A 144179-nucleotide genomic window follows, 5' to 3' on the forward strand; every position below is an offset into this window, starting at 1 on the left:
TATTGCCCCGCAGCACTTGGAAAACTTCTAAGCATATGGAAAACCGCCTGCTTCTTGGCCGATCCTCCATAGTGGGTATGCGCCACTGTTTCGGATACAAGACAAGGCAAGACAAGATCGTGCGCCAGAAGGAGGTGATGGGGCAGGCCGGCTGCTGGATGAGTCATTCATATTTTTTGCCATGTTAATGCCTTAGCCTTCTTTGGGTACTTGACGCACTTTCCGGGGGCTATCTATTGATGTAGTTTAATTTGTATGTATGTGTTTTTGTATTTACCGTTTTCGCGCCTATTTGGGCGGGTGAATGCGTAGCGCATCAGGCTGCTGTTCCGAAGGAACAGGGTTCCAAACCAACCAACGGACCAACTTCGCTCACTGAGTATGTGGCAATGTACCGTAGATACGTACCGCTTTTCTACGAACCTCTTTCACGCCGAGTAGAGGCAATGGGTATGTGCCTCTCAGTCCGTGCTGGTCTTCAGTGAACCTCTTTGAGGCCAACTTGGGTCCCTCTGCTTGTTTCAGTAGGTGCGTGCCTCTCTTCAATTAGTGCGTTTGACGCCAACTTGGGTAGCTAGATATTCGCTACTGGGAATGTGCCGCTCTGCAATGATAAAAAAGATCCATTAAATTTATCCGATACTGAGCGGAAACAACTTCACGCCAAAATGGTTCCTCAAGGACAGCAACCCGACGCATCGGCAGACTGCGCCAAAAATGCATCCGGTATATGTCGCTTTCAATGAACGCCTTTCACGCCAATGCGATTATTTCAGCCTCTCTGACTTTCTGCTTGACCTTCTCTGTTGCTGTGTTGCCCACCCTACATACTTGCTGGTAAGCTTCCTAGTTCTTTTCCTCAACTGTGAATCAATGTTTTTCCTGTACAGATACCTGAACACTCTCCCAGCCCATTGCGCAGCTCTCAATGCATTCATTGCCAGCTGCGCAATGAATGCATTAGGCATGTTCCGCTTTTCAATGAACTCGCCAACTTGGGTTTCTGAATAGGCGCCACAGAGTGCGCGGCAAGCGAGGGAACAATTCTCGGCGTTCGCCGGTACCCGCGTGCCACGCTTCTCGTCTCGGAGGCCAGGTGCAGACATCTAGGCAGTGCCAGCAGATGGCGCAGCGAGTCCAGAAGCCTACAAATGAAGCTGTGCAGGGTGATATGGGCTGGACTAATTTTGATGTGAGGGAAGCTCGCAGTAAAATTGAGTATGAAGGATGACTGAGGAATATGGAAGAAAGTCAATGGCCTGGGAGAGTGTTCAGGTATCTGTACAGGAAAAACATTGATTCACAGTGGAGGAAAAGAACTACGAAGCTTACCAACAAGTATGTGGCCTGTAGGGTGGGCAACACTGCAACAAAGGTCAAGTTGAAAGTCAGAGAGGATGAAATAATCTCATGGGCGGCGGCAATGGAAAAGAAACCTGCCATGAGTAACTACTTAAGAGCAAAAAAACGAAATCAGGAAAGAAACAATTTATGATAACTCAAAGGGAAGCTCATTACATTTCGAAACCAGATCGGGATGCTTTAGAACACGCACCTATAGAGCGAGATATAAGACTGAAGAAGAAGCCTGTGCTTGCTGCTGTAAAGCTAGGGAGACTATGGAGCATGTTTCATTAGAATGTGAAGACGTCTACGCAACGGTCGATTTAGGCACTACTAGCTTTCTTGAAGCCCTTGGGTTCAGCGAGAGCAGTGGCAAAGTAAACATGTCCGCAATAGGGATTGGTAAGAGGCGATTGGTGGAATAAAAGTAGCGAAACGACAAAAAACGGAGACTTACAAAAGCACAGTTCGAAATAGGGGATCAGAAAATTTGGGTGTGGTAGTTCATAGTGTTTTTTTTATTGTTTAACCTATCTAGACATTAGGCAGTATAATAGCAAGAGCTCGGTGGTGCAACCCACCGCCCCGTTCCAAAGGGAACGCTCATAACATCCATCCATCCTAAACCTTAAGCTTAGCACATACAAATGGGGAATTACGATCTTTACTGAAGATCAAGACGAGTAATTACGTGGTGTCCATTCAACAACAAATCATACCCATCGTCAAGCAATATAGATGCCTCGGCGTATACATAAAGGAAGGAAACACTCAAGCACTCACCAAGATAATCTGAAAAGAAAGGGGAAGCGAAATGCAGCAATAATAAAACATAGATCGCTTTAGGGTCACTACAGATATCAGGTGGTGCGTGGAATCTGGAAAGGAGTAATGGTGACAACGCTAACGTTCACTAATGTCTACCAGTGCTTACAGAATCAGATTTCTTTTCGGTCTCGGAATTTAACCACAGATGGGTAGGCCGGTTGGCTTTGGGAGCCCATGGTCCTCTTTTGAAGTCAGAGAAGCACAGAGCAAAATTAGTTTTGAGGAAAGACTAAGGAACATGGATGAACATAAATGGGCAGCTAAAGTGCACAAGTGTATGTAGTTGATAAGCGTGGACACGGAATGGAGGAAGACGTCAAGAAAGTTGGCAACCAAGTACAACGTAATTTAAACTGTAAATAGACAACGAGGAGTCATCAGAAAGAATGTGAGAAACAGAGACATTTAATTGGATGAAAAGAATAGACGCAAAATGGGCCACGGACGGACGGGCGGACAGACAGACGGGCGCACGGACAGACACGGACGGACGGACGGACGGACGGGCAGACAGACAGACAGAAGGACGGATGGACGGACAGACGGAGCGACAGACAGACAGACGGACAGAAGGACGGACGGACAGACAGACAGACAGACAGACGGACAGACAGACAGACGGACGGACAGACCGACCGACAGACAGACGAACGGACGGACGGATAGACAGACATACAGGCGGACAGACAGACGGACGTGCAGACAGACAGACGGACGGAGGGACGGACGGACGGGCGGACGGACAGACACTTTATTTAGGTCCTGAGGTGTGCTACCGCTCACGGCGGTAGAGCAGCGGGCCGCTCCCACATCGGGACGGGTAAGGCAAGCCTCACCGCCTCGTCGCGGGCCCTCTGGATGGCCCTTAGTTGATGTAGAAGGTCCGAGCTCCTGAGCCTTGCTATTTGAGGCTCGAGCCGGTTGCCTAAGGACAAAAACATACCGGAGCATATATTCTGAAATAGATGAGGCATGCGCATGCTGCAGCAAAAATCCGGAGACCACTCAGCACTTCCTTATGGACTGCGAAGGGATTCACACAGTAAAACTCGTAGGTAACGTAAATCTACCAGAAGCACTTGGACCGAAGCATCTGAGTGGACGGAAGCATCAATACGTCACCAGTCGAGATAAGCAAGATATGTTTAGAGTATTGGTGAAAAAATGCTGGAAAGGGATTGATACGACCGGATCCGTTACAGGCATATGTAGCGATACAAGGTAGAAGTTTATAGGAAGAGAAAAAAACATTAAGGCGATGTATCCAAAAAAGAAACGCTAGAATTAAAAGCGTGTATAGCATACCTGATTTACTCAAGAAGGCTAGGTCACTATTTGTCACCGCCCTGTTCCAAAGGAGACACCAATAAATTATCATTCGCGCGCACCGGCGCGCCATGCATTTCGGAGGCCATGCGCAGGCTTCGCGGCGGCGGCGCTAGATGGCGCCACGTGTTCTTGTGGAAGAACACGCCTCATACGTAACTTGTTTCGACGGTGGCAATACGTTGTGGCGCTATATTGATTCAATGCTAATGCATTACCGTCGACAGTCATCGTGAGAAGCTTCTGCCGCAATCTTATTTTATAATATTACCACCCGGTTCGTGGTCTATCCTCCACATTATGTTTGTGCCAGTAATTATAGGATCATCATCATAACGGCTAACCAACCGGCAGTTGATCCTGTTGGCCTATCATCTCAAGGCCTATCGGTGCACCTTTACGCGAAAATCGTTTTTATATACATTTCTGCCCTTTGTGACAATGTAAATAATCAATTTTGAGGGTTAGTAATTTTTACCCAGTGACAACTTTCGAATGAACGTGATATAGCACGTTATTTCGAAAGTTGTCACCGGGTAAAAATTACAAACCCTTAGAATTTGTTTATTTACGTTGTCACAAAGGGCAGAAATGTATATACAAACGATTTGCGCACGAAGGTGCACCGATAGGCCCTCGAGTTGATAGGCCAACAGCTTCAGCATAGTCCTTTAAGTCAAGGATGAAGTTAAAGCTGCAATGCAAGTGTTCACATGACTTGAGTCCAGCTAAGATGTCTCGAAAGAGAGGATGGCCGGCGACCTTATCCGGACATACGGGGAGTAATACGGCTATCAAGTGAGAGTGCGTGCAAATAAGTGCGAAGGACTCCACTGACGGGAGGTACGCGGCTTTTATGACGAACCGTTTGCTATAGTGCCCGCTTAGCAGGAGACGGGCGACCAATCCTAATGTTCACCGTTATTACACACGTCATTCTACCGGAGGCGAGTGCACTTTCCGAACGTTACGCAGTCGCGCATCAGTTCTCTTTGCCTGTGCAAATGTTGCTAGCACGAAGGATTCGCTTCACGAGAAACACGAATTGCGTACGGCTTCAGTGCGACAAGTGGTTTCGCATTCGCAGGAGAAATATCAAATGGCTGCAAGAAGTGCTCTATGATCAGCGTGGCGAAGTAACTGATGACGGTGATGAAACCTTTATTCACCATGCCCTTAGCCAGCTGCATTTTTTTCTGCACAGCTCCAGCGCTCGCTGGATGTGTACGATATGTGCTGCTGATCTTCCAGAGATATCGTTTGGCGCAGCACGCTGGGAGAAATACCATTTTCTGACCAGTAGCGATATTTATTTCAAAATGCATTTAAACTGTGGATGAATTTTCCCCGGCATTAAGCGGCAACCAGATGTATATATAGCTTTTCCGCGTCACAGGGTTCCACGTTGCCGGCGGGTCAGTTTCTGGCTGCGCGATGACCGCTGTTTAAGGTCGTGAAACACGGCATAGACGCTTCCGATATATTTCACCCTTTCAAGGTGACGGCATATCTCCATGTCAGGTGTATCATCAGAATAAATGGCTAAGCAGATCGCTGAAATCTGTGGGAAGCGAAGCTTTAGTGAGGCGATTAGTTAAAAGCTATACAACTAATGGCGCTTCGTATATTTGCGTTTACTTTTATCCTATGTAAACGTGTAATCTCGTGAAAGTTTATATTCACCAAAGACAACAGTTCCAACCTTAATCTCTTGCAATTTTATTCTTTATGCACCACGCTGCTCACAAGCTCTTCGGAAACATAGACACCAAATCATGCGGTTGCGCAGTGCGAGACGTCTACGCAACCATGTCACGAAGACGAAGGCGATGCGCGATGCTTCTCGAGGAAGTAACGGGGGCGACGGGTGTATGCACTGAGGAGTACCACACTTATATCGCTAACATTTAAGGATTCTGTACCTCCTGTGTCACAATGGGACCTACCCATTATGAATGATGTTGACCAAGATCGAGTGGACACACACAAAATAAGATCAATCAGACAATCCGTTTAATATAATTCCTTATTCCTTCAAGAAGTCGGCGTGCTTTCAGAGATATGTTGTAGTCGACATTATACGTTCAGGCTTTACGTGGGAATTTATTTTTCATTACGCTTAAAGTGACGTGCGCTTAATGGCACTTGGCGGTCAGCATGCAGACTCTCTACAAGCCCTTTCGCCGACTTGCATTAAACGCACACGTAACCTTCGTACACATATATACCTGACAACTTGTGAACTACCAAAATTGTAAAAGCACTTACCGTCATGGCACAAGAAAGGGATAGAGGGCAGGGGGGGGGGGGAGAAAAAAGCAGGCACTTTCGTTTGTATTCCAAGAGCTCACATTTTTTGTGTGATGCGCGTACGCACTTTATTAACGATTATTTACGTTTAGACGTAGACATAAGGAGGAGCAAGGTAGGCACAGCAAAGGCAGAAGCATAAGATGCATGCAGTGCATTTATATCATAGTGACTTTTTCAGTGTCTATGCTTTTGCCGATTTAGCACGCGTGAGGTCAACTTGACCAAAGGAAAGAGCGATCTCTTTAGCGCTTTGCATTGCCACGAAAAGTTTGAGCAAGTAGCATCGAAATTTATTTCTTATGCGCATTTTTAATTCGAACAGCATTCTTGAAATACTGAGTCTAGGTCGGAAGAAGACTAGATGGAGAGGATGAAATTAGAAAATTCGCGGGCGCTAATTAGAATCGGTTGCCGCCGGACAGGAATAATTGGAGATCGCAGGGAGAAGGCTTCATCCTGCAGAGGACATAACTATAGGCTGATCCCGGAGATAGTGCAGTGTAAGAATGTGCGCCGCTCGCGAAAGCAGTGCAGTCTAACAATCTGGCCAGTTTGCTTGGGAATGCGCCACTTGGGTCACTGTGTGGATGCCACTTGTTATGCGCGGACTTCACGACGGCCCCGCCAGAAAACAGCGCGTCCAGAGGGAAGCGAGAGAGGAACCCGGATGAAGTACGCGCCTCATGCATGATGCCTTTAGACTGTTCGCACGCTTGGACAGTCATCGTTGCAGTTGTTGACCCGAGCGGTGTCGTGGCGCACACCCACAGTACGGAACTGCAGCCATGGATTGGATGGCAAAATTATTAGACATCGTTGATAGTTCTGCCCAATCCCTTTTCTCAACCTTGTTCGCCTCATCTTTCAACATGTTTAAGAAATACTAGCCCGCAGGATATATTTTTTCCTAAAACTTCACGCAGCATTGGTAGCCCGAACTCCTAAGAAAGAAAACACATTTATTTGGACCATCGAGGTCATTGCTCTTGAGGTCGAGCGGGTGGTGTTCTCATTCCAGGGCTCCACTGGCCATGGCTGCTCGACGTACTTGCTGGACGAGAGCTTCTTGTCCCGCCAGGGTATCGCCAGTCGGCTGCACCTCCCACCGCTCTGATGACGTGCTCGGCGTCTTTAAGTGTTGAGGTTTGCCCCCGTACCCCCACGAGACCGCGTTCGAAAACTTTACGACAAATTCGGGATAGCTGATATATATATATATATATATATATATATATATATATATATATATATATATATATATATATATATATATATATATATATATATATATATATATATAGTACATTGGATGGCTGGGCTAGTTACTTTACATGCATCTTGTAACTGTAAACGCGCTCAAAGACGAGAACGAAGAGAGTGGACAGGACGAGGCGCTTATATATTGCATAGGCGTACTTAAATGTTTCACAGTGATATCCGCCGAGGTACCGACCAAACCAGCCGCAGCTACCCCGAACCTGGGTGGGTAACCAGTGAAAGCTTCGCTTGAAAAAACAAATCAGAACACCTATTTTTTGTAACCGCAGCTGAGAGCTATGTTCAACCAAGTCATAGTTGGTGCTTAAGCATGGTGCGCACCCATCATACGCTTTGTAGAGCTTGAATTCAGCCAATGCTACAAATGTAGCGGAAGCTGGAAACAGATAATGCAGCTTATTCGCTTTCATCTTGTTAGCGTTTGAAGGTAAGCTGATAGCACGTGGTGAATGCGTTTTGCACTTAGCTGCAGACTCATAGTTCTCTAGCAGATCACAGTGCCACAGTGCATACAACTCTACCAATAGTTTCCATCTTTCCCAATGCGGTAACACTGAACAGCAATTCGTCTGCAGCAGCATATGTATTTATCTAAACTTGCACGAGGCGCAGGGTTGATAACAAAAGTCCTTCTTTTGAGTACTGGACGTGTGACGTTGCAATCACAACACGCCTCTTAGAGTCACTAATTTAAACGTTATATAGTGAAAAAGAAGAAACTTAATTAAAAAGAATGGTCCGGCACTTTTTGCTGTTGTGGCCTCAGGTGGCGCCAATGCTATGATGATTGATCGCTTAATCCGATACCGCAGTGGGACGCTCGCTTTCATGAAACCAAAGGCCATTTAAACCTGCGTGTTTAATTAGCTCGTTTGTCCAAACTTGCAAATTAAATGGTTCGTGACAGTGCGCCCCTCACAGCGGTACGAGGCAGCGCGCGTGGGCAATACGGATTGAGGCAGATATGCGACAGTGTACACGACACGCTGCGTTCCCTGGCAATGTGTTGTCGGAAGAAACTTGTGGCAGCAAGATGGCGTCGAAGAAGAACGAAGAGCCGTGTGAAAGGGAGAGAATAAGCCTTTATTCCAGTGGAAAATGGCGTAAGCGATTCCTAGAATCATTTAACTGGTTCGCTAAAGAACATGTGTGTGACACGGAAAGGTGAATATCTTCTATCGCAAGGATGTGGAAACCTGAAACGCATATGAATACTGTCTGTCGCGAACGTCTGAAGCCCAAGAACAATCGAATATTTGCAATTAGGGCGACATTGGAATATCACCTGTCGCATAGCACTAGAAAAATAAGAAAATTATCGTTGCATATCACTGAAACATGAATTGATAACTTCTAAAACAAACTGGGTCGGGGCACGTTATCAGGCAACAAAGCCTAATTTCATCACTCGTCTTGTTCCACTTACACGTCGATAGTTCAAGAGCCATTGCGCCTTTCTGTGCTGCGCTAGCACCGTAAATCTGTGCAAATGAAATTCTAGCAGCCGCGCCTCCTCCTGTGCAGATCCGTCGTTCTCAGCCCGTGTGCTATAGTTATCGCACCCGATAACTAGGCCTGGAAGAAGTAAGCCCCGAATTTCTTTGCCTCCCGTCTCGTCAACTCTGAACAACTAGTATATTCTGTCTGTCCAGAGAAAGAAGCATCACTGACGCTTGCAAACAGCAACACTGCCGGCGAGCAGCGACAGCGCCTCTAACGCGTTACCCCACACAAACTAACTTTGTGGACATGCGGCCTAACCATAGCCCGTCTCGTGTCTCCATAGCCCGTCTCGGCCTTCGGACACCTCTATGGAACGTGTAGTGGCTGCGCATATCTTTCTGCTACTTGCGTGCATCCTCTTGGAAATTTACCTCTACAGCGCTGGAAGTTTACTACAATGTGTGGTTAAGAGTTCTAGAGGATCGGCTGCGTGCATAAATACCCAAGTCGAACTGGTTCCCAAGCGACGAGCGCATTTTCTCTTTATCATTGCTACCACGACCAACGAGGCGTTCGCTGCGAATGCGGAGGCACCAGGGCAGCTCAGTGGTGCTCCTCCTCGGTTGCGGTCTCGTGCGCGGCCGACGGTTGCGGCGGCTGCGAGGTGTCGCTTTGCTCCGACTTGCGCGACTCCTGGCTGGAGCGGCGGTGCTTCTTGCGCTTGCTGGTCGATGTATCGCTCGGGTCCTTGCTGACGTCGCCCTTCGCTGGTTCACCGTTACTCTTGAACGTCATTTCCGTTCTGCAAGACACACCCATTGCGGAGACGCTCAAGTGGCAAGGAGGGGAGGCAAAAAGCAAGGCGAGTCGAGGCAGGGAGGTCGACCATGACGAGCGCGCACAACGTAATAGGCACACGAGGACTACTTAACCGGTCACTCAGGCAGTTGCACTTGATCTGCACATTTGTACGAATATTTCACGCCATCGAAGGGTGTGGCCGCTGTCGCAGTATTTTGGTCTCAGGAAATGGTACGGAGTCTTGTTTCAGGAAATCAAAGGCGCAAAGTAGACGTGGTGAAAGAGACATACCACTGGACGTCTTTGTTCGCGTCTGTTTTGGCGCCTTTCATTGCCGGAAATATGACACCTGCAGCGACTAGCTGAAACCAAGGTTCTACGGAGTTTAGCTAGCTTGAAGTTGTCACGAGAAAGAGGCCTCATTAAAAATGTCGTGCTGAGAGCAAGGATCTACAAGCATCGCACGTTGGTTCCTAGGAGAAAATAGAGACTTTATGCAAGAGTATGAATAACTTCGCAAGAATAGTTATCGATTACAAGACAACCACGAAAGCTCACGTACACGCAAACTGAATACTCAAGAAAGGATGGCGCAAAAACACAGGGATGAGAAAGAAAAACACGAACGGGCGCCGCTCATTTTTTTTTTCTTTCTCGTCAACGTGTGTTCGCGCCATTCTTTCTTGATTATGGAATACCAACACGCCCAGCATTCAGTACTTCTAAGACAAATTGAAACAAGTCGTACGTCAAAGAGAACCAAGCTATACTCAAGAGAGGCGCAAAGAAAGTTGTGCAAAAGGACCATACGAGATATTGGCGGAAATCAAAAGAAATGAAAACCGGCTCGTACTTTTTCAACCGCTTCCTCAAATCCGGTGCAACTCCTCCGTCACCCCAAGCTTTTCTTTCCATATTTTGGCGTACTACTGCTCCATAGGTGAGGTGCACGTGAACAGGGTTTAAAATGCCATAGATGCCGGTCCTCGCTTCTCCGAAGCTCCACTGTTCTAAGCTCGAGCCGTGTCCGCTATATCGAGCGAACAAACTTTGTGTTGGCAGAAAGCTCACAATGAAGGGCAATACAAAATCTGCAAGGTAAGCAGGTTGTCTGCGGCAACTGTCGCGTCCGCGATCGCAACAAACTAAAGTCCATTACCTCGCCTACCAAAGAAAGGACCGCTTGCTTAGTGCAATCACCACGCTTAAAATGACACTTGAAGAGAAACACTAAATCAAGTTTAGACACGATAAGCTATTTCAAAACTATTTTCGTTATTTCGCGGCAATATGTTGATCATTCGGAGAGAAAGTTAAGGTTGAAGTGCCGTTCCATTTTTTTTTCGTGTAGATAACCCCGCCGATGTGTCAGTGTGACGTCATGGATATTAAAGTTTATTTTTTATATTTGGCCGTCGTGGCTCAGTAAAGGCGGCCAAAACTTGCCAGTTGTAGTCTCTGCCTCATTTATAATACAGTGCACTCCACTTTTGCCGATAAAAAATTAAGCCCGAGAAGGCGCCGTCCATCTGTGACGTCACGGCGCGAGCTCGTGTGGAAACTTCAAGGCGGCGTCGCCACCAGCCTTTCATCCTCGCGCTTTTTTCGGCTTCCATATCCTTTATTCGTGGTCAGGTTAGAGTAACCTTTCGGTTACGAAGTTTCTAAGACTACGTCGGACCTTCGCGCTACCTTCAGAGTACAGTCGTTAGAAAACATGCAAAGCTCCTTTTCACACAGGCTGACTTGCCCGTCATAAAATATGCAATGTGAAATCCTGCGCACAGAAGCGAGAAAATCTTCGAATTCTTGCACCTTTCGACAGCAATCAGTGGTATTGTGCGGTGCAGGGTTAATAACCAGAAAAAGTCATAAAGAAGTGGCTCTAGGTGTTAAATAAGGCAACTCATAAAAGGCTAGAGCATTGCTCGTAAACTGCATAACCGGTCTTTCAAAACGCCTAAAATAACAAAAGTAATGCGGCAAAGGCCCAACCAATTTTGTGTCGGTGGTTAATAAACAAAACTCGCAGTTTCGTCCGCAAGGCGAAGCATTGATTGCGACAGCAAATGGGACAGCTATGCAAAGTAAGGTTGGTAGTTTTATAAGCTGCATAAACTGCTGTAAACATTCACTTACTAACTGCGCACATTGTGACGCGTGCACAGGCAAAAACGAACACATCTCTCTCGATGACCACAGACACTCGCTGTCCGAACGCTGGCGTGATGAATAGCGGCAGCAGCGGCGAGCGAATTCACCTTCGTACTTCATCCCGCTTCACTGTGAACTAGGCACGCCTATCTCGGATCCCCTAGCCTTCGAACCCACCGCAGACAGCCTCCAAGATAGGGCGTGGGCGACCACGCCCTATCTTGATGAGCAGATGCGCGCTAACCTGCCACCCCCCCCCCCCCTTTCTAGCACTCGCACATCTCCCAGCTCCGCCCCCCCCCCCCCTTGCACTCATGAGCAGACGGGGTGAACCCTCCCTGCTTCTACCCAATAGCGCGCGCGAGAAGTCGCCGCCGCATCGAGCCACTAGCCTTCTCGGCTCACCCTCGCAAGCTTTCTCTCGCATCTACAGCAAAGCGTATAGCCGCAACCTAACCAAACTTGGACTTCATACGGATCACGGCGACGCCATCGCCAACGACGGAATTTTGCCTTGAGCATCCTTATAATTGCTATGGCAACACAATTCAAAAAACGGTTCGGCAAGTTCCAGCGGTAGCGTCACTGACTCCCATGTTGTGAGTCGGGGTTCAAATCTCTGTGGCACCTACTTTGTTGTGGCGTAAATATTCAAAAATATCCCTTATTTTGCGGAGTTTCTCTAGCGTGGCGAAAATCTTTTTGCCACTTAGATCTCTTAATGGCAAATGACAGCGATCAGCACGTCCTCACTGACGCTCGTAAGCCAGAACTATTGCACCGCCGGGTCACGCGCATAAGTTCGTTTACTGCTCCGTTTCTGCACTACGTTAAGCTGGTGTTTTTAAATGTGCTCTGTAGCGCACGTAATGACGACGCAATAAAGTTATTCAATCGCGTGACCTGACGGTGGGTGAGACTGTCCCGCAGTGGTGAGGACGCATTGCTTTCTGTCATCTTGTCTTGCAAGATGCAAGTGGCGAAAAAGGCTTTCGCCAGGTGAAGCAATACTGGAGTAAAAAGAAACGAAAGAAAAAGAATTTTTGTGAATTGATATCCGACCAACCTACCCAGCGCAGTTTAGCGCAACGCTATAACAGAACAGCCAGCCATGCGGGGGAAAGAAAAAAAGAACCAGAAACCTCGCCCCACACGCCTTCACGCATAGCGTTTCCCTGTGGAGATGTCATCCCATAAGCTGCAGTTGCCGCTTCGCGGCAACTGCAGCTTATGCTAGTGTTGCGTTGGTGTTGTGCTAGTGCTAGTGCTGTGTTGTGTTGCTACTGTGTTCTTCAAGGTGACCACCACGTGACGTTATGCAGCGGTGACAGAAACAGACGTCAGTATGCACTATACGGCGTCTGCTCCGGCCATAGGCAGGCCGCAGTGGTTCCTGCCCAAAGCGAGCCACGCACAGTTAGCACTCCTGAAGAGCAGCGGGAACAGGATGAACGACGAAAGGAACAACAACGTCAATGTGCACGACGGCTTCGCTCTCAGGCTCGGCAGCACCCAGTACAAGGCTCCGTCTAATTGGTCTATACGATCATGTATAGACTACGAAGGTGGTTGGCCAGCTTCGCTGGCCAACCACCTTCGTAGCGTTACTGGAGCCCATTTTGTTTAAAACCGATTTAGGTTACACCGTATAGAACACAAACAGTCATTGCATGTTTCGGTGTAAAAGCCTCAGCCACGTTGACACTGAGTACCATCGAAGTGAGCTATGAAATATATATTCTTCATCACGAATGCGCAGAACCCCCGTCTATAGAGCACAATAAGTAGACGAAACAGCATCAAAGTGTGTTGAAACGGACGCAGTCGAAATTTGAAACGTATGAGTAACTATGACGCCTCTTACGATTTGCTTGAAGCACACGTTTACATAATATCGCGTCGAAGAACACCGGCCGCATGGAATGCGTTTCTCTCTCTCTGCGAAAGCGCATATCTGGAATCAGATGCGGCCCTTGTTGCAGCACCGACGAGCATGCTGATCAGCGCGGGCTGCACAGCAACATGAACAGAATGAACGCTGACGCAAGCGACGTATGTATTTGACTGTCCAGCGTGATTATGGCAGACGAACCTTAACGTAAAGCCCGCAAAAACAAAAAGAAAAAGACTAAAAAACGTTGGTCGTACATCTGTAAAAACAGTGCCGGGCCCGTCTAACGTACCTGTCAAAGAAGTTTTGCATTCGTAAGTCGCAAGTAGAAAGAATGAAGATGACGAGGCAATGTCGGTGATGGGGGATCTGTTTGAGAATTGCAAGTACTACTAAAATACTCACTGAAGGCATTCGCGATATCAGCTGGGTGGCAGTATGTTTGTGACGAAGGGACACGTCGGACGCGCCTTTCAGCGCAGCCTTTTCATTATTGTGGAAGGGCATAATTTACCTTGTTTTGTTTTTAATGTCCCTTAAGTACAATATATCTGCGAGAGGGCATTTCTTCCGTTCTCAGTTGCTCTCTCCTGACACCACACTCTTGACCGGATATCAAATCTCGGTATCGCCATTGGCCAGATATATCGCTACCGGCCTGCTGCATCACCGTGAGATGCGTGAGATGCGGGCTTGGGTGGCACACACGCATTTTTGTCAGCATAAAGCCGGAAGAAAAGTAAGCGAACAACTGGCGCCGGCAAAAAAATTTACAATGCCGTCTTTTTTTTCTTTTTCTTTTTCTTTTGCGAGTGTCTCGTGGAGGAGACTAGTTTGAATGTAATCGAGGAAATCTGGGGCCGAATTCACCCAAACCTGTTATTTTGTCAGAAATCTCTGCCCTTGGTTGGCGCCCTTCGCTAATGGTACGTCCAGCATCAGGATTGGCCGACTTTCTTGTGAACAATTTTAGCGTAAGAGGTTTTTGTGAACACAGGCCCTGTTTCACACGCCCAGACCGCACGTCAAGCATGCAACGGCACTGCCGTTCGCGGCCGAATTTCTTGGCCAAGTGCACGCGAAGTATCGATGCTATGTAATTCGTCAAACTTGGAAACAGGAAACTCCTTTGCGCTGACTTGCGCAAAGTAGCTGTATACATAGTCTAAGGATTAGAATTTCGGTTTTTTTTTTTTACCCGTCGTTGTGGCGCAGTGGCAATTGCGTTGGGATTACTATGCCCGAGGGCGCAAGCTCGAATGCCGGCCGAGGCGGCCGCATATCGATGGGGGGTGAAATGCAAAAGCCAGCGTACGGTGCAATGGGTGCACGTTAAAGAATCCCAGAGGGTCAAAATCAATCTGGAGTCTCTTAATACGGCGTGCCTCATAATGAAATCATGGTTTTGGCGTGTAAAATACCAGAGTTTATTTCAATTTCTTCGGACAAAAAAAAGTGAACGAGAATTTTTCTGGAGTGCAGGGCGTTTCTATGCATAATCTCAATTAAGCGCAAGTGTGTAGGCACAAGCGTTTCCTCGCCATGAAACGCAAACCGACTCAGTGGTACAGCAGCTTTCAGCTTGCGGATTCAGCTTTGCAATTTCACGAACTGGACTAGACTGGTGTTCCCCAGACCCGCCCTGACGTACTTCTTTATTAATTTTGCTACATCGCTGATTATGTGATTTATCTCATTGGTACGGATTCAGATAATTTTGAAATCAGGAGTTCTTATCTTCAGTTGTTGCGAATAGTGTCCCTGTGCATATGCTCAGAGTTGCGCCTCTCGTTCCGACGCAGCTCTGAAGAGCAGCGGTTTATTTCGGACATTATGTCCAAGATAAACCGAAGTACGCCATCAACAACGTGGACAATTGAGCTGCCCTGTAGAGTGTCCCTGTAGATATCTGCCGTACAAGACAACGAGGCGAATAGAGTCCTTGTATACGTGAGCCATATACAATAACAATATGACCATTGTCCCAGAGCGCTGGGTTGCGGCGGGGCGCCTAGAATGATCGAGATGTTTCCGAACCGTTCGGATATGTGCGCGCGCATCAACGTTGATCGTAGTCGATCGTTGTGTGTCCATACGTCCCGTCAGTGAGCGCGCACTTCGATCTTGAGAGACGGAACCCACTAAATGTACTCAGCGTTCATGGTTGCCGATTGTAGGCGCAAAAAAAAAAAAATATCACCGACGATTACGATACTCTCTTCATTTTGCGACATATTGGCTGCCGCAGGCAATCAGTCTTGTATGGCACGTTTCAAACGGAGCGAAGTGTTGCGCCACTGCCGGAGACCGCGAGAGCCAGCTCCTGTGCCAGTGCGTGGGTGGGATTCACAGCAGCCGCCGCAGACAGACGTTCGCTCATGCAGAGCTTTGTTACCATAAGACGGCGTGCGCTACAGTGGCGCGATATCGCTATAGCCATCGTCGTCGCACAGGCCGTCTTGCGCGACAATACGCTTTTGTTCTCACGCTTTCGTTCCACCAACGACAACAGTGGCTCTTCGTCGCGGAGAAGTCGTGCCTTCAGTGTCAGCGGCGACAACTTCGAAGGAAGCGTGACACCAAGCCTCACTCGTAACCGCTCGGCATCGTCCCTTGCAGGAGCAGTGATCCCAGTGCCACATACCGCGGAGTGACCTCAGCATCTGACGCCGCGGACGAGCGTAGCCCTCCCCACCCCACAGCACCCTGCCCCCCTCCGAAGCGCAGATGAGGCTGCCCACGCTGCTGACGCTGCCCAGGCCGTCGGCAACTTAGCGCATGCACAGGCCGTATCCCTCCGGTCCTCCTCCGCTTTCCGCGTCACTCATGGTTCCGCGGCACACTACTCCTGCGCAATCGCATTTCGTGCATCTCCCACTGCACTCCGCGTTCGCTTTCATTATTCGCGGAGCTCGTTCCCTCGGTCACGCCGACGCTCGCCGCAGGAACAGGCGTCTAGTAAGAGCTGCGCTCTAAAATAAAGGAAAAAAACAAGACTCTTCGACAGCTCACTTACGAGTGCTGCGATGTGCGGCTGGGAATCTGGGACGCCGACGCACTACTGCCCGGAATCGCAGACAACTCCGCCGTGTTTGGTGTGAGCACAGGCTCGGAACCAGCGGGCGCTGGGCCCACAGCGGCAGGCGCCTTCAATTCCGCACCCTCAACCAAGGGCACCTTGTCGAGCACCTTAGCGTCGGGCTGAAAGCAGCCGAACACGTCCCAGTCGAGGGGCACGCGTCTACCGGCGAAGAGCCACGATGTTGCGCCGGACACCGCCACCAGGGTGAGGAAGCTGATGACCATGGAGAAGGTGCGGAACGGGAAGCGCTGCACGCCGTCCTCGTAGTCGTAAAAGGGGTACTTGATGAAGGGTGGCATCTTGAGAATGGGCTCGCCGCCGCCCGCGCGCAGGAAGCAGCCGACCACGTAGGCGGCGAAGGAGCCGTACGTGTTGACGTGCTCCTTGAGGTAGACCACGCACACGAGCTGCGGGAAGAGGATCACGTACACCAGGTCCGAGGAGAGGTACCACAGGCCGTAGATGGAGTCGGCCGTGAGCGCCATGAAGGTGGCCAGCGCGCCCACCAGCACAATGGACACGCGCATCACGCCGATCACCTCCTTCTCCGTGGCCTGCGAAGCACAGAATGCCAATTGAACGGACACTGTAACGACAAGAATTGCATCACGCTGCAAGGGAACATTGCGATTCCAAAGAACACGTATACTTATACTGCAGAATAAACCGAAAAAGAAGGGAAAATATAGCGCTCCCTTAGTCATATAACCTGTTGCATCTCACCATGGGGCAACACGTACGTTACTCACTTATCCTCAGTTGAACACGTTCAGAATCAAGCAATCCGTATAACCTATAGCAGTTTTATGTCTCAGACTCCTTCGTTACATTTTACGCATAACATTTTAACAATGCAGAATCTGAAAAGATATAGTTGTTAAATTTTGATGTTTAAGTACGTGTCCGTAAAGCTTCCATTTCCTTTGCTACATCCGAGTTAGTTTCGTCCTGTTCCATCGACTCTTCTTGTTACATAAAATAACTACTTATTACTTAAGCCCACAACTAATTACGGCAAGCTCACTGCAAATATTTAACGTGTTCCAATGTGGAAATAATTGCCGGCTGGTATAAAAGAAGGAGGGTTCTGTTGATTCATTTAAAAGGAAATTGCGTTTACATGTGCTACATAGGCCGTTAACTTTACATTATTCTATTTATTTGCAACGTTCTTCCGTATGTTTATACTTGTAGAATGAATATCGTATTTTTGATATGTCTGAGTGTTCGCAACGTTATATATACTGAAAGCTGCTCTACAGTGCCTGATGTAACAGCTGCTCTAGATGTTCTGAATAGCCTGATGCTGTTCATAGTAGAATTATTTTAGAGGGCAGCTCTAAGGCGCCCATTCCTGCGGCGAGCGTCGGCGTTGTCCCTCGGCGTAACCGAGCGAACGAACGCAGAGAAACATGAAAGCGAACGCTGAGCGTAGCGTGAGAAGAAAAGCGTAGTGCCGCGTAAGACTTGCGACGACCGCTACACGATGGCGCCAGAGGAATGGGCCCTCGTCTGTTCACCGATGGCATGCGGCGTTCGCATCGCACGATACTATATATGGAAACATCGCGTTGCATGAGCGGAGGCCTGTCTGCGGCGGCTGCTGTGAACAGCGCCCACGCGTCACCCACCCGCTGCCTGTCGAGATCTCCCGACTAGCGACACAGTCGCGTGGATCTTGGCTCCATTTTCAACGCGTCGCACGAGACAGATTGTACGCGCCAGCGAATATATCGCAATATGAAAACGCATATAGAGCTGCTTTTGTATTTCGCATTAAGGAGTATCGGTGAATCATGGATTAATTTTTTTCTTTGGCGGAAGCATTACCAAGGTGTCTCGCACATTACATCTTTTGACTCTGAGACCTCTTTTTGTGTTTATGTCTTCTTTGAAATGAATATTTTTAAATTACGAAAATAGTAAATAAAACAATCCTTGTATTGTCGATTATCCTCACGCAAAGACGGTGGCATCACGACTGAGTCGCTGCGTCACGTTAGACGTCGCGGTCTCCTCGCTGATATGGCTTCTTTATCCGCAAATATCGGCCAAGGTCGATCCTTTATCTTGTAATAAGGAGCGATAATTCCTTTGGAAAGAATTCTCTCATTTCAAACGGTACGTACCGATTCCTGTAACAAGTAAGTAGAGTCACAGCCTCTACATATCATAATGCACTGCGTCATTATTACGTGATTATTGTGCTAATGCCCATTCATCTGAGATGCGCATTCTCTGATCCAACTTTTCAGATTGAGCGAACCGTAGTGGCAGCTCCACGTGTGTGCACCCTGTGTCTTCTGCGATGATTACCTACAGCAGGAAATCCATAGTGCCATGTGACGTCCTGCACTATTGGCTACAGAACGAAGCTGCACGCTAGCCCACCCCTGTTAGTCAAGTAGAAAACAAAAACTAAACAACAACAACAAAAAAAAGGACCGGGCGGAGTACGCACGTTCTGCCTGATGCCGAGTTTGTAAATATTCCACGCGAACATGGAGGCCGCGCTGAGGATGGACGAGTCCGAAGAGGACATCACCGCCGCGGAGACGGCGCCCAGCCCCATGGCGGAGACGAAGCCGGGCGTCAGATACTGGAGCACCAGCGGCAACGTCAGCGACGTCGCATCCCCCGTCAGTGGAACGGCCTTTGTGTAGCCCGCCTGCGTCAAGTCTGCACCCAAGGGCACAGAAAAAGAGTTGGCGGTGCGAATACGCGTCGGTGAAGGCGAGCCATGAACCGATCAGGAACGGAAAATACCGTTCTCTGCGGAGTATGCATAAGGTCTCGAATTTCATCTGAGCATGGCAGCTTCATGTAACGGTGCAAAGTACGACGATTAAGTTGAAACGGCCGCCGTGATAAGCCCACACAATGGGTCCTGCTATTTCTCCCGCGCGCGGTACGTGCCGTAGGCTGTGATCGTCACGCATTTCCTGTCATGTCGGGCAAAGAGCGGCATATCCTTACAGGCTATGTCCATCGGTTATGAATGCCCTCTCCATGCAAGCTTTCCTTGACAGCTGAAGCGTATGTGATACTGCACCGAGAGGGCTGGTTGGTGAGACCCAATTCTGTAGTGCAATGGACATGGGGTCTTTTTTTCTGCTCCGTGATTCTGGCAATTACAAGTCGCTGGCACTGTCCACGCACTCTGCTTTCCCCTGCGTAGCATTGCTGCACTCACTGGCCGCCTTGGCGACGGCGCCGATGATGACTGGCGGGATGGCCATGAACAGGCAGCCGAACGCCGCCATGTACGACAGCAGCTCGGCACCCTCGGCCGTGCGGCTCGAGAGAACCCGCTGGAAGTAGACCTGCGTGCGCAGCGTGTTGAGTGTGTTGCAGAGCGAGAGGTATTAAGGAGAGAGAAGGCGGGCCGCTTTCAGCATGGAAACAGGTTAGTTGGTGAACTCTCACATTGGAAAAGCAGCGCTAGAGCAGGCGAGGACTTCACTCGACCGTTCCTTAGACATGCAGGACAATGCCACATATAACAGGTTTTCGTACCTGTCCATGTCTCTAGCACAGCTTCTATATGTCACTGAGTCCCCTTCTATTAACGCAGTATTTTTCGAGCAAGCACTGCGAAGATAGGCGACTTTCACGAACGCTACAGAAAAGCCATTAGCCTCAGGTTCGCAGGTCCATGCACCATTGGAAAACGCGCGGTGAAAAGTACACGCAGCAACAGTATTTTCCGCTGAACGCGAGAGCGTATTTGTGTTCCTATTGTCGCAGGAGAGTAGTGCACTAGCCTGGAACCGGCTTAAAGGAGGTGGCTACACGAGTGGTGACAAGTCGGACAGAGAGCAATGCGAGAGGTTCGGGACACATGGTCCACCAACCTGCCAGGGCACGCCGCCCATCATGAGGAGCAGCATGGAGTCCCAGTAGTTGCCGAAGTCCTTCCACTCGACGCTACCCATGAAGTCGTTCCTCGGGTACGAGATCGGGCCGACCGCCTCGTGGAACATAGCGAAGGGCACCGACAGCCACTGAGCGACGAAGGGCAAAGACGCGCCATCAGCCATGTGCCATGTGACCAATATAGAAAAGCACAATTACACTACTGAAGACTGTGGTACTGAAGTTACATAAATACGGCAAAAGCGCCTCGGGAAGGCTTGCCAACGTTCCAGTAAGTGGACTTATCTGTGTCAAAGGAGCCTTGTCAGCCTTCCGAGCACGACAAGGCCACCTTCGACTAGTATAGGTCCACCTATCGAAACGTTAGCCAGCCTTTCTGAGGCACTTTAGCCCTGTTTACGTAACTTCAATACCAAAGTGTGCAACTTCAGCTGTCAGCTCTAGCCTTAAATTTAGGCTTCTGAAGGCACGTTAGTAAGAAAACAATTCCAGAACCCCGTGTTTTAAGGTATGGTCTAGCACCTTATCTAGGGCGTTACGAGGTCCTAGATTATGCAGATGCCTCTTACTTTCGTCACACACAGTAGCACTTATGGAGAATGTTGAGCAGGAAAGGCAACCAAAGGACCGCATACCAGGCCGAAGAAGATGGCCAGGAGCTGGATGACGTCCGTGTAGGCGACCGAGTAGAGGCCGCCCGTGAACGTGTAGAAAAGTGCGATGCACGCCGACGCGACCACCGACTCTGTGCGCTCGAAGTCCATGATGACCTCTACGGTGGCGCCTGCGCAGTGAATAATTGGAAGGCGATTAAACCATCCAGTTGGAAGTCAATCAAAGACAAGGTCTTCCTGAGCAAGTTGGGGGTGACAATGGGCACAGTCACGGCGCACGGCGCTTTAAGCGTCAGCGCTCACGTGGGGAGTGTAGGAGGTGAGTAGGAGTGCATAATTTTTTTTTTTACTGGACTTAGTTTTATTCATGATACCCACGGGAACGGCCCACTTTAGACTACACTACTTCCGGCACTGGCCCGCGTTTTGAGATTGCACTGTCTTCGGGATCGGGCCACGAAAAATGCTAGAAACCCAGAAACCAGACACGGAAAAGTGGAGGTGACTCGCTGGGGAAGGCACTGTCTCAAAATCGTGAACGAGTGTGTCCGAATAAAGGATGATTTGTTTTGCTTTGTGTGGAACATGTCGCAATAGTAGGCAGAAGCGCCAATGGCATAAATGGGCTGCAACGACGACCTCCAGGAGAAACGATAGAAACAGATGCCTCGAGGTTAAAGCGTCCCGCCTTTAAGAGGGCTCAATAAAACACGTTGTTAAGCTAGTTATAGTTAAGATATATATATATATATATATATATATATATATATATATATATATATATATATATATATATATATATATATTGCAGTGGGAGATATGCATGTGGCGCTGTGCGGACGGCCGCCGCTTAAGCGCGAGACCCAAGCTCGGGCTGCTGATTCGAAGTGCTAGGACTCGTGATCAAGAGCTACTTGCGATCCCTCGAACGAGCTGCGATAAATCCCATTTCGTTTAGTGGAGCTGCTGGGTAATCTCGGAAACTGGAACTCCGAAACCGGATGCCACCGACTGCTTCGACCATGCCTGACGAAACCACCCAGGAAGATGCTCCACAGCCTTCGGCGGTCATCGTTTCTGGTGTGTGGCGCCAGCGTGATCCTGCCATCTTTAGCGGCACCGATGATCATGACGTGGAGGACTGGTTGTCATCTTACGAACGGGTGAGCCAGCATAACAAGTGGGACGACGTCACCAAGTTGCACAACGTGCTGTTTTACTTAACCGGCGTCGCGAGCCTCTGGTTCCGAAACCACGAACACGATTTTACAACATCGAGCGCCTTCAAGACAAGTTTCGCAGAAGTGTTCGGGCGCCCTGCTGTGCGCAAGCTTCGCGCCGAACAACGCTTACGGGGGCATGTGCAACATCACGGTGAAACTTTCACAAGTTACATCGAAGATGTCATTCACCTGTGTAAGTGCGTGAATCCGTCAATGGCAGAAGAGGACAAGATAAAACACATTATGGAAGGCATTGATTAGGACGCCTTTCATATGTTGTTAGCGAAGGATCCGCGTACCGTGGCTGAAGTGATCAATTTGTGCCAAAGTTTTGACGAGCTACGGAAACAACGCATCTTAGCTCGGCGGCCACCGTCTACGGAAGATTCGTTAGCAGCATTGGTTATTGGCGACAACCAGGCAACATTGCTGACTCAAAAAAAAAAATAATTTGTGGGTGAGGAGGTCGCGCGACAGCTCTCGATTTTGCCGACCACGGACAAGCCTTCACAATATTTGGCTCCAGCGACCCGACAGGTAATTCAAGAGCAAGTGACCGAAGCTCTTCCACCTCCGTGTCAGCCGGCTCTCGTGGCCGCGCCTCTGACGTATGCTGAAGCCGTTGTACGGGCGCCTCGTCTGCCGGGGTTCTCTCCTCCGCATCAACGCCTCGCCCGCCGGTGTTCTCTACTCCGCCTACGCCTCGCCAGCCGGCGGCTCCCTTTTTCAGTGCACAGCAGCAGGGTACAAATCCTTGGCGCACTGCTGACAACCGCCCAATATGCTATGCCTGCGCTACACCGGAACATGTAACGCGCTTCTGCCGCCGGCGCTTTCCGGCCTTCGTGGGCACCCCACGAACACCCGACTCCGGCTTCCGACCATACCGTATGCCTCAACGACCAGCACCGGAAGTCTACGCTGCTGATGACCTACCAGCACCGCAGTCACAGCTCTACGGTACTCGTCGCTCACCTTCCCCTCGTCGGCGCTCACGTTCACCCATGCGTCGTAGGCCCAGTGCCAGTACTACTGAGGCGGAAAACTGATTTCCGCAGTTGCTGAGGCACCGATTTCCGCAGTTCCCGAGGCACGAACTGCGTCATCATCGGAATGTCAAAGTCCTCGTTTTCCCCTGCTAACGTTATTGAAGTGTCCGTTGATGGAATCAAATCTCTTGCGCTTGTCGATACAGGTGCTGTTGTATCCGTGATTAGTGAGAAGCTTTGTCGTGCATTACGGAAAGTGACCATGATGCCTTCGATACCATTGCTTAGAACAGCCAGAGCACAAGTTCAGCCAATCGCAATGTGCACTGCCAGGGTGCTGATTCAAGACATCTTGTATTCGATTGTTTTCTTTGTGTTAACGTGTTGCTCCCACGATGTGATCATCGGTTGGGATTTTCTGTCGCGCCATCATGCCGTCGTTGACTGTGCCCGTGCTGAGATTCAGTTCTCCGTTCTGTGCGATTTGCCATCTCACGACTTTCAAGTTCATGATGTTAGCAGGATCTGCGTAGCTTCAGATACTGATCTTCCTCCTCACAGTGCTGTATTTGTCCCTGTTTCATGGGCATCGCTTGCCGAAGCGACAGTCATGTTTAACTCCGCTGCTGTCTTCATTCGCCGCCAGCCTATAGTGTTGCCTTTCGCCCTCCTCACGGTTCACTATGGTGCTGGAGAAATCCTGATTTCGAACCCAAATTCGCACACTTTGGCTTTGCACTGCGGTGAGACTATATGTACCATCGAGACTGTGGACGCTGACGTTACTGTGCATTTCCGTGTTGCCGACGACGTGGATACTGCCAACGTAACAGCACTGACACCCCATGTGCCAACTAACCAAGTATTACCGGACATATTTTGTCGCTTTATTGCCAATGACCTGGAGCAGACAAAACGTGAGCGGCTAATAACTCTATTAAATGATTTTCGTGCCTCTTTCGATTGGAACCCAAACAGCATTAGGCCGCACAAGTACCGTCTCACCACATTGATACGGGACATCACGCACCATTACGCCAGCGTCCGTATCGCGTGTCATGCACCGAGCATCGTGTCATCACCGAGCAAGTTGAAGACATGCTGGACCGTGGTGTTATCAAGCCATCCTGCAGCCCTTGGTCGTCTCCTGTAGTACTCATTAAGAAAAAAGATGGCTCGATTCATTTCTGTGTGGACTATCGTCGCCTCAACAAGATTACACGAAAATATGTCTATCCTCTACCGCGCATAGATGACGCCCTGGATTGTCTACATGGTGCCGAATTCATTTCTTCTTTGGACTTGCGATCCGGCTATTGGCAAGTGCCAGTGGATGAATCAGACCCCTCGAATACAGCTTTCATTACGCCTGCTGGCCTGTATGAGTGTACAGTAATGCCATTCGGCCTCTGCAATGCGCCCGCGACATTTGAAAGGATGATGGACAATATTCTGCGAGGCCTCAAATGGACGACTTGTCTGTGTTATATAGACGACGTGGTAGTTTTCTCCCCTGATTTCACCACTCACCTCACTCGTCTACGCGAAGTCCTTACTTGACTTGCCACCGCCGGCCTTCAACTTAACTCGAAAAAGTGCCACTTCGGAGCCCGCCAGCTGAGCATACTTGGCCATGTCGCTTCCAAAGACGGCGTCCTTGCCGACCCTGACAATCTTCATGCTGTCGCATAATTTCCGCGGCCGACTACAGTGAAAGAGCTCCACGGTTTTGTCGGTTTTTGCTCTTATTTTCGACGCTTTGTGCGCAATTTTGCCGGCATCATCGCTCCCCTGACGAAGCTCCTGGTTGGCCCTGGTGAATTTCGTGATTGGACTGCGGCATGTGACCAAGCATCCACCACATTGCTTACCTCGTCTGCTTACCTCCTCGCCTGTTCTACGCCACTACGACCCGAGTGCACCGACCGAAGTTCATACGGACGCCAGCGGCGTTGGTCTTGGAGCCGTCCTTGCGCAACGCAAGCCTGGCTATCCGGAATATGTGTTTGCATATGCGAGTCGTGCCCTCACGAAGGCAGAAACCAATTATTCTGTCACGGAAAGAGAATGTTTGGCTATAGTTTGGGCCTTACACAAATTTTGCCATTACTTGTATGGTCGTTCGTTCGACGTTGTGACAGACCACCACGCACTCTGCTGGCTTGCGTCACTGAAAGACCCGTCGTGCCGTCTTGGACGTTGGGCTCTTCGGCTCCAAGAATTTGACATTCGAGTCATCTATCGATCCGGGCGTCAACATTCTGATGGAGATGCGCTCTCCCGATCGCCCATGCGATCCGACGACACGCCACCCTCATCCATAGAGTGTCCGGTTGCTACGCTTGCGGTTATTCACATGCCATCTGAACAGAGAAAAGATCCATGAATTGTCTCTATCATTGACATTCTCAACAGCTGTTCAAATGCTACATGCCCTCGAGCCATTCGTTGCCAAGCCACCCATTTCGTGCTACGGGACGCCATCTTCTACAACCGAAACTATAAGCCAGACGGTCGCAAATGGCTGTTAGTCATCCCTCGCCATTTGCGTTCCGGCATAGGCACGCATTTCCACGCCGACCCACAACAAGCTCATGCTGGCGTCCTGAAAACCTACGAGTGGCTCCAACAGTGGTGCTACTGGAGCGGCACTGTATTCTTATGTACGCAAATACATTCGGTCATGTGCAGCCGGTCAGCGACGCAAGACATCTCCTCATGCGACAGGCCCTCTGCAACCTTTACCTTATCCTGCACGTCCTTTTGATCGGGTCGGTATTGACCTTTATGGGACTCTTCAATGCACTGCTATTGGAAATCGTTGGATAATTGTCGCCGTGGACAACCTCACAAGGTATGCCGAAACTGCTGCACTTGCTTCAGCTGCTGCTTGCGACGTCGCCGCATTCATGTTACGGAATTTCATCTTACGGCACGGCGCACCGCGAGAACTGCTCAGTGACCGAGGGCGTGTGTAGTTGTCCGAAGTTATTAATGAGCTCCTCGCCGCGTGCCGCACTATTCACCGCACCTCTACGGCGTACCACCCACAGACTAACTATCTAACGGAACGATTCAACCGCACTCTTGGTGACATGCTCACCATGTATGTTGTATCTGATCATTGCAATTGGGACGATGTCCTCCCTTTTGTGACATACGCATACAATACCGCCGCTCAGGCTACCACAGGTTTCTCACCATTTTTCCTTCTTTATGGACGTGAACCATCCACTACCCTCGACACCGTACTACCATATCATCCAGATGCATCTGAATTCACCCCTCTTTCCGAAGTTGCTCGCCATGCTGAAGAGTGTGGCCAACTGGCTAGCTCATTCACGTCAGATACCCAAGCAATCCACAAAGATCGCCCCGACAACGGGCAGCCCACACGGTCCTTCGCCGTGGACTCTCACGTCTGGCTCCGGCCGCCCTTGCAAGCTCCAGGCCTTAGCCCAAAGCTTGCACCGAAATATCCGGGTCCATACCGGATCGTCGCGTGTACATCGCCTGTAAATTAGGTGGTCCAACCGGTGACGCCATCTTCGGACAAACGCCGCCGTGGCCGCGAGACGGCTCACATCAGCCGCCTGAAGCCGTACCACGACCCCCTTATCGGTTCATCCTAGGTCGCTAGGATGGCTCTTCGCCGCGGGGGAATTGTAGTGGGTAACATGCATGTGGCGCTGTGCGGACTGCCACCGCTGCAACGCGAGACCCGAGCTGCTGATTCGAAGGTCTAGGACTCGTGATAAAGCGCTACTTGCGATCCCTCGAACGAGATGCAATAAACCCCAGTTCAATATATACATATATAGATACACGCATATCACAATATATACCTTATATATATATATATATATATATATATATATATATATATATATATATATATATATATATATATATATATATATATATATATATATATAGATGCACACATACCAGAATTGAGGCGCAGCAATAGACCAGGGACGAAACAATTAACATGTGCAAGGCGCACATACTTGCAATACATTTATTTCCACAAGAAAAAAAAAAAGCATATAAACAGAGTGTTTACCTTGAGCGCATGCTGTGAACCCGCGGTATCAGCTACTCGAACTCGAAAACGAAGTTGTGACGCAATAGCACGCGAGTCGGCAGAGGCATATTTCATCCGCAAAAAAAAAAAGGGGGGGGGGGGGGGACACATGAACAAGTGAACATTCTATTGTTATCCACAGTAATGAATATATGCATATATTTTTCAGATTTCGCTTTTGGCTATGCTTATGCGCATGTGCTCTATCTAGCCTGTTTTCTCCTGGAAATAAATTAGGTGAAAGTGTGCGCATAATCCATGTTGGTTCTGTCATGCCTGGTTTTCGCTACGCCACAATTCTGCTCAAAAATGAAAGCAGTGCTTGTGCTCCTGCCGGTAGACCTGTGAGGAGCACTGTATTCTGCATTTTGTCATGCTCTCAATATATATATACGTTATACGTTTGTGAGCAATTCGTAAGGCATACGCTAGTGTTGGCAGACTTTTACACGTTAGAGAAAAAGGTAACTGTTCACAAGTACTTCATTCAGAAATTTAATTGATTACTGTGACCAATTAGTGGCCGAAGAAAATTTTTACGGAAATCATCAAAATAAATCAATTTTCTTAAGTTACTTCCGTTTGAACTTATTATAACATCGGAATCAGCTGTGATCATGAATAGTCGCTCAAATATGTACGCTGGGTCGGTGCTCTAACGTGCGCACATCTTGCGCACAAGGCTGTCATTACTCAGCAGCTGGGTCCTCTGTGATGTGTAGGCGCTTCGTTGTTTCATAGTTGCTGGTCTTCCAAGGAGACGCTCCCGGTTGGACCACTGAGAAGCTGTACAAATGGTCCGTAGGCGATTTCCTGGCATTATCGTCCCAGTTAGTAGTCGCTATCGAGACATACCAGCTCCGGTTCGAGGGCACGTAACAATTTCCAGCGTATAAACAAAATTTACTGTATGGCCATAAAGGGAGTACTGACCCAAAACATCTTGTGTCCTGCTTCATTGTTTTCCTTTTTTAATTATCGGTTCACTCCATAACTGCCATGCGAAGTCTCGATTTCTCGACAGCAGCACAAATGATTAATGGCACCACTTCTCGTACGATCCGTTCCAAACGCGGGTAAAACGCAGCGTGGGTGCGGACGTGAAAAAGGAGACTCAGGGGATTTCCTCTGCGACGATCGCATTCGCGTGACGTAGGGCGCAGCCAGCTAAGGAGCTCAGCAGATTTTGCTCAACCAGCCAATCAGCTCCCACCTAACGGCGACACAGTCGCCGACGAGGTACTATCACCGAAAGCGATCATCGCTTCGAAAGCAGAAGTGGCGGGGTGAGGTTCTTGAAGGCCGTACAATAACCGCATCGCCGAAAGCGGCAAAATTTGGAAACACAGGGGGGAAGGTGGGCACGCTCTCCCCTCCTGCCCCGTCTATTGCTGAATCGACGCAGCTTTTGGCAGGCTGGGCATAGCGGCAGTAACGCGGTGCAACGAGACAAGTTTCGGTGACGTGATAGGTCGCCTTTTTCCCATCCAAGGACACGCTGCTATTGGCGCGCGTTTTGAACTCAAGAAAAATATTTTGCCGCACTCTCAGGGAACTGAGGTTTCCTAGTGCAATCACTGGATCGACGGCTATCCAAAGGAGCAATAAAGACTAGAAAAACATTTTCAGCCAGCACACCTCCAAAGGGATCCTGAACCAACCCTCGGCCTTGGTGAAAAAACACAGTGCGTGGATAGCGTGGACGCTGGTGCGAACATCTCAGCCAAATTTTGCAATCGTGCGCGGCACGTGGAGCTCGCAAACGGAGCGCGAAGTCATCTTTCTCTCAAACGTTCTCTTATGAACATAACAGATTGAACATTACGAACATAACACATTGAACATTATGAACATAACACATCGAACATAACATATTGTTGCGCCGGTCCTGTCGTTTGTGTTCTTCTTCTTGAGTCCTGGTCTTCTGCGCCTTGCCTTTACTACTTCAAGCATGAACCAACTAGCCCAAGCAAGAGTTTTACTTATGAAAGTAAGCCTGCTCCTCATTCTTTATCGACGCTTTATTTCGTGATATAGCACATTCCCCTATGCGACTGCTACCGGCCCATTTCTAACATCATAGAGTTTCTCGCTATAACACCTAGATGAAAATATGGCGCTACCATCTATGGAAGGTTCCTAAGGGGCGCTATGCCGTCATGAGAATGACGGTGTATGTGTCTGTGAGGCTTGTGTTGGCTGGTGTCGCAAGAGGCTTCGTCTAAAATGTAGATATGGCTACCCAAATACCGCTTTCTTAAAGCAAAATGTTAAATGTTTCCAATCACGCATATTACATTTTACACTGAAGTTTACTAACCTAGAATGTATAACCAAGCGAAGAAAAGCAAGAACAGACGACAAACTGTTCCAAAGCGAGCGCGAATCTTGCGTATGTCCTCCAACTTTAGCGGCCCGCGGATACTTCTTGCATTTCATATAATTATACATGCAATAACAAGTTCTCATAGTTAAACAAAACATGTTTTTGTGTAATAAGGCTAAAACAGGTTTTTACATGCTGATTTAGTAGAAAATTAATCATTGTGACAGAGGGAACGGTGCTTGCCAGGCGCGTGTTCGAGGTGTCCTGGCTCTCTGAGGACGATGCCAAGCCGAAGTCATATGTATACCGGCATTCCTATCAATACCGCAGAGCAGCAGCGGCAAATTTTCCTATAGGTAATATAGTGAAAAACTCTATGGCTGATATCAATCAAGAAGAGTATTTGGATCAACGCTCTTCTTCATACCTTTATCGTATATATTTATTGACGCACTTTATTAAACAGGCTGAAGTAATTGAAAATATGTTGCTTTCGAATTTTTATAATAATTACGTACTTCCGGAAGAAGCCGACTATCGTCTGCTGACGATCGGCCGTGGCCGCCCACATATGAAATAAAACTTTGGCCACCCTGCTTATATCGATGTCGTGGTCATCGGGTCTCGCTAATTTCGATAATTTTAGAACGACCCTCTAGCTTCGAACTGCGCGGCACTTAAGGTCAGACCAGACGCATGCTTGACAGTGCGCGCTCATTCCTTGCCGCGCCTTGTTAGACGCCTTTGCAGACTTCACTTCGTATTGAACTATTAAGAGCTCTTCAAGATGCGCAAGTTGGATGTGGCAACTATCCGTCGGTCAAGCTGATGCTGGACAAAGCCGGTCCGCATCCCGTATGGACGCGAGCGAGCGCTCAAGCTCTCCTGTTGAAATCATGAGTTCGCGACACTGAAATATTTCTATTGGCTATTAATGAGCCGATTTAAAAAAAAATTTGCGGCAAGACGCTTTCTAGAGGACATTTGACAAGTTCCAACGTATAACCAAAATTTGCTATGGGGCCTGGTGAGAGGCCTTTTAAAGGAAAGCGAGTCGCGTGACAAACTTCTTCCTCGTCCTGCGTTCCTACTCTAAGCCAACAAATGACATTTGCTGCCTGACCTACAGTGTTGGTCGAATACGATTGCTATAAACTTCATACTCAATACAAAACCTGAGCGAGTCATTTCCTGCAAAAGCATAGAAAACAATGTACCCATTCGCGTGAAGCTGCAAATACATACTAGGGTGAATAAGAAAGTATTTGCCCCTATTTGTTATTAGCTAAAATAACGCTCACACAGGTCATTACAAATATGCGTACTATTAAACGTACCTCACACAATTTTTCACATAGTCCCCACCCCGGTTCAGAAATTTGTCCCATCGCAGCACTAAATTCGAAATGCCCTGTCGTCAGTCAGCGGCGCACGCGGCTTCCCCGAACTTTCATTGTCATGCAAGTCTTCCCGGCCCTAACTCACAACGCCACCACCTCACACTTCTCAAAGCGAGACACTTTTCCCTATCCGTGGGTTGCACTGCCCTGTAGATACTTGCTCCATAGAAAACAAATCACACTTCGCTGCTCGTACGCCGTGGAGGTGTGAAGCACAGCCGCCATCTACAACAACTGACAGCAGCGCCGCGCCGCGGAGCTTTCGGCAGATAAGGCCGGGCCGGTCCAAGAAAGGTCCCCCGCTGAGAATGGATGTGTTGACTTCGCATTTACAGCCGTAGTTTGGCTAAAAAGGGTAGGGTGGTAGCGGAGGGGGCAAGGACATTCTGATTCGCCCTCGTATATCAAATTTGTTTAGATGCTATAACGAATACTGTTTACAGAATTATGATATCCGTTTTTGGTGTGGAGTTACGGTATTGTAAACTTGTTGCTAGTAACAGCGCAAAATGTAGACAAGGGACGAGACAAGAAGACACCACAAGCGCTATAAGCGCTATAAGAAGCCGTGTTTCTTTCGGAATAAACGTTGTGGAAAGTCAGCGCTTGTGGTGTCTTCTTGTCTCGTCCCTTGTCTACATTTTGCGCTGTTACTAGCAGGATGAAAAACCAACAAGACCAAGCTGCTATTCTATTGTAAACTTGGTAGTTCTAGTAAGGTGAAAGCCTTAAGAGGCTCATGGGTCGAAAAATGCATTCTCCATCGTTATCGAAAAACTGACCGTGCGGTGTTACGGCACCAAAATTCAATGTCACCAACATTGATGGTGCCACTCACGACCACCGGCGCGACCCGAACCCACTAACTTTGGTGTTAATTAAGGCAAAGTTAACTAAGGCACTTGCACCCACGGCCTTTAGTTGGAGTTGGACCCTCGATCTTTGGTGGGACCAAAATTCAATGGCACTAAAATTGATGTTGCCATTATTGGTGGTCGTACCGAGGACCATTGGTAGGAGTCGAACCAGCGACTTTTGGCGTTAAGGCGAAGTAAGGCACAATTAGGGCACTCGAACCCACGACCTTTGATGGGAGATATATAATAGGAAGTAACAACGCATTCGTATGAGAATGTCAAGTAATTTAATGAATGTGTCATGAGCGCGCCGGCTTTCGCCTTCATCCTCTATAGCGTATGCTAAATTGACTCAATTTTTTTTTCTTTATTCCAGGCCCTACATCAAGGATTCGCTTCCTACAGTGATTAGAATTTACCTTTTTTTCTATCAAGTGGAACGAAACTCATTCAGATTGGCAAAGGCGTTGTCTCATAAAAGCATTTCTACATTTTACATGTATCTGAACAAGTGGCATTGGAGTCTGCCTCGTTCTAAAGTGCTTGGAACGTACCTTCCGTTTGTTCCGTCGCTTCGTTGACAGTATACTTAGTGAATCGGAGCCAGTCTACGTAGACAGCTAAGGAGACAGCTGAGAAAGCTTTGAGGCCATTTAATCGAACGATTTTCTAGCCGTCTGGAAGACGCACGGAAGACTCTTCTGCGACGTGACGTCACCTTGCGGCGACAAGAAAAAGTTGAGAAAAGCAACCATTATTTCTGTATTTTAAGTATTTGCGCCTGCAAACCAACGAAAAACACGATGTAGCTTACATTAAGGGCGTAACATAGCGTGTCTACGTTTTCTTGTGCACGCAAAACCTTCCTGTCGGCTTTCCAAGCGTCTTGCTCAGCGGCCATATTGTTTGGACAGGAAAGTAGCCTACCCCATTTTTGACTGCGATGCTGTTTTCGCGACCCTGTCTACTTTGACGTCTTCATGAAAAGTGGAACGAGACATAATATGGCCGATGTCCGCTAAGCCCTCTAGTTAGCTCTCCTCAGCGAGTATTAGAATACAGCCCAAATTTCCCACGCCAGTACCAAATATATGTCCGAACAATGATGGCAAACAGAGCTAGTTGTAACTCGTCTACCCAAGCATCTGCAAAGAGCGCCGTGACATCACCGACCGGCGCCATCTTACCGAGGGCGGCGAGGATGGCGGCCGACCAGAACACTTCGCCGCAAAGGGCCGGCAGGAAGAGCAAGCAGCCCATGCGGGCGCCGAAGTGCTGCTGGAAAGGGTCCAGCATTGTCTTGTAGCCGGCCTTCCTCATCTTCACCGCGAACAGGTATCCGCCTGCGCAGAGCATAAGGAGCACCTGAAACGTAACGCGCTTCTAGCGCCATCTTGGTGCTTGTTCTTGCATATGTGTTTCTCAGGAAAGCTGTCGTGTTCGAATTTTGAACCCTATTATATGCACCGCTTCCGCGCAGTATGCAAATCGAGGCTCTGGATTTCTTTGGCCGTAACTGATCTTTGAGGCATAAAAATTGATACATTTATTCGTATTTACGATGCACTGTGCCTCGGCAAATAAGCAAGGAAGTGGAGAGCCACACTTCTCCACTATGGCAACCACAAAAAGTTCAGGGCTGCGGTGACAGGTCTTTTCCGGCTTCTTTGTATATTCTTGTTGAAGTCGGTAGTGTTGCAGAGAAAAGTATTTTTTTTAATTAAAATATGCAACAAGTGCACGTGACATCACGCGTGTGCGTGTTAGGTGTTTCTTTATGTGTGCATATGCGCTCGTGATTATGTTGTGTGCGTCTGCATCTGTACATATGCCATATTGTGTGAATGCCTACAGTTGTGAAAAAAAAATATTTTGCATTTGATATTTTACGAACAACGTACTTGTGTCAATATTCATGCGCCAAGCTTCAAACAGACGTGACGAGGAGGTCAACGTTTGCGCCCTACAGCAAACCGAACTACCCGATCAGCTTAACTCACCGATGAGCAGGCTGAGGGCGTATCCGAAGGGAGCCTGGCACCACGCGAGCCCGCTGAGGTAGACCACTTCAGCGGTACCATTGATATAACCGCCGCCAACCCAGGTCGCTAAAGAGACGAGAAAGCCTCAGGTGTCATAACCCATGGCATGCCAACACTGCAGGTGTAGGGTCACATTATACCGTATACCACTTTAGAGGCTTATCACCCCGGCACCTCTTTCTCGCGATACGGAAACACGCCATTAAAATTTCAGTTCCACCCAAAGGGCGATGCATTGACAGCGATACCAAGCGTTGTGCTTTAACTGCTCCACACTACGCACTACGTTACGCGGGTGTTCCGTGTTAGCACGACGTTGCACGCACGACAACTGCTGCTGGTAAGAATGGAACACCACCCTAACGTTAGCCAAACTTTTACTGTCTGTTCCGCTCGGACCAGTGCATGCATACAGCAGCATGCTTCGCAGGAATGATGTAGTGCACTTATATAGCTGCGCGTGCAGACAACGTTCATGCCGGCAGTGGAAGGCAAAACGATCTACCCTGGCTCGAACCGCTTGAGCCGGTTGAATAGAGCATTGATGGCGCGTCCACTTTGTCGTTTTTGCAGCCAAACGCACTCGAGTGCGTTTGGCTGCAAAAACGACAAAGTGGACGCACCAACAATGTTGAGCTCTCGGAACCCCTCTAACCCTCCCCGCGCAAGCTTCGAATTAGCTGTCCATAGCGGGACAGCACGACGACGGCGTCGGCGCGACGGCAGGAATGCGCCTCGAGCGTCCATTTCTATGGCAAGTGAGCCACTTCAGTGGTGAATGTAGGGTGGGCCCCGCGGAACGCGAGCCTAAATTAGCAAATCTTCTCACTTCCCATATAGGAACTGTATGCAACCAAATCAGGCTGTCGCACTTGCAGGCGCTGTGGCCATCTAGATTGGCCAGCGCCTGTTCTGAGAAATTGCACTAGCCTAAAGAACCATTTACCTTGTGAATACGCGTCCTGGTAGTAGACAGTGATCACTAGGTCTAAGCAAATTAACGTAATTTATCGGCTCGTTCTATCGAGTAGCATTCCCAGCACGGCCGAATCCGGCAGTGCCACCCACAGTACAATACTTATCATCACATGCCAATGACAGTCCTTGTTTATAGTATATATGAGTGGTTGAAGAAAGGAAGACGCTTTAATGGGCTTCTGAGGCCAGTTCTGAAAACTAACACGCCAGCTGAGCGCACCAATTAAGGTCACTAGCAAAGCGCCAAGAGAAGAAAAGTCACTGCGCCTTAGCAATTCAGCTAACTATGCATATGCTGTGTCAGGTAGAGCATTTCTAAAAAAATTGCGAAGCAATTGCAGAAGCGCCAAGAGCTGTGGAAGTTATACTAATGCTCCCTGGATTCACAGAAAGGCAGGGAAATTGTTCCTCACTCTTTTGGCCTCCAGTGTATACATGTAATTCTAACGGGAGTTCATCTGTCGCTTCTTTTGTAGATTTGACACAATATTTATTGCCATCAGGTTTACCTTCACGGTTTCACGGTACCGGGCGCTCTGAAATTGCCCCTGTGAAGAACTGACCTCGTAGCCGTCTCATTGCGATTTGGAAGATTATGCTATCATATATCTCTTCAAGCATATCAAACAATCGCAATGTTGCTATAGACGACATGGTTCCTTTTACGCGAGGAAGAAAAGGTAAGCGTATAAGCGAAACTACCATCCCTAATCCGAGCGCGCAGGCCAGGACTCATTTCTTAACACCGTCGCCAGGTGTGCCATATCTGCTCTTTCGTTCTTAATGTTAGGGGTGCGATATTATAATGGTCCGGAAAGCGGGCCGTTTTAGTCGTGTGATTGGTCAGAATGGCGCTTTTGCTGACCAGACATGCGAGGGCAAGCGAACGGTTCATTCTCCGAACCGTTAGAAGATTGCGCCCCTGGGGTATGTGTCTACCCAGTGGACATGTCCTTTTTTTTTTAGCTGCTGAAGTGCTGATTGGCTGGGGGTGCCTGTCTCCTTCTAACGCATACCCCAAGCCAGCCAATCCGAACATCAGCGCTCGCACAGGTCACGTCATTGAAGTTCTTGCACGGTTTCGCTATAGATGAGCACATTGTTGGGAAGTGTTTTCAGAAACACACACTTCTTGGCGCCACCCTAAAGTAGTGCTTGCCGCGTACCTCCACCAATTATCGTAATTATAGACTTGGGGCTCCTGCGCCTGTGCCGCAGGCGCCAGCAGACGGAGACGCTGAAATCGACGCACGATCAAAATTTACTGGCATCTCAGCGGCGCTTACCGGTCATAGTAAAGACGCCGATGAACAGGCCGATGTTTCTGCCGGCGAGCATGATGTTGGATTGTTCGCCCATGCTCACTGACAAAGTGCTTCGACGCGGCGCATCCTTCTTGCGGCCGGCCCAGATGCCCACCACCAGGATGATGAAGTAGAAGAATAGGATGGCCAACAGGCCCGGTATGTTGATCGCCATCTCGCTTCGGTTTCGCGGGGACGGACAGTCTCTCGGGGACAGGCAGGGGCACCGGCGGAGGAGCGGGTGAGTGCGTGACCTGCGAGCTCGACAGTCCAAAATAATTATGGCGGACGCTGCGCTCTGCTCCGCGCCGTCGTCTTCGTCCGCTAGCGTGTCTCGTGTGAGCTCGTGCAGAGCTAGCGCAGAGCTCGTGCCTCATGTGACGCCTTGTCCTCTTCGTCCTTGAGTCAGCTTCAACCGCAGCGCATTCCCACTAGGCATGGAAAGCAAAAAAATAATTTCCTGGCTAAATTCTTAAAACACTACTTTGTGGTACGTTTTCCTTTGATATTATGAAACGTTTCCATCAGTGTTTCTTCTTTTTAGACTTGAGTAATTATACTCCTAAGCCTACTTCTCCCAATACTGAGTGTAAGCATTATACGAGGGTGAAACAGAGAGTTTTTGCCCTTATTTTTTTAGCGATATTACGACGGTAAATGCGAAGTCAACATATCTATTCACAGCGGTGGACCTTTCTTGGGCCGGGCACGCCTAATCTGCCAGTAGTGCCGCGGCAGGGCGCTGCTGTCAGTTGTTGAAGTGCGGAAATGCGGTTTTGTTTGAAACCAGGGGTACAATCAGGACTCCATGTGAACCAAAGGTCAGTGGGTCGCCTCGCATTGGGTGCTCACGCGAAAACTACAAATGAAGTTGTGCAGGGTGATATGGGCTGGACTACTTTTGAAGTGAGGGAAGCTCGCAGTAAAATTGAGTATGAAGAACGACTGAGGAATATGGAATAAAGTAAATGGGCTGGGAGAGTGTTGAGGTATCTGTACAGGAAAAACATTGATTCACAGTGGAAGAAAAGAACTAGAAAGCTTACCAGCAAGTATGCGGCCTGTAGGGTGGGCAACACAGCAACAAAGAACGTCAAGCGGAAAGTCAGACAGGCCGAAATGATCTCATGGGTGGCGGCAATGGAAAATAAACCTGCCATGAGTAACTACTTAAGAGGAAAAAACAAAATCAGGAAAGAAACCATTTATGATAAATCAAAAGGAAGCTCATTACTTTTCGAAGCGAGATCACGATGCCTTGGAACGCGCAGCTATAAACCGAGATATATGAATGAAGAAGAAGTATGTGCTTGCTGCGGTAAAGCTAGAGAAACGATGCAGCATGTTTTATCAGAATGTGGAGATAGCTGCCCAGTGGTTGATTTAGGCACCACTGGACTCCTTGAAGCCCTTGGCTTCAGCGAGAGCAGGGGGAATGTAGACATGTCCGCAATAGAGATCAGTAAGTGGCGATTGAAAAATTGGTGGAAGTAGGGAAAGGACAAAAACGGAGACGTAAAAAACAAAGTTCACAATAGGGGTCAGAAAATGCGGTTATGGGAATTCATCGTGCGTGTTTTGATTTTTTTTCTTACTTAACCTAAGTAGTACATTAGGTAGTACAATAGCAAGAGCTTCGTGGCGCAACCCACCGCCCCGTTCCAAAGGAGACCCTCGTAGCACCCATCCAACATCCATCCATCGAAGATGGCGGTGGTGCTTCAACACGTCCACGGCGTGCGAGCAACGAAGTGTGATGCGTTTTCTGTGGAGCAAGGGACGAACGTCCATCGAAATCCACAGGGAAATGCAGCCCACGTATGGGGAAAGGTTTCTCGCTTTGAGAAGACAGGTGTTGCGAGTTTGCAAAAGGCCGCGAAGACTTGTGTGACAATGAGCATTGGGGGAGGCCGCATGCGTCGCTGATTGACGACTAGGGGATCTCCAATTTAGTGCTGCCAATGGTCCGATGTGGGGAATATGTGGAAAAATAGTGTAAGGTGTGCAGAATAGTACGTATATTTGTAATGTATACCTTATTTTGCAGCTAAAAAATAGGGAGGAAGACTTTCTGATTCGCCCTCGTATAAAACACGGACCAACCTACCGACATAACAGCACGTCCATATCTCTTCCCCAGTTACCAGTTTGTTTAGAAAATCGGACTATCACTTTCTAAAAATGTCCTGAACAGCCGCCGATGTGTCTACGCATTTGCTCTTTTGCTGAATGGTCGAAAGTATTGGGACCCACGTTGCGCTAACATTTTTTTTCAGTACTATGTCGTCATGGATAACGGCAGCAACTCACGTGGTATTCCCGGACATTGCAATACTTTTGGCTGATTTTCGGTCTTCCACTCGTTTCTACTTTCAACACGGAAATTGATTATTTTAATTTTCAGAATGCAATGTTTATTGGCAGCACAAATTTCGGGACATTTTATCATGTATCTGCTTGTAGAAACAGCAACTTGACTATGGTCTTATGCTCTTCAGCACTTTTCTGGACATGCTGCCATGTTCACTTTGGAGCTAATGAGAAAATGATGAGCCGAAAAATATAGGTAGCTAATTTTTGCACATTCAATATAGTTTAATTAGCCGATACACCGTGCTATCTAGCTCAATATTTTTTCTGGGTAAGTCTCAATACTTATCAGGACCCCCTCGTAGTTGTGTATGTGTACTAAACGTAGCTTCAGTCTCAATTCAACAGTGTCATGTGATCTACAACCCTTATTTACTTTATATTCTTAAGGCTTCAGGAGAGGGGACGTGCAAGGAACATGCACTTTCAAAGTTAATGTCCTGCAAAACATCCTTTTCAAGTGGCGTAAGTGCGTAACTTAATCTTAAGCATTTCTACAGCTTCAAATTTACAAAATAGTACTTAAATTCTGGGATGTTACGTGCCACAATTATGATGTCATTATGTGGCACGGCGTGTGTGGAGGATTCCGGATTAATTTCGACCACCTGTGGTTCTGTAATGTTTGTCCTCTCTCTAATAGCACCAGTATTAACTTATATTTATAACCTTGCCTTTTCAAGCGGGTCCTTTCCAAAGCAGATGCTGAAATTTAAGGTAATAGTATTAATAAAAGCGGTGACAAAAATAGCATGTCAAGTTACCGACCGATTTCCATTTTACCGCTTTTTTCGAAAGGGTTGGAGAAAATTATTGAAAAACTGTTAATGAAATTACGCAATAGCTTTAAATTGTTATCAACAGCACAACATGGCTTTTTGGGAGGTAAATGTACCGAATCAGCTTTATTGTCTCAAAAAGAAATTATTCTTAATGCTTTTGAAAGTAAAGAATTGTGCATCGGCATCTTCATAGATTTCTCAAAGGCTTTCGATCACCTTAATCATAATACCTTACTTAAACAATTAGACCTTTATGGCATACGTGGCACTCCACTTGAACTACTGAAATCGCACCTACGTCATCGTGTACAATGCGCTAAAATAGGGCCACATATATCTCCATTTCAAACAATTACTGCTGGTGTCCCACATGGTAGTATTTTAGGACCTCTACTTTTCATTTTATATATAAATGACCTTGTTTTGACTGTTAGCCAGCCGAAATTTGTCATTTATGCTGGCGATGCAAGTTTATATTTCACAGGTAGTTCCATACAATCTCTGGTTTCTGTGACTAACAATGCTCTTGATAAACTTAAGGAATGGTCTGAAGCAAACTCTTCACTCATAAACACACACACACAAAAAAACTAAAGCGGTTCTTTTCAGTACAAGACAGTTTCCCACTCAACCCGATATACATATATACGTAGGCAATTCACGTGTCCAGTTTGTAGACACTGTCAAGATTTTAGGAGCAATTTTTAGCACGACGATGAGCTGGGACACTGAAGTTCAGTTCATTATGAGTAAACTGGCAAAGTGCACCGGAATTCTCGCAAAATTTTGGCATTTTCAGCCCGAACACATAAAATTAATTATTTACAATGCGCTTTTTGTATCCCACCTAAATTATGGTTTCTTGGTTTGGGGTACTACCACTAAAGCAAACAATAATAAAATATACATGCTTCAAAAGAAAACTGTACGCTACATTGCAAACGTAGACTACCTTGCTCACACTAGGGAACTGTTTGCTCGTTACCAAATTTTGCCGATTAATACCGTGTACGAATATTACTTAGCATTAAAATATAAGCGTTGTATCCAAAATAACCAGCTTAGTTTTCTTGAATTACCCTGCCTCAGTCAAAATCTTTCAGAATATTCCTTTCGCAAGAAAGAAATTTGGCACATTCCCTTCTCCCGTACAATGTACGGGCAACAGATGCTCCGACATAGCCTGCCCACTGTTTTGAATAAGTTATTGTCAAGGGGTATAATTCCTGAAACATGTTCACTAGTTGACATGACAAGTGCATTAATTCACTAATATCTTCTTTTTGAAAGCCACGCTCATGTATTTTTTTCTTATTTTGCTGCGATGTATCCTGTGTAATTTTATCTTGCTGCGATGCATTTCTGTGTGTTTTTTTCACTATTATGCTGTAGTTTTTCTTTTCTTATGCTTTGTTCACAAACTCATGTATATACGAGATGTTTTTGCCCTTGTTAAATAGCCAGAGCGTTACTATGTCTTTTACACTTTTCGTTTTCGCTGTATGCCTTGCACAGGAGGGCTCGGGCGTCCCTCAAGTGATTGTGTTCACTTTTTGCCCGGGTCTACCCGCATGGTTGATTTTTTGGCGATGTAAATAAAATCAACTTCAACTTCAACTTCAACTCCAACTTCAACTTTATTGTGCCCTAAAATCTAAGTACACGAGCATTTTGGCAATTCGCATCCATCGAAATTCGGCCGCCGAGGCCAGGATCGTACCCACGACCTCATGTTGAGCAGTGCAGAGGCATAACCACTAAGCCATAAAGGTGTTATGTGACTATATAAGCTACGGTGGCTGTTTCCCCACAACTAGAGGTGTGCGCCGAGAAGTGGGCGTGCCGCCGTAGCCGACGTTCCTTCTCGGCGAGATCGATGTGCCATTTAAATAGGAATAAAGATCTCTTTCTTTAAATGTAAATCTAACTTAATTTGAGATTTTGTGTTGTGTTGCTTAATTATTTTCCCTGTCTCAGGCATAGAATCATATCAAGTAGGGGAGCAATGAAGCAACACAAAAGAAACAATAGCAACCCTGCTGTCCATGCCTCTGCAATGCGTGTCGTCACCAGTCAACGTGGGATTCCTAAACTTCTCCTTCAAAAGCGCAATATGGCGCAGCGAGGAGAAACATATAGTGGTTTCGGAACGTCGGAAACACGGCTCGAGGGTCGCGGGCACTGTTGTTGCAGGTAGAATCGGCGATATGTCTCAGAACGGTATCAACGCGTGAGGTGCAACTTGTAGCGAGATATAGACATTTCTATCCACGATGTGTTTAAGATGAAGGTTGGACGTTTTTGCATCATTACGTTGCATTCGAAGGTGTTTTTTCTACATGTCTACATGCAAAAAAATATTTCTGCATGTCTGCTGCATCGTGCTGTTCCGTTAAAACATTCATCAGAAATCGAATGCAATTGACATCGATAGCTGCACTGAACTGTAAAACAGTTTCGACGCGTAGGTTAAAAAAGAACTATTTTATTTTCCCCCGGAACTAATTGTGCAACCGAGCATTGCCTCCTTTTCTACTAATCCACGTTTCATTCATTTAACCTGGTAATGACGAGTTAACAAATTGGGCAAATTTGTTTTCTACGAAGCATCACAACATATCTAAGCTGAACAAATGTTCCACCCGCTGCAAAAAAAAAAAAAAAGTTATTTCCGTTATTTTTTCAGGAAGAAGGACGTTAAAAGAAATTTTAAAAGAAAAGTTACAAGAAAAGGGTGATTAATATTAAGAAAAAGTCATTTCACTTATTGTACAGTCGGGAATGCTCGTTATAACATACGCTGAGTGGTTCACAGCTTAAAGGCTGAAACTAGCAGCATTTGGTTATAAAAGAGGTCTGTTTCTTGTTTTTCTTTAATACGGCATATTATATGAATACAATCTCATTCAGAACAAGAGCAAGCAAGGTTAACATATCTAAAGAGTCAAGTGCGTCAATTGGCGATGGCTTAGCAATTCTAGCCAAATTCACCGACTCTTTGCTCAATGGAAAAACTATCGCATAAAAACTGAAACATAGCAAAAAAGAAAACAATTGCAACTACGAAGAAAAAAAAAGCAAGTTTCTGCACGCATAATCGTGCAGGAAGATATATAAGCCTTGAACATGCACGCCTTTAGGTATGTGCTCAATTTTTTTTATATGTCGGCTGAAAAGCCAAAAAATTTACTAAAGGTTTTGTACTTTTGTCACATTCAATGCCTCTGTATTCGGTCTTCTCAGCCCTTATTATGAAAAGCCCAGAACTTCAACCTGTTTAGCAAAGAAGGATGTAGCGAAAGAGCTATTTAAATTTGTGGTTTCGGTTTCTATACGCTGCCGGTGCTGCTACGCAAGAAGTAAAAATTTCGCCTGGAAGGCGAAGCATCGATTGCGATAGCGAATTAGTGGACAGCTACACGAAGTAAGGATGGTAGTTTTATCGGTCGTACAAACATGTAAACATATAGGCGCACTAGATAAGTTAACAAGCATGGTGTCACGCGTGCATAAGCCAACGTGAACACGTCTCATTCGATGACAGTGGAAACTCGCTGTCAAAACGCTGGAGGGAGGAATCGCGGCAGCAGCCGCGAGCGAATTGACCTTCGCACAGTCGCTCGCATCAACGCGAAGTATGCCACGAAAACACAGCGCAGCACGGGCTCTGACCGCGTCGCAGATGGTTTTCAAAAAGCCTTTCAAAAAACAGCGCCCTGGGAGTGCGCGCGCGGTAGCCCGGGTAGTCCGGGTAGCCCGGAGGTGGCCCGCGCGGTAGCCTGGACCTATGGCACGCGTCCATGTGCCAGTTTCCCTTGTGACTCGACTAAAGCATTCAAGTGACAATCAATGTTGCCACTACTGGTGCCATGCGTCACGGCACATACCAACAAGTTGCCTATAAAACGAGAGCACCACAGTTTCTCACATTCTTCGCTCGTGGTTGCTTTAGCATTTTGAGGTACCCTGTTGCACTGCATCGCTTTCAGGATAGGCCTAATTGGTAATGAAACAGGTTCTAATGCTTCTTGGCCGTAGTAAGAAAGATCACTCGTGTCATTTCCAACATAGTGATGTCGTTGCCGCCTTCTTGCTCCTGTTGTGATGCACAAGCTCGCGTCACACACGAATGATTGACGCACACATGCACACATAATTTGTAGGCTGTACAGGGGACGCAGTCGCATGGGGTACGACGTGATGCGTCTTGTGCCTTGTGCTTTGGGTGCATCGCCACTAGCGTAGAGCAGTGACGTAAGGAAAAGTGCAAGTATTATTTATTCACTCATAACAAAGCTTACATGCTCAACTTACAATACAGATAGTTGGGGTCCTATGGTCTAATCTTGCAATCGTGCTCACTCCTTATGCTAAGCGGGCCCGCCGTGGTCAAAGGTTGTGGGAGAAAATTGGCATCCATCCGTCCTGCTGTTTCGAGTCTGATCACGTAATTTCTAGATCCTACATGTCGAACGCGGTGACACCATAGCCGAGCAACAGTCGTATTTCAGCAGAAAATTGCACACTTGTACATGTACAATAAAACAAGCAACACCCTATATGCTGAGCGAACTGAAAGATGTTTGAGGTGAAAATTACACAGACTCCAAGCACTGTGGAAATCGATGTCATGCAAAGCATATTCCAGGTATCTTGTTATGTAGCATTGTTTGGGGTTCTACAAAAACGTTACAAGGTGGACTAACGTGTTCGTACATGGTGAGTAATATGTCTACGTGTTTGCATGTGCGTGAATACCGCAGCGAGACGACGGTATGGCGACCTTGGCATGACGAATTATCTTCTTGTTCTCTGAAAAAGAAGCGATAGACAGAAATAAGTTTAACTTTCCACGTAGGCAGAACTTCTGACCCACTCAACCTTCTTGATACACGCCTGAGCATGTAAACAACATGTATGTCATACACAACTGGTCCATCATCCACACTTTGGCGGAGTGCACTAAAGCTGCCTTTGCCAGCAATGTCTTGAACCATGCTCCATTGGGTGCACGCTTGGCATAACCATATTGACTTCGGTGAATCAGAGCGATAAAGAGAGATGGTGCCGTGCATTCCCTTGAAAAACTAAAATATGAGATTGCACCAGCAGTGCGTTGTGATGAACTAGCATCAGGGAATTCTTAGGCAAAAAAGTACTAGTTTTTCAACTAGTTTAAATAAAAAAAAAGTACAGTTTAAAGTTCAGCGTCCGTTCGTGTCAAACGCCTTTTCCTTGTGTGCACGTCCTTTGTATTTCGCTGGTACCCCCTTTTTCAAGTAACACTAGTTATGGCCTAACTACATCAGTGCGCCAATGTTACTTTCCAATTGAATGCTCATGAGAAAGAAAGAGCTGATTGAATGAGGCTAGGTGTATACCTATACCCGGACATAAATGTTTAGGAAGCTTTAAAAAATAGGCTGCCCAAACTTAGGCGACGTTATTGGGAGGGTGGGCTAAAGACAAAGAAAGAGTACAGAATTACTTGACCCAAGCAGAATTCAGATTCTGCACCATCACAGCGTCGCTGACGCTACACTAAAGCACTTTGCGTTAGCTGACCCAAGTGGCTTCTGTATAACCACGGCAGAGGCGTATATAACAAAGAAGCTGAACAGTGATCCAGTCGTGCTATACTCGTGGACAACTTTTCTTTGCTATGAAGGGAAAGCTACAAGGATGGAGCTTCTGCACATGACTGTATTCGTACACAATGTAGTACGAGCACGCTCGGCACTGGCTTCGGTAACCTTGCACAAGCTCTTTAGTGAAGGCAAATACAATTAAACTGGCGTGAATCAATTTTTATTCACATCTAATATGTACGAAGTTCTGAACAGCGAGCATTGCAGCCTGCGTCGGAGCTCCGAAGCAGCTGTATGGCGTCGGTTAGGAATTCGATGTGCAACCGATGCTGGCGTCGGTAAAGTTAGCTTGCTTACTCATTCGCACATGCCGATGGTTGCGATATACAGCACAGACGCTGGAAAAACTTTTTTGTGTGCTTCAACACTCTTTTGTTGTTAAAGTCGGTCAATAGACTGTCAGGGGAGTGTTCGTCGCTCAGTTAAGCGATGAACACTCACCAGGAAACACAATATCATTTTGCATTTGATGAATGTGCAAAACGTGAGACGGTCTCAGGTGTGCAAAAACATGAATGAGAAAACTAAACTAAAATAAAATACCGAAAGCTGACTGGTGAATGTTACGGATTGTTTAAAATTAAGTGCGGCAAAAAACAAAATGTATATAGTTTTCTATTTCCCACGTAAGAAAATGAAAACAAAACTGTGGGACTACTTCCAGCAGTGGTGAAAGAGGCGCGCTTAGTTTCCGTAGCCTTCGCTTCATAGCCAAGAACAGTTGTTGGCGAGTATAGCACAGTTTGTGCCTGGCGTGACGCATGTATGGAGTTTATAAGATTGAGAATGAACAGCTAAATTTCAAAGCGCAGAACAAAAAATCAAAGTCAAGAGTAAAATGGACGCCACTCAAATACATTAAAAGAAAAGAAACCAAGACGTTTCGGCTCCCATACAGGGGCCTCGTTCACAAGATTCACAAAATGATTTGTGAACAAGGCCCCCATATGGGAGCCAAAGCGTCTTAGTCTCTTTCTTTCAATGTATTTGGTCGGCGTCTGTGTTACCCTTGACTATGAGCAATCCTGAACAGACGAGTTTTCATCGAACTCTTGATTTCAACAAAAAATCAACTGCGCATCAGTGACTTTGCTGTCGAAAAGCGATTAAAGCACCAGCTAGTTGTTATGCGATTATACATCTAGACGTTTAACAAAAGCAGATAAAACATATAAAACTAGCAATAAAAACCGTGTTGTAGACGTCTTGAAACTCCTCTGGTTGTATCTGCGCTACAAGTGTTGAATATTTTGTGGAAATCATTTTAGCAAAGTCTCTTACTAAATAACTGTGGTTTTACTAAAACGAGGTGCTAATTGGAAGGTAGACTGTTAAGTATTCACTCTCAGTGTCTGTCGGTGGTCATTTAGGGGCAACTTCTTTAATTGCTTTTACAACGTTTTCCATCAGGCATATTTTTCTATAATTGCTAGATCAACAGGTGCTCTCCAAGTATATTAAAATTGATGCTCACACATTTGAAATTCCTATGGGGAGTTCTCGCATGGTGTCCACATTCTTTAAATTGACAAATATCACTGAAGAATTTAAAATTACAAATCAATTCTGCAGCTCGCTACATTTTATGGTTCTGAACTATGATGCCACCTATTCAAAACACGTAAAGCGCAGAAATGCTCTTATGAGATGACGTTTGGACCGATTTCAATGAAATGTTTTGCAGTTGAAAGAGAAAGATCAATTCTAGTGACTGCAGCAGGCAGAACTTTGATTCAGGACTCGAATACGTTTATGAATATTGCCAAAAATTGATAAGAAAAAAACTAAGACTGGTTACAAATTCTCAGCTCTGCATCGACGAAAACAGATCACAGATCTGTAAACTGCATCCATTAGATCATCCAAAGCAGATAAATTTGGTATAATAATTTACAGCTTATGCGATTTCTTACAGTGTTTACGAGTATTTTGCAAAAGTCCTATTCACAAGTTGGTAAATACATTTTGCAGGGTTCTATAATATTTCGATTTTGTCCGCTTACATGTATTAATAAGTGCAGTTTTCAGAATTGTTATATCATTTTTCTTTGCTGAGCTACAGCGTTGTAAATTTGATAGTTTCATTTTGTCGAAATTTTGTTGAACTGAGGTGCCGCTACGTGCAACAGTCATGTGTAGACCAGCCGTGCAAACACGAAATGATTTTTCTCTTTTTGACATCACAGACATATATGATTTTCATTTATGTAACTAAAACTGTGCCATTACAGCATTGTTGAGAATGTTCTCACAATGAGTGAAACCAACGAACAGCTGTTGATGGCCATCGCTGCTTCCGGTGATGCTGTATGACGATATTGCGGAGGCAAGAGTTAAGCACATTTTCACTGTTTTTGACACGAGAGTGTAAATTTCTTGCTGCATGCAATGCAATAATATTTGGCTCACATGTTCACATGAGCCTTTTCTACAGATCGGTAACATCTTTTTACTATGTTCAAAAAGTATTTCAGGGCCCCTTTAAACAACAAAACATTCTTATTCTCTTAAGGTAGACAGAAGTGAACCACTGAACAAGAACAAAGCTATGCACATTACGAACCAGTCACCCGACTTAAAAAAAAACTTGCTAACAACCTGTATTTGCAGAAAGCTTATCAGGGTCCCTGCAGGATACATTCCACAATTATCCTGACAATATAGGCAATAATGTGGTAGCATTGACACAAGGCAAGAAAGAAAGCAAAGGCAATTTATTGGGTGGACATTGTACGCCGTACCATAAGTCAAGAACTGTGTGCAAAGTACTAGCAACTGGCAACACTGGCCATTTTAAACTACTTAAGTTTTGCTGCAATAACGAGTTATGAGCCCTGCAGAATTTAAACCAGGCAGTGCTAATTCACTTAGAATCCTGAGGTGAGCACTAGCTCTGAGATATACATCCCCTAAAACGTGCCATGAAGGGCATTTTCGTTTGATGCAGTATCATTGCCAGAAGCTCCAAAGTAGATTAAATATGTTCCTAATAAATTTCTGGACAAAATTTGTGACATTTTCGACAGACAACCGTACGATAAAACGCCTTTCAATCTCTTAGGCACACTGCCTTTGTTTAAAAAATTTCAAAGTTGGAACAAGTGGTAGGCCACTGGACAACTGCACAACTCACTGCACAACTCACTAAAATACTGCACCAGATTCTTACAAACCAAAAAAAAAGCACTGACAAAACAAATAACCAATTTGTGACAAGAGAAGGTGTACTGCGCCGTGACGCAATTACTTCAAGAAGAGCTTGACTAGAAGTATTTCACCAGAAGAAAAATGACATTTGCAGTTTTGAGAACTCATTTTTAATGATGTCACTACATAGAAGCACACAAGATATTGAGTGACTGAAGGTTTTTTCACATCGGAGATCAATATAATTATACTGCCTGCTTCGTAGGGGGCACAGACAACTTTTTACAGATGTGTCTAAAGCACCCTACTACAACTGCTGCAAACCAGTCACAATAAAGTGTGCAAGTGTTTAACAAAATAAATATGCATGGAAGACATACAGAAAATGACTCAAGAAATCTGATACAAAAGAAATAGTGACAAACTCATGACCATTCCAAACAAACACACAAATAAATGTGCAACAAGCGAAGATGACACAACTACAGTCGCCGACCAAAAATTTTGACATGCTTGGTAATTTGTACCTTTTTTCGGCATGACCGTTCTCTCCATAGATGCCATGCATAACGACAGAAATTTTGGACCATCTAGGGCTCGCCATTCGATTTTTAGGACTCCGTCCATGCCAAACTTCTTGTTATTGTGGCTGTTGCCAACTAACACCAGCGCTGGCACGAAACTGTCGAGCGAATTTAGAGCCTCGGAGATGCTCAAACATGCTCAACTCTCTCAGGTTAGTAGGTCAATGCAATCGCTATCATCATCGTTTTTCGGTTCCGTCACCGTCTTTTACGCTGTTTTTATGTAACTTTGAAAGTACGTAAGATTGTGTGTATCTATCTACAAGAAGCGGAGCCTGGTGCCAACTCCGCTTTCGTAGCTAGCACAGGTGATGAAGTGCTGCAAGTACAAGACGATGACAATGGCACAGAAAGCTGCTGTTGTACAGCTTGTACAGAACGGCCGATCACAGCTTCAGGTAGCCCGGGAATTCGGCATTTCGAAGCAGTCTAGCTTGGGCTACGTGAAGAACAAAGCAACACTCTTGGAGCGACTGAGAAATGTGCTATCCCAGAAGAGAGAAAGTGAAAGAGAGAGAGAAAACATGTATTCGTAATGATAATGGGTAAATTCCTTGTAGGGTGGAGCCCTTAGTTCGCGGCCCCATTGGCTCGCGCCACTCCACGTGCCCGCCGAACCAGCCATCGCTGCTCTTGCGGGTCTGAGCTGGTCAGCGCAGTCTTCCAGGAGGAAGGTGAGGGTGAAGGAATAGGGGAGTAACCCGGAGGGTGTGGGCACTCCCAGGCGCAATAATATACTGTGGGCTTTGCTCCACAATAGGGACAGTATGAGAGAAATTGTGTGGGGCGGAAGTGGTGAAGATAAAAGAGGCAGGAAAATGAATTAGTTTGAAGCTGTCGCCACGCGACGGCATCTTCTCGGTTAAGGGTATATGTGGTGGAGGGAAGTGTCTTCTCGTATCTCTGTAATATTGTAGAGTTTCAGTGAAGTTCAGTGGTTCTTTCGGTGCGTCGTCTGGGTTGGGCAGCTCTTCCATTGGTGCTCGGTTAGCGAGCTGTCGTGCTACCGCATTAGCGCGTTCATTACCATGGAGAGAGGTGTGTCCAGGTGTCCAGACGATATGCACCCTGTGTAACGCTGTGGGGTGTAATGATGTAAGGATGTGGTGTGTGTAGGGTGACACCCTCCCTTGTCCTAAATTCCTGCAGGTGGTCTCGGAATCAGTGACCACTGCGATGGGTCCATCCGGTGCCGGCGTGGTTGAAGCGTGTACGATGGCTAGGGCGATAGCAGCCTCTTCCGCCAAGGCACATACCCCCAACTTGAAGAGACTGAATATCTGGCTAGGTACCATAGTTGCGCAGCGCATTCTCGTGACCTGCTGAAGCAAAAGCCACTGAGTATATGGCAATGTGCCGTAGATACGTACCGCTCTTCTACTAACCTCTCACGCCGAGTAGAGGCAATGGGTATGCGCCTCTCGGTCAGTGCTGGTCGTCTTTGATGCCAACTTGGGTCCCTCTGCATGTTTCAGTAGGTGCGTGCCTCTCTTCAATTAGTGCGTTTAATGGACTAATTGCTCTACTGGGAACGTGCCGTTTCTACAATAACGAAAAAGATCCCTTATATTAATCCGATACTGAGCGGAATCAACTCCTCGCCAAAATGGTTCCTCAAGGAAAGCGACTCGACAAATCAGCAGTCTACGCCTAAAGTGCATCAGGTATGTGCTGCTTTCAATGAATGCCTTTCACACCACTGCTACAGCGAGCTGCACCACGATTGCATTGGGCATGTGCCGCTTTTGAATGAACTTCTGGCCAACTTGGGTTTGTAAGTTGGCGCCACAGTGTCTGCGGCAAGCGAGGGAGCAATTCTCACGGTTCGCCGGCAACAGCGTGCCACGCTTCACGTCTCGGAGGCCAGGTGCAGACATCTCGGCAGTGCCAGCAGATGGCGCAGCGAGTCCAGAAACCTAGGCCATACGCTTAGCACAGACTAATTGGGTATCATGAACCATACTGAAGATCGAGACGAGTAATTACGTTGTGTTCATTCAATAACAAACCATATCCATCGTCAAGCAATATAACTGCCCCGGCGTATACATAAACGTTGGAAAGACTTACTCAAGCACACACCAAGATAATCTGAAATTCAAGGGGAAGCGGAATGCAGCAATAATAAAACATACAGTACTTTGAGTCAACTACATTTATCAGGTGGTGCGTGAAATCTGGAAAGGAGTAATAGTGAGAGCGCTAACGTTCGCAAATGTCTTCCGGTGATTAGAATCAGATATCTTTTCGTTCTCGGAAGTTAAGCACATTTCGGTAGGCCGGTTGGCTTTGGGAGCCTACGGTTATACCACAAATGAGGCAGCGCATGTTGGCATGGGTTGGACCTCTTTTGAAGTAAGAGAAGCACAGACCAAGTTAGTTTTAAAGAAAGACTCAGGAATATGGATGAACATAAATTCACAGCTAAAGTGCACAAATATCTGTAGTTGAAAAGCATGGACACGGAATGGAGGAAGACGTCAAGAAAGCTGGAAACCATGTAAAAGGTAATTTAAACTGTAAGTAGATAACGAGGAGTCGTCAGAAAAAAGTGAGACACACGGAGACAATTAATTGGATGCAAAGAATAGAAACAAAATGGGCCATGGACGGTCGGATGGACGGACGGACGGATGGACGGACCTAGGGATCGGCGGAGGACAGACAGACAGACAGACAGACAGACAGACAGACAGACAGACAGACAGACAGACAGACAGACAGACAGACAGACAGACAGACAGACAGACAGACAGACAGACAGACAGACAGACAGACAGACAGACAGACAGACAGACAGACAGACAGACAGACAGACAGAGACCGACCGACCTTTATTTAGGTCCTGAGGTACGCTAGCGCTCAAGGCGGTAGAGCAGCGGGCCGCTCCGACGTCGGGACGGGTAGACCGAGCCTCACCGCCACGTCGCGAGCCCTCTGGATTGCCCTGAGTTCATGTAAAGGTCTGAGCTCGTGAGCATGGAGCTCCATTCCTCTTCGGTCGTGAGTTGAGGACTTGTAGTGAGGGGCACTGCCAGAGCATGTGATCTAATGTACAAGCGGCGCCACAATCTCGGCATGTTGGATCAAGACGTTCGATGAACTGGTTGTGGGAATACAAACTATTTACTAAAATGAGAAGGAATGAATTAGAAAGGAAAATCTGTACGATAACACAAACGGCAGTGCCTTGCTATTTGAGCCTTGAGCCGGTTGCCTAAGAACAGAAACATAGCGGAGCAAATATTCGGAAGTAGATGAGGCATGTGCATGCTGTAGCAAAAATCCGGAAACTACTCAGCCCATCCTAATGGACTGCGAAAGGAATCACCCCGTGAGACTCGTAGGTAATGTTAATCTTCCAGAAGCACTTGGACGGAAGCATCAAAGTGGACGGAAGCATTAATAGGTCACCAGTCGAGATAAGCAAGAGATGTTTAGAGCATTGGTGAAAAAAATGCAGGAAAGGGATTGATACGACCGGATCTGTTACAGGCATAGGTAGCGATACAGGGTAGAAGTTTATAGGAAGAGAAAAGACATTAAGGAGATGTATACGAAAATGCTAGAATTAAAGCGTGTAGAACATACCTGATTTACTAAAGCAGGCTAGGTCACTATTTGTCACCACCCCATTCCAAAGGGGATACCAATAACTGGCGGTTAAAGCTGTTGGCCTGTCATCTCGAGGCCTCCCAGCGCACCTTTACGTGTGATCTTTACATCTTTCGAAAGAACATAATACCACGTTCTTTCGAAAGTTTTCACTGGGTAAAAATTACTAACCCTCAAAATTTCTTCATTAACATTGTCACAAAGGGCAGAAATATATATACAAACGATTTACGCATAATAGTGCACTGACGGGCCCTCGAGATGATAGGCCAACAGCTTCAGCACAGTCCTTTAAAGTCAAGGATAAAGTTAAAGCTGCAATGCAAGTGCTCACATGACTTGAGTCCAGCGATGACGTCGCGAAGGAGAGGATGGCCGGCGACCTTATATGGATATACGTGGAGTAATACGGCTATCAAGTGAGAGTGCGTGCGAGTCAGTGCGAAGGACTCTGCTGATGGGAGGGACGTGGCATATAAGTTATGACGAAACCTTTGCTATAGTAAGTGGGATATAATAGGGCTGAGTGAAGTTAGGAGGCCGAAAAAAGCATATACAGTGATAAAGAACTGGCACGTCCTGTGCTACCGGGGCTTAGCGGAGAGACGAGAACTAGGAGTCGGATTCCTGATTAATAAGAATATAGCTGGTAACATACAGGAATTCTATAGCATTACCGAGAGGATAGCGGGTCTTGTTGTGAAACTTATTAAGAGGTACAAAATGAAGGTTGTACAGGTCTACGCTTCTACATCGAGTCACGATGACCAGGAAGTCAAAAGCTTCTATGAAGACGTGGAATCGGCGATCGGTAAAGTCAAAACAAAATACACTATACTTATGGGCGACTTCAATGCCAAGGTAGGCAAGAAGCAGGCTGGAGTCAAGGCAGTGGGGGAATATGGCATAGGCACTAGGAATAGCAGGGCAGAGTTATTAGTAGAGTTTGCGGAACAGAATAATATGCGGATAATGAATACCTTCTTCCATGAGCGGGATAGCAGAAAGTGGACGTGGAGAAGTCCGAACGGTGAGACTAGAAATGAAATAGACCTAACCCTGGCATCATACAAGATGTGGGCGTGCTCAGCAAGGTGTGCTGCAGTGACAATAGGATGCTAAGAACTCGAATTAGCCTAGACCTGAGGAGGGAACAGGAGAAACTGGTACATAAGAAGCCGATCAATGAGTTAGCGGTAAGAGGGAAAATAAAGGAATTCCAGATGAAGCTGCAGAACAGGTATTCGGCTTTAACTCAGGAAGAGGACCTTAATGTTGAAGCAATGAACGACAATCTTGTCGGCATCATTAAGGAGTGTGCAATAGAAGTCGGTGATAACTCCGTTAGACAGGATACCAGTAAACTATCGCAGGAGACGAAAGACCTGATCAAGAAACGTCTATGTATGAAAGCCTCTAACCCTACATCTAGAATAGAACTGGGAGAACTTTCGAAGTTAATCAACAAGCGTAAGACAGCTGACATAAGGAAGTATAATATGGATAGAATTGAACATGCTCTCAGGAACGGAGGAAGCCTAAAAGCAGTGAAGAAGAAACTAGGAATTGGCAAGAATCAGATGTATGCGTTAAGAGACAAAGCCGGCAATATCATTACTAATATGGATGAGATAGTTCAAGTGGTTGAGGAGTTCTATAGAGATTTATACAGCACCAGTGGCACCCACGACGATAATGGTAGAGAGAATAGTCTAGAGGAATTCTAAATCCCACAGGTAACGCCAATAGAAGTAAAGAAAGCCTTGGGAGCTATGCAAAGGGGGAAGGCAGCTGGGGAGGATAAGGTAACTGCAGATTTGTTGAAGGATGGTGGGCAGATTCTTCTAGAAAAACTAGCCACCCTGTATACGCAATGCCTCATGACTTCGAGCGTACAGGAATCTTGGAAAAACGCTAACATAATTCTAATCCATAAGAAAGGGGACGCCAAAGACTTGAAAAATTATAGACCGATCAGCTTACTGTCCGTTGCCTACAAAGTATTTACAAAGGTAATTGCAAATAGAATCAGGAACACCTTAGACTTCCATCAACCAAAGGACCAGGCAGAATTCCGTAAAGGCTACTCAACAATAGACCACATTCATACTATCAATCAGGTGATATCAAAATGTGCGCAATATAACCAACCTTTATATACAGCTTTCATTGATTATGCGAAAGCGTTTGATTCAGTCGAAACCTCAGCAGTCATGGAGGCATTGCGGAATCAGGGTGTAGACGAACCATATGTAAAAATACTCAAAGATATCTATTGCGGCTCCACAGCCACCGTAGTCCTCCATAAAGAAAGCAACAAAATCCCAATAAAGAAAGGCCTCAGGCAGGGTGATACGATCTCTCCAATGCTATTCACAGCGTGTTTACAGGAGGTATTCAGAGACCTTGATTGGGAAGAATTGGGGATAAGAGTTAATGGAGAATACCTTAGTAAATTGCGATTTGCTGATGATATTGCCTTGCTTAGTAACTCAGGGGACCAACTGCAATGCATGCTCACTGACCTGGAGAGGCAAAGCCGAAGGGTGGGTCTAGAAATAATCTGCAGAGAACTAAAGTAATGTTTAACAGTCTCGGAAGAGAACAGCAGTTTACCATAGGTAGTGAGGCACTGGAAGTGGTAAGGGAATACATCTACTCAGGACAGGTGGTGACGGCAGATCCGGATCATGAGACTGAAATAATCAGAAGAATAAGAATGGGCTCGGGTGCGTTTGGCAGGCATTCTCAGATCATGAACAGCAGGTTGCCATTATCCCTCAAGAGAAAAGTTTATAACAGCTGTGTCTTACCAGTACTCACGTACGGGGCAGAAACCTGGAGGCTTACGAAAAAGGTTCTACTTAAATTGAGGACGACGCAACGAGCTATGGAAAGAAGAATAATGGCTGTAACGTTAAGGGATAAGAAAAGAGCAAATTTGGTGAGGGAACAAACGCGAGTTAATGATATCTTAGTTAAAATAAAAAAAAAAAGAAATGGGCATGGGCAGGACACGTAATGAGGAGGGAAGATAACCGATGGTCAATAAGAGTTACGCAATGGATTCCAAGGGAAGGGAAGCGTAGCAGAGGGCGGCAGAAAGTTAGGTTGGCGGATGAGATCAAGAAGTTTGCAGGGGTAACATGGCCGCAATTAGTACAAGACCGGGGTAGTTGGAGAAGTATGGGAGAGGCCTTTGCCCTGCAGTGGGCGTAACCAGGCTGATGATGATGAGATTCGCTATAGTGCCCACTTAACAGGAGACGGGCGACCAATCGTAATGTTCACCGTTATTACACGCGTCATTCTACCCGAGACGAGTGCATTTTCCGAACATTAAGGAGTCGCGCATCAGTTCTCTTTGCCTGTGCAAATGTAGCGTGCATGAAGGATTCGCTCTACGAGAAACACGACTTGCGTACAGCTTCAGTACGACAAGTGGCTTCGCATTCGCAGGAGGAATATCAAATGGCTGCAAGAAGTGCCCTATGATCAGCGTGGCGAAGTAACCGACGACGATGACGAAAACTTCATTTGCCGTCAGGTGCACCATGAGTCAGTGAGTGAATCAACTTTATTGAAGGTCCGACGAGGACGCGAACTCGTCGCGCACCCGGCTAGTCCTACGTCGGGACCGGCAGGCCTAGCCCACCGGGCCGGTCGCGGGCACGCCGGACGGCCAGGATTTGCTTTTCTAGGGCGGGACTACGCAGAAGCGAGTCCCACTCCTGTTTGATGAACTTGGGGTATGTCGACCCGCACTCCCAGAGCATGTGAGGTACAGTGGAGGTCTGGCCGCAGGACGGGCAGGCGTCGTCGCTATACACGTCCGGGTAAGCCTCGTGGAGAGCGGACAGACACGGATATGTGCTGGTCTGTAAAAGCCTAAGCGAAACGTCTTGCGCCCTATTCAACTTGGGGTGAGGGGGTAAAGAGACCCTTCTGGACATGTAGAAATATTTAATAATCTCGTTGTGAGTAGCGGGAGCGTCCCTGTGACCGTAGAGAGGAGGGGAGTCAGTGCTCCTTATAGAGGAAGCGCGGTCGGTGAGGTCACGTGCAGCCTCGTGGGCAGACTCACTGAGGTTCGGGGGAGCACCCTCGACCGATCCTACGTGAGCGGGAAACCAGTGAATTGAATGGTTTGTGAGAGCATGTGGACTCGAGCCGCTAAGAAGACGAACAGCTTCCTTGGCGATGCAACCCTTCTGAAAAGCCCTACTGCCGTTTTGAAATCAATATAGATTTCGGACCCACGACCATCTAGCAATGCGAGGGCAATGGCGACTTGCTCGGCGACTCCGGGGTCTGAACTGCGAATCTAGGCGCTATTGGAAATGTTTCCGCTCGAGTCGACCACAACGACTGCAAAGGTCTTCCCGTCACTGTACTCCGCGGCGTCGACGAAGCTTGCTCTAATGTCGTGTCGCTTGATCTGTTCGAGGATGGCTGCTGCTCTGGCCTTGCCTCTGTCCTTGTTGTGGACGGGATGGACGTTTCGGGGCACAGGGGCCACTACGAACTTGTCTCGAATGCACCTAGTGATCGGGGTACTGACCATCGGGAATTCCGCAGGGTGGTAACCCAGCTCTTCGAGGATGCGTTTACCTGCCGCTGTGGTGGTCAGGCGACTGAGTTGCGCGCGTTCTTGGGCTTCGGCAATCTCCCCGGCGCTGTTATGTACCCCCAGCTTTTAGAGATCCTCGGTATGGGTCCTGATGGGTAGCCCAAGAGCCCACTTGACTATTTTGCGGATAAGAACGTTGAGTTGTCTCGCTCCGCTCTGAGCCATTTGCGCATAGAAATCGTGTACGTGAGGTGGCAGAGTATGAAGGCATTGATCAGCCTGAGAAGATTGTTTTCCTTCATGCCTCGATGCCGGTTTGCGATTCTGCGAACGAGGCGGAAAGCGTTGTCCGTCTTTGCGATGATCTTGCGGAGAGCAGTTCCGTTCCCGCCGTTGAATTCGACAAACATGCCCAGGACTCGAATAACGTCGACCGTGGGTATCATCCCCCCGTCACAAGTGCGAAGTCTGATGCTGCTTTCAGAGATTGGCTTCCAATCTTTGGGTCTGCCTCCCTTCTCTTTTCTGTAAATTAGGAGCTCCGACTTGGCGGGGGAGCATCGAAGTCCGGTGGGGCGGAGATACTCCTCGATCACGTCGATCGCCTCCTGCGTGGCTTCTTCGACTCTGCCCTCGCAGCCGCGGGAGCACCACATCGTGATGTCATCGGCGTAAATGTGTGCTTGACGTCCTCGACGCGCTCCAACCTCTCGGAAAGACCCATCATACAGATGTTAAACAGTGTTGGGTAGACGACGGCGCTCTGAGGAGTGCCCCGCCCTCCGGGGGGCACATCTTCGGAGCGTAAGTCTCCAATGCGAAGCTTGGCCTTCCTGTCAGAAAAGAGCTGACGTAGTTGTGGAATCTGGAACCGAGACCCAGGTCTGAAATGGTCTTTACGATGAAGGTTTGGAGCACGTTGTCGAAAGCCTTCTCGAGGTCCAGACCGAGCAGAGCCTTGACGTGTCTGGAAGGGCCATCCACAATCTGATGCTTGATTAGTTTCATGGCATCCTGCGTTGAGAGACCGGCGCGGAAGCCGATCATGTTGCACGTGTAAGCCTCGTTGTCTTCGAGGTAACCGTTAAGCCTCTTGAGGACGACGCACTCCATGACCTTGCCGACGCAGGAGGCCAGAGAAATCGGCCTCAAGTTTTCGATGTTCGGGGCCTTGCCGGGCTTGGGAATGAGCACCGTGCAGGCCGTCTTCCATTCTGCAGGTACAATGCCGCTCTTCCAGGACTCGTTTATCTTGTCGGTCAGAAAGAATCGACGTGTCGTCGAGGTTTCTCAACATTCTGTTGGTGACTCAGTCCGGACCCAGCGCAGACTTGCGGTAGAGCGCGAAGATGGCCTGTCTGACCTCGGCAATGGAGAAGTCTTCATCCAGCTCGGGGCGTGGATAGCCTCGGTAGTCCGGGAGTTGGGTCGACGGATTTCCGTCGCGAAGGACAGGCAGGTACTTCTGTATGAGTTTTGGGACGAGTTCATCGACCGTGTGAGACCTGGTGGTTTCGTCAAGGGCCTGGGCCAACGTATGCCTCTGATTTGACTTCGAGCCGCTTTCGTCGAGAAGGTGCTTCAGCATACCCCAGGATTTGCCGTTGCGCATCTGTCCGTCGATGGATTCGCAGAGCTCGTCCCACTGCTGCTGGCATAGCGCCTTGCACTGGTCATCGATGACCTTCTTGAGCTCCGAAATCTTCTTTCGGAGTCTGCGATTGAGCCTTTGACCCTTCCATCGGCGGAGCATGGCGGTTTTGGCCTCGATCAGGTGGGCGAATCTGCTGTCGATCTGCTCGACGTCGAGATCTGTTTCCACTTTCTTGGTGGCCGCCGAAGCGTCGTTCCGGATGCCTTTACACCATTCTTCGAGAGTGGCGGGTGCCCTGGCACTCCCGGGTTCGTCACGAATCTTGCGAAAATGGTCCCAATCGATGCACCATGCCCTTAGCCCAGTGCGTTTTTTCTGCACAGCTCCAGCGCTCACTGGATGTGTATCGCGATGTGCTGCTGATCTTCCAGAGATATCGTTTGGCACAGCCACGCTGGGACAAACACCAGTTTCTGACCAGTAGCGATATTTGTTTCAACATGCATTTAAACTGTAGAGGAATTTCCCATGGCATTAAGCGGCAACCGGATGTATATATAGGGCATATATACGCTTTTCCACGTACAGGGTTCCACATTGCCGGCACGTCCGTTTCTGGCTGCGCGATGCCCGCTGTTGAAGGTCTTGAAACACGGCATAGACGCTTCCGATATATTTAACTCTTTCATGGAGACGACATATCTCCATGTCAGGTGTATCATCAGAATAAATGGCTAAGCAGATTGCTGAAATCTGTGGGAAGCGAAGCCTTAGTGAGGCGATTAGTTAAACGCTATACAACTAATGGCGCTTCATATATTTGCGCTTACTTTTATCTTATGTAAACGTGTACTCTCGTGAATGTTTATGTTCATCCAAGACAATGGTTCCAACTTTAATCTCGTGCAATTTTCACCTTTATGCACCACGCTGCTCACAAGCTATTCGGAAACATAGACACCAAATCATGCGGTTGCGCAGTGCGAGACGTCTACGCAACCATTTCGCGAAGACGAAGGCGATGCGCGATGCTTCTCGAGGAAATAACGGCGATGACAGGTGTATGCACTGAGGAGCACGACACTTATGTCGCTAACATTTAAGGATTCTGTACCTCTTGTGTCACAGTGGGACCTCCCCATTGTGAAGGATATTGACCAAGATCGAGTGGACACAGACAAAATAAAATCATTCAGAGAATCCGTTTAATATAATTTCTTATTCCGTCAAGAAGTCGGCGTGCTTTCAGAGATATGTGTCAGTCGACATTATACGTTCAGGCGTAACGTGGGAATTTATTTTTCATTACGCTTAAGAGAGGTGCGTTAATGGCACTTGGCGGTCAGCATGCGGACGCTCGACAAGCCCTTTCGCCGACTTGCATTCGGCGCACACGTAACCTTCGTACGCATGTGTACCTGCCAACTAGTGAACTATGAAAATTCAAAAGCATTTACCGCCATGGAAAAAGAAAGGAATAGAGGGCAGGGGGGGGGGGGGGAGGGGGAGGGGAGAAAGAAGCAGGCAGTTTTCTTTGTTTTCCATGAGCACACATCTTTTGTGTGATGCGCATACGCAGTTTATTAACGCTCATTTGCGTTTAGACGTGGATATAAGGAGGAGCAAGGTACGCACTGCAAAGGCAGAAGCATACGATGCATGCAGTGCATTTCGATCATAGTGACTTTTTCAGTGTCTATGGTATTGCCGATTTAGCACGCGTCAGGTCAACTTGACCGAAGGAAATAGCTATCTCTTTAACGCTTTGCATTGCCACAAAAAGTTTGAGCAGGTAGCATCGAAATTTATTTCTTATACGCATTTTTAATTCGAACATAATTCTTGGAATACTGAGTCGAGGACGGCAGAAGATTAGGTGGAGCGATGAAATTAGAAAATTTGCGGGCGCTAATTCGAATCGGTTGGCACCGGACAGGGGTAATTGGAGACCGCAGGGAGAGGGCTTCGTCCTGCAGTGGACATAAATATAGGCTGATCCCTGAGATAGTGCAGTCTAATAACGTGCGCCGATCCCGAAAGCTGTACACTCTAACAATCTGGGCAGTTTGCTTGGGAATGCGCCGCTCTTCAATGAGCCCCATTGCCACCAACTTGGGTCACTGCGTGTGTGCCACTTGTTATGCGCGGACTTCATGAAGGCCCCGCCAGAAAACAGCGCGTCCAGAGAGAAGCGAGAGAGAGAGAAGCCCGGCTGAAGTACGCGTCTCCCGCATGACGCCTTTATACTATTCGCACGCTTGGACAGTCGTCGTTGCAGTTGTTGACCCGAGTGGTACCTTGGCGCATAACCACAGTGGGGGACTGGCCATGGATTGGATGTCAAAATTATTAGACATCGTTGATAGCTCTGTCCAATGCCTTTTCTCAACCTTGCTCGCCTCATATTTCAAAATGTTTAAGAAATTTTAGCCCGCAGGATATATTTTGCCTAAAACTTCACGCAACATTCGTAGCCCGAATTCGTGAGAGAGAGAAAACATTTATTTCGACCATCGAGGTCGTTGCTCTTGAGGTCGGGTATCCTCATTCCAGGACTCCACTGGCCATGGCTGCTCGACGTACCTGCTGGACGAGAGCTTCTTATCCCGCCAGGGTATCGCCGGTCAGGTGTACCACCCACCACTCTAATGACGTGCTAGGTGTCATTAAGTGTTGAGGTTTGCCCGCGCACCCCCACGAGACCGAACTCGTAAACTTTACGACAAATTTGGGATAGTTGACACACACAGACACACACACACACACACACACACACACACACACACACGCGCACACACACACACACACACACACACACACACACACACACACACACACACACACACACACACACACACACACACACACACACACACACACACACACACACACACACACACACACACACACACACACACACACACACACACACACACACATATATATATATATATAACAGTTTGGATGACTGGGCTAGTTGCATTAGTTGCATCTTGTAACTGTGAACACGCTCAGAGACGACAACGACGAGAGTGGACAGCCCGAGGCGCTTATATATCATATAGGCGTATTTACATGTTTTGCAATGATATCCGCCGAGGCACCGACCAAACCAGCCGCAGCTACCCCAAACCTGGGTGGGTACCAGTGAAAGCTTCACTTGAAAAAACAAATCAGAACACCTATTTCTTGTAACCGCAGCTGAGAGCTATGTTCAATCAATTCATAGCTGGTGCTTAAGCATGGTGTGCACCCATCACACGCTTTGCAGAGCTTGAATTCAGCCAATGTTACAAATGCAGCGGCAGCTGGAAACGCCGATAATGCAGCTTATTCGCTTTCAACTTGTTAGCGTTTGAAGTTAAGGTGATAGTACGTGGAGAATGCGTTTTGCACTTAGCTGCAGACTCATAGTTCTCTAGCAGATCGTCACAGTGCCACAGTGCATACTACTCTACCAATAGTTTCCATCTTTACCAATGCGGTAACACTAAACAGCAATTCGTCTGCAGCAGTATATGTATTTATCTAAACTTGCACGAGGCGCAGGGTTGCCAACAAAAGCCCTTCTTTTGAGTAGTGGATGTGCGACGTTGCAATCACAACATGCCTCTTAGAGTCACTAATTTAAACGTTATATAGTGAAGAAGAAGAATGGTCCGGATCTTTTTGCTGTTGTGGCCTCTGGTGGCGCCAATGCTATGATGATTGGTCGCTTAATCCGATACCGCAGTGGGACGCTGGCTTTCATGAAACCAAAGGCCATTTAAACCTACGTGTTTAATTGGCGCGTTTGTCCAAGGCTGCCAATTAAATGGTGCGTGACAGTGTGCGCCTCACAGCGGTACGAGGCAGCGCGCGTGGGCAATACGAATTGAGGCAGATTTGCGACAGTGTACACGACACGCTGCGTTCCCTGGCAATGTGTTGTCGGAAGCAACTTGTGGCAGCAAGATGGCGTCGAAGAAGAACGAAGAGCCGTGTGAAAGGGAGAGAATAAGCCTTTATTCCAGTGAAAAATGGCGTAAGCAATTCCTAGAGTCATTTAACTGACTCGCTAATGAACATGTGTGTGATACGGAAAGGTGAATATCTTCTATCGCAAGGATGTAGAAACCTGAAATGCACATGAATACCATCTTTCGCGAACGTCTGAATCCTAAGAACAATCGAATATTGGCAATCAGGTGCGGCATTGGAATATCACCGGTCGCACAGCACTAGAAAGTTAATAATATTATCGTTGTATAGCACTGAAACATGAATTCATAACTTCTAAAACAAAGTGAGTCAGGGCACGTTATCAGGCAACAAAGCTCAATTTCACCATTCGTCTTGTTCCACTTACACGTCCTTAGTACCCAAGTCGAACGGGTTCCCAAGCGACGAGCGCATTTTCTCTTTATCATGGCTACCACGACGAGCGAGGCATTCGCTGCGAATGCGGCGGCACCAGGGCAGCTCAGCGGTGCTGCGCCTCGGTTGTGGTCTCGTGCGCGGCCGACGGTTGAGACGGCTGCGAGGTGTCGCTTTTCGACGACTTGCGCGACCCCTGGCTGGAGCGGCGGCGCTTCTTGCGTTTGCGCTTGGCTGATGTATCGCGCGGGTCCTTTATGACGTCGCCCTTCGCTGGTTCACCATGACTCTTGAACGTAATTTCCGCTCTGCAAGACACACCCATTGCGGAGACGCTCAATTGGCAAGGAGGAAAGACAAAAATCAAGGCGAGTAGAGGCAGGAAGTTCGGCCATGACGAGCGCGCACGACGGAATGGGCACACGGGGACTACTTAACCGGTAAATCAGGCAGTTGCACTTGATCTGCACATTTGTACGAATATTTCATGCCATCGACGGGTGTGTCCGCTGTCGGAGTATTTTGGTCTCAGGAAATGGCACGGAGTCTTGTTTCAGGAAATCAAAGGCGCAAAGTACACGCAGAGAAAGAGACATACCACTGGACGTCTTTGTTCGCGTCTATTTTGGCGCCTTTCATTGCTGGAAATATGACACCTGCAGCGACTAACTGAAACCAAGGCTCTACGGAGTTTAGCTAGTTTAATGTTGTCACGAGATAGAGGCCTCATTAAAGATGTCGTGCTGAGAGCAAGGGCACAACAAGGGCTCGATAGTTTCTTCGATCCACAAGCATCGCACGTTGGTTCCTTGGAGAAAATGGAGGCTGTATGTAACATGAATAAGTCTACAAGAATAGCTATCGATTACAAAAGAAACAAGAAAGCTTAGGTACACACAAACTGAATACTCAAGAAAAGATGGCGCAACTAACTACGGAGTTTAGTTAGTTTAAAGTTGTCACGGGAGAGAGGCCTCATTAAAGATGTCGTGCTGACAGCAAAGGCACAACAAGTGTTCGATATTTTCTTCGATCCACAAGCAAATGCAGATTGTATGCAAGAGCATCAATAACTCTACAAAAATAGCTATCGATTACAAGAGAAACACGAAAGCATAGGTACACACAAACTGAATACTCAACAAAGGATGCTGCAAGCACACAGGGGTGAGAAAGAAAAACACGAACGAGCGCCGCTCATTTTTTTTTCTTTCTCGTGAACTTGCGTTAGCGTCATTCTTTCTTGATTATGGAATACCAACACGCGCAGCATTCAGTATTTCTAAGGCAAATTGAAACAAGTCGTACGTCAAAGACAACCAAGCTATACTCAAGAGAGGCGCAAAGAAAAATTGTGCAAAAGAACCATAGGAGATATTGGCGGAAATCAAAAGAAATGTAAACCAGCTCATACTTTTTCCAACCAATTCGTCAAATCCGGTGCAACTCCTCCGTCACCCGAAGCTTTTCTTTCCATGCTTTGGCGTACTACTGCCCGATAGGTAAGGTGCACGTGAACAGGGTTTAAAATCCCATAGATACAGGTCCTCGCTTCTCCGAAGTTCCACTGTTCTAAGGTCGAGCCGTGTCCGCTATATCGAGCGAACAAACTTTGTGTGGGCAGAAAGCTCACAATGAAGGGCAATGGAAAATCTGCAAGGTAAGCAGGTTGTCTGCGGCAACTGTCGCGTCCGCGATCGCAGCAAACTACAGTTCATTACCTCGCCTACCAAAGAAGGGACCGCTTGCTTAGTGCAATCACCGCGCTTAAAATGACACTTGAAGGGAAACAATAAACCAAGTTTAGACCTGATAAGCTATTTCAAAACTCTATTTTCCTTATTTCGCGGCAATATGTTGATCATTCGGAGAGAAAGTTAAGGTTGAAGTACCATTCCATTTCTTTTTTCGTGTCGAAAACCCAGCGCCGATGTGTCAGTGTGACGTCATGGATATTAAAGTTTACTTTTTATATTTGGCCGTCATGGCTCAGTAAAGGCTTCCAAAATTTGCCAGTTATAGTCCCTGCCTCATTTATAATACAATGCACTCCACTTTTGCCGATAACAAATTGAGCCCGAGAAGGCGCCGTCCATTTGTGAAGTCACGGCGCGAGCTTGTGCGGAAACTTCAAGCCGGTGTCGCCACCAGCCTTTCATCCTCGCGCTTTTTTCAGCTTACAGATCCCTTATTCGAGGTGAGGTTAGAGTAACCTTTCGGTTACGAAGTGTCTAAGACTATGTCGGACCTTCGCGCTACCTTCAGATTACAGTCGTTAGAAAACATGCAAAGCTCCTTCTCAGACAGGCTGACTAGCCCGTCATAAAATATGCTATGTGAAATCCTGCGCACGGAAGCGAGGAAATCTAGGAGTCCTAGCACCTTTCGACAGCAATCAGTGCTATAGTGCGATTTCGGTTTAATAACGAGAAAAAGTCATAAAGAAGTGGGTCTAGGTGTTAAATATGGTAGAGCATGAAAGGCTAGAGCAATGCGCGTAAAGTGCACAATAACCGGTCTTTCAAAACGCCAAAATTAACAAAAGTAATGCGGCAAAGGCTCAACCAATTTTGAGGCTTTGGTTAATAAACAAAACTCGCAGTTTCGTCCGAAAGGCGAAGCACTGATTGCGACAGCAAATTGGACAGCTATGCAAAGTAAGGTTGGTAGTTTTATAAGCTGCATAAACTGCTGTAAACATTCACTTACTAACTGCGCACATTGTCACGCGTGCACAGGCAGAAACGAACACATCTCTCTCGATGACCACAGACACTCGCTGTCCGAACGCTGGCGTAACGAATAGCGGCAGCAGCGGCGAGCGAATTCACCTTCGTACTTCATCTCGCTTCACTGTGAACTAGGCACGCAAGAACACAGCGTGCACAAAGCCATCACCTATTACGGATCGCCTAGCCTTCGAACCCACCGCAGACTGCCTCCAAGATAGGGCGCGGGCGACCACGCCCAGCCACCGCAGCCACGGTGTAGACGAGGAGATGCGCGCTAACCTGCTACCGCCCCTCCCCCCTGCTTTCTAGCGTGCGCACGTCTCCCAGCTCCCCCCCCCCCCCCTTGCACTCATGAGAAGACGGGGCGAACCGTCCCGGCTTCTTCCCTATAGCGCGCTCGAGAAGTCGCCGCCGCATGGATCCACTAGCCTTCGCGGCTCACCCTCGCAAGCTTTCTCTCGCATCTACAGCAAAGCGTGTCGCTGCAATCTACCCGAACTTGGACTTTATACTGATCACGGATTTCATATGGATCACGGAAATTTGCCTTGAGCGTGCTTATATTTGCTATGGCAACACAATTCAAAAAACGGTTCGGCAAGTTCCAGCGGTAGCGTCACTGACTCCCACGTTGTGAGCCGGGGTTCGAGTCCCTGTGGCACCTACTTTGTTCTTTCGTAAATATAAAAAAAAATGTCCCTTATTTTGCGGAGTTTTTCTAGCGTGGGGAACATTTTTTTGCCACTTAGATCTCTTAAAGGCAAATGACAGCGATCAGCACGTCCTCACTGCCGCTCGAAAGCCAGAACTATTGCATCGCCGGGTCACGCGTATAAGTGCGTTTACTGCTCCGTTTCTGCACTACGTTATGCTGGTGTATTTAAATGTGTCTATAGCCCACGTAAAAACGGCGCAATAAAGTTACTCAATCGCGTGACCTGGCGCTGGGTGTGACTGCAAAAGCCAGTGTAGGGTGCATTGGGTGCACGTTAAAGAACCCCAGTGGGTCAAAATCAATCTGGAGTCTCTTAATACGGCGTGCCTCATAATCAAATCATGGACCAAAGAAAAAGTGAACGGGAATTTTTCGAGCGTGTAGGGCGTTTCTATGCATAATCTCAATTAAGCGCAAGTGTGTAGGCAAAAGCGTTTCCTCGCCAAGAAACGCAAACCGACTGAGTGGCACAGCAGCTTTCAGCTTGCGGATTCAGCTTTGCAATATCACGAACTGGACTAAATTGGTGCTCCCCAGACCCGCTATGACGTACTTGTTTATTAATTTTGCTACATCGCTGATTATGTGATTTATGTGATTGGTACGAATTCGGATAATTTTGAAATCAGGAGTTTTTATCTTCAGTTGTTGCGAATAGTGCCCCTGTGCATATGCTCAGAGTTGCGCCTCTCTTTCCGACGCAGCTCTGAACTCTGAAGAGCAGCGGTTTATTTCGGACATTATGTCCAAGATAAACCGAAGTAGGCCATCAACAACGTGGACAATTGAGCTGCAACTGTGTCCCTGTAGATATCTGCCGTACAAGGCGACGAGGCGAATAGAGTCCTTGTATACGTGAGCCACATACAAGAACAATATGACCACTATTCCAGAGCGCTGGGTTGGGGCGGGGCGCCTAGACTGATCGAGATGTTTTCGTACCGTTCGGATATCTGCGCGCGCATCAAGTTTGATCGTAGGCGATCGTTTGTGTGTCCATACGTCCCTTTAGTGAGCGCGCACTTTGATCTTGGGAGATGGAACCCACTACAATGCACTCAGTGTTTATGGTTGCTGAGTGTACGCGCAAAAAGAAGGGAAATCCCCGACGATTACGATACTCTCTTCATTTCGCCACATATTGGCGGGCGCAGGCAATCAGTCTCGTATGGCACGTTTCAAACGGAGCGAAGTGTCTCACTAATCCGCAGATCGCGAGAGCCAGCTCGTGGTGCAAGCGGGTGGGTGGCATTCACAGCAGCCGCGGCAGACAGACGTTCGCTCATGCAGCGCTTTGTTTCCATACAGACGGCGCGCACTACTCTGGCGCCATATCGCATATATAGCCATCGTCGCTGCACAGGCCGTCTTGCGTGGCACTAGGCTTTTATTCTCACACTTTCGTTCCGCCAACGACAACAGTGGCTCTTCGTCGCTGGGAAGTCGTGCCTTCAATGTCAGCGGCGACAACTTCCAAGGAAGCGTTAAACCAAGCCTCACTCGCAGCCGCTCGGTATCATCCCTTGCAGGAGCAGTGATCCCCGTGCCACATACCGCGGACTGACCTCAGCATCTGACGGCGTGGACGGGCGTAGCCCTCCCCACCCCACGGCACCCTGCCCCCCTCCGAAGCGCAGATGAGGTTGCCCACGCGGCTGAGGCTGCCCGGGCCGTCGGCAACTTGGCGCATGCACAGGCCGTATCCCTCTTGTTCTCCTCCGCTTTCCGCCTCACTCATGGTTTCGCGGCACACTCCTCCTGCGCTATCGCTTTTCGTTCATCTCCCACTGCACTCCGCGTTCGCTTTCATTCTTCGCGGAGCTCGTTCACTCGGTCACGCCGACGCTTGCCGCAGGAACAGGCGTCTAAGAGCTGCGCTCTAAAGCAAAGGAAAAGAACAAGAGTCTTCACCGGCTCACTTACGAGTGCTGCGATATGCGGCTTGGAATCTTCCCGACTGGCGACAGCTTGTCTTCCAAGGTGCTGTGAGGCATGATCCCCGCGGCGTCACGAGTCGTAGTCGACGCCGACGCACTAATGCCCGGAATCGCAGACGTCTCCGCCATGATCGGCGTGAGCACAGACTCGGGACCAGCTGGCGCTGGGCCCAAAGCGGCAGGCGCCTTCAATTCCGCGCCCTCAACCAAGGGCACCTTGTCGAGCACCTTGGCATCGAGCTGAAAGCAGCCGAACACGTCCCAGTCGAGAGGCGCGCGTCCACCGGCGAAGAGCCACGATGTGACGCCAGACACCGCCACTAGGGTGAGGAAGCTGATGACCATGGAGAAGGTGCGGAACGGGAAGCGCTGCACGCCGTCCTCGTAGTCGTAAAAGGGGTACTTGATGAAGGGTGGCATCTTGAGAATGGGCTCGCCGCCGCCCGCGCGCAGGAAGCAGCCGACCACGTAGGCGGCGAAGGAGCCGTACGTGTTGACGTGCTCCTTGAGGTAGACCACGCACACGAGCTGCGGGAAGAGGATCACGTAGACCAGGTCCGAGGAGAGGTACCACAGGCCGTAGATGGAGTCGGCCGTGAGCGCCATGAAGGTGGCCAGCGCGCCCACCAGCACAATGGAGACGCGCATCACGCCAATCACCTCTTTCTCCGTGGCCTGCGAAGCACGGAATCCCAATTGAACGGACACTGTAACGACAAGAATTGCATCACGCTGGAAGGGAATATTGCGATTCCAAAGAAATTTTTCGATTCCAATAAATCGAAAAAGAAGGAAAAGCATAGCGCTCCCCTAGTCATATAACCTGTTGGATCTCATCATGGGGCAACACGTACGTTACTCACTTATCCTCAGTTCAACACGTTCAGAATCAAGCAATACGTATAATCTTTAGCGGTTTTATGTCTCAGAGCCCTTCGTTACATTGTCCGCTTAACATTTTAATAATGCAGAATCTGAAAAGATATAGTGGAATTTTTTTGTTGTAGTACGTGTCGGGAAAGCTTCCATTTCCTTTGCTGCATCCTAGTTAATTTCGTCATGTTCCATCGACGCTTCTTGTTACATAAAATAACTACTTATTACTCACGCCCACGACAAATTACGGGAAGCTCACTGAAATATTTAACGTGTTCCAATGTGGAATTCATTGCCGGCTGGTATAAAAGAGGGTTCTGTTGATTCATTTAAAAGGAATTTGCGTTTACATGGGCTAAATAGATAGTTAACTTCTCATTATTCTTTTTATTTGCAACGTTCTTCTGTATGTTTAGACTTGTAGAATGAATATCGTATTTTTCATAATTCTGATTGTTCGCAACATTGTATATACTGAAAGCTGCTCAAAAGTGCAGGATGTTTCAGCTGCTCTACACAGCATGAGTGCATGATGTTCTGAAAAGCCTGATGCTGTTCATTGTATAGTTATTTTAGAGGGCAGCTCTTAGGTGCCCATTCCTGCGGCGAGCGTCGGCGTTGTCCCTCGGCGTAACCGAGCGAACGGGCACAGAGAAAGATGAAAGCGGACGCTGAGCGCAGCGTGAGAAGAAAGGCGCAGTGCCGCGTAAGGTTTGCGACGACCGCTACACGATGGCGCCAAAGTAGTGGGCCCTCGTCTGTTCACCGATGGCATGCCGTGATCGCGTCGCACGATACTATATATGGAAACAATGCGTTGCATGAGCGGAGGCCGGTCTGTGACGGCTGCTGTAAACTGCGCCCACGCATCACCCATACGCTGCCTGTCGGGATCTCCCGACTAGCGACCCAGTTGCGTGTCGCTTGGCTCCATTTTCGACTTGCCGCACGGGACAGATTGTACGCGCCAGCCAATATATCGCAAAATGAAAACGCATATAGAGCTGCTTTTGTATTTCGCATTAAGGAGTATAGGTGAATCATGGACGAATTTTTTTCTTTGACGTAAGCATTACCAAGGGGTCTCGCACATTACAATTTTTGATTATGAGACCTCTTTCTGTATTTATGTCTTCTTTCAAATGAATATTTTTAAATTACGAAAATAATAAATAAAACAATCCTCGTATTCTCAGTTATCCTCACGCAAAGACGGTGACGCCACGACTGAGTCGCTGCGTCACGTTAGACGTCGCGGTCTCCTCGCTGATATGGCTTCTTTATCCGGAAATATCGGCCAAGGTCAATCCTTTATCTTGTAATAAGGAGCGATAACCCCTTTGGAAAGAATTCTCTCATTTCAAACGGTACGTACCGATTCCTGTAACAAGTATTATAGTCACCGCCTCTACATATCTTAATCCACTGCGTCATTATTACGTGATTATTGTGGCGATGCCCATTCATCTGAAATGCACATTTTCTGATCCAACTTCTCAGATTGATCGAACCGTAGTGGCAGCTCCACGTGTCTGCACCCTGTGCCTTCTGCGATGATTACCCACAGGAGGAAATCCATTGTGCCATGTGACGTCCTGCACTATTGGCTACTGAACGAAGCTCCACGCTAGCCCACCCCTGTTAGCCATGTAGAAAAAAAAAAACAAAAAAAAAAGGGGGCCGGGCGGAGCACGCACGTTCTGCCTGATGCCGAGTTTGTAGATGTTCCAGGCGAACATGGAGGCCGCGCTGAGGATGGACGAGTCCGAAGAGGACATCACCGCCGCGGAGACGGCGCCCAACCCCATGGCGGAGACGAAGCCGGGCGTCAGGTACTGTAGCACCAGCGGCAACGTCAGCGACGTCGCATCGCCCGTCAGTGGAACTGCCTTCGTGTAGCCCGCCTGCGTCAAGTCTGCACGCAAGGGCACAGAAAAGAGTTGGCGGTGCGAATACGCGTCGGTGAAGGCCACCCATGAACCGATCAGGAACGGAAAATACCGTTCTCTGCGGCGTATGCATAACATCTCGAATTCCGTCTGAGCATGGCAGCTTCATGGGACGGTGCAAAGTACGACGATTAAGTTGAAACAGCCGCCGTGATAACCCCACACAATGGGTCCTGCTATTTCTCCTACGCGCGGTACGTGCCGTAGGTTGTGATCGTCACGCATTTCCTGTCATGTCGGGCAAAGAGCGGCATTTCCTTACAGGCTATGTCCATCGGTTATGAATGCCCTCTCTCTGCAACCTTTCCTTCACAGCTGAAGCGTATTTGATACTGCACCGGGAGGGCTGGCTGATGAGAACCAATTGTGTAGTGCAGTGGACTTGGGGCCTTTTTTTTCTGCTCCGTGATTCTGGCAATTAGAAGTCGCTGGCACTGGCCGCGCACTGTGCTTTCCCCTGCGTAGCATTGCTGCACTCACTGGCCGCCTTGGCGACGGCGCCGATGATGACGGGCGGGATGGCCATGAACAGGCAGCCGAACGACGCCATGTACGACAGCAGCTCGGCGCCCTCGGCCGTGCGGCTCGAGAGAACCCGCTGGAAGTAGACCTGCGGGCGCAGCGCGTTTAGCGGGTTGCAGAGCGACAGGTATTAAGGAGAGAGGCGGCGGGCCGCTTTTAGCAAGGAAACTTGGGTTAGTCGGTGGACTGTCACGTTGGACAAACAGCGCTAGAGCAGGCGAGGACTTCACTCGGCCGTTCCTTAGACATGCAGGAGATTGGCACATATAACAGGTTTTCGTATCTGTCCACGTCTGTAGCACAGCGTCTATGCCACTGAGGTTAGTTCTGTTAACGCAATATTTTTCGAGCACGCTGTGCGAAGATAAGCGACTTTCACGAGCGATACATAAAAGCCATTCGCCGCACTTTCGCAAGTCCATGCACTATTGGAAAATGCGCGGTGAAAAGTGCACGCAGCAACAATATTTTCTGCGGTATGCTAGAGGGTATTTGCGTTTCTATTGCCGCAGGAGGGTAGTGCACTTGTCAGGTACAACTGTAAAGGAGGTGGCTACACGAGTAGTGACAAGTTGGTTCGGGACACAATGTCCACCAACCTGCCAGGGCACGCCGCCCATCATGAGGAGCAGCATGGAGTCCCAGTAGGTGCCGAAGTCCTTCCACTTGACGCTGCCCACGAAGTCGTTCCTCGGGTACGAGATCGGGCCGACCGCCTCGTGGAACATAGCGAACGGCACCGATAGCCACTGAGCGACGAAGGGGAAAGACACGCCTTCAGGCATGTGCCACGTGGTCCCCAATATAGGAAATCGCAATTACACTACTGAAGTCTGTGGTACTGAAGTTACATAAACAGGGCAAAAGCGCCTCGGAAAGGCTGGCCAACGTTACAGTAGGTAGACTTATCTTTGTCAAAGGTGCCTTGTCAACCCTCCGACCATGACAAGGCCGCCTTCGACTAGATAGGTCCACCTATCTAAACGTTAGACAGCCATTCTGAGGCACTTTAGGCCTGTTTACGTAACTTCAATACCAAAGTGTGAAACTTCAGCTGTCAGCTCCATTCTTAAATTTGGGCTTCTGAAGGCACGTTAGCAAGAAAACAATTCCATAACGCCATGCCTTAAGGCATGATCTATGACCTTATCTAGGAACTTGCGAGGCACTAGATTATGCAGATGCCTCTTACTGTCGTCACACATAGTATCACTTATGGAGAATGTTGAGCATAAAGCCAACCAAAGGACCGCATACCAGGCCGAAGAAGATGGCCAGGAGCTGGATGACGTCTGTGTAGGCGACCGAGTAGAGGCCGCCCGTGAACGTGTAGAAAAGGGCGATGCACGCCGACGCGACCACCGACTCTGTGCGCTCGAAGTCCATGATGACCTCTACGGTGGCGCCTGTGCAGTGAATAAGTAGAAGGCGATTAAACCCTCCAGTTGGAAGTGCATCAAAGACAAGGTCTTCCCGAGAAAGTTGGAGGTGACGATGGGCACAGTCACTGCGCACGACGCTTACAGCGTCAGCGCTCACGTGGGGAGAGTAGGAGATCAGTAGGAGTGCTTAATTTTTTTTACTGTACTTAGTTTTATTCTAGATACCCACGGGAACACCCCACGTTAGACTACACTACTTTCGGTACTGGCCCGCGTTTTCAGATTGCACTGTCTTCGGGATCGGTCCACGAAAAATACTAGAAACCCTGAAACCAGACACGGAAAAGGGGAGGTGACTCGCTAAGGACGGCACTGTCTTCAATATCGCGAACGAGTCTGTCCGAATATACGATGACCTGTTTTGCTTCGTGTGGAACATGTCGCAACAGTAGGCAGAAGCGCCAATGGCATAAGTATGGGCTGTCACGACAACCGCCAGGAGAAACGATAGAAACAGATGCGTCGAGCTTAAAGCGTCACGCCTTTAAGAGGGCTCCATAAAACAAATTGTTAAGCTAGTTATATATATATAACTATATTTTTAACTATATTGGAAGGGCTAGGACTCGCGATCAAGAGCTATTTGCGATCCCTCGAACGAGCTGCAATAAACCCTGTTTCATTTGGTGGAGCTGCTGGGTAACCTCGGAATCCGGAACTCCGAAACCCGACGCTACCGACTGCTTCGACCATGCCTGACGAAACCACCCAGGAAGATGCACCGCAGCCTCCGGCGGTAACCGTTTCTGGTGTGTGGCGCCAGCGTGATCCTGCCGTCTTTAGCGGCTCCGATCATCATGACGTGGAGTTACTGGTTGTCATCTTACGAACGGGTGAGCTAGCTTAACAATTGGGACGACGTCACCAAGTTGCACAATGTGCTGTTTTACTCAACCGGCGTCGCGAGCCTCTGGTTCCGAAACCACGAACACGATTTTACAACATCGAGCGCATTCAAGACAAGTTTCGCAGAAGTGTTCGGGCGCCCTGCTGTGCGCAAGCTTCGCGCCGAACAACGCTTACGGGGGCATGTGCAACATCACGTTGAAACTTTCACAAGTTACATCGAAGATGTCATTCACCTGTGTAATCGCGTGAATCCGTCAATGCCAGAAGAGGACAAGATAAAACACATTATGGAAGGCGTTGATGAGGACGCCTTTCAAATGTTGTTAGCGAAGGATCCGCGTACCGTGGCCGAAGTTATCAATTTGTGCCAAAGTTTTGACGAGCTACGGAAACAACGCATCTTAGCTCGGCGCCCACCGTCTACGGAAGATTCGTTAGCAGCATTGGTTATTGGCGACAACCACGCAACTTTGCTGACGCAAATAAAAGGATTTGTGCGCGAGGAGGTCGCGCGACAGCTCTCGATTTTGCCGACCACGGAGAAGCCTTCTCAGTATTTGGCCCCAGCGAACCGACAGTTAATTCAAGAGCAAGTGACCGAAGCTATTCCACCTCCGTGTCAGCCGGCTCTCGTGGCCGCGCCTCTGACGTATGATGAAGCCGTTGTACGGGCGCCTCGTCTGCCGGGGTTCTCTCCTCTGCCTTCGCCTCGCCAGCCGGCGGCTCCCTTTTTCAGTGTACAGCAGCAGGGTACAAATCCTTGGCGCACTGCTCACAACCGTACAATATGCTTTGCTGCGGTACACCGGGACATGTAGCGCGCTTCTGCCGCTGGCGTTTTCCGGCCTCCGTGGGCACCCCACAACCACCCAGCTCCGGCTTCCGACCATTCCGTATGCCTCAGCGACCACCACCGGAAGTCTACGCTGCTGATGACCTACCAGCACCGCAGTCACAGCTCTACGGTACTCGTCGGTACCTTCCCCTCATCGGCGCTCACTCTCACCCATGCGTCGTAGGCCCACTGCCAGTACTACTGAGGCGGAAAACTGATTTCCGCAGTTCCTGAGGCACTGATTTTCGCATGTCCCGAGGCACGAACTGCGTCATCGTCGGAACGTCAAAGTCCTCGTTTTCCCCCCGCTAACGTTATTGAAATGTCCGTTGATGGCATCAAATCTCTTGCGCTTGTCGATACAGGTGCTGCTGTATGCGTGATTAGCGAGAAGCTTTGTCGTGCATTGCGGAAAGTGACCATGAAGCCTTCGATACCATTGCTTAGAACAGCCAGAGCACAAGTTCAGCCAGTCGCTATGTGCACTGCCAGGGTGCCGATTCGAGACATCTTGTATTCAATTGATTTCCTTTTGTTAACTTGTTGCTCCCACGATGTGATCCTCGGTTGGGATTTTTTTGTCGCGTCATTATGCCGTCGTTGACTGATCACGTGCTGAGATTCAGTTCTCCGTTCTGTGCGATTTGCCATCTCACGACTTTCAAGTTCATGATGTTAGCAGGATCTGTGTAGCTCCAGATACTGATCTTCCTCCTCGCAGTGCTGTATTTGTCCCTGTTTCACGGGCATCGCTTGCCGAAGCGACAGTCATGTTTAACTCCGCTGCTGTCTTCATTCGCCGCCTGCCTATAGTGTTGCCTTTCGCCCTCCTCACGGTTCAGCATGGTGCTGCAGAAATCCTGATTTTGAACCCAAATTCGTACACTTTGGCTTTGCACTGTGGTGAGACTATATGTACAATCGAGACTGTGGACGCTGACGTTACTGTGCATTTCCCTGTTGCCGACGACGTGGATACTGCCAACGTAAAACACTGACACCCCAGGTGCCAACTAACCAAGAATCACCGGACATTTTCTGTCCCTCTATTGCCGATGACCTCGAGCCTACACAACGTGAGCGGCTAACAACTCTATGAAATAATTTTCGCGCCTCTTTTGACTGGAACTCAAACATCATGAGGCCGCACAAGTACCGTCTCTCACCACATTGATACGGGACATCACGCACCATTACGCCAGCGTCCGTACAGCGTGTCATCCACCGAGCGTCGTGTCATCACCTAGCAAGTTGAAGACATCCTTGAACGTGGTGTTATCAAGCCATCCTGCAGCCCTTGGTCGTCTCCTGTAGTACTCATTAAGAAAACAGATGGCTTGATTCATTTCTGTGTCGTCGCCTAAACAAGATTACAACAAAAAATGTCTATCCTCTACCGGGCATAGATAACGCCCTGGATTGTCTACATGGTGCCGAATTCTTTTCTTCTTTGGACTTGCGATCCGGCTATTGGCAAGTGCCAGTGGATGAATCCGACCGCTCGAATACAGCTTTCATTACGCCTGATGGCCTGTATGAGTGTACAATAATGCCATTCGGCCTCTGCAATGCGCCCGCGACATTTGAAAGGATAATGGACAATATTCTGAGAGGCCTGAAATTGAAGACTTGTCCGTGTTATATAGACGATGTGGTAGTTTTCTCCCCTGATTTCACCACTCACCTCTCTCGTCTACGCGAAGTCCTTACTTGCCTTGCCACCGCCGGCCTTCATCTTACTTGAAAAAGTGCCGCTTCGGAGCCCGCCAGCTGACCATACTTGATCATGTCGTTTCCAAAGACGGCGTCCTTTGCGAGCCTGACAAACTTCGTGCTGTCGCAGAATTTCCGCGGCCGAATACAGTGAAAGAGCTCCGCAGTTTTGTCGGTCTTTGCTCTTATTTTCGGCGCTTTGTGCGCAATTTTGGCGGCATCATCGCTCCCCTGACGAAGCTCCTGGCTGGCCCTGGTGACCTTCGCGATTGGACTGCGGCATGTGACCAAGCATCCACCACATTGCTTACCTCGTGTGCTTATATCGTCGCCTGTTCTACGCCACTACGACCCGAGTGCACCGACCGAAGTTCATACGTACGCCAGCGGCGTTGGTCTTGGAGCCGTCCTTGCGCAACGCAAGCCTGGTTATCCGGAATATGTGGTTGCATATGCGAGTCGTGTCCTTACGAAGGCAGAATCCAATTATTCTGTCACGGAAAGAGAATGTTTGGATATAGTTTGGGCCTTACACAAATTTCGCGCTTACTTGTATGGCCATTCGTTCGACTTTGTGACAGACCACCACGCGCTCTGCTGGCTTGCGTCACTGAAAGACCCGTCGTGGCGTCTTGGATGTTAATCTCTACGGCTCCAAAAATTTGACATTCGAGTCATCTATCGATCCAGGCGTCAACATTCTGATGGAGATGCGCTCTCCCGATCGCCCATGTGATCCGACGACACGCCACCCTCATCCATAGAGTGCCCGGTTGCTACGCTTGCTGTTATTCAAGTGCCGTCTGAATAGAGAAAAGATCCATGGATTGTCTCTCTCATTTACATTCTTAACAGTTGTTCAACTGCTACATGCCCTCGAGCCCTTCGTTGCCAAGACACCCATTTCGTGCTACAGAACGCCATCTTGTACCGCCGAAAGTATCAGCCAGACGGTCGCAAATGGCTGCAAGTCATCCCTCGCCATTTGCGTTCCGACATATGCACGAATTTCCACGCCGACCCACAACAAGCTCATGCTGGCGTCCTGAAAACCTACGAGCGGCTCCACCAGTGGTACTACTGGCGCGGCATTGTATTTCTATGTCCGCAAATACATTCGGTCATGTGCAGCCTGTCAGCGACGCAAGACATCTCCGCATACGACAGGCCCTCTGCAACCTTTACCGTGTCCTGCACGTCATTTTGATCGGGTTGGCATTGACCTTTATGGGCCTCTTCAATGCACTGCTAACAGAAATCGTTGGATAATTGTCGCCGTAGACAACCTCACAAGATATGCCGAAACTGCTGCACTTGCTTCGGCTGCTGCTTGCGACGTCGCCGCATTCATCTTACGGCACAGCGCACCGCGAGAACTGCTCAGTGACCTAGGCCGTGTGTTCTTGTCCGAAGCTATTAATAAGCTCCTCGCCGCGTGCCGCACTATTTACCGCACCTCTACGGCGTATCACCCACAGACTAACGGTCTAACGGAACAATTCACCCGGACTCTTGGTGACATGCTCACCATGTAAGTTGCATCTGATCATTTCAATTGGGACGATGTCCTCCCTTTTGTGACGTACGCATATAATACCGCCGTTCAGGCTACCACAGGCTTCTCACCATTTTTCCTTCTTCATGGACGTGAACCATCCACTACCCTCGACATCCTACTACCATATCATCCGGATTCCTCTGAATTCACCCCTCTTTCTGAAGTTGCTCGCCATGCTGAAGAGTGCCGCCAACTCGCTCGCTCGTTCACGTCGGCTACCCAAGGAATCCACAAAGATCGCCACGACAACGGGCAGCCCACACAGTCCTTCGCCGTGGACTCTCACGTCTGGCTGCGGCCGCCCTTCCAAGCTCCAGGCCTTAGCCAAAAGTTTGCCCCGAAATATCAGAGTCCATACCGGATCGTCGCGTGTACATCGCCTGTAAATTAGGTGGTCGAACCGGTGACGCCATCTTCGGACAAACGCCGCCGTGGCCGCGAGACGGTTCACATCAGCCGCTTGAAGCCGTACCACGACCCCCTTTTCGATTCATCATCTTAGGTCGCTACGATGGCTCTTCTTCGCCGCGGGGGCAGTTGTAGTGGCTGTACGGTCTGCTGATTCGAAGGGCTAGGACTCGTGATCAAGCGCCACTTCCGATCCCTCGAAATAGCTGCAATAAACCCAATTTCAAGATATATATATATATATATATATATATATACATACACTCATATCACAAGATGCCAACAAACACTGACACCGAGGGCAACATAGGGGAGAGAGAGAGAAAACTATTTGGTCCACTAAGGGTTTAGCGTTCGGTCTTCGTCGTCATCGCTGCAGACGCTTGACCTTCTCAGCAGGGTTGGGCCCCTAGTCCAGGGCTCCACTGAGCCGTGGTGCTTCGCTTGCGTGCTGCACCATTGCCGTTTGGGCGGCGAGCTCGCACCTGGTGAGCCGGCTCTCCCACTGCTCCGCACTCGGGGTTTTGTGTTGGTGGAATGTGTAGTTTCTTTTACACTCCCAGGTTATATGGTAAAGCGTGGTGGTTGTCCCGCACCACGGGCATGTGTTCCTAAATTGTGTAGGATACATCTTGCTTGGTATATGTAAGTTAGAGAAGGTTCCCGTTTGCAGCCTCCGCCAACTAGCTGCTTCTTGCTGTGTTAAGGCTTTGTGTGGCGGGGAGTATCTAATTCTCTTGCCTCTGTGCTAGTTCAGTAACTCTGAATAGCCGATCTCCACGGTGAAGTGCTGTTCCAGGGCGTGTGGCCGCTCGACTCGGTACGTGATGGCGCGAGCCAAGCTGTCTGCCCTCACATTTCTTTCTATCCCCGTGTGTGCCGGAATCCAGATTAGTTTGTGGGTTGCGGTGTGTCTGAGGTGTTCTGCCTTGCGGAGGATAGCTAAGGCAGCCCTGCAGATTTTACCCTTTGTGTAGTTCCTGCATGTCTCTTTTGAATCGATTAAAATGACCATTGATTTGTCTTTTCTATAGCCCTCAGCGGCCGCCAGCGCAACAGCGACCCCCTCCGCTTCCACTATCCTGGCGCTACGTGTAGTTGCGCATATGATTAGCCTGCCTGCGTTGTCAACCACTACCGAAGCTTCCTTAATGTAATTTGTATGTCTATTCCATGGATACAGGGTTGCATACATGAAAACCGTGTGTTCTAGTTTGGCTAAGTGCCTTTCCACATAATCTGCCCGCGCCTGCCTTCTGGCCGCGTGGAGATTTGGATCCATGTTTTTCGGAACGCGATTGACCTGCAGGGTCTTATGGATTTCGTCGCGTATATCGGCGGATCGATCTAGATGCCTCCTTGGGTCTATAGGGGAAATTACTTGTGCTTAAAAATGTCCCCTATGTTGTCCTCGGTGTCAATATATATATATATATACCAGAATTGCGGCGCAGCAACAGACCAGGGACGACAGAACTAATATGTGCAAGACGCATATACTTGCAATACATTTATTTACAAAAGAAACATACAGACTATAAACAGCGTGTTTACCTTGGGCGCAGGCTGTGAACCCGCGCTATCAGCGACTCGAACTCGAAAACGAAGTTGTGACGCAATAGCACGTCTGTCGGCAGAGGCATATTTCATCCAAAAATAAAAAGGAGGGGGGGGGGGGAACACACATGCATAAGTGAACATTCTATTGTGATCCACAGTAACGAATATATATATATGTATATATATATATATATATATATTTCAGATTTCGCTTTTGGCTATGCTTATGGGCATGTGCTCTATCTAGCCTGTTTTATCCTGGAAATAAATTAGCTGAAAGTATGTGCATAATCCATGTTGGTTCTGTCAGGCCTGGTTTTCGCTACGCCACAATTCTGCTCAAAAATGAAAGCAGTGCTTGTATTCCTGCCGTAGACCTGTGAGGAGCACTGTGTTCTGCGTTTTGTCATCCTCTCAATGTATATATACGTTGTACGTTTGTGCGCAATTCGTAAGGCATACGCTAGCGTTGCCCCACTTTTACAGGTTACAGAAAAAGGTAAGTGGTCACAAGTACATCATTCAGAAATGTAATTGATTACTGTGACCAATTAGTAGCCGACGAACATAATTACGGAAATAATCAAAATAAATCAATTTTCCTACGTTAGTTCCGTTTGAACTTATTATAACATCGGAATCAGCTGTGATCATGAATAGTCGGTCAAATATGCACGCTGGGTCGGTGCTCTAACGTGCGGACATCTTGCGCACACGGCTGTCATTACTCAGCAGCTGGGTCCTCTGTGAAGTGTGTAGGCGCTTCATTGTTTCATAGTTGCTGGTCTTCCAAGGAGACGCTCCCGGTTGGACCAATGAGAAGCTGTACAAATGATCCGTAGGCGATTTCCTGGCATTAACGTCCCAAGTAGTAGTCGCTATCGAGACATACCAGCTCCGGTTCGATTCAACAGACAACGCCTGGTGGAGCGTTAACACGAGAAAGATACTGAGCTCCCGGACTTCCCTGTTTTAGCAGGCGCATCTGCGAAGCTGCTGCGTGACACAATCTCGGGCGTTGTGTGCTGTAGTTGCCACCAAATTCAGGTTCCTAAAGCTGCGTCACGTGTTACAGCTTATCTCGTCAGTAAAGTAACCATTTAAACGTAATTGGTTATTGAAAAATAGTAACTGAGTTACAGTGAGCGTTACCGAGGAAAAAATGCAATCGTTTAATTCCAACATTATCAACAAATGTAACAGATTCCGACTAATTAATTACACATTATTCGTTAAGTGCAAGTCTGCTGGTGGCTCACGAAAGGTCTGAACTTCGAGACCCTTATATAGGTGCCGACTATTGCAAATATGTGGGCAGTGGATTGCACTGTGCTTTAACAGGAAGCGCGGGCTCCTGTTTAAATACATAGAAGAAGAGAAATCTGTTTTCTCGGCAACCACTGCAATATTGGACGAACAGGTAGGTGTTCATGGAAACCTTTCAAACTTGCAGACATTTCCCTCATAAGAACACGATTCACGCAAAAGCTACGATGCCAAATGCCATATTCGAGGGGCTGTACAAAGCTCAAAGGACATCAAAAAATAAATCAGTTTAGACGGAAAGAACGTTTTTGAAGACATTGTTGTCGTTAATTTCGAAATAATAGGTTGATAATTACAAGAAAAAATGAAGGTCGAAGTTTTTGAATTTCGGGACGAATTCCGAACGACGGTACGTCACGGTGTCGACACGAAAGTGTTTTGTCGTATTCAGGCCACATTGGCTCAGCAGAGGTTTCCGAAACTCGCCATGTTCAATCTCTGGCTCCATTAGAACACAACGTAGAATTAGCTATGCCCTAGACAAGCTAGAAAATGGCGTCAAAATCCATGACTTCACAGTGAACTGGTGCGGGAACTTCTAGGAGGCGTCAGCACCCGTGTTTTGTTATTGCACTGTTTCTGGCTCACCAAGCGTCTTATTGTGGTACGAGTGGTGATTTTGGCATTGTAGAAGGGTTATTTACTGAAATACAGAAGAAATCATATTTCCATTCAGTGTACCTTTGAAGACCAATTCTCACCAAGTCTGGCCATTATGAGCTGGCAAGAGCGGTTCATACAATGCGCGATTACAATCGTGCCTCCAAAGTATTACACCGCTACGCGTCACGAAAACGGCTGCAATTTCCAACCAAAAGTCGTGCTCCCTTCTCCTCGCGGTGCCGCGCTCCCAGTCGACGTCATTCGCACAAGTGAACCTACGTAGTTGGCACTGCTGTGACGTCACTCACAGTGACGCGTGACTTTGAGAATTAGTAAATGCAAGAGCAAGTATTTATTTGACCTGTTGCTTCAATAGAGGAATTAAAGTTTAGGCAAATAATAAAACACACGAACCGAATGTCTGCGTGTTCTTTTTTTGTTTTATTTTTACTTCGTACCTTAGCAAGAGAGGTGCACTTCTGTTTCGTCTGCTTCTTCCCACGTCGTGCAGTCGCACGCACAGGCAAGGAAAGTATACCATTTTTATATGTTCCAGCGCACGGTCATGCTCTGTGATCCGCTAGCGCATGCCTCAGTGTTTATGTGGCATTGGCTTATCATACCGCTAGTCAGGTGCCAGCGGTACAGTGACGCGGTGTCTCGCGGTAGAGATCCGTGAACCGGGCCAGCCTCTCCAAATGTGCACACACTGACGAATCCAATTCACAGCAGCTTCCAGACAACAACGCAGGTGTATCGCGCACAGCTTGGAAGCTATTGCACAGAGCGGAACGAAACAAGCGCAAACGCAACAGCTCGTGGACTCGCGCGCAGGAATGTAACCGGAAGTACGACGCGCAGCAAAAACGTGAGAAAGAAAAAGAAGGCGGGGCTCAGTGACGCGTAGGTGACGCAGTCCTCCGTCTCCGGTACGGGAGAACGCGGGGAAGGAATTTTGCGTGCGGAGACTAGACGGGGCAAGTGGAGAGAGTGTACGCGGGGCTGTACCATTTGTTGTACGATCCGTTCCAAACGCGGGTAAAACGCAGCGTGAGTGCGGACATGAAAAAGGAGACTCGCGATCATCAGATGATTTCCTCTGCGACGATCGCCTTCGCGTGACGTAGGGCACAACCAGCTAACGAGCTCACCAGATTTTGCTCAACCAGCCAATCAGCTCCCACCTGAAGGTGACACAGTCGTCGACGAGGTACTACCGCCGAAAGTGAGCATCGCTTCGAGAGCAGAAGTGGCGGGGTGAGGTTCTTGAAGGCCGTACAATGACCGCATCGCCGAAAGCGGCCAACTTTGGAAACACAGGGGGGAAGGGGGGCACGCTCTCCCCTACTGCCCCGTCCATTGCTCAATCGCCTCAGCTTTTGGCAGCCTGGGCATAGCGGCAGTAACGCGGTGCAACGAGACAAGTTTCGGTGACGTGATAGGTCGCCTTTTTCCCATCCAAGGACACGCTGCTATTGGCGCGCGTTTTGAACTCAAGAAAAACATTTTGTCGCACTCTCAGGGAACTGAGGTTTCCTAGTGCAATCACTGGATCGACAGCTATCCAAAGGAGCAATAAAGACTAAAAAAACATTTTCCGCCAGCACACCTCGAAAGGGATCCTGAACCAACCCTCGGCCTTGGTGAAAAAACACAGTGCGTGGATAGCGTGGACGCTGGTGCGAACATCTCAGCCAAATTTCGCAGTCGTGCGCGGCGCGTGGTGCTCGCAAATGGAAGCGCGAAGTCATCTTTCTCTCAAACATTCTCTTATGAACATAACACATTGAACATTACGAACATAACACATTGAACATTATGAACATAACACATTGAACATAACATATTGTTGCGCTGATCCGGTCGTTTGTGTTCTTCTTTTTGAGTCCTGCTCTTCTGCGCCTTCCTTTACTACTTCAACCATGAACCAACTAGCCCAAGCAAGAGTTTTACTTATGAACGTAAGCCTGCTGCTCATTCTTTTCTCGACGCTTTATTTCGTCATATAGCACATTCCCATTGGCGACTGCTACTGGCCCATTGCTGACATCATAATGTTTCTCGCTATAACACCTAGAGGGAAATCTGGCGCCACCGTCTATGGGAGGTTCCAAAGGAGCGCTGTGCCGTCATTAGAATGAGAGTATATGTGTGTGCGATGCTTGTGTTGGCTGCTGTTGCAAGAGGCTTCGTCTAAAATGTAGATATGGCTACACAAATACCGCTTTCTTAAAGTAAAATCTTAATAAAATGTTTCCATTCACGCATATTACATCTTGCACTGAAGTTTACTCACGTACAATGTATAACCAAGCGAAGAAAAGGAAGAAGAGACGACAAACTGTTCCAAAGCGAGCGCGAATCTTGTCGTCTGTCCTCCAACTTTAGTGGCCCGCGGATACTTTTTACGTTTCATGTAATTATACATGCAATAACAAGTTCTCGTAGTTAAACAAACCATGTTTTTGTGCAAAAGTAAGGCTAAAACAGGTTTTTACATGCTGATTCAGTAGAAAATGAATCATTGTGACAGAGGGAACGGTGCTTGCCAGGCGCGTCTTCGAGGTGTCCTGGCTCTCTGAGGACGATGCCAAACCGAAGTCACAATATAGCGGCATTCGCATCCATACCACAGAGTAGAAGCGCCAGATTTTCCTATAGGTAATATAGTGAAAAACTCTGTGGCTGACATCAATCAAGAGTATTTGGATCAACGCACTTCTTCATACTGTTATCGTATATATTTATTGACGCACTTTAATAAACAGGCTGAAGTAATTAAAATATGTTGCTTTCGAATTTCTATAATAATTACGTACTTCCGGAAGAAGCCGACTATCGTCTGCTGACGATCGGCCGTGGCCGCCCGCATATGAAATAAACCTATGGCCACCCTGCTTATATCGATTTCGTGGTCATCGGGTCTCGCTATATTCGACTATTTCTGAACAACCATCTAGCCTCGAACTACGCGAAACTTAAGGTCAGACCAGAAGCATGCATGACAGCGCGCGCTCATTCCTTGCCGCGCCTGGTTAGACACCTTTGCAGACTTCACTTCGTATTGAACTATTAATAGCGCTTCAAGATGCACAAGTTGGATGTGGCAACTATCCGTTGGTCAAGTTGGTGCAGGACACAGCCGGTCCGCATCCCGTATGGACGCGAACGCGCGCTCAAGCCCTGTCGTGCACAAAACAAACACTGCACATACACACTACAGTTGAATGTACGAGCATAGCTGCGGTCTTCTACGTAGCGTAAATACCGCCGACGGCACGCGATGAGACTATTCAGGAACCATACCTTTGGCACCTCGTGGGCGCCAAAACCGGAAGTAGTGGCGCCTACGTGAACATCCAAACTTAAATTTGAACTGTGCGCCACGGTGATGCTCAGTAGCGAGAGCGCTGTGGGCCCGCCCCACTCCACCGTAGCCTTCGCAGTGCAATACATTGAAGAAGGAGCGGGAGCACTGAGCAGGGGACGTTTGAATGGCAAAAACTTTGTTTCTGCTGAACGAAGTGAAGTACATTTTTCGGCAAAGTATTTCTGAAGTAGTCTACTTTAACTTCGAATGCGTTTCTCGACTTCGATAAATGTGGTCTAGGGCCAATACGCGCAAAAAAGAAGTTTATGTTCTATCGAAATGTGAAAGCGCATCGAGAACAAGCATTAATCAACGGAACTTAGCAATAGTTGGGAAGACGACGAAGAAGCGCTCGTCTCTAGCCACAGATCGGCTCCGTGATTGCTAGCCAATTACGCAGTGCTAATTACCTCGAACGTAAGTTTTGCTTGCACCAATGTGTCCGTGAAGGCCAGCGGCATCGACCGATCCCAGCTGACCCCAGAGAGTTTCGCCTTGGAAGGGAACGGAAGTGTCGTCGGCGCGCTCCCCAACCACGGAGACGACGCCACCTTCACCGACCGCCCTTGGCCGGGCCGGTTTCGCCGGAAGCCATATGGGAAGCGGCTTTCTTGCCGTTTCCCACCGACCGCTCGATGGCTCTTGCAAATCAACCGCCTGACGCACCTGCGCGTCCCGGACCCTCGCGGGTGACGGACACGCGCCGCCAGGACCTTGACAGCATGGATTTTCAAGACTCCGCTGCTCACAACCTCACGACACCAAAAGGACCCAGCGACCAGAACGCCGGGACAGAGAGCCAAAGTCAAACAGATGGGGATTGGCAGACGGTCCTCACGCTTCGGCAGAAAAAAAAGGATGCGAAAGAGAAGACCAGAGCACTGGAATATTCGGGGACCTTGAAAAATCAGCAAGATTCCGCTGGTCAAGCAACCGGAAAATCTAAACACAAACCAGCATACAGGCGGTTACCCCCCCTGCCAAAGGATGATTTCAAGATAGTGGTGCGACCGCATCAAGGGCTACCGGTCAAGAACCTGGCTAGTCCACTACTGGCGGATGCCGTGATTGCTGCATGCAACAGGAAAATATCAGGTGAGCAATTTCTGCTCAAAATCAAACCGGGCTCCAACATCTTTATCGTGTCCACGCCGCACCAGACAGTGGCGGACTACGTTAGACGTATTGCAATGCTTAACATGAACGGCCGGCCTCACTCGGTCAACGCCTACGTAGCGACAAGTGACGGGACAACCAAGGGTGTCCTTCACGGCTTGGACCCGCACACGACGCCTGAAATGCTAAAAGCGAATCTACGCATACGCACGGAAGGGGTTGATATTCTCCAAGCGCGCATGCTCCGTAACACTAAAACGGCCGTTATCACCTTTTTTGGAGGTATTACGCCGCGGTACGTCTACTACAACGGCGGAGAACTTGCTTGCTATCCATACAAAATTACAACTCAGGTGTGCAAAGTGTGTCACCAAATTGGTCACCGATCGAACGTCTGTCCCCAGCCGGACATTCCAGTATGTCGTACATGTGGACAACGGGACCCTGTAGCCGGACATGAGTGCGCTCCCAATTGTGCAGCCTGTGGGGAGGGTCACATGACAGGAGACCGAAGTTGTCAAAAACGCCTCAAACCCCAAAGCAAAAGAACGCCGAGGACTGGCGTTCAGCGGACTACCCGGAAGGACAGTTTAACGAAGCCACCTCAACGCCTACGTTGGTTCAGTTCCGATGATGGAGAATCCGCATCCGATCCCTCGCCGGAGGTATCAGAGACTCGCCATCGATGCAGGTCAAGATCGCGGACCCGAAAAAACTCCAATCCCAAAAACCCACCGCATTCCCAATCACCAAAATCGCCTAAATCGGGGGCTTTCGGCACTGTGACCAAGCAAGCGCCACAAGATAACACGATAAGCTGGGCACGAGTCGTTTCTCCTACTGCTCCTATAACAGAAAATCCCGAATATCGGAAGATGATTAACGAGAGCAAGCTTCTCCGCGAGAGCTTGGCAGAAATTAAGCGAGAGTTGGCCTCCCTCAAAGCTAGTCGCTGTACCGAAACCAACAAAACAGCACATTCTAAAGCAGCAGGCACGCCTCTCGAGGTTATAACGACGCCGAATTCTGTGGAGGTTACACTCCAACAAGATGTCCATCAATTACAAACTATGCAAAATTTTCAGCAGCAATGTACGCAGAATTTCAAAGCCTAAAAACTTACGTCGATGAATCTGTGGCCAGTGCAAAGAGCGCGGCTCGTAAGCGAGCCAGCATTAGCCCCAGCGCTCAATCTAACCGCCGTCCGCGACCCATATCGACCTCGGACAGCGAAAGCACTATTCATGGCGAGTAGAACACGAGTACATTACGAATATCTCGAAATTTGGCAATGGAACTGCCGCACCTTCCACAAACGGGCGGCAGCTCTACAACAATACATTAACACGGTGCCAGTCAAACCTGATGTTATTTGTTTGCAAGAGATCGGTAACAAGCCGGTCAGATTGGCTGGCTACTACACGATATCCCACCCAGACTACCCTAAAGTCGCGACGATGGTGCTCAAGGACATAGCAATCAGTATAGATCATCTGGCGACTAGGAGCATCAACCATCAAATTGTAACAATACTACCGCAGAAGCGTAGCAAGGCAAAAACCATAATCATGAACGTGTATAGCCCACCTAAAGAAAGGAGGGCCGATTTTGAGGCCATCATTCGGTACGTCATGTGTCACTGCGGCACCCAGGATAGACTACTGCTTCTTGGGGACTTCAATGCTCCTCACACCAGCTGGGGTTACCGAACAGACACCCCCAAAGGCCGGGAGCTCGAGCGAGCGACCGAAGCATATGATCTCCAACTCATCATTCTCCCTCAAAACCCGACAAGGTTAGGTAACAGCGTCAGTGCAGACACCTTTCCAGATCTCACATTCACAAATAATGTCGACGAGGTATTCTGGACCAATCTAGGAGAGAATCTAGGCAGTGACCATTTCATTATCAGTGTGTCGGTAGGCTGCCCGAAAATTCGGCGACCCTGTGGCCAGGTGGTAATCACGAACTGGGTAAATTATCGCAAAATCCCCATGCCGGAGATATCACCTGAGAATGCTTAAGAGTGGGCAACACACATACGAGACGATCATAAAGCAACATCTAAGCGGCTAGCGCACACAGCGGAAATGCCGGTAGTTGTCAACCATCTGCTACATATGTGGGAAGCCAGAAGGGGGCTAACTAAACGATGGAAAAAACAGCGACTTAATCGCAAACCGCGCCGCAGAATTGCTGAAATATCAGAGCGGGCAAACGCTTACGCACAGCAGTTAGAGACAGCGAGTTGGGCGAGCTTTTGCGACTCACTTCGCGAAACGTTACACACCTCCAAGACATGGGCGATACTTCGCAGCATAATGGAACCAGGAAAAACAAAAACGGCCAATAACCGCACTCTTCAAAAACTTGCCGGAGAATTTTCAGGAACAGATCAGGCCCTCCTCACTAAGCTTAAAGAGAAGTACGTAGGAGCAGAAATCACTCCCCCATGCACCTTGCCATACCAAGGGCAAGAAAACGCGGTGCTAGACGCTCCGATAACTAAGGCTGAACTCTTCGCGGCAGCGCAAGCTGCGAAGAGAAATACTGCTCCAGGACCAGATCAGCTCACAAATGCTATGATCCGGAACCTGAGCGACGAGCACCTAGAACAGCTTACCCGGTATTTTAATGATCCGATATGGGAGAGGGGCGTAGTTCCACAACAGTGGAAGGAGGCCAAAATCGTGCTTATTCCGAAAGCAGGAAAACCTCATGATCTACAAAATCTCAGGCCAATATCACTAACCTCCTGTCTACGCAAATTATTTGAGAAGGTGATCCACACACGTCTCACGTCTTACATTGAAGACCGCAACCTATTTCCCACAAACATATTCGGCTTTCGCCAACATTTGTCGACACAAGATGTTTTCCTGCTACTTCGCGAAGAAGTTCTTTGCAACACCACGGTTGGTGCGGAACATCTCGTCCTGGCTCTTGATTTAAAAAGCGCATTCGACACTATTTCACATGAACTTATCTTATCTGAGCTAAGTGACATCGGTTGTGGACAAAGAATCTATGATTCCAATTACCAACATGGTTTCCGTCGCGGGTATAGCACCACTACCCAACTAATCGAATTCACGCACGATATTTGTCAGTCATTAGATTTAGGCGGACAGATTGACGGCATTTTTGTTGACTTATCCAAAGCTTTCGACACCGTCCCACACCCAAAACTCCTCTACGAGCTTAACTCCATTCTAAATAACCCTTCTCTGGTTGGTTGGATACATAGCTTCCTAACCCAGCGTTCTCAGTCTGTGCAATTTAACGGCTCTATTTCCTCTCCTGTTAGTGTTTCATCCGGCGTCCCACAAGGTTCCGTTTTAGGCCCGCTTCTTTTCTTATTATATATTAATGACTTGCCGCATTGCGTGTCCGTTAGTATTCGTCTTTACGCTGATGATTGCGTCCTCTATCATAGTATTAACACACCAATGGATCATGATTTACTTAATGACTCCTTTGCAAAATTTTGTAGGTGGTGCAAGGAATGGCAAATGAACATTAATTTCTCTAAAACTGTTTCCATGTCCTTCTCCAGACGCCCATCTCCATCACTTTTCACGTACACTTTCCATGGTCAAGATTTAAAAAGAGTAACCGAATTTAAATACCTTGGTCTTCATTTCTCCCATGACATGTCATGGTCGAAACACATTGACATCATATGTAACAAAGCTTTTAGACGTCTCGGTTACCTCCATCGTTCACTGCGTAAGGCTCCAAAGGATACCAAGCTGATGACGTATAAAACACTTATCCGCCCCATTCTTGATTATGGCTGCATCATATGGAATCCTCATAAGAAATCCGATATTAAAAAGTTAGAATCAGTCCAAAAGAAATCAGTGCGCTTCATTTTTCGCAACTATAGCCGAGATTTTTCCCCTTCTTCCCATTATACAGCTACAGGTCTTACAGTTCTTTCATCTCGCCGCCGCTTAGAATGCATGAAATTTTTACACACGCTGATTCATTCTGAGCGCCTTGATACACTAAATAATTATTTGAACTTTAGTCCACCTTCTATCACTAGGAGTTCTCATGATCTCAACCTTATCCCTTTCTTTTGCCGAACGGAGATGTTCAAACACAGCTTCTTTCCACTGGCCATTGAACTCTGGAATGCACTGCCTGGAAGCATCCGCTCTTTACCTATGCAAGAATTTTTGAAAGCAATTACATATGCTTGATATTCATATTTTTTTTTGTGCCTGTATCTAGTTTTCTTGCTTTCCTTTTTTTTCACTACCCACTCCTGCAATAGCCTCACCGAGGCTGCAGTATGTATAAATAAATAAATAAATAAATAAATAAATAAATAAATTACGGCCGCTCTTTCCTGACCTCTCGCATCGCGACAATAGGCATTGGCACTACGCGCTCAGACCCTTTTCCCATGCCCAATAGAGGTACAACGCAAGCGGCGATGCTCTCCCCCCTTCTTTTCAATATCGGCATGAGACGCTTAGCCAAAACACTCGACGTCATACCTGGGCTAGGGTACGCGATATATGCAGACGATATTACCCTATGGGCAACCAGCGGCTCGTTAGGACAAAAAGAAGAAATCCTGCAAGAAGCAGCGACCGTTGTTGAAACCTTCACTCGCCGCAGTGGAATGAGCTGCGCTCCCGATAAATCTGATTTTATCAGGATACGAGGTCGAGGCCGTCAAACTCACGAGCCGGTGAACCTCTTTCTAGGAGACAGCCAGATAAAGGAGGTCCAGAAAATGCGAGTCCTCGGACTGTGGCTGCAAAGCAACAAACAAGTAGACCACACCATTAAAACCCTTAGGACTACGGTGAAACAGATCTCCCGTATGATCCGTAGAATAACTTATCACCGAAAAGGTTTCAAGGAAACAGAGACGATCCGGCTCGTTCAGGCTTTTGTGCTAAGTCGTCTCACATATAGCCTCCCTTTCCAGGACCCCACGAAAACAGAACTAAAGGCCCTAGATGCGTTGATTAGAACGTCGTACAAAGCGGCTCTCGGCCTACCACAGGGAACCTCTACTGAACGCCTGCTGGCCCTCGGGATTCACAATAACTACGAGGAGCTACGGGCCGCGACGCTCATATCTCAACGGGAGCGGCTTAGCTTAACCTCCTCTGGCAGAAAATTACTTTGCCGCGTGGGTTACCCTACTCGTCCACAGTATGCGGGAGAAGAACTGGAATCTCTGCCCAGAGTCCTTCGTGAAAGGATCATAGTAGCCCCAATCCCTAAGAACATGAGTCCGAAATACCACCGGGGACGTAGAAGTGCTCGAGCTCGAAAGTTAATGCAGCAATTTGGTGGAAACCCGGATACAGTATACACAGATGTCGCTCGATGTGGTGCTTACGAATACGCCCTCGCAGTGGTAGGAGCGGCCGCAAATCAAGGGCTTGCGACTTGCGCCACGGCTAGAGTTGCATCTGCGAATACCGCAGAAGCTTCAGCCATCGCGCTAGCTATTAAAACTAAGGACGCTCTGGGACAATCATCGATAACTCTTACAGATTCCCAAGTCGCATGTAGACTATTCCTCACCGGGAGGCTACCACACAGCACCACTCACCTATTAGGATCCAACCTAACGCAGAAACACATGATCATCTGGTGCCCGGGTCACGCAGGACTCGAGGGCAATGAGAGAGCGGACGGCGCAGCTCGTGCTTTTGTAAACTGAGCGGCCGACCACTCAGACGAAAGCCCCTTTTTACCACGAGACATCCTTGAGCACCAGCGCCGCGAGCGAAGAAAGTACAGTCCACCACACCCTGACCTATCCAGGCAGGACTCTTATGACTGGCGCCGAATACAGACGCACACATTTCCAAACCTTTATTTGAAAAATGCCATTCACCCAACGCTGTACAGCGTTCGCTGTCCTTGGTGCGGAGGCCGGCCAACTCTCGCCCACATTACGTGGGACTGCCAGAACAGGCCACCCAAAATTAATACACCAAAAATAGCCGGCAAACTTTCCGGAAGGGAGCAGTGGGAGACTTGGCTCGCCAGCGAGGATCGGGAGATGCAACTAGCGCTCCTCGACCAAGCACGGCGGACCGCTCAAGCCAGTGGGGCCCTGGACTAGGGGCTCCACCCAATCGCTTTCTGCATATTTTTTTCTTTTAAATAAACGTTTTGATATATATGTATCAATAGTTTGCGGCAAGTTTTTCAGCCAGCGGGGTGAAATATAAGGCAGAAATCTGGAAGTGGGCTTCACCCCAAGGCCCCTACGGATTCATTGAGTTATTTTTATAGAAGCCCTCCTCATATGCGACACATAGGTGCACATTTATTTGCTTTACATCACATGAGTGACACCACTGCAGCGGGAGATCTTGCGTCGGTCTCTCTCATCTGACCGGTCCCCTCACCAGGTCTGGCCCTTTTGAGCTGACAAGCGCAGAGCATAAAATTCGCGCTAACGACCGTCTTTGCAAAGAATTACATTGCTACGCGCCGCGGTATGGTCCGAAGTTTCAATCCCAACGCCGTTTGAATTTTCTCTTGCGACGACCGCGCTTCAAGCCGGACGGTGACGTACTCGTGTCCCTCTTGCCTACGTGACGTCGCTCGCGCTGACACGTGACTTCGAGAATTATTCAAGACAACATCTGTTACTTGTGTGATCTGTTGCTTGAATTGACGAATTGAAGTTTAGAGAAATAATAAAATACACAAACTGGATATCTGCATGTGTTTTTTTTTGTTTTACTTCGCACAAAAGCAAGAGAGATGTACTTCCGCTTCGTCTGCTTGTTCCTACGGCCGTGCAGTCAGGTGGGCAGGTACCGAAACTATGCCATTTTCTACCGTGTTCCAGCGCGTGATCACGCTGTGCGATCCGCTTGTTCAGCTTCACTATTCGTGCAGCACTGAATTATACCGCTAACCATGTGTCCTCGTGCATAGGGCGCCAAATTTTGCGCTGCGGGAAACAAGACAATCACAACAGCTCGCGCCCAACGCCGTCAGCCGAAGTGCCCAGCACCGCAAAAAAAAAAAAAAAAAGAAAGAAGGCAAAAAAGAAAGAAAGGAAGAAAGAAAGAGAAAAGAAAGAAAGGATAAAAACAAAGCGATCAGAAAAAAAATGGTGACGGGGCCCGTGACGTACGCGTCATGCGATTCTCGAGGTACGGTATGGGAAAACGCAGGAAAGGAATTTCGCTTGCGGAGGCTAGACGGGGCAAGTGGAAAGAGTGCCTCGCTTGGTGGTGGAGCTGCCCTGTTGAAGTCATTATTTCGCGACATTAAAATATTTCTATCTCGGCTATTATTGAGCCGATTTAAAAAGAAATTGGCGACAAGACACTTCCTAAAGGACACGTAACAAGTTCCAGCGTGTAGGTGGGTCTGTGCGGACGCACTTCACATGCGCTACGCAGTTTTTGGGCTTCTTGACCCATCCAAATCGACGGGACCACCGAATTTTGGTTCGAATCGACGCCGACAGCGAAGCGGACCACGCGGAATCCACTTCAAGCCGGTGGGTCCAGTATTTTTTGATTTTTTTTCGGACTTGAAGTTTTCCCAAGTGGCCGACTAGAGCTAGAACTATTAGACCTAACACGGCAGCGGGGCTCTGCGGCCCTCCCGGCCTTGGCCAACGGCAGAGGAGCCTGGAGCGATAGCCCGAGTACTCAACCCCAGCTTAGGACAAACACCGCTACGAGATCCGACGAATCTCATGGCCGAAAACCACGAAATCATGGACGAAGACTACCAGGACGCGGCCGGGGAGACCCGTGACCACGGACCAGCGGCAGCCACTCAAGGCCTGACAAGCAGCACCCCAGCGACCACAACGTCAGAAGTCAAAATCTCGACGAGGACGCGGACTGGCAGATAGCCATTTCCAAGCGGCAGAAGAAACGCCAACGCGGCAGCCAAGCAGAATTTTTGGCGGGAACAGGGCTAGGGAACGGAAATTCCCTAGGCTCGGCGAAGAGCACAGGTGGCACGCCAGCCGCACCGAATCAAAGAGAGGGGGGAGGAGCGCCGAGGAGGAGACTGCCTCCGCTGCCCAAGGACGACATAAAAATAGTCCTGAGGCCCAAGGGACTAGCAGTGAAGAACCTGCAGACGCACCAAGTGGCGCGGGCGGTGGTTGCAGCCACCGGACATGGATGCAAGGCAGGAGACCTTATTATCCGACTCCGCACAGGTTCCAACATCATTATTGTAAGCACCGACAACGAAAGCGCTGCTCAACAAATTAGACGCATTACGCAGCTGAAGTTTGGAGAGCACAGCTACGACATCAACGCACACGTGGCGGTGCCGGAAGGAACGCTGCGCGGTGTAATCCACGGGGTGGACCCGGGAACCCCTGCCAAAGAACTCGAGACAAACCTACGAACCCGAACGCAGGGTGTGAAGATTTTGGCGGCAAGAATGCTAGGCCGGTCGAGCACTGCCGTCATCACCTTCGATGGCCCCACCCTCCCCAAGCAAGTTCTGTACTATGGGGTAGAAATGTGGTGCTATCCCTACAGACCAACGAGACAGATCTGCTACATCTGCTGTCAGCAGGGACACCGGTCAGACGTCTGCCCAACTCCCGGGATCAAGACCTGCAGGCAGTGTGGCCAAAAGGATCCAGAGGAACACCATCAATACACACCCAAGTGCCTGCTGTGTGGGGAGCCGGCACAAAGGACTGCAAGCAACGTTTAAAGACAACAAGCGAACTACGATGGGGACCCCAGGGTCAGCAACGACGCGGCCGCAGCCGAAGCAGAGGTGGAGCGCGGCGTCCACGCTGGTTCCGGAGCGAAGACCAGGAGAAGCGAGGCGACTACCGGAGCTAGTCGAGGAGCCGCAGCCGGGGCCGCAGTGGCAGCCGAGACCAGGACCGGAGCCGGGAGCGGGACGAGTCCTACCCACCCCTGGGCGGTCAGCAGATCTGGGCGAAGCCGAAGCAACTACAGAAGAAGAGCGGCGGAGTTAAGGTGAGCTGGGGAGCCGGCCCTCCCAAGACGCTTTTTGCTCCGCACAACAGTAACAACACAAACACACAAACAGAAAACGAAAAAAGGCTTACTGCCGAAATTAATAATCTTAAGAGGGAACACGAACAGACCCGTGAGGAAAACAGGCAACTCAAAAAACAAATAAGTGAACTAATAGCAGAAATACAAGAGACGCGAAAAGCAGGTTTTCCGCCTGTCAGGCCATCCTCACCCCCGCAGTAGAGCGTAGGAAGCTTAAAGACTAACGAAGGGGGAACCTCCCCAATAGACGATTTGAAAACAATGATACAGCAAATGCAACAGCAAATGCAGCAGCTAAATCAAAAGATAGCCATGCAAGATCAGAGCTTTCGAAATTATGTAAAGAATCAAAACACACAGAAAACTGTAAACGACGCCAGAGACCGGCTCTACAATGAGCGCAGGTTCGGATCAGAATCCCAGGGAACGAACGCAAACTCTAATACATCAACATGGCAGGACAGCACCAACTAGAGATATGGCAATGGAACTGGAAGGGCTACAAGCGCAAACAAGGGCACCTACAGCAGTTCATTAGCACTAGAGGAACCCCACCACATCTCATACTTTTACAAGAGACAAACTGTATTCCAGCCCTGAGAGGATATACTTGCCAGGAGGACGGACGAACAGCTACTCTAATTAGCAACAAAATCACCACCATTGCACACAAAGAATTCGAGAATACACAGCTCGAACACATAGTAACCGAGATAATCCCCAAGAGGAAGCGGAAAGCTAAAAGTACCTTTATAGTTAACCTATACAGCCCACCTAAAAATAGGGGAGACTTCATTAAACTCTTTACAGAAGCAAAAAAGCTAGCGGGACAGAACACCCTGATAATAGCCGGGGATTTTAACGCAAAAAGCCCGCAATGGGGCAGCAGAATTGAAGATAAAAAGGGACGCAGCATCTGTGCAGCAGCAGAAAACATAGGCTGCGAACTACTCACAGATGAGGGCCAACCTACTAGACAGGGGAATAGCGTCAGTGTGGACACATGTCCCGACCTAACTTTTGTCAGGGGCGCCAAGCAAGCGACATGGGAAAACTTGCAAGAAAATCTGGGAAGCGATCACTACATCATTAGGATCAGCACGGAAGCAGAAAGCATCAAGAGGAAAATTGGTAAGGCAACGCTAACAGACTGGGACGCCTTCCGAATCCACTGCAAACAGCTAAAAGGGGATATAACTTCAGTAGAAGAATGGAGCCAACAACTCCAGCAAATCAGGGACCTCTACACCAAAGAGGTAGATCGAACAGAACAAGCGCCGGAAGTGGACAAGCGACTCCTCAGGCTATGGGAGGCACAACGGGGCCTAACCAAGCGCTGGAAGCGCCAAAAACTAAATCGGAAACTAAAGAAGAAAATTGCTGAAATAACACAGCAAGCGGAGGAATATGCAAAGCAGCTAGCGAGACAGGGGTGGCAACAGTTTAGTACCTCCCTGAATGGCACCCTCGGCACAGCTAGAACGTGGCAGATTCTCAGAACACTAATGGACCCAAGCAAAAGCAAAACAGAAAGCAGCAAATCTATTGAGAGACTAATTCACCAATATGAAGGGACCGAAGACCAGCTACTCCAAGCAGTACGAGAAAAATGCTATGGGAAAGACTCGGTGGAATGCTATCAAGGCGACTACCAAGGAGAGGAGAACCCCACAACAGACCGGCCCGTCACAAGGGAAGAAGTTGTCGAAGCCATACGAGCAACCACGAAGAACACGGCGGCAGGGGCGGACAAGATTCGCAACTCGCTAATACGAAACCTAAGTGAAGAAGCAGTAGACCAACTCACCATCTACCTCAACAAATTATGGGAAGACGGAACAGTCCCAGCGGAGTGGAAACACGCCGTGGTGGTCATGATTCCCAAGCCCGGCAAGAAACTGCAAATTGAAAACCTCAGACCAATCTCGCTCACATCGTGCCTCGGCAAGCTGTTTGAGAAAATTGTGACCCGACGAATCCAAACGCACCTAGAAGACGGAGGGTGGTACCCCAACACCATGTTCGGCTTCCGGGCAAACCTATCCACCCAAGACATCCTGCTACAACTAAAAGAAGAGGTACTCGAACCAATGCCGAAAAACGGGGAGAACGTCGTCATGGCCATTGATATCAAAGGGGCCTTTGATAACGTATCCCACGCCGCCATTATGGAAGGACTCAACACTACCAACTGCGGGAAGAAAGTACACGCCTATGTCAGAAGCTTCCTCACAGATAGAACAGCGACAGTAGGCCTCGGAGACCTGCGGAACGGCACCTTTCAAACGCCATGCAAGGGCACTCCGCAGGGCTCGGTAATTTCGCCGATACTTTTTAACATCGCCATGGTCAACCTTGCGAAGAAGCTCAACGAAGTCCAGGGCATCAGTTATGCCATATATGCAGACGACATAACCATCTGGACCACCGAAGGATCACTAGGGAACAAGCAAGAAGCGCTACAGAAAGCCGCCGCTTGCATCGAGGAATATACGCAGCAAAGAGGCCTCAGATGCTCCACGGAGAAGTCTGAGCTCCTCAGAGTGGGAAGGCACCCAACAGATGCCCCACTCGAAGTAAAAATCGAAGGCCAGAACATTCCGGAACAGAAAATGATCAGGATCCTCGGCATGTGGCTGCAGGGCAGCCGGAGGTGCAGCCACACCCTCTGCCTGCTGAGTAGAGCAGCTGGACAAGTGGGCCGCATGATCAGCAGAGTTGCGCACAAGAGATACGGCATGAGAGAGGAAGATACCCTCAGGCTGGTCAACAGCCTGGTGGTCAGCCGGGTCACATACTCCCTGCCTTACCATGTAACCATCAAAGCCGAAAGGGAACAAGCCGAAGCAATCCTTCGGAAGGCATACAAAACAGCCCTTCATCTCCCAAGAAACACATCCAATGACAAGCTGATGCAACTGGGAATCAGCAACACGTTTGAAGAACTAAAAGAATGCCAGCTCAAGGCACAAGCGCGAAGGCTCAGTAACACAACAACAGGAAGGGCGCTCCTGACAAAGTTGGGTTGGGAAATAGAAAAACCGCAAAGTAGTAGGGCAATAATACCGGACCTGCTAAGGAAGAAACTACGTATACAACCTGTCCCCCGCAATATGGACCCCAATCTCCATACCAGCAAGCGACAGGCTAGGGAAGAATTCTACGAAAGAACGATGGGGAAGAGAGACAACACATTCTACACAGATGCTTCCCTCTATCCAAAAGAACACAAGAAACACGCAGTAGCGGTAGTAGCTAATAATAAAAGCAAACTAATCACGAGTCTCACGGCAGCGGTATCAGACATAACCTAAGCAGAGGAAATAGCTGTTGCACTGGCAGCAGAGGAAGGATACAGGATAGGAAAGTCCCTCAACATCCTAGCAGACTCACAAGAGGCGTGCCGAAACTATATCAGGGGTAGAATAAGCAGCACGGCACTCAAGATCCTTAGTAGAGCACCGCTCTATGAAGGACAACCTACACACAACATAATCTGGATACCAAGCCACGCAGGGATTCAGGGCAATGAAGGGGTGGACAGCTTAGCTCGAGGCTTCACCATCCGAGCGGGCACCTCAGTCCCCCCGGGAGAGCCTCAGATTACTTGCGGGGACAGTTATTCAGAGCTGCTAAACCTATATAGGGGGCGAAGATTCCAATACCCCCCACCACACAAAGCGTTGACGAAGGAGGAAGCCGCAGGATGGCGTAGACTGCAGACGGGTTCCTTTCCAAATCTTTACGTACTAAGCAGGATGTTCCCCACACAATATTGCGCCGTATGCCCGTGGTGCGGAGCAAGGCCAACACTATATCACATCTCATGGGAATGCGAGAGAAACAAGACATTCCACAAACATACAACAGCAAGTGCGGAGCAATGGGAGAGCCGGCTCACCAGCTGCGAGCTAGGGGTCCAAAGGGCCCTCATAGCACACGCAAGCGAGGTGGCCCGACTCAGTGGTGCCCTGGACTAGGGGCCCACCCAAGGCTGAAGAGGACCCAAAGTTTTCAAGAATGAAGACTTCGTCCTCAACTCGCTAATATCTTAAAGAACCAATAAAGTTTTCCATTCCATTCCATTCCAGCGTATACCCAAAATTTGCAATGGGGCCTGGCGAGAGGCCCTTTAAAGGAAAGCGAGTCGCGTGACAAACTTCTTCCTCTTCCTGCGTTCCTACTCTAAGCCAACAAATGACGTTTGCTGCCTGACGTACAGTGTTGGTCGAATACGTTTAGCTATAAACTTCACACTCAATACAAAACCTGATCAAGAAATTTCCTGCGATAGCAATGAAAAACATTGTACCCATTCGCGTTAAGCTGCAAATACATACCAGGGTGAATAAGAAAGTACTTGCCCCTATTTTTTATGAGCTAAAATATGGTACACACGGGTCATTACAAATATGCGTACTATTAAACGTACCTCACACTATTTTTTCACATAGTCCCCACACCGGTTCAGAAGTTTGTCCCATCGCAGCACTAAATTCGAAATGCCCTTTCGTCAGCCAGCGGCGCACGCGGCTTCCCCGAACTTCCATTGTCATGCAAGTCTTCCCGGCCCTAACTCACAACGCCACCACCTCACACTTCTCAAAGCGAGACACTTTTCCCTATCCGTGGGTTGCACTGCCCTGTGGATACTTGCTCCATAGAAAACAAATCACACTTCGCTGCTCGTACGCCGTGGAGGTGGGAGGCACAGCCGCCATCTACAACAACTGACAGTAGCGCCGCGCCACGGAGCTGTCAGCAGATAAGGCCGGGCCGATTCAAGAAAGGTCTCCCACTGAAAATGGATATGTTGACTTCACATTTACAGCCGTAGTTTGGCTAAAAACAAATGGTAGGGTGATAAGGGAGGGGGGGGGGGGGGGCGGGGGAGCAAGGACTTTCTGATTCGCCCTCGTATATCAAATTTGTTTACATGCTATAACGGATGCTGTTTACAGAAATATGATATCCGTTTTTGGTGTGGAGTTACGGTATTGTAAACTTGGTACTTCTAGTAAGGTGAAAACCTTAAGAGGCTTATGGGTCGAAAAATGCATTCTCCATCGTTATCCAAAAACTGACCGTGCGGTGTTACGGCACCAAAATTCAATGTCACCAACATTGATGGTGCCACTCACGACCACCGGCGCGACCCGAACCCGCTAACTTTAGTGTTAATTAAGGCAAAGTTAACTAAGGCACTCGCACCCACGGCCTTTAGTTGGTGTTGAACCCTCGATCATTGGTGGGACCAAAATTCAATGGCACTAAAATTGATGTTGCCATTATTGGTGGTCGTGCCGACGACCGTTGGTAGGGGTCGAACCAGCGACTTTTGGCGTTAAGGCGAAGTAAGGCACAATTAGGGCACTCGTACCCACGACCTTTGGTGGGAGAAACCATATAATAGGAAGTAACAACGCATTCGTATGAGAATGCCAAGTAATTTAGTGACTGTCTCGTGAGGGCGCCGGCTTTCGCCTTCATCCTCTTTAGCGTATGCTAGATTGACTAATTTTTTTTTCTTTATTCCAGGCTCTAAATCAAGACTTTGCTTCCTCGAGTCATTAGAATTTACCTTTTTTCTCTCAAGTGGAACAAATCTCATTCAGATCTGCCGAGGCGTCGTCTCATAAAAGCATTTCTACATTTTACATGTATCTGAACAAGCGGCATCGGAGTTTGCATCGATCTAAAGTGCTTCGAACGTAGCTTCCATTTGTTCCGCCCCTTTGTGTTTAGTATACTTAGTGAGATATATAGTGTGTTCCAATTATGACCAGCATCAGAGCCAGTCTACGTAGACAGCTAAGGATACAGCCGAGAAAGCTTTGAGGCCATTTAATCGAACGATTTTCTAGCCGTCTGGAAGACGCACGGAAGACTCTTCTGCGACGTGACGTCACCATGTGGCGACACGAAAAAGTTGAGAAAAGCACCCATTATTTCTGTATTTTAAGTATTTGCGCCTGCAAACCAATGAAAAACACGATGTAGCTTACATTAAGGGCGTAAGATAGCGTGTCTACGTTTTCTTGTGCACGGACAACCTTCCTATCGGCTTTCCAAGCGTCCTGCTCAGCCGCCATATTGTTTGGACAGGAAAGTAGCATATCCCATTTTTGACTTCGATGCTGTTTTCGCGAAGCTGTCTACTTTGACGTCTTCGTGAAAAGTGGAACGAGGCTTAAGATGGCCGCTGTCCGCTAAGCCACCTACTTAGTTCTCCTCAGCGAGTATTGGAATACAGCACAAAATTCCCACGCCATTACCAAATATATTTCCGTACAATGATGGCAAACAGAGCAAGTTGTAACTCGTCGACGCAAGCCTCTGGAAAGAGCGCCGTGACATCACCGACCGGCGCCATCTTACCGAGGGCGGCGAGGATGGCGGCCGACCAGAACACTTCGCCGCAAAGAGCCGGCAGGAAGAGCAAGCAGCCCATGCGGGCGCCGAAGTGCTGCTGGAAAGGGTCCAGCATTGTCTTGTAGCCGGCCTTTCTCATCTTCACCGCGAACAGGTATCCGCCTGCGCAGAGCATAAGGAGAACCTGAAACGTAACACGCTTCTAGCGCCATCTTGGTGCTTGTTCTTGGATATGTGTTTCTCTGGAAAGCTGTCGTGTTCGAATTTTGAACCCTATTATATGCACCGATTCCGCGCTGTAAGCAAATCGAGGCTCTGGATTTCTTTGGCCGTAACGGATCTTTGAGGCATAAAAATCCATACCTTTATTAGTATTTACGATGCACTGTGCCACGGTATATAGGCAAGAAAGTGGGGAGCCACCACGTGACTTCCGCCAAGCTTCTTGTTCGAGTATCTGCTATGGCAACCACAAAAAGTTCAGGGCCGCGGTGACCGGTCTTTCCCTGCTTCTTTGTATCTCCTTGTTGAAGTCGGTAGTGTTGCATAGAAAAGTATTTCTTTAAATTAAAATATGCGACAAGTGCACATCACATCGTGCGCGTGCGTGTTAAGTGTTTCTTTATGTGTGCAATGCGCTCGTGATTATGTTGTCTACGTCTGCATCTGTACATATGCGATATTGTGTGAATACCTACAGTAGTGAACAAAAACATAGTTGATATTTTACGAACAACGTACTTGTGTCAATATTCATGCGCCAAGCTTCAATCTGACGTGGCGATGAGGTCCCCGATTGCGCCCTACTGCAAACCGAACTACCCGATCAGCTTAACTCACCGATGAGCAGGCTGAGGGCGTATCCGAACGGAGCCTGGCACCAGGAGAGCCCGCTGATGTAGATCACTTCGGCGGTACCATTGATATAACCACCGCCAACCCAGGTCGCTAAAGAGACGAGGAAGGCTCAACTGTCATAACCCATAGCATGCCAACACTGCAGGTGTAGGGTCACCTTATACCGTATACCACTTTAGAAGCTTATCACCCCGGCACCTCTTTCTCGCGATACGGAAACACGCCATTGAAATTTCAGTTCCACGTGAAGGGCGATGCATTCAAAGCGATACCAAGCGTTGTGCTTTAACTGCTCGGACACTACGCACTACGTGACGCGGGTGCTACGTGTTAGCACGACGTAGCAAGCGCGACAACTGCTTTTGGGCAGAATGGAACACCACCATAACGTTAGCCTGACTTTTACGGTCTGTTCCGCTCGGACCAGTGGATGCACGCAGCAGCATTCTCCGCAGGAATGCTGTAGTGCAATTATGTAGCTGCGCCTGCAGACAACGTTCATGCCGGCGGTGGAAGGCAAAACGATCTACCCTGGCTTGAACAGCTCGAACCACTTGAGCCGGTTGAATAGAGCATTGATGGCACGTCCACTTTGTCGTTCTTGCAGCCAAACGCACTCGAGTGCGTTTCGCTGCAAAAACGACAAAGTGGATGCACCATCAATGTTAACCTCTCTAAACCCCTCTAACCCTCCCCGCGCATGCTTCGAATGAGCCGTCCATAGCCTCGAGCATCCATTTCTATCGCAAGTGGGCCACTTCAGTGGTCAATATAGGGTGGGCCCCGCGGAACGCGAGCCTAAATTAGCAAATCTTCTCGCTTCCCATATAGGAACTGTGTGCAACCTAATTAGACTGTCGCACTTGCAGGCGCTGTAGCCATCTAGTTTGGCCAGCGCCTGTTCTGAGAAATTGCACTAGCCTATAAGAACCATTTACCTTGTGAATACGCGTCCTGGTAGTAGACAGTGATCTCTACGTCTAAGCACAGTAACATAATTTATCGGCTCGTTCCATCGAGTACCCTTCGCAGCGCCGCCGTATCCGGCAGGGCCAGCCACAGTTCGATACTTATCACCACATGCCAATGACAGTCCTTGTTTATGGTACATATGAGTGGTTTAAGAAAGGAAGACACTTTAATGGGCTTCTGAGGCCAGCTCTGAAAACTAACACGCCAGCTGAGAGCACCAATTAATGTCACCAGCAAAGCGCCAAGAGAAGGAAAGTCACTTCGCCTTAGCAATTAAGCTAACTATGCATATGCTGTGTCAGGTAAAGCATTTCTAAAAAAATTGCGAAGCAATTGCAGGAGTGCCAAGAGCTCTGAAAGTTATACTAATGCTCCCTGGAATCGCAGAGTGGCAGGGAAATTGTTCCTCACTCTTTTGGCTGCGGTTGGTCAAGGCATGCATTATCAGCCGGCTAACCTATCACCTCCCATACCACAACCTGACGCTCTCTCAGACCAACCGTATACACACAATTATTAGAAGAGCCGTTAAACAAGCACTCAGAATTCCTGTATATGCTTCCACGGAACGACTACTTGCTCTCGGCGTACACAATACCATCGAGGAACACATCGAAGCGCACAGAATGGCACAACTCGAGCGATTGAGACTGACCCCTATAGGCAGGCATTTGCTCTCACGACTGGGCTACCCACAGCATTCACCCTCTACGCGACAGCATGTCCCAGTCCCATCAAACATCCGAACCTTACTCACCATAGCGCCCATACCGCGCAATATGCATCCAGAGCATCATAATGGTCGCCGGGATGCACGTGTTAGATACCTTCGGAAACTTCTCAACGCCCAGCCGGAGGGCACCGTCTATTATACCGACGCTGCCCACTATGCTCTTGCAACCAGAAACAAAGAAAAACAAGTGTCGGTTGTGGCGGACGGTCAAGGTAATATCGTCACCTCGTGTAGCGTCCAAACCGAGGCTACGCTAACAGGGGAGACATTGGCCATAGCACTCGCTTTCAACCACATCGTCGGTCTCATGAAAAAATCACCAAAACACGACCACATCATCCTTACAGACTCACAAGACGCATGTCGAGCCTACCTCAGGGGTCATATACCTCAGGAAGCCAATCGCGCTCTCACCAGCACACGTAAGCTCCCCGCCGTTCCAGATCCCTCAGTACCACGCATCAGGCTGATTTGGACACCTGCTCATGCCTCACTGTCGGGCAATGACCGCGCTCATGCGGCTGCCCGAGAGCTAACCTGCCGGGCACCTGGCAGTGAGGCGAGCAACCCATATCAAGCCTCCCAGAATTTGCTCAACACATACCGGGACACTCTAGACTTTTACAGACTAGGGCGCTTGCAATATCACCCTCCTCCCAAATCCTTCTCCCGGGATGAAGCCGTATCACTGAGACGGCTTCAAACCAACTCATATCCGAACCTCCTCTTTCTCAACAAGCTCTCCCCAACCTTATACCCCACCACCTGCCCAGGGTGCGGTGCACCACCGACGACGTTCCACGTCACGATTGAGTGCCAAAAACCACCTAAGGATATCCCTCTTCTACAATCCCCCCAACCAACATATGCGCAGTGGGAGGCGATCCTCCGTCGCTCCGAGCCTCAGGTCTGGCTGGCCCTGATACGACGAGCACGAGCGGTAGCGACAGCCATTGGGGCCCTGGACTGAGGGCCCCAACTACGTAAATCCTTCGACCTTATTATAAAGTTTCTTCTTTCTCTCTCTCTTTTGGCCCTCAGTGCATACATGGAATTCTAACGGGAGTTCATCTGTCACTTCTTTTGTAGATTTGACACAATATTTGATGTCATCAGGTTTATGACACAATGTTAAAAGTTTCTTAAATGCAGCGCCCCCTGGCAGCCCTGCCTTTTTGTGTTGCTGCTGCGCCATGCCTAGCAGGCAATGTATAACATAGAGTTTCCTACAAGAATTACTAGAGGGAACTCTGGCGCTAGTGTCTACGGGAGCTGCAATGGGAGCGATTGTCCTAGCATGGGAATAATGGGAAGTACATGGATTTGCCTAAACTTCGTCCTTTTAGCTTCAAACGGCATTGTGACTTTGTTACCTCGTCATTTTCAACAGTATATTGCGGCATAAATAATTAAATAAACATAATTAAAATTGCCCGACGGCAGGATTCGAACACAGGGACTCTAGCACAGAAGCCTGATATTGAAACCATTTAGCCACGGACGTACGTATCGACAAGCGAATGAAACGCCCTTATGAATTTATCGCGGGCATGCGAGTGCCTTGAGACGCTTGGCGCGTTTCGATTTGGCCACCTGGACAAGCTCAATCGTTGCAATTAATAGAAACTGTACGCGTTCCCGGCGTCTTCTGCACTTCGAAGAATATAAATTGCGCCGAAATATACGACAATAATATTTATATAGCGTAATATATAAAGCTTCATAAAGCCACAAGAACGTCTGAATCCACAAGCACGAAGATCAGACAAATCCATGTACTTCCCGTCATTCCCATGGTAGGACAACGACTGCAGCGCCAGAGTTCCCTCTAGTAATTTTGTAGGGAACTCTATGATATATAAGGGGCCGCAGTAGTCGCGTTTTGGCAATAAAGATGCAAGTTTGTCACTACTAGGCGTGCTGGCCTGTTTCTTCGGTGGCTGCGTTTCGCGGGCCATGCTCAATTGTATCAACTGGCGACGAGGTGAAAAGGACTTCTACTGCTGCGCGCACTACGTCCGAGCCTTACTGCTGCTACGATACTGCTACTTCGGATTCTACTTCTGTGATGGATGCCAGGGACTTCGCCGCTGCTGAGACGCATCCTTGTTTGGCCGCTACTGCTGCTACCGCGACGAGTCCACGTTGCTGCCCATGCTACTTTTGAAGAACCCTTTCTTGTATACTACAGCAACGACTTACACTACGGACTTCAGGCGCTACTACGGAAAGCGTTGCTACATCCTGCGACCTATTCCTCGGAATTGGAACAGCTGAGACGCTACCAGGACGCTAGCCCTACTTCGAACGCTTCTGCTGCGACGCGTCCACGAACGCCAGGTATGCCGCGCCTGCTGCGTTTCAAGTGAGTCTACGTTCCCGCACGGTTCGACCACCCGTTCAACATGCCAAATTTCGGCAGTCTCGAGCCATTCGAGGGCGGAGGAAATTACCGGCCCTGATATGTGGACCGACTCGAAGCATTTTTCGTGGCGAACGATATCGCCGAAGACAAACAAACGTCCGTATTCATAAGTTGTTGCGGACAGAAGACGCATGCGTTGCTTCGCAATTTGGTGAAACCCGACAAGCCGAGTGACAAAACGCTCCAACAGATTATTTTGGTTCTTGGAAACTACTATTGCCAGAAGCCGTCTGCAGTCGTGCAGCGTTTCCGTTTCAACTCCCGAGTTCGGGCAGAAGGCGAATCTATCAGCGAGTTCATTGCAGCGCTGAAAAGCCTCTCTGAGCATTGCAACTTCGGTGCCGAACTAGAAGACATGATACGCGACCGTATTTTATGTGGTGTGAACAACGCAGACGTTTAAACAAGATTGCTGGTAAAGGCGGACCTCACTTTCCAGGATGCCGTGCAGACAGCCCTAGCAATGGAAGCAGCGAAAAGGGACGCCGGGGAGATTGCACAAGCTAACCCTAACGGCACCTTTTTGACCCACCGCGTCTCATCCGGCTACGAGGCCGTCACCTGCTATCGCTGCGGGGGTGGACACCTTGCATCCGAATGCAAGCATGTGAAGACCGTCTGCAATTACTGCCGCAAACGGGGTCATCTGGCGAAAGCCTGCAATACGAAACGAAAGGACAGCCACGCCCGAAGCAGTAGTCCTCACGAGCAGCGTTCGCCCACTGCACGAAGTTCGTAGGCGTCAAGCAACCGCCTTCGCGTGCACACTGTAAAAGATGAAAATGCCACTGTAGTTTCGCCTTCAGAAGTCTGCGACATGTGGCATATTAACTACGCCGAACCGCCTCCGCCTTTCACCGTCACCGTTGACGTTTGTGGCAAGCCGCTCCGCATGGAAGTGGACACGGGGGCACGCGTCTCCGTCATTGCCAAGTCGCGGCTCCTACAGTTTGTGCCTTCGGTTAATGTGCAGCCGTCGCAAGTATTTCTGCGAAGCTATTCCAGGGAAGTGAAAAAAGTCGAAGGCAAGGCTGACATTCTTGTAAAGTTTCATGGCAAGGAGGCGGATCTACCCATTTTTCTGACCGGGGAACATTCACCTACTCTGCTAGGACGCAACTGGATGCGCGAGCTGGGCATCGGCCTCTCCAATGTTGAAGAAAATATACATGCACTTTCTGGCATCAAACACCTAGTCCAAGACTTAGCAGGGGTGTTCGAAGAAGGTCTTGGTACGTACAAAGGTGCTGAAGCGTCATTAAATGTTCCTTCAGATGCCCCACCTCGGTTCTTCAAGCCACGCATTCTGCCATATGCCTGAACAGATGGAGTCACTCAAGAAATAGAACGATTAAGAAGAGATGACATCCTTGTTCTAGTGAAAACATCCAGGTGGGCTGCACCTATTGTTCCTGTGGTAAAAAAAGATGGGCGCATTAGAATCTGCGGAGACTTTAGTGTCACCATCAACCCAGTAGCGACAGTGGACAAATATCCAATTCCAAGGATTGAGGACCTGTGGACTGTCCTTGCAGGGGGTGAGAAATTTATCAAATGGGATTTGCGCGACGCGCATCAGCAAGTAGTTCTTGATGAGGCCTCCAGAGAGTACGTCACAATTTCGACACACATGGGGTTGTTTCAGTACACCCGCTTGCCTTTTGGAGTCTCGTCAGCTCCTGCTATATTTCAACTAGAGATGGACAACTTGCTGAGAGGACTACCACATGTGGCCGTCTATTTCGACGACATTCTTGTCACAGGTGCTAATGATGCTGAGCATTTCAACAACCTTCGTGCTGTGCGCCGCAAGCTTCAAGAATCTGGCATCAAAGTGAAACTCGAAAAGTGTCATTTCTTCGTGCCACAAGTGGAGTATTTTGGGCACAGCATCAGCAAGGAAGGCCTTTCCCCGAACGTCGACAAGGTGGCTGCCATTCTGCATGCCCCTGTGCCAAAAGACGTCAAAGAACTTCAGAGTTTCTTGGGACTTGTTAATTTTTATCTACGTTTTTTGCCTAATCTTTCTGCACTTCTTCCCTACACTCTCTTCTTTGTGATGGAAAGAACTGGGAGTGGGGACAAGACCAGCAAGATGCATTCACAGCCTACAAATACCTGGTGGCCTCAGCTCCAGTTCTTGTACATTTCCGCCCTGACACGCCTGTGGGCCTCAGCTGTGACGCATCACTTTATGGCGTAGGTGCAGTTCTGGCCCACAAAGATGCTCATGGCAGAGAGCATCCCATTGCTTTGCCTCACGGAGCTTGTCAAAAGCAGAACGAAATTACAGTCAACTTGACAGGGAGGCCCTGGCACTCGTGTTTGGCGTAGAGCGGTTCCACCAGTACTTGTGGGGCATACCGTTTGAAACATACACCGACCACAAACCACTTCTTGGACTACTGGTTGCAAACAAGCCTGTCCCTGTGCAAGCATCACCAAGATTAGTCCGGTGGGCTCTCAAGCTATCTGCGTACAAGTACGCACTTGTGTACAAGCCTGGAAGAGAGCTTGGTCCTGCTGATGCTCTTAGCAGACTGCCACTACCTAACGACAGCACCACACTGCCTGCCCCTGCAGAGATGTTCATGTTGGAGGAGGCCTATCCACGACTTCTTTCACCTGCTGTGGTGGCACGAGCCACCAGGAACGATCCAGTTGTGGGTCACGTTGTGCATTCTTTATTGAAAGGAGAGCCTTCCAGCTGGGCCAGAGTGGAACCATTTCAGCACAAGAAGCTCAGAACTCAGTCTCCATGAAGGCTGCCTACTATGGGGGACACGAGTAGGAATTCCCAAATCACTGCAGGCCCAAGTTCTTGGAGTACTTCACGCCAGTCACCCTGGTATTGAAAAAAGCAAAATCATTGCCAGGAGCCATGTCTGATGGCCAGGCATAGACAATGACATTGCGAACAGTGTGAAAAGCTGCGCTACTTGCTAGGCTCAACAACGGGCTGCGCAGCCGGTCCCACAGATGCAATGGCCGCTTCCGCACCGACCCTGGTCACGGCTCCACATTGATTTCGGGGGACCATTTCTAGGACACATGTTCCTAGTCATCGTGGATGCTTTCCCGAAGTGGATAGAAGATTTCCTTGTGTTATCTACATCTGCAGAAGCTACCATTTCTACCCTGAGAATTGCATTCGCTCAGCATGGCCTCCCTGACGTAATAGTTTCTGACAATGGCCCTGCGTTTACCAGTGCACAGTACCTTGAGTTCTTAACTCGAAACGGAATACGCCGCATGCTTGTAGCGCTGTATCACCCCGCTTCCAACGGTGCAGCAGAACGACTGGTACAGACTGTAAAGAACAAGCTCAAGAACTCTGGCTCCGGCGACTTCAAGACACAGATTTCCAGGTTTTTATTTCATTATCGGACAACCCCACATGAAGTAACTGGTCGGCCACCATGCGAGCTCCTAATGGGGAGAATGTTCAAAACTCCTCTGGATGTCCTGCAGCCTAGCCTACAAGCATCGGGGCTATCTAAACAGCTGAAACAAAAGTTGAATGCTGACAGAGGGTCACGGCAGGCAACATTACTCCAACCAGGAGATCAACTGTATGCGAGACACTACCGCACAGGTGCACCATGGGCACCTGCCAGTGTTTCAGACGTCAATCCACCGTCGGCCCAGGTTCTTTTCAAGACGTTTCGACATGGTGCCGACACAATGACCACTTGCGCCTTGCGCAGACAGCGCCACTTCGTCCTGCTGGAGCAGAAGTTTCTCCTCAACTGGGGCAACCGCCCACCCATTCTCCAGCTGTCCCGGATGTGCTTCATGAGAGAGAACCAACCATACATCTCCCAGCTGCACCCGCCGTGCTACATGACGAACAGTCGCCGGGAAGCGTATCTGGAAGTAACTGCGCCATGGACAACCCTGTCATGGCTGCACCTTGCACTCCACAGTTGCGCCGTAGCACAAGAAGTTGAAAACCAGTGGTCATGTACTCCCCGTAGCATATATCTTAAGAGGGGAGGAGTGACACAATGTTAAAGGTTCTCTTAAATGCAGCGCCCCCTAGCAGCCCTGCTTTTTTGTGTTGCTGCTGCGCCATGCCTAGGAGGCAATATATAAGGGGCCGCAGTAGTCGCGTTTTGGCAATAAAGATGTGAGTTCGTCAATACTAGGCGTGCTGGCCTGTTTCTTCGGTGGCTGCGTTTCGCGGGCCATACTAATTGTATCAGTTTACTTTCACGGTACCGGGCGCTCTCAAATTGCCCCTGTGAAGAACTGACCTCGCAGCCGTCTCATTGCGATTTGGAACATTATGATATCATATGTCTCTTCAAGCATATCAAACAATCGCAATGTTGCTATAGACGACATGGTTCCTTTTACGCGCGGAAGAAAAGGTAAGCGTATGAGCAAAACTATCATCACTAATCCGAGCGCCCAGGCCAGGACTCATTTCTTAACACCGCCGCCCGGTGTGCCATATCTGCTATTTCGTTCTTAATGTTAGGGGTGCCATATTATAATGGTCCAGAAAGCGTGCCGTTTTAGTCGTGTGATTGGTCAGAATGGCACTTTTGCTGACCAGACATGCGAGGCCAAGCGAACGGTTCATTCTCCGAAGCGTTAGAAGATAGCGCCCCTGGGTTATGTGTCTACCTAGTGGACATGTCCTTTTTTTTCGCTGCTGAAGTGCTGATTGGCTGGGGATGCCTGTATCCTTCTGACGCATACCCCAGGCCAGACAATCAGAACGTCAGTGCTCGCACAGGTCACGTCATTGAAGTTCTAGGACAGTTTCACTATACAGAAGCACTTTCTTGGGAAGTGTTTTGACAAACACACACTTCTTGGCGCCCCTTTAAAGTAGTATTTGCCGCGTACCTCCAACAATTATCGTAATTATAGACTTGGGGCTCTTGCGCGTGTGCCTTAAGCGCCAGCAGACGAAGACACTGAAATCGACGCACGATCTAAATTTACTGGCATCTCAGCGGCGCTTACCGGTCATAGTAAAGACGCCGATGAACAGCCCGATGTTTCTGCCGGCGAGCATGATGTCGGATTCTTCGCCCATGCTCATTGATATAGTGCTTCGACGCGGCGCGTCGTTCTTGCGGCCGGCCCAGATGCCCACCACCAGGATGATGATGTAGAAGAATACGATGGCCACCAGGCCCGGTATGTTGATCGCCATCTCGCTTCGGTTTCGCGGGGATGGACAGTCTCTCGGGGACAGGCAGGGGCACCTGTGGAGGAGCGGCTGAGTGCGTGACCTGCGAGCTCGACTGCCAAAAATAATTATGGCGGACGCTGCGCTCTGCTCCTCACCGTCGTCTTCGTCCGCTAGCGTTGTTGTTGTTGTTGTTGTAGCCTGTGGCACGTGTGGCTCCTACCCACGATGGGGGATTGGCCAAGAAATGGGTGGATTATTCCAAAATTATATAGAGCATAAATTTCCTAATATCTATGGGAATAGCATTGAATGGGGTTGAATTACCGACTAAAATAAAATCAGGAAGGTGCTGTTGAATGAGTAATAATTATTTTGAAAGTAATAAAAAAATATAATTTAGCAGGGCATTCGTTTAGATTCTGTAAGGAATGTTTGGACAGCGAAGCAGGCATCCCTGTGGCTGAATCCCAAAGTGGACGCTCCGAACGAAAGAATTGCAGGTTCTGTCAAGTCCAGGCCAATTCTTCGAAAAGGTATCTCCAACAATCTTTTTCTTAACGCAGCAAAGCGGCGACAAGATAGAAGAAAGTGCTGCATCGTCTCCTCCTCTTCACAAAAAGAACAGAGGGGAGAGGGAACCAAACCCGACCTGTGTAAATAGAAATTTAGGGAGGGAATGCGGCAGCGTAATTTGGTGAGGCAGACCTCAAGCATCTTTGTGTAACAAGATTCGCTATGCCAGGGAAATGCCAGGTGTTTATACTCTGGAGAAGCTGTCAAATGTGGGTTTGATAAGGCTAATCTAATTGATCTGATCTGAAATCTTGCCGCCGTGATCTGTGCTGTCACTGGTAGAATAGGAAGAACAGGGCCGGATAGTGATGCATGTGCCAGTGAATCGGCAGTTTCATTAAAAAACAAACCTTTATGACCAGGCACCCAAATCAAATGAATACATTGCACATGGGCAGGAACTAGTAAGTGGAAGAGTTTTAGCATGGGTGACTCATTAGTAGCGGTAAGGCAAAAGCATACAGAAAGGAAGTCCGTAAGAATAGCAGCCGTTGTAATCGTTTGGTCTAATTTACGTAAAGCTAGGATTACTGCTAACAACTCGGCCAGAAAAATAGGCACAAAATCAGGCAATCTTAAAGAAAAAGACATGTCGAGCGCAGGACAAAATATTCCTATGCCAGGTTTTTCCACACACTGTGAGGCATCTGTTGCAATGATAATGTTTGTTTCTAGGGTGCTTAGGTGGTCTTGCAACATGGCGTTTAAGATGCCGTAAGGGAGTAGTTTCGCGTGGTTCGGGAAAATGTCGTCGAACCTGATCTCTGGGTAACTTGAATGCGTATTATTAGGAATCACATCACGAATTTGCGCGTTTAGTGGTTCAAGTAATGTTTGCACAAATATAATCTAGCGTGCTTTAGCGCAGAGCTCGTGATTCGTGTGACGCTTTGTCATCTTCGCCCTTGAGTCAGCTTCAAGCGCAGCGCATCCCCACTAGCCATGGAAAGCAAAAAAAAATTATTTCCTGGCTAAATTCTTAAAGCACTACGTTGTGGTACGTTTTCCTTTGATATTATGAAACGTTTCCATCAGTGTTTCCTCTGTTTAGGCTTCAGTAATTATACTTCTAAGCCTACACGATTCTTCGTCACTCCCAATACTGAGTGTAAGCATTATACGAGGGCGAAACAGAAAGTTTTTGCCCTTATTTTTTTAGCCATATTACGACTGTAAATGCGAAGTCAACATATCTATTCCCAGCGATGGACCTTTCTTGGGCCGGCCACGCCTAATCTGCCGGTAGTGCCGCGGCACGGTACTGCTGTCAGTTGTTGAAGTGCGGATGAGCGCTTTTGTTTGAAATCAGGGGTACAATCAGGACTCCATGTGAACCAAAGGTCAGTGGGTCGCCTCGCATTGGGCACTCACGCGAAGACTACAAATGAAGTTGTTCAAGGTGATGTGGGCTGGACTACCTTTGAAGTGAGGGAAGCTCGCAGTAAAATTGAGTATGAAGAACGACTGAGGAATATGGAAGAAAGAAATGGGCTGGGAGAGTGTTGAGGTATCTCTACTGGAAAAACATTGATTCACAGTGGATGAAAAGAACTAGAAAGCTTACCAGCAAGTATGCGGCCTCTAGGGTGGGCAACACAGCAACAAAGAACGTCAAGCGGAAGGTCAGAGAGGCCGAAATAATCTCATGGGTGGCGGCAATGGAAAATAAGCCTGCCATGAGCAACTACTTAAGAGGAAAAAAACAAAATCCGGAAAAACAATTTATGATAACTAAAAGGGAAGCTCATTACTTTTCGAAGCGAGATCACGATGCCTTAGGACGCGCACCTATAAACCGAGATATATGAATGAAGAAGTATGTGCTTGCTGCGGTAAAGCTAGAGAAACGATGGAGCATGTTTTATCAGAATGTGGAGATAGCTGCCCAGTAGTCGATTGAGGCACCACTGGACTCCTTGAAGCCCTTGGCTTCAGCGAGAGCAGGGGGAAAGTAGACATGTCCGCAATACAGATCCGTAAGAGGCGATTCAAAAATTGGTGGAAGTAGGGAAAGGACAAAAACGGAGACGTACAAAAACAAAGTTCACAAGAGGGGTCAGAAAATTTGGTTATGGGAATTCATCGTGCGTGTTTTGTTTATTTTTCTTACTTAACCTAAGTAGTACATTAGGCAGTACAATAGCAAGAGCTTGGTGGTGCCACCCTCCGCCCCGTTCCAAAGGAGACCCTCATAGCATCCATCCAACATCGATCCATCGAAGATCGCGGTTGTGCTTCACACGTTCACGGCGAACGAGCAACGAAGCGTGATGCGTTTTCTGTGGAGCAAGGGACGAACGTCCATCGAAATCCACAGGGAAATGCAGCCCACGTATGGGGAAAGGTGTCTCGCTCTGAGAAGACTGAGGTGTTGCGAGTTCGCAAAAGGCCGTGAAGACTTGTGTGACAATGAGCATTGGGGGAGGCCGCATGCGTCGCTGACTGACGACTAGGGCATCTCCAATTTAGTGCTCGAATGGACCGGTGTGGGGAATATGTAAAAAAATAGTGTAAGGTATGCAGAATAGCACGTATATTTGTAATTGCCTGTATGGGTACCTTATTTTGCAGCTAAAGAAAATAGGGGCGAAGACTTTCTGATTCGCCCTCGTATAAAAGACCGACCAACCGACCGACATAACAGTACGTCCATATCTCTTCCCCAGTTACCAGTTTGTTTAGAAAATCGGACTATCACTTTCTCAAGATGTCCTGAACAGCCGCCGATGTGTCTACGCATTTGCACATTTGCTCAATAATCAAAAGTATTGGGATCCACATTGCTGCAACATTTTTTTCAGTTCTAAGTCGTCATGGATAACGGCACCAAGTCACGTGGTATTCCGAGACATCGCAATACTTTTGGCTGATTTCCGGTCTTCCACTCGTTTTTACTTTCAACACCGAAATTGCTGATTTAACATTGACAATGCAACGTTTATTGGCAGCACATGAAGGACCATAGCGGCAGAAATTTCGGGACATATTATCATGCATCTGATTGGCGAAACAGCAACTTGATTATGGTCTTATGCTCTTCAGCACTTTTCTGGACAAGCTTCCATGTTCACTTTGGAGCTAATGAGAAAATGATGAGCCGAAAATATAGGCAGCTAATTTTTGCACATTCAATAAGGTTTAATTAGCCGATACACCGTGCTATCTAGCACAACACCTTTTCTGGGTAAGTCTCAATACTTATCAGGACCCGCCCGTAGTTGTGTATGTGTACTAAACGTAGCTTCAGTCTCAATTCAACAGTGTCAAGTGATCTACAACCCTTATTTACTTTATATTCTGAAGGATTCAGAAGAGGGGACGTGCAAAGAACATGCACTTTCAATGTTAATGTCCTGCAAAACATCCTTTTCAAGTGGCGTAAGTGTGTAACTTAATCTTAAGCATTTCTACAACTTCAAATTTACAAAATAGTACTTTAATTCTAGGAAGCTACGTGCCAAAATGACGATGTCATTATGTGGTACGGCTATGTGGAGAATTCCGGTATAATTTCGACCACCTGTTTTTCTTTAATGTGCCCTAAAATCTAAGTACACGAGCGTTTTGGGAATTCGCCTCCATCGAAATGCGGCCGCCGAGGCCAGGATCGTGCTCGCGACCTCATCTTGAGCAGTGCAGAGCCATAACCAAAGGTGTTGTGTGACTATATAAGCTACGGTGGCTGTTTCCCCCAACTAGAGGTGTGCGTCGAGAAGTGGGCGCGCCGCCGTAGCCCATATTCCTTCTCGGCGAGACCGATGTGCCATCTAAATAGGAATAAAGATGTCTTTTTTTAAATGCAAATCTAACTTAATTTGAGATCTTGTGTTGTGTTGCTTAATTCTTTCCCTGTCTCAGGCATCGAATCATGTCAAGTAGGAGAGCAATGAAGCAACACAAAAGAAACAATAGCAACCCAGGTGTCCGTGCGTCTGCAATGCGTGTCGTCACCAGTCAACGTGGGATTCCGAAACTTCTCCTTCAAAAGCGCAATATGGCGCAGCGAGAAGAAACATATAGTGGTTTCGGAACGTCGGAAACACGGCTCGAGGGTCGCGGGCACTGTGGTTGCAGGCAGAATCGGCGATATGTCTCAAAACGGCATCAACGCGCGAGATGCAACTTGTAGCCAGATATAGACATTTCTGGCCGCGATGGGTTTAAGATGAAGGTTCGACGTTTTTAATTCATTACGTTGCATTCGAAGGTGTTTTTTTCTACATGTCTACATGGAAAAAAATATTTCTGCATGTCTGCTGCATCGTGGTGTTCCTTTGCAACATTCATGAGAAATGGAATGCAATTGACATCGATAGCTGCACTGAACTGTAAAGCAGTTTGGACGTGTAGGTTAAAAAAGAACTCTTTTATTTTCCCCCGGAAATAATTGTGCAACCGAACAGTTCCTGCTTTTCTACCAATCCCCATTTCGTTCATTTAACCTGGTAATGAGGAGTTAACAAATTGAGGAAATTTGTTTCCTATGCGGCGTCGTAACATATCTCGAGCTAAAATATGTTTCACCCACTGAAAAGAAAAAGTTATTTCCGTTATTTTTTGAAGAAAAAGGACGTTAAAAGAAATTTTAAAAGCAAAGTTACAAGAAAAGGGTGAATAATATTCAGAAAAAGATATTTCACTTATTGTACAGTCCGGAATGCTCGTTATAACATACGCGGATTGGTTGACAGATTAAAGGCTGAAACTAGCAGCATTTGGTTATAAAGAGGTCTGTTTCTTGTTTTTTTTTTGTAAATAAAGCATATTATATGAATAGAATCTCATTCAGAACAAGAGAAAGCAAGGTTAACATATCTAAAGAGTCACGTGCGTTAATTGGTGCTGGCTTAGCAATTCTAGCCAAATTCACCGACTCTTTGTTCAATGGAAAAACTATCGCATAAAAACTGAAACATAGCAAAAAAGAAAACAATTTCCACTACGAAGGAAAAAACAAGCAAGGTTCTGCATGCATAATCGTGGAGGAAGAAACATAAACCCTGAACATGCGCGCCTTGAGATATGTGCTCAATTTTTTTTATATGTCGGCTGAAAAGCAAGAGATTTACTAAAGGTTCTGTACTTTTCTCACATTCAATACCTCTGTATTCGGTCTTCTCAGCCCTTAGTATGAAAAGTCCAGAACTTCAACCTGTTTAGCAAAGAAGGATGTAGAGAAAGAGCTATTTATATTTGTGGTTTCAGTTCTATACGCTGTCGGTGCTGCCAACGCAAGAAGTAAGAATTTCGCCTTGAAGGCGAAGCATCGATTTCGATAGCAAAGTAGTGGACAGCTATACGAAGTAAGGATGGTAGTTTTATCGGTCGTACAAACATGTAAACACATAGGCGCACTAGATAAATTAACAAACATGGTATCACGCGCGCATAAGCCAACGTGAACACGTCTCATTCGATGACAGTGGAAACTCGCTGTCAAAACGCTGGAGTGAGGAATCGCGGCAGCAGCCGCGAGGGAATTGACATTCGTACAGTCGCTCGCATCAACGCGAAGTATGCCGCAAAAGCACAGCGCAGCACGGACTCTGAACGCGTCGCAGATGGTTTTCAAAAAGCCTTTCAAAAAACAGCGCCCTTGGAGGGCGCGCGCTGTAGCCCCGGTAGCCCGAGGGTAGCCCGCGCGGGAGCTCGAGTAGCCCGGAGGTAGCCCGCGCGGTAGCCCGGACCTATGGCACGTGTGCATGTGCCAGTTTCCCTTGCGACTCGGCTAAAGCATTCAACTGATAACCAATGTTGCCACTACTTGTGCCATGCGTCACGGCACATACCAACAAGTTGCCTATAAAAGCGAGATCACAGTTTCTCACTGCATCGCCTTCGGAATAGGCCTTATTAGTAATGAAACAGGTTCTAATGCTTCTTTGCCGTAGTAAGAAAGATCATTCGTCTCATTTCCAACATAATGATGTCGTTGCCGCCTTCTTGCTCCTGTTGTGATGCACAAGATCGCGTCACACACAAACGCTCGACGCACACATGCACACATAATTTGTAGGCTGTACAGGGGACGCAGTCGCATGGGGTACGACGTGATGCGTCTTGTGCCTTGTGCTTTGGGTGCATCGCCACTAGCGTAGAGCAGTGACGTAAGGAAAAGTGCAAGTATTATTTATTCACGCATTACAAAGCTTACATGCTTAATTTACAATACAGATAGTTGGGGTCCTATGGTCTAAGCTTGCAATCGTGCTCGCTCCCTATGCTTAGCGAGCGCGCCATGGTCAAAGGTTGTGGGAGCAAATTGGCATCCATCCGTCTCGCTGTTCCGAGTCTCATCACGTAATTTATAGACCCTACATGTCGAACGCGGTGACACCATAGCCTAGCAACAGTCGTATTTCGGCAGAATATTGCACATTTGTAAGCCTCCTAATTCCTGATCAGAACAGGTTTCAGTTTGATGGACGACATGTATATGCTGTACTATGGTTGAGCAAGCACTAGCTCTGAAACACGAGCACGTCCACTAGGATCCACAAATTTACTGCTGGGCTTTGCCTCTCTGAATGCCGAGCGAGAAGGCAAATTTAGCTCCGATTGCATCATGAGTGGCACGACAACGGTGCCTTCTCTGCATGCGACCCATGCATGATCGAGCAATGGCTTCTTTCCTCTACCCAAAAATTCTCATGTAAGGCGCGCATGTAGTTCGGTTGCAAATAGATAAGCGATGATAGCATGACATGTTTTCATTACATGTAGTATTAAACAAGCAACACCCTATATGCTGAGCGAACTGAAAGATGTTCGAGGTGAAAATTACACAGACTCCGCGCACTGTGGAAATCGATGTTATGCAAAGCATTTTCCAGGTAGCTTGTCATGTAGCATTGTTTGGGGTTCTGCAAAAACGTTACAAGGTGGACTAACGTGTTCGTACAAGGTGAGTAATATGTGTACGTGCGGTCATCTGCGTGAATTCCGCAGCAAGACGATGGTATGAGGACCTTGGCATGACGAATGATCTTCTTGTTCTCTTAAAGGGACCCTGAAACGATTTTGACGATTTTCTACAAACGTACTGAGTCGTTAGAGTAGGTCCTTCTGATCATTAATTGACACATCTAAGTGCTCCGCGTAAAGGGTGTAATTTATTATAAGGTTTTAAAAATGCACATCGCTGCCGATCGCAGCACACTGCTCGGCGAAATTTTAAGCCACCCCTACCCATAAGACGGAAATCGGCCTATGACGTCAGTGGGGCGAGCTATCCGATTGGGTGACCAGGGCGCGTGATCGATAATTTTTCCAACTTTATGGTAAACAAATGATGTTCGTAATAGTTGGAATGTTAGTTAATTTGTTTTTATAAAAAGAAAGTAACATAGAGAGAATGCACAAGAACAATTTTTCAGTACACTTAAGCACTTCCGGCACACAGCAAGTGTCGTCTGCTTGTGTTACAACGTGCTCCGTCTCTGACGACAGCTCCGCCGTCAGTGTCGGTCTGTCTTTTCGCGAGCGCTATGATTGGACTTTGTTGCGTTGTGGACTGCAAACGTAGCGACTGGCAATATGTTAAGCTGCGACATCGTGTCCCTCTGCAAGCCAGTAGACGAGTGGACTGGCTGCAGCGCATCAGGCTGCCGCTATCCGATCGGCGCGCGGATTTGCGCGATTGCGGCCGTCACTTTACACCGGAACATTACTAACGCAATAGCGTTTCGCGAGTCCGGTATTAAGGTAAACGCAAGCGCAAGGTGACAGGGCCTGGCCGTGTCCCCTTGCGTGTCGTTTCAGGGGGAAGAACAGAAGCGCGAATGTGAATGGTCTGCACGGTGCAGCCACCTGGTGGCATAGAGCTCAACCATACACAGTAGCAGTAACAAAATGTATTCTATTCTTCTTTGCTGCTGGTGTAAATTTTTCGCAGGTGTGTAATTGTTAACACGTTGTTTTTGTAAATGTTTAAAATGTTTTACACTCGTTTAGAGCAATATGAGCTTTTTTTTTTGGCTGGTTAAGCTCTGCGCCAACCGGTGGCTGGACCGTGGAGACCGATCAGACAGCTCACGTACGTCTACGCTAAAGTTCCTTCAACAGCTTGAGTTTATGCCTCCACCGTTCCGTCGAAAAGTTCAGCTATGTGTGATTACCGGAATACCAGATGCGTTCGGCGCTACGACAGAATGCTCGCAACGCAAGCTGCTTCGATAGCTATCGCTTGGGGTCGACGGCCAAGCGGCTAGCGGAGAGGTTTCGCGCGGGTGGGGGCGGGCTCCAAAACAACCGAAGGTGGACGATGTGACGTCGCGTCATGACGCAGAACCAGTGAAGGCGGAGCTTCGCCCCCATCGCTCGGCGAATGAGTTGATGAGGAAAAGCATGGCTAGGGAGGAGGGTGACTTGTAATCGCTTGTAGCTCCATTAATATGTAACGATTCACTTAAATTGTGGTGCGAATGCTCTACATAAACTGTACCCTACGCGTCTACAAAATTTGTCCGACCCGTTTCAGGGGCCCTGTAAAAATGAAGCGCAAAACAGAAATAAATATAACTTTTTTAACTGTAATTTAACTAAAATTTAACACAGCTGGTCCATCATCCACACTTTGGCGGAGTGCACTAAAGCTGCCTTTGCCAGCAATGTCTTGGACCATGTTCCATTGGGTGCACGCTTGGCATAACCATATTGACTTGGGTGAATCAGAGCGATACAGAGACATGATGCCGCGCATTCCCTTGAAAAGCTAAAACATGAGATCGCACCAGCAGTGCGATTTCAAGGACAAGCATCAGTGAATTATTAGGCAAAAACGTACTAGTTTTTGAACTAGTTTAAATAAAAAAATGAAGTACAGTTGAAAGTTCAGCGTCCGTCCATGTCTAACGCCTTTTCCTTGTGTGCGCGGCCTTTGTGTTTCGCTGGTACCCCCTTTTTCAAGTAACACTAGTTATAGCCTAACTACATCAGTGAGCCAATGTTATTTTCCAAATGAATGCTCATGAGAAAGAAAGAGCTGATTGAATAAGGCTAGGTGTACACCTATACCCGGACATTTATGTTTAGGAAGCTTTAAAAAATAGGCTACCCAAACTTAGGCGACGTTATTGGCAGGGGAGGCTAAAGACACAAAGAGTACAGAATTACTTGACCCAAGCAGAATTCGGATTCTGCGCCATCACAGCGTCGCTGACGCTACACTAAAGAACTTTGGGTTAGCTGACCCAAGTGGCTTCTGTATAACCACGGCAGAGGCGTATATAACAAAGAAGCTGAACAGTGATCCAGTGGTGCTATACTCGTGGACAACTTTTCTTGTCTCTGAAGGGAAATCTACGGGGGTTCAGCTTCTGCACATGACTGTATTCGCAACAATGTAGTACGAGCACGCTCGGCACTGGCTTCGGTAACCTTGCACAAGCTCTTTAGTAAAGGCAAATACAATTAAATTGGCGTGAATCAATTTTTATTCACATCTTATATGTACCAAGTTCTGAACAGCGAGCATTGCAGCCTGCGTCGGATCTTCGAAGCAGCTGTATGGCGTCGGTTATGAATTCGATGTGCAACCGATGCTGGCGTCGTTAGAGTTAGCTTGCTCACTCATTTGCACATGCCGATGGTTGCGATTTACAGCACAGACGCTGCAAAAACTTTTTTGTATGCTTCAACACTCTTTTGTTGCTAAAGTTGGTCAATAGAGTGTCAGGGGAGTGTTCGTCACTAATTAAGCGAGAAACACTCACCAGAAAACACAATATCATTTTGCATTTGATGAATGTGCAAAACGTGAGATGGTCTCAGGTGTGCAAAAACTTCAAAGAGCAAACTAAAATACAATAAAATACCGAAACCTGACTGGTGAACGTTACGTATTGTTTAAAATAAAGTGCGGCAAAAAACAAAAGAAGTATAGTTTTCTATTTCCCACATAAGAAAATGAAAACAAAACTGTGGGACTACTTCCAGCAGTTTCCGTAGCCTTCGCTTCATAGCCTAGAAAAGTTGTTGGCGAGTATAGCACAGTTTGTGCCTGGCGTGACGCATGTATGGAGTTCTTACCTCCGCGGTAAGGCACCAGCAGCACGCAGCGCTTAAAGGCGCACAACTTTGGTCCACGTGGCACTCTCGCCATGCACCGCAACGGCAAGTGCGAAACTCGAGATTGAGCCAGATTGGGCGCCGCGAGGGGAAGTGCAGCATGCCAGTGCACGTAGCAAATGTGCGATTGCTGTGGGTGAAGCCCGATTCGCAGGCAATGACAGCACCGTTGGCAAATAATCCTCTCCTTCTTCATTACTTCCCCTTCATTACTTCATTACTTTCCCCTGAGAAAAGTCAACTCGCTGTGTTCACCGTATATGCCGTTTGGGATCCAGCGTCTTGGGTCTGTCTTATTTCTTCAGTGAACTATTTTTGCTGCTTGAAAATGTGGCATGTCACTCATACGGTAGACGAACTAGCCTCCATTACAGTTTTAAACCCATTCCGAGGTGTCAGCCATTGTATGTTGATCGAGGCGCTAGCTGTGCGTCGCGGCTGCAGAATCCATAGGTGCGAGCGAGTTCAAAAACTTGCACTTAACAGTGAAGGAGCTCAGGAACCACAAGTCCAGTGGGGGTAGAGCTTAGTTTAAGTGATTTCGACGAGGAAGAGAAAACCTAGACAAGCCGCATTAATGTTTGTATCTTTCTGGCATATATCTGTGCAATTAAAGGCACCGCTCGTACTTCATTAACTTTACTCATACGTACTTAGGTGCCCTTGCTTGTAAAGATCGAGAATGAACAGCTAAATTTCAAAGCGCAGAACAAAAAATCAAAGTCAAGGGTAAAATGGACGCCACTCAAATACGTTAAAAGAAAAGATACCAAGACGTTTCGGCTCCCATACAAAGACTTTGTTCACAAGATTCACAAGATGATTTGTGAACAAGGCCCCCGTATGGGAGCCAAAACGTCTTGGTTTCTTTTCTATCAATGTATTTGGTCGGCGTCTGTTTCACCCTTGGCTATGAGCAATCCTGAACAGACGAGTTTTCATCGAACTCTTGATTTCAACAACAAACTCCTCCGGTTGTATCTGCGCTGCAAGTGTTGAATATTTTGTGGAAAGCATTTATCAAAGTCTCTTATTAAATAACTCGTGTTTTAGCAAAACGAGGCACTAATTGGAATGTAGACGGTTAAGTATTCACTCTCAATGTCTGTCGGTGGTCATTTAGGGACAACTTCTTTAATTGCTTTTACAACGTTTTCCATCAGGCATATTTTTCTATAATTGCTAGATCAACAGGTGCTCTCCAAGTATGTTAAAATTGATGCTCACACATTTGAAATTCCTATGGGGACTTCTCGCATGGGGTCCACATTCTGTAAATTGACAAATGTCACTGAAGAATTTAAAATTACAAATCCATTCTGCAGCTCGCTACATTTTATGGTTGTGAGCTATGATGCCACCTTTTCAGGTACACGTAAAGCGCAGAAATGTTTTTCTGAGATGACCTTTGGACCGATTTCAATGAAATGTTTTCCATTTGAAAGAGAAAGCTCAATTCTAGTGACGGCAGAAGGCGGAACTTTGATTCAGGACCCGAATACGTTTATGAATATTGCCGAAAATTGCTAATAAAAAAACTAAATAAAGGCTGTTTACAAATTTCCAGCTCTGCATTGACGAAAACAGATCACAGATCTATCAGCTGCATCCATTAGATCATCCAAAGCAGATAAATTTGCTATAATAATTTACAGCTTATGCGATTTCTCACAGTGTTTACGAGTGTTTTGCAAAAGTCCCATTCACAATTTGGTAAATACATTTTGAAGGTGTGTATATTATATCGATTTTGTCCGCTTTAGATCTATTATTAAGTGCAGTTTTCAGAATTGTTATATCATTTTTCTTTGCTGAGCTACAGCGCTGTAAATTTTATAGTTTCATTAGGTCGAAATTTTGTTGAACTAAGGTGCAGCTACGTGCAACCTTCATGTGTAGACCAGCCGTGCAAACAAGAAATGATTTTTCTCCTTTTGACATCACAGACATATATGATTTTCATTCATGTAACTATAACTTTGCCATTACAGCATTGCTGAGAATGTTCTCACAATGAGTGAAACCAACCAACAGCTGTTGATGGGCATCGCTGCTTCCGATGATGCTGTATGACGATATTGCGGAGGCAAGAGTTCAGCAAATCTTCACAGTTTTTGACACGAGAGTATAAATCCCTTGCTGCATGCAATGCAATAATATTTGGCTCACATGTTCACATGAGCCTTTTCTACAGATCGGCAACATCTTTTTACTATGTTCAAAAAGTATTTCAGGGCCCCTTTAAACAACAAAACATTCTTATTCTCTTAAGATAGACAGAAGTGAACCACTGAACAAGAACAAAGCTATGCACATTACGAACCAGTCACCCGACTTAAAAAAAACTTGCTAACAACCTGTATTTGCAGAAAGGTTATCAGGGTCCCTGCAGGATACATTCCGCAATTATCCTGACAATATAGGCAATAATGTGGTAGTATTGACACAAGGCAAGAAAGAAAGCAAAGGCAATTTCATTGGGAGGACATTGTACGCCGTGCCATAAGTCAAGAACTGTGTGCAAAGTACTAGCAACTGGCAACACTGGCCATTTTAAACTACTGAAGTTTTGCTGCAATAACGAGTTATGCCCCCTGCAGAATTTAAGCCAGGCAGTACTAATTCACTTAGAATCCTCAGGTGTGCACTAGCTTTGAGATATACATCCCCCAAAACGTGCCATGAAGGACACTTTCGTTTGATGCAGTATCATTGCCAAAAGCTCCGAAGTAGATTAACTATGTTCCTAATCAATTTCTGGACAGAATTTGTGACATTTTTCGGCAGATCATCGTACCATAAAACACCTTCCAATCTCTTAGGCCCACTGCCTTAATTTAAAAATTTCAAAGTTGAAAAGAGTGGTAGGCCATTACACGCTGCACAAATCACTAAAATACTGCAGCGGATTCTTACAAACCGAAAAAAGCACCGACAAAACAAGTAACCAGTTTGTGACAAGACAAAGTGTACTGCGCCGTGACGCAATCGCTTCAAGAAGAACTTGACAAGAAGTATTTCACCAGATGAAAAAATAAACTTGCATTTTTGAGAGACCATATTTAAAGATGTCAATACGTGGTAGCATACAAATTATCGAGTGACTGAAGGTTTTCTCACATCGGAGATCAATGTAATTATACTGCCTGCTTTGTAGGGGGCACACGCAACTCTTTTCAGATGTGTCTAAAGCACCCTACTACAACTGCTGCAAACCAGTTACAATAAAGGGTGCAAGTGTTCAAGAAAATATGCATGGAAGACATACATAAAATGACTCAAGAAATCTGACACAAAAGAAATAGTGACAAACTCATTACCATTCCAAACAAACACACAAATAAAAGTGCAACAGGCGAAGATGACACAACTACAGTCGCCGACCAAAAATTTTGACATGCTTGGTAATTTGTACCTTTTTTCGGCATGACCGTTCTTTCCCATAGATGCCTTGCATAACGACAGAAATTTTGGACTATCTAGGGCTCGCCATTGGATTGTTAGGACTCCGTCCATGCGAAACTTCTTGTTATTGTAGCTGTTGCCAACTAACACCAGCGCTGCCACGAAACTGTCGAGTGAATTTGGAGCCTCGGAGGTGCTCAAACATGCTCCACTCTCTGAGGTTAGTAGGTCATTGCAATCGCTATCATCATCGTTTTCCGGTTCCGTCACCATCTTTTACGCTGTTTTTATGTAACTTTGACGGTACGTAAGATTGTGTGTATCTATCTACAAGAAGCGGAGCGTGGTGCCAACTCCCCTTTCGTAGCTAGCACCGGTGATGAAGTGCTGCAAGTACAAGACGATGACAATGGCAAAGAAACCTGCTGTTGTACAGCTTGTAAAGAACGGCCAATCACAGGTTCAGGTAGCCCGGGAATTCGGCATTTCGAAGCAGTCTAGCTTGGGCTACGTCAAGAACAAAGCAACACTCTTGGAGTGACTGAGAAATGTGCTACGGCCCAGAAGAGAGAGAGAGCAAGAGAGAGAGAAAACATTTATTTGTAATGATAATGGGTAAATTTCTCGTAGGGTGGAGCCCTTAGTTCCGGGCCCCATTGGCTCGCGCCACTCCATGTGCCCGTCGGACCAGCTATCGCTGCTCTTGCGGGTCCGAGCTAGTCAGCGCAGTCTTCCAGGAGGGAGGTGAAGGTGAAGGAATAGGGGAGTAAGCCGGAAGGTGTGGGCACTCCCAGGTGCAATGATATACGGTGGGCTTTGCTCCACAATAGGGACAGTATGAGAGATATTGTGTGGGGTGGAAGAGGCGAAGATAAAAGAGGCAGGAAAATGAATTAGTTCGAAGCTGTCGCCACGCGACGGCATCTTCTCGGTTAAGGGAATTATGGGGTGGAGAGAAGTGTCTCCTCGTATCTCTGTAATATTGTAGAGTTTCAGTGAAGTTCAGTGGTTCTTTCGGTGCGTCGTCTGGGTTGGACAGCTCTTCCAATAGTGCCAGGTTAGAGAGCTCTCGTGCTGCCGCATTAGCGCGTTCATTGCCATGGAGAGAGGTGTGTCCAGGTGTCCAGAAGATATGCAACCTCTGTAACGCTGTGGGGTGTAATGATGTAAGGATGTGGTGTGTGTAGGGTGACACCCTCCCTTGTCCTAAATTCCTGCAGGTGGTCTGGGAATCATTGACCACTGTGATGGGTCCATCCGGTGCCGGCGTGGTTGAAGTGTGTACGATGGCGCGGGCGATAGCAGCCTCTTCCGCCAAGGCACATACCCCCAAATTGAAGAGACTCAATATGTGGCTAGGTACCATGGTTGCGCAGCGCAATCTCGTGACCTGCTGAAGCAAAAGGCCAAGACCCTCACGCTACGGACGGGAATCATAAGCTTCAAGTTCAGTGACGGCTGGCTCTGCAACCTTAAGAAGCGATATGACCTCGTCTTCAAGAAAATGTGCAGCGAAACTGGTGCTGCGGAGAACACGTTGGTCGCAAATTACTGCACTGACAAGCTGCAGACCTTGCTCGGCTGCTACTTGCCGGATAATGTCTTTAACTGTGATGAGACCGGAATATTTTACAAGCTTCTGCCAGAGAAGACGCTTGCTGTTTCCAGAGATCACCGCCATGGTGGGAAGAATAGCAAGGAAAGGTTTACTGTTCTGTTAGGTCTGAACATGTCCGGAACTAAAACGCTACCGCATTTGGTTATAGGGAAACTCCTGAAACGTAAGATGCTTGAAAGCCATTAGAAATGCGCCCGTGTGCTATGAAGCAAGTACTAAAGCATGGATTACACAACAGTTGCTTAAAGGCTATGTGCACAGGCTGGATAAAATGTTTGAGGCACAAAAGTGCGATGAGCTGCATTTTGTTGACAACTGCATTCCCATGGCCAAATCTATAATTTGAAGGCAACTGAAGTCAAATTTTTGCCACCGAACAACATGAGTATCCTCCAGCTCATGATCAGGACATCATCAAGAACCTCAAAGTGATTTATTGATCACACCTGCTACGTCACATGGTGCTGTGCATCAAGAGCGGCAAAAGTCAGTGTGGATTTGTCGTGTCGATACCGGGAAGGAACTGATGGCAGGCACAACCCACCGCTGTTTCCGCCATGCAGGAGCCTTGGCAACTATGCCAGACGTGAGCGGAGATGAGAAGGTTGAAGACCTGCGAAGCGGTGAGCCGCTTCTAGCCACAGTGAACTTCGGAAACTTTGCTGATATGGACAATGCCACAATGTCCTGTGCCGAACTTAGTGATGAGGTAATTCTTAATCAAGTACTTGCGCCCTTGGGAGATGACCCTGACTCTCAGGAGAGCGTACAATGCGCTGCAGGGCCATCGAATGGGGACCTGCTTTCGTTGTGCTTCATTGAGGACATGGCGCTTGCCCAAATTCAAGCAGATTGAGTTCTACGTCAGCAGAATAACGTTCAACAATGCATCGAACAGTTTTTTTTTGGCCTCAAGTGTTCCAACAAGTAAATAAATAGGTGTTTTCTTGCCGAAATTGTTTTTTCATACATTCGATGGTTCGTACTGTTTTGCGATCCTTATAAGGTCTGAATTATTAGTCAGCGACTGTACACAGACTGTCCGAAATGCTCAACGTATACAATACCACACTTACCACGATAAAAAGAAGCACACTTGTAAGTGCAAACTGAAAAGTTGTGGTGAAAACAGAGATCAAAGTCGTATTAAAACTTTCGTTAAGGTGGAAATATGATCACAAAGGCACGAAGACAACCGCCTTTGGCACAATGCCTGACGATACAAAGGTTTATCCTGTATCACATGTGCGCCTTCCAGTGATCATCGAGTGATTTATTGAGACAATAAAGAATGTTACTACATCAGTATAGACTGGTAATGCATTCTTTGAAGATTGTATTAACAATTTATTTGGTAGAAAACTGCTAATTACCAGAGAAGAAAAGGAGGGCAAAACTTCCCCTTCTCAAATCTTGCACGCAAAGCCTAACGTCAGTATGTCAGTGTGACATTACAGTAGAAAATTCTTTACCAAAACATTTCAAAACTTGCAGGTTCAAGTTTCTGGAAAGGAGTAATGGTGACAGCGCTAACGTTCGCAAATGTCTTCCGGTGATTATAATCAGATATCTTTTCGGTCTCGGAAGTTAACCACAGATAAGTAAGCCGGTTTGCTTTGGGAGCCTACGGTTATACCACAAATGAGGCAGCGCAGGGTGGCATGGGTTGGCACACTTTTGAAGTCAGAGAAGTATAGACCAAGTTAGTTTTGAAGAAAGACTCAGGAATATGGATGAACATAAATGGGCAGCTAAAGTGCACAAATATCTGTAGTTGAAAAGCATGGACAAGGAATGGAGGAAGACGTCAACAAAGTTGGAAACCATGTACAATATAATTTAAACTGTAAATAGACAACCGGCAGTCATCAGAAAACAAGTGAGACACACAGAGACAATTAATTGGATGCAACGAATGGAAACAAAATAGGCCATGGACGGTCGGACGGACGGACGGACGGACGGACGGACGGACGGGCGGACGGACCGACGGGTGGACGGACAGACAGACAGACAGACAGACAGACAGACAGACAGACAGACAGACAGACAGACAGACAGACAGACAGACAGACAGACAGACAGACAGACAGACAGACAGACAGACAGAGACCGACCGACCGCCCGACCGACCGACCGACCTTTATTTAGGTCCTGAGGTACGCTAGCGCTCAAGGCGGTAGAGCAGCGGGCCGCTCCCACGTCGGGACGGTTAGGCCGAGCCTCACCGCCGCGTCGCAGGCCCTCTGGATGGCCCTGAGTTGATGTAAAGGTCTGAGCTCGTGAGCATGGAGCTCCATTCCTCTTCGGTCGTGAGTTGAGGACTCTGTAGTGAGGGGCACTGCCAGAGCATGTGATCTAATGCAGAAGCGGCGCCACAATCTCGGCATGTTGGATCAAGACGTTCGATGAACTGGCTGTGGGAATACAAACTATTTACTAAAATGAGAAGGAATGAATTAGAAAGGAAAATCTGTACGATAACACAAATGGCAGTGCCTTGCTATTTGAGGCTTGAGCCGGTTGCCTAAGAACAGAAACATACCGGAGCAAATATTCGGAAATAGATGAGGCATGTGCATGCTGCAGCAGAAATCCGGAGACTACTCAGCCCATCCTAATGGACTGCGAAAGGAATCGCCCAGTGAGACTCGTAGGTAACGTTAATCTTCCAGAAGCACTTGGACGGAAGCATCAAAGTGGACGGAAGCATCAATAGGTCACCAGTCGAGATAAGGAAGGGATGTTTAGAGCATTGGTGAAAAAAATGCAGGAAAAAGATTGATACGACCGGATCTGTTACAGGCATAGGTAGCGATACAAGGTAGAAGTTTATAGGAATGGAAAAGACATTAAGGAGATGTATACGAAAACGCTAGAATTAAAGCGTGTAGAGCATACCTGATTTACTAAAGAAGGCTAGGTCACTATTTGTCACCACCCCACTGCAAAGGGGATACCAATAACCTGCTGTTAAAGCTGTTGGCCTATCATCTCGAGGCCTACCACTGCACCTTTACGCGTGAATCGTTTGTATACACATTTCTGCCCTTTGTGACAATGTAAATAAACAAATTTTGAAGATTAGTAATTTTTACCTAGTGACATCTTTTGAACGAACATAATACCACGTTCTTTCGAAAGTTATCACTGGGCAAAAATTACTAACCCTCAAAGTTTCTTCATTAACATTGTCACAAAGGGCAGAAATGTGTATACAAACGATTTACGCATAAAAGTGCACTGACGGGCCCTCGAGATGATAGGCCAACAGCTTCAGCACAGTCCTTTAAAGTCAAGAATAAAGTTAAAGCTGCAGTGCAAGTGTTCACATGACTTGAGTCCAGCGATTACGTCGCTAAGGAGAGGATGGCCGGCGACCTTATATGGACATACGTGGAGTAATACGGCTACCGAGTGAGAGTGCGTGCGAGTCAGTGCGAAGGACTCCGCTGATGGGAGGGACGTGGCATATAAGTTATGAAGAAACGTTTGCTATAGTGCCCGCTTATCAGGAGACGGGCGACCAATCCTAAAGTTCACCGTTATTATACACGTCGTTCTACCGGAGACGCGTGCATTTTCCGAACGTTAAGGCGTCGCGCAACAGTTCTCTTTGCTTGAGCAAATGTAGCGTGCACGAAGGATTCGCTCTACGAGAAACACGAATTGCAAACGGCTTCAGTGCGACAAGTGGTTTCGCATTCGCAGCAGGGATATCAAATGGCTGCAAGAAGTACTCTATGATCAGCGTGGCGAAGTAACCGACGGCGATGATGAAAACTTTATTTGTCGTCAGGTGCACCATGCCTTCAGCCCAGTGCGTTTTTTCTGCACAGCTCCAGAGCTCGCTGGATGTGTACCGCGATCTGCTGCTGATCTTCCCGAGATATCGTTTGGCACAGCCACGCTGGGAGAAATACCAGTTTCAGACCAGTAGCGATATTTTTTTCAAAATGCATTTATACTGTGGACGACTTTCCCACGGCATTAAGCGGCAACCGGGTGTATATATAGCGTATATATACGCTTTTCCGCGTCACAGGGTTGCACGTTGCCGGCAGGTCAGTTTCTGGCGGCGCGATGACCGCTGTTTAAGGTTCTGAAACACGGCATAGATGCTTCCGATATGTTTAACCCTTTCAAAGAGACGGCATATCTCGATGTCAGGTTTATCATCAGAATAAATGGATGAGCAGATTGCTCCAATCTGTGTGAAGCGAAGCCCTAATGAGGCGAATAATTAAACGCTACAGAACTAAAGGCGATTCGTATATTTGCGTTAACTTTTATGTAAACGTGTAATCTCGTGAAATGTTTATGTTTATCCACGAAACGGTTCCAACTTTAATCTCGTGCTATTTTAACCTTTATGCACAACACTGCTCACAAGCTGTTCGGAAACATAGACACCAAATCATGCGGTTGCGCAGTGCGAGACGTCTACGCAACCACGTCACGAAGACGAAGGCGATGTGCGATGCTTCTCGAGGAAATAAAGGTCAGAACGGGTGTATGCACTGAGGAGTACCACACTTATATCGCTAACATTGAGGGACCATTTACCCCTTGTGTCACAGTGGCACCTACCCATTATGAAGGACATTGGCCAAGATTGTATGGACACTCACAAAATAAAATCAATCAGAAAATCCGTTTATTATAATTCCTTATTCCTTCAAGAAGTCGGCGTGCTTTCCGAGATATCTGCGAGTCGACATTATACGTTCAGGCTTTACGTGAGAATTTATTCTTCATTACGCTTAAGAGAGGTGCCCTTACTAGCACTTGGCGGTCAGCATGCAGACGCTCTACAAGCCCTTTCGCCGACTTGCATTAAGGGCACACGTAACCTTCGTACACATATATACCTGCCAACTTGTGAACTACCAAAATTGCAAAAGCACTTACCGTCATGGCAAAATAAAGGGATAGAGGGCAGGGGGGGGGGGGTGAGAAAAAAGCAGGCAGTTTCGTTTGTTTTTTATGAGCACACATTTTTTGTGTGATGCGCGTACGCACTTTATTACCGATTATTTACGTTTAGACGTAGACATGAGGAGGAGCAAGGTAGGCACAGCAAAGGCAGTATTATGCGATGCATGCAGTGCATTTAGATCATAGTGGCTTTTTCAGTGTCTATGCTTTTGCCGATTTAGCACGCGTGAGGTCAACTTGACCGAAGGAAATAGCCATCTCTTTAGCGCTTTGCATTTCCACAAAACGTTTGAGCAGGTAGCATCAAAATTTATTTCTTATACGCATTTTTAATTCGAACAGAATTCTTGGAATACTGAGTCTAGAACGGCAGAAGACTAGATGGAGCGATGAAATTAGAAAATTTGTGGGCGCTAATTCGAATCGGTTGGCGCCGGACAAGGATAAGTGGAGATCGCAGGGAGAGGGTTTCGTCCTGCAGATGACATAAATATAGGCTGATCCCGGAGATAGTGCAGTCTAATAACGTGCGCCGATCCTGAAAGCTGTACACTCTAACAATCTGTGCAGTTTGCTTGGGAATGCGCCGCTCTTCAATGAGCGGATTATAAAACGAATTACAAGAAGCCGCAAGGGCATGCGAGAAGAGGACACGCTTCGCCTCGTCCAGGCTCTGGTGATAAGCAGAATCACGTATAGCATGCCGTATCACTATCACTCGCTAAACAAACGCGACCAAGTACAAGTCGATGCCATCATCAGAGGCGCGTACAAAACGGCCCTGGGTCTCCCTGTCACCACCTCAAACGAGAAGTTAGCTGCCCTCGGGATCCACAACACCTTCGCTGAGCTGTCGGACGCGGTTATGGCTTCGCAAAAGGCCAGACTACAGAACACGGTGGCGGGCAGAGCCATCCTCCACCGGACCGGAACGGCAACGGAGCTCCGTGCCCTCGATGGGCAACGATCACTCCCGCCTGAGGTCAGAGGCAAGATCAAGGCGAACCCGATACCGAAGCACATGAGCCATGAACTCCATGAAGGACGACGCAAGGCTCGCGTCGACAGACAGCGCCGACAATTCAAGGGTGACCCGTACGTAACGTACGTGGACGTGGCGGTGTACCCTGTAGGGGGCCTCTTCGCGGTAGCCGCCGTGAACGGGAGAGACAACTCCTTGACTCTCGCGGCCTCCGTAAGGGCAGAGACCCCAGCTGCGGCTGAAACCATAGCTGCGGCGCTGGTAATAAAGCAAGAAGACAGGGTAGGCAGGGAAGTCAATGTCGTTACCGACTCGCAACAGGCCTGCCGTAACTTTACCAACGGACGAACACCGCTGCTGGCGGCTCAGATTCTAGGCCCGAGGCTGCAAGAATACCACCAAATCACGTGGACGCCGGGCCACGCGAGTCTGGAGGGGAACGAGAGGGCGAACGCCCTAGCTCGAGCGCTAATCAACCGAGCGGGGCAAGACGAATCGTCTCATCAATCCCCACCATTTACCTTCATGCCCCTGCCGTCCAATTACTGCGACCGACTCGAGATCCAGCGACTCAACCGCAGGATTTATCCTCCGCCTCACAGAAAGCTCAGCACTGAAGATGCCGTAGCTCTCCGGCTTATTCAGACAAACACATTTCCTAACCTACACAAATACAGTAAAATGTTCCCACATACATATCGCGGCATCTGCCCCTGGTGCGGCGACACACGCCCTACACTCTTCCACATCTCGTGGGAGTGCGGGGGCAAGCCTCAACACTTAAAGACGCCTAGCATCATTTGAGCGGTGGGAGGTACAGCTGACCGGCGATACCCTGGCGGGACAAGAAGCTCTCGTCCAGCAAGTACGTCGAGCAGCCATGGCCAGTGGAGTCCTGGAATGAGGACACCACCCACTCGACCTCATAGCAACCACCTCGATGGTTCGAATAAATGTTTTTTTTCTCTCTCTCTCTCAATGAGCCCCATTGCCACCAACTTGGGTCACTGCGTGTGTGCCACTTGTTATGCGCGGACTTCACGAAGGCCCCGCGAGAAAACAGAGCCTCCAGAGGGAAGCGGGAGAGAGAGAAGCCCGGCTGAAGTACGCGCCTCCCGTACGACGCCTTTATACTATTCGCACGCTTGGGCAGTCGTCGTTGCAGTTGTTGACCCGAGTGGTACCTTGGCGCATAACCACAGTGGGGGACTGGCCATGGATTGGATGTCAAAATTATTAGACATCGTTGATAGCTCTGTCCATTGCCTTTTCTCAACCTTGCTCGCCTCATATTTCAACATGTTTAAAAATTTTTTAGCCCGCAGGATATATTTTGCCTAAAACTTCGCGCAACATTCGCAGCCCGAATTCGTGAGAGAGAGAAAACTTTTATTTGGACCATCGAGGTCGTTGCTATTGAGGTCGAGTAGGTGGTATCGTCATTCCAGGACTCCACTTGCCATGGCTGCTCGACGTACTTGCTGGACGAAAGCTTCTTGTCCCGCCTGGGTATCGCCGGCCGGCTGCACCTCCCACCGCTCTAATGACGTGCTAGGCGTCTTTAAGTGCTGAGGTTTGCCCCCGCATCCCCCAAGACCGAACTCGTAAACTTTACGACAAATTTTGGATAGGTGACAGATACACACACACACACACACGCGCACACACACACACACACACACACACACACACACACACACACACACACACACACACACACACACACACACACACACACACACACACACACACACATATATAAATATATATATATATATATATATATATATATATCAGATAGGAGGACTGGGCTAGTTGCGTTACTTGTATCTTGTAACTGTAAACGCACACAAAGGCGAGAACGATGAGAATGTACAGGACGAGGCGCTTAGATATCATATAGGCGTATTTATATGTATCGCAATGATATCCGCCGAGGTACCGACCAAATCAGGCGCAGCTACCCCAAACCTGGGTCAGTAAGCAGTGAAAGCTTCGGTTTAAACTACGCATCAGAACACCAATTTCTTGCAACCGCAGCTGAGAGCTATGTTCAATCAATTCATAGCTGGTACTTAAGCATGGTGTGCACCCATCATACGCTTTGTAGAGCTTGAATTGAGCCAATGTTACAAATGCAGCGGCAGCTGGAAACGCCGCTAATGCAGCTTATTCGCTTTCAAATTGCTAGCGTTTGAAGTTAAGCTGATAGCACGTGGCGAATGCGTTTTGTACTTAGCTGCACACTTTGTTCTCTAGCAGATCGTTGCAGTGCCACAGTGCATACAAGTCCACCCATAGTTTCCATCTTTCCCAATGCGCTAACACTAAATAGCAATTCATCTGCAGCAGCATATGTATTTATCTAAACTTGCGCGAGGCGCAGGGTTGCCAACAATAGGACTTCTTTTGAGTACTGGACGTGTGACGTTGCAATCAAAACATGCCTCTTAGAGTCACTAATTTAAACGTTATATAGTGAAGAAGAAGAATGGTCTGGATCTTTTTGCTGTTGTGTCCTGAGGTGGCGCCAATGCTATGATGATTGGTCGCTTAATCCGTTACCGCAGTGGGATGCTGGCTTTCATGAAACCAAAGGCCTTTTAAACCTACGTGTTTAATTGGCTCGTTTGTGCACGCTTGCCAATTAAATCTTTCGTGACAGTGCGCGCCTCACAGCGGTATGAGGCAGCGCGCGTGGGCAATACGGATTGAGGCAGATATGCGACAACCCACACGACACGCTGCGTTCCCTGGGAATGTGTTGTCGGAAGCAACTTGTGGCAGCAAGATGGCGTCGAAGAAGAACGAAGAGCCGTGTGAAAGGGAGAGAATAAGCCTTTATTCCAGTGGAAAATGGCGCAAGTGATTCCTAGAATCGTTTAACTGATTCGCTAAAGAACATGTGTGTGACACGGAAAGGCGACTATCTTCTATCGCAAGGATGCGGAAACCTGAAAAGCAGGTGAATACCGTCTGTCGCGAACGTCTGAAGCCTAAGAACAAATGAATATTGGCGAAAAGGGTCGGCATTGGAATATCACCTGTCGCACAGCACTAGAAAATTAAAATTTTCGTTGCATATCACTCAAACATGAATTGATAACTTCTAAAACAAGCTGCGTTGGGGCACGTTATCAGGCAACAAAGCCTAAATCCCCCTATCACTCGTCTTGTTCCACTTACACGTCCTTAGTTCATGAGCCATTGCGCCTGTCTGTGCTACGCTAGTACCGTACACTGTGCAAATAAAAATTCTAGCAGCCGCGCCTCCTTCTGTGCATATCCGTCGTTCTCATCCCATGTGCTATAGTGCTCACACCCGATAACTACGCCCCGAAAAAGTAAGCAGCGAACTTCTAACTGTCCCGCCTCGTCAACCCTGAACAATTAGCATATTCTGGGTGTCCAGACAAAGATGCATCACAGACGCTTGCAAACAGGAACACTGCCGGCGAGAACGACAGCGCCTCTAACGCGTTACACAGCACAACTAACTTTGTGGACATGCGGCCTAACCATGGCCCGTCTCGTGCAGGCATCGGTTGCCCTCGGACACCTATATGGAACCTGTTACGGCTGCTCATATCTTTCAGCTACTTGCGTGCATCCTCTTGGAAATTTACCTCTAGAGCGCTGGAAGTGTACTACAATGCGTGGTTAGCAGTTAGAGAGGATCGGGTCCGTGCACAAATGCCCAAGTCGAACTGGTTCCCTAGAGACGAGCGCTTTTTCTCTTTATCATTGCCACCACGACCAATGAGGCGTTCGCTGCGAATGCGGAGGCACCAGGGCAGCTCAGTGGTGCTCCTCCTCGGTTGTGGTCTCGTGCGCGGCCGACGGTTGCGGCGGCTGCGAGGTGTCGCTTTGCTCCGACTTGCGCGACTCCTGGCTGGAGCGGCGGTGCTTCTTGCGCTTGCGCTTGCTGGTCGATGTATCGCTCGGGTCCTTGCTGACGTCGCCCTTCGCTGGTGCACCATTACTCTTGAACGTGATTTCCGTTCTGCAAGACACACCCATTGCGGAGACGCTCAATTGGCCAGGAGGGAAGACACAAAGAAAGGCGAGTCGAGGCAGGGAGGTTGACCATGACGAGCGCGCACAACGGAATAGACACACGAGGACTACTTCAGCGGTCACTCAGGCAGTTGCACTTGATATGCACATTTGTACGAATATTTCACGCCATAGACGGCTGCATATCTTGGTCTCAAGAAATGGCACGGAGTCTTGTTTCAGGAAATCAAAGGCGCAAAGTAGATGCGGAGAAAGAGACGTACCACTGGACGTCTTTGTTCGCGTCTATTCTGGCGCCTTTCATTGCCGGAAATATGACACCTGCAGCGACTAGCTGAAACCAAGGTTCTACGGAGTTTAGCTAGTTTAATGTTGTCACGAGAGAGAGGCCTCATTAAAGATGTCGTGTTGACAGCAAAGGCACAACAAGTGTTCGATAGTTTCTTCGATCCACAAGCATCACACGTTGGCTCCTAAGAGAAAATGGAGACTGTATGCAAGAGCACGAATAACTGTACAAGAATAGCTATCGATTACAAGAGAAACACGAAAGCTTAAGTACACACAAACTGAATACTCAAGAAAGGATGGCGCAAACACACAGAGATGAGAAAGAAAAACACGAACGAGCGCCTCATTTTTTTTTCTTTCTCGTCAACGTGTGTTCACGCCATTCTTTCTTGATAATGGAATACCAACACGCGCAGCATTCAGTACTTCTAAGGCAAATTAAAGCATGTCGTACTTTAAAGACAACCAAGCTATACTCAAGAGAGGCGCAAAGGAAAGTTGTGCAAAAGAACCATACGAGATATTGGCGGAAATCAAAAGAAATGTAAACCAGCTCATACTTTTTCCAACCGCTTCGTCAAATCCGGTGCAACTCCTCCGTCACCCCAAGCTTTTCTTTCCATGTTTTGGCGTACTACAGCCCCATAGGTGAGGTGCACATGAACAGGGTTTAAAATCCCATAGATACAGGTCCTCGCTTCTCCGAAGTTCCACTGTTCTAAGGTCGAGCCATGTCCGCTATAGACTCTTCGACGGCTCACTTACGAGGGCTGCGATATGCGGCTGGGAATCTCTACTGGCGACAGCTTGTCTTCCAAGGTGCTGTGAGGCGTGATCCCCGCGGCGTCACGTGGCGTAGTCGACGCCGACGCACTGCTGCCCGGAATCGCAGACGTCTCCACCGTGATCGGCGTGAGCACAGGCTCGGGACCAGCGGGTGCTGAGGCCACAGCGGCAGGCGCCTTCAATTCCGCGCCCTCAACCAAGGGCACCTTGTCGAGCACCGTGGCGTCGGGCTGAAAGCAGCCGAACACGTCCCAGTCGAGAGGCGCGCGTCCACCGGCGAACAGCCACGATGTGACGCCGGACACCGCCACCAGGGTGAGGAAGCTGATGACCATGGAGAAGGTGCGGAATGGGAAGAGCTGCACGCCCTTCTCGTAGTCGTAAAAGGGGTACTTGATGAAGGGCGGTATCTTGAGAATGGGCTCGCCGCCGCCCGCGCGCAGGAAGCAGCCCACCACGTAGGCGGCGAAGGAGCCGTACGTGTTGACGTGCTCCTTGAGGTAGACCACGCACACGAGCTGCGGGAAGAGGATCACGTACACCAGGTCCGAGGAGAGGTACCACAGGCCGTAGATGGAGTCGGCCGTGAGCGCCATGAAGGTGGCCAGCGCGCCCACCAGCACAATGGACACGCGCATCACGCCGATCACCTCCTTCTCCGTCGCCTGCGAAGCACGGAATGCCAATTGAACGGACACTGTAACGGCAGGAATTGCATCACGCTGGAAGGGAATATTACGATTCCAAAGAACACGTATACTCATACTCCAGAATAAATCGAAAAAGAAGGAAAAACATAGCGCTCCCCTAGTCATATAACCTGTTGCATCTCATCATGGGGCAACACGTAGGTTTCTCACTTATCCTAAGTTGAACACGTTCAGAATGAAGCAATACGTATTATCTTTAGCGGTTTTATGTCTCACACTCCTTCGTTACATTTTACGCATAACATTTTAATAATGCAGTATCTGAAAAGATACAGTGGAATTTTTATGTTTAAGTACGTGTCCCGAAAGCTTCCATTTCCTTTGCTACATCCTAGTTAATTTCGTCATGTTCCATCGGCGCTTCTTGTTACATAAAATAACTAATTATTACTTTTGACCGCGACTAATTGCGGCAAGGTCGCTGCAAGTATTTAACCTGCTCCAATGTGGAATTTTTTGCCGGGTGGTATAAAAGAAGGTTCTGTTGATTCATTTAAAAGGAATTTGCGTTTACATGGGCTAAATAGACAGTTAACTTTTCATTATTCTATTTATTTGCAACGTTCTTCTGCATATTTAGATTTGTAGAATGAATATCGTATTTTACATAATTCTGATTGTTCGCAACGTTGTAAATACTGAAAGCACCTCTACAGTGCACGATGTTACAGCTGCTCTACACTGCATGAGTGTATGATGTTCTCAATAGCCTGATGCTGTTCGTTGTATAGTTATTTTAGAGGGCAGCTCTTAGGCGCCCATTCCTGCGGCGAGCGTCGGCGTTGTCCCTCGGCGTAACCGAGCGAACGAGCACAGAGAAAGATGAAAGCGGACGCTGAGCGCAGCGTGAGAAGAAAGGCGCAGTGCCGCTTTAGGCTTGCGACGACCGCTACACGATGGCGCCAGAGTAGTGGCCCTCGTCTGTTCACCGATGGCATGCGGTGATCGCGTCGCACGATAATATATGTAGAAATAACGCGTTGCATGAGCGGAGGCCTGTCTGCGACGGCTGCTGTGAACTGCGCCCACGCGTCACCCACACGCTGCCTGTCGGAATCTCCCGACTAGCGACGCAGTCACGTGCCGCTTCACTCCATTTTCAACGTGCCGCACGAGACAGATTGCCCGCGCCAGCCAATATATCGCAAAATGAAAACGCATATAGAGCTGCTTTTGTATTTCGCATTAAGGAGTATAGGTGAATCTGGGATGAATGTTTGTCTTTGACGTAAGCATTCCAAGGGGTCTCGCACATTACCTCTTTTGACTATGAGACCTCTTTCTGTATTTGTCTTCTTTGAAATGAATATTTTCAAATTATGAAAACAATAAATAAAACAATACTCGTATTCTCAGTTATCCTCACGCAAAGACGGTGACGCCACGACTGAGTCGCTGCGTCACGTTAGACGTCGCGGTCTCCTCGCTGATATGGCTTCTTTATCCGGAAATATCGGCCAAGGTCAATCCTTTATATTGTAATAAGGAGCGATAATTCCTTTGGAAAGAATTCTCTCATTTCAAACGGTACGTACCGATTCCTTTAACAAGTAAGTATAGTCACCGCCTCTACATATCATAATCCACTGCGTCATTATTACGTGATTATTGTGGCGATGCCCATTCATCTGAAATGAACGTACTCTGCTCCAACTTTTCACATTCAGCGAACCGTAGTGGCATCTGCGCGTGTGTGCACCCTGTGCCTTGTGCGATGATTACCCACAGCAGCAAATGCATTGTGCCATGTGACGTCCTGCACTATTGGCTACAGAACGAAGCTGTACGCTAGCCTAGCCCTGTTAGCCAAGTAGAAAAAAACAAAAAAAAACAAAGGGACCGGGCGGAGCACGCACGTTCTGCCTGATGCCGAGTTTGTAGATATTCCAGGCGAACATGGAGGCCGCGCTGAGGATGGAAGAATCCGAAGAGGACATCACCGCCGCGGAGACGGCGCCGAGCCCCATGGCGGAGACGAAGCCGGGCGTCAGATACTGGAGCACCAGCGGCAACGTCAGCGACGTCGCATCGCCCGTCAGTGGAACGGCCTTCGTGTAGCCCGCCTGCGTCAAGTCTGCACGCAAGGGCACAGAAAAGAGTTGGCGGTGCAAATACGCGTCGGTGAAGGCGAGCCATGCATGGGGCAAGAACCGATCGGGAACGGAAAATACCGTTCTCGTCGGCGTATGCATAACGTCTCGAATTCCATCTGAGCAAGGCAGCTTCATGTAACGGTGCAAAGTACGACGATTAAGTATAAACAGCCGCCGTGATAAGCCCGCACAATGGGTCCTGCTATTTCTCCCGCGCGCGGTAAGTGCCGTTCATTGTGATCGTCACGCATTTCCTGTCACGTCGGTCACCGAGTGGCACATCCATAGAGGCTACGTCCATCGCTTATGAATGCCCTCTCTCTGCAACCTTTCCTTGACAGCTGAAGCGCATTTGATACTGCACCGGGAGGGCTGGTTGATGAGACCCAATTGTGTTGTGCAGTGTACTTGGGGCCTTTTTTTATGCTCCATGATTCTGGCAATTACAAGTGGCTGGCACTGGCCGCGCACTGTGCTTTCCCCTGCCTAGCATTGCTGCACTCACTGGCCGCCTTGGCGACGGCGCCGATGATGACTGGCGGGATGGCCATGAACAGGCAGCCGAACGCCGCCATGTAGGACAGCAGCTCGGCACCCTCGGCCGTGCGGCTCGAGAGAACCCGCTGGAAGTAGACCTGCGGGCGCAGCGCGCTTAGCGTGTTGTAGAGCCACAGGTAGTAAGGAGAGAGGCGGCGTGCCGCTTTTAGCAGGGAAACTTGGCTTAGTCGGTGAACTCTCACATTGGAAAAGCAGCGCTAGAGGAGGCGAATACTTCACTCGACCGTTCCTTAGACATGCAGGACATTGCCACATGCAACAGGTTTTCGTACCTGTCCACGTATCTAGCACAGCTTCTATATGTCACTGAGTCCCCTTCTATAAAGGCAGTATTTTTCGAGCTCGCACTGCGAAGATAGGCGACTTTCACGAACGCTACAGAAAAGCCATTAGCCTCAGGTTGGCAGGTCCATGCATCATTGGAAAACGCGCGGTGAAAAGTACACGCAGCAACAATATTTTCAGCTGGGCGCGAGAGGGTATTTGTGTTCCTATTGTCGCAGGAGAGTAGTGCACTAGCCTGGAACCGGCGTAAAGGAGGTGGCTACACGAGTGGTGACAAGTCGGACAGAGAGCAATGCGAGAGCTTCGGGACACATGGTCCACCAACCTGCCAGGGCACGCCGCCCATCATGAGGAGCAGCATAGAGTCCCAGTAGGTGCCGAAGTCCTTCCACTCGACGCTACCCACGAAATCGTTCCTCGGGTACGAGATCGGGCCGACCGCCTCGTGGAACATGGCGAAGGGCACCGACAGCCACTGAGCGACGAACGGCAAAGAACGGCATCAGCCATGTGCCATGTGACCAATATAGAAAAGCACAATTACACTACTGAAGACTGTGGTACTGAAGTTAAACAGGGCAAAACCTCTTCGGGAAGGCTGGCCAACGTTCCAGTAAGTGGACTTATCTTTGTCAAAGGTGCCTTGTCAGCCCTCCGAGCGTGACGAGGCCACCTTCGACTAGTATAGGTCCACCTATCGAAACGTTCTGAGGCACTTTAGCCCTGTTTGTAACTTCAATACCAAAGTGTGCAACTTCAGCTGTCAGCTCCCTCGTTAAATTTGGGCTTCTGAAGGCACGTTAGTAAGAAAATAATTCCAGAACGCCGTGCCTTAAGGCATGGTCAAAGACCTTATCTAGGACCTTACGAGGTCCTAGATTATGCAGATTCCTCTTACTTTCGTCCCACACAGTAGCACTTATGAAGAATGTTGAGCAGGAAAGACAACCAAAGGACCGCATACCAGGCCGAAGAAGATGGCCAGGAGCTGGATGACGTCTGTGTAGGCGACCGAGTAGAGGCCGCCCGTGAACGTGTAGAAAAGGGCGATGCACGCCGACGCGACCACCGACTCTGTGCGCTCGAAGTCCATGATGACCTCAACAGTGGCGCCTGCGCAGTGAATAATTGGAAGGCGATTCAACCATGCAGTTGGATGTGCATCAAAGACAAGGTCTTCCTGAGAAAGTTGGGGGCGACAATGGGCACAGTCACTCCGCACGGCGCTTACAGCTTCAGTGCTCACGTGGGGAGTGTAGGAGGTGAGTAGGAGTGCCTAATTATTTTTATTGTACTTAGTTTTATTCTAGATACCCACGGGGAACGCCCCAATTTAGACTACACTACTTTCGGCACTGGCCCGCGTTTTCAGATTGCACTGTCTTGGGGATCGGTCAGCGAAGAATGCTAGAAACCCAGAAACCAGACACGGAAAAGTGGAGGTGACTCGCTAAGGTAGGCACTGTCTTCAATATCGTGAACGAGTGTGTCCGAATAAACGATGATTTGTTTTGCTTTGAGTGGAACATGTCACAATAGTAGGCAGAAGCGCCAATGGCATAAGTGGACGGTAACGACAACCGCCAGGAGAAACGATAGAAACAGATGCCTCTAGCTTAAAGCGGCACGCCTTTAAGAGGGCTCAATATAACACAGTGTTGGACTAGTTGTGGGTGAATATATATATATATATATATATATATATAAGCTCAAAGGTTTCCCCTATGTTGTTCTCTGTGTCAGTGTTTGTTGGCTCCTTATGATATGACTAATAAAAGTCGAGCCCCTCGGTTATATATATGTATATATATATATATATATATATATATATATATATATATATATATATTGTCGCGTATACCCTGCCGAAGTATACACGCTGAATGGGGATGCAGGCGTTTGTACTTCACGAAACCTAACCGTCGACGCGCGATGCCGAGACGAACCACGTCCTCTTCCTCTTCAGTCCTCTTGCTGTGCAACACCATGTGGCACTACCCCT

At 48.1% G+C, this 144179-nt stretch overlaps 3 protein-coding genes across 3 annotated transcripts in view; all 3 read right to left on the reverse strand.

Moving 5' to 3' along the window:
* Positions 1-8153: 8153 nt before the first annotated feature.
* On the reverse strand, positions 8154-36479 carry LOC126538264 (high-affinity choline transporter 1-like). The gene is made up of 9 exons (XM_050185143.3): positions 36139-36479; positions 33833-33940; positions 33020-33175; positions 20972-21120; positions 20315-20464; positions 19654-19783; positions 18922-19139; positions 16395-17014; positions 8154-9334 (listed from the first exon to the last, which is right to left on the reverse strand). Exons 1-9 carry the CDS (start codon positions 36329-36331, stop codon positions 9136-9138), a joined length of 1923 nt encoding a protein of 640 aa, XP_050041100.1. The 5' UTR covers positions 36332-36479; the 3' UTR covers positions 8154-9135.
* A 25972-nt stretch (positions 36480-62451) lies between these two features.
* LOC129386569 (high-affinity choline transporter 1-like) lies at positions 62452-111895 on the reverse strand. The gene is made up of 9 exons (XM_055074636.2): positions 111682-111895; positions 102557-102664; positions 101723-101878; positions 72811-72959; positions 72153-72302; positions 71512-71641; positions 70780-70997; positions 68193-68881; positions 62452-63130 (listed from the first exon to the last, which is right to left on the reverse strand). The coding sequence occupies exons 1-9, from the start codon at positions 111872-111874 to the stop codon at positions 62929-62931; spliced, it is 1995 nt and encodes a 664-aa protein (XP_054930611.2). The 5' UTR covers positions 111875-111895; the 3' UTR covers positions 62452-62928.
* Positions 111896-137148: 25253 nt separating this feature from the next.
* The window catches only part of LOC129386570 (high-affinity choline transporter 1-like), a 23978-nt gene continuing 16947 nt past the window's right edge, over positions 137149-144179 (reverse strand). Inside the window, exons 4-9 of the mRNA XM_055074637.2 lie at positions 143142-143290; positions 142503-142652; positions 141840-141969; positions 141098-141315; positions 138511-139196; positions 137149-137440 (exon numbers count right to left, since the gene is read on the reverse strand). Of these exons, the coding sequence (XP_054930612.2) occupies positions 137236-137440; positions 138511-139196; positions 141098-141315; positions 141840-141969; positions 142503-142652; positions 143142-143290 (1538 nt within the window). The 3' untranslated portion in view covers positions 137149-137235. The remainder of the gene's footprint in view (positions 137441-138510; positions 139197-141097; positions 141316-141839; positions 141970-142502; positions 142653-143141; positions 143291-144179) is intronic.

The sequence above is a fragment of the Dermacentor andersoni genome, chromosome 4 (assembly GCF_023375885.2).
Source record: "Dermacentor andersoni chromosome 4, qqDerAnde1_hic_scaffold, whole genome shotgun sequence".
NCBI lineage: Eukaryota > Metazoa > Arthropoda > Arachnida > Ixodida > Ixodidae > Dermacentor > Dermacentor andersoni.

Excerpts from the sequence above, each read along its gene's own strand:
- LOC126538264 (XM_050185143.3), bottom strand. The coding sequence starts at position 36,331 with ATGGCGATCAACATACCGGGCCTGTTGGCCATCCTATTCTTCTACTTC. Across the intron at positions 19,140-19,653 it reads CGCCGTCGCCAAGGCGGCCA|ACTTGACGCAGGCGGGCTAC; the intron begins GTGAGTGCAGCA and ends CCTTGGGTGCAG. Across the intron at positions 9,335-16,394 it reads AGCCGCACATCGCAGCACTC|AACGGAAATGACGTTCAAGA; the intron begins GTAAGTGAGCTG and ends TGTGTCTTGCAG.
- LOC129386569 (XM_055074636.2), bottom strand. The coding sequence starts at position 111,874 with ATGGCGATCAACATACCGGGCCTGGTGGCCATCGTATTCTTCTACATC. Across the intron at positions 102,665-111,681 it reads CGGCGTCTTTACTATGACCG|CGACCTGGGTTGGCGGTGGT; the intron begins GTAAGCGCCGCT and ends TCGTCTCTTTAG. Across the intron at positions 70,998-71,511 it reads CGCCGTCGCCAAGGCGGCCA|ACTTGACGCAGGCGGGCTAC; the intron begins GTGAGTGCAGCA and ends CCTTGCGTGCAG.